We start from the raw sequence: 144,179 nt of genomic DNA on the forward strand, positions 1-144,179 counted from the left end.
TTTTGGTCTGTTCCAGGTGAGTGTCTGTTCCTGGATAGGGCCTGTTCCTGGTGAGGGTCTGTTCCTGGTTTGGGTCTGTTCCTGGTTTTGGTCTTTTCCTGGTGAGGGTCTGTTCCTGGTTTGGGTCTGTTCCTGGTTTTGGTCTTTTCCTGGTGTGGGTCTTTTCCTGGTTTGGGTCTTTTCCTGGTTTTGGTCTGTTCCTAGTGAGGGTCTGTTCCCGGTTTGGGTTTATTCCTGGTTTGGGTCGCTTCCTGGTTTTGGTCTGTTCCTAGTGAGGGTCTGTTCCAGGTTTGCTTCTGTTCCTGGTGAGGGTCTGTTCCTGGTGAGGGTCTGTTCCTGGCTTGTGTCTGTTCCTGGTGAGGTTCTGTTCCTGGCGGGGGTCTGTTCCTGGTGGGGGTCTGTTTATGGTTTCGGTCTGTTCCTGGTTTGTGTCTGTTCCTGGTGAGGTTCTGTTCCTGGCGGGGGTCTGTTCCTGGTGGGGGTCTGTTTATGGTTTCGGTCTGTTGCTGGTGATGGTCCTTTCCTGGTTTGGGTATGTTCGTGGTTTGGGGCTGTTCCTGGTGAGTGTCTTTTCCTGGTGAGGGGCTGTTCCTGGTGAGGGTCTGTTTCTGGGTTGTGTCTGTTCCTGGTTTGGGTCTGTTACGGGTTTGGTGCTATTCCTGGATTGTGTCTGTTCCTGGTGAGGGTCTGTTCCTGGTGGGGGTCTGTTTATGTTTTGGGACCGTTGTTCGTGATGGTCCTTTCCTGGTTTGGGTCTGTTCCTGGTGAAGTTCTGTTCCTGGTTTGGATCTGTTCCTGGTTTGGGTCTGTTCCTGGTGTGGGTCTGTGCCTGGTTTTGGTCTGTTCCTGGTTTTGGTCTTTTCCTGGTGAGGGTCTGTTCCTGGTTTGGGTCGCTTCCTGCTTTTGGTCTGTTCCTGGTGAGGGTCTGTTCCTGGTTTGGGTCGCTTCCTGCTTTTGGTCTGTTCCTAGTGAGGGTCTGTTCCCGGTTTGGGCATATTCCTTGTTCGGGTCTGTTCTAGGTTTGGGTCTGTTCCTGGTGAGGATCTGTTCCTGGTATGGGTCTGTTCCTGGTGGGGGTCTGTTCCTGGTTTGGGTCTGTTCCTGGTGAGGGTCTGTTCCTGGTCAGGGTCTGTTCCTGGTTTAGGTCTTTCCCTGGTGAGTGTCTGTTCCTGGTGTGGGTCTGTTCCTGGTATGGGTCTGTTCCTGGTTTTTCTCTGTCCCTGGTTTGGGTCAGTTCCTGGTGAGGGTCTGATCCTGGTCTTGGTCTGTTCCTGGTGAGTTTCTTTTCCTGGTTTTGGTCTTTTCCTGGTGAGGGTCTGTTCCTGGTGAGGGTCTGTTCCTGGTTTGTGTCTGTTCCTGGTTTGGGTCTGTTCCTGGTGAGGGTCTGTTCCTGGTTTGTGTCTGTTCCTGGTTTGGGTCTGTTCCTGGTGAGGGTCTGTTCCTGGTTTGTGTCTGTTCCTGGTTTGGGTCTGTTCCTGGTGAGGGTCTGTTCCTGGTTTGGGTCTGTTCCTGGCGAGGGTCTGTTCCTGGTTTGGGTCTGTTCTTGGTGAGGGTCTGTTCCTGCTTAGGGTCTGTTCCTGGTGGGTGTCTGTTCCCTGTGAGGGTCAGTTCCTGGTGAGGGTCAGTTCCTGGTGAGGGTCTTTCCTGGTGAGTGTGTGATCCTGGTTTTGGTCTGTTCCTGGTTAGGGTCTGTTCCTGGTTTGGGCCTGTTCCTGGTGAGGGTCTGTTCCTGATTTGGGTCTGTTCCTAGTTTTGGTCTTTTCCTGGTGAGGGTCTTTTCCTGGTTTGTGTCGCTTCCTGGTTTTGGTCTGTTCCTAGTGAGGGTCTGTTCCCGGTTTGCGTCTATTCCTGGTTTGGGTCTGCTCCTGGTGAGGGTCTGTTCCTGGTTTGTGTCTGTTCCTGGTGAGGTTCTGTTCCTGGTGGGGGTCTGTTTATGGTTTGAGTCTCTTCCTCTTAGGGTCTGTTCTTGGTGAGGGTCTGTTCCTGGTTTGGGTCTGTTCCTGGTTTGGGTCTGTTCCTAGTTTGGGTCTCTTCTTGGTGAGGGTCTGCTCCTTCTGAGGGTCTGTTCCTAGTTTGGGTCTGTCCCAGGTGAGGGTCAGTTCCTGGTGAGCGTCCTTTCCAGGTGAGGGTCTGTTCCTGGTGAGTGTCTTTTCCTGGTTTGGGTGTGTTCCTGGTGAGTGTCTCTTCCTGGTTTGGGTCTCTTCCTGGCGAGGGTCTGTTCCTGGATTTGGTCTGTTCATGGTGAGGGTCTGTTCCTGGTGATTGTGTGATCCTGGTTTTGGTCTGTTCCAGGTTTGGGTCTGTTCCTGGTTTGGGTCTTTTCCTGGTGACGGACTGTTCCCGGTTTGGGTCTATTCCTGGTTTGGGTCTGTTCCTGGTGAGGGTCTGTTCCTGGCTTGTGTCTGTTCCTGGTGGGGGTCTGTTCCTGGTGGGGGTCTGTTTATGGTTTCGGTCTGTTGCTGGTGATGGTCCTTTCCTGGTTTGGGTATGTTCGTGGTTTGGGGCTGTTCCTGGTGAGTGTCTTTTCCTGGTGAGGGGCTGTTCCTGGTGAGGGTCTGTTTCTGGGTTGTGTCTGTTCCTGGTTTGGGTCTGTTACGGGTTTGGTGCTATTCCTGGATTGTGTCTGTTCCTGGTGAGGGTCTGTTCCTGGTGGGGGTCTGTTTATGTTTTGGGACCGTTGTTCGTGATGGTCCTTTCCTGGTTTGGGTCTGTTCCTGGTGAAGTTCTGTTCCTGGTTTGGATCTGTTCCTGGTTTGGGTCTGTTCCTGGTGTGGGTCTGTGCCTGGTTTTGGTCTGTTCCTGGTTTTGGTCTTTTCCTGGTGAGGGTCTGTTCCTGGTTTGGGTCGCTTCCTGCTTTTGGTCTGTTCCTGGTGAGGGTCTGTTCCTGGTTTGGGTCACTTCCTGCTTTTGGTCTGTTCCTAGTGAGGGTCTGTTCCCGGTTTGGGCATATTCCTTGTTCGGGTCTGTTCTAGGTTTGGGTCTGTTCCTGGTGAGGATCTGTTCCTGGTATGGGTCTGTTCCTGGTGGGGGTCTGTTCCTGGTTTGGGTCTGTTCCTGGTGAGGGTCTGTTCCTGGTCAGGGTCTGTTCCTGGTTTAGGTCTTTCCCTGGTGAGTGTCTGTTCCTGGTGTGGGTCTGTTCCTGGTATGGGTCTGTTCCTGGTTTTTCTCTGTCCCTGGTTTGGGTCAGTTCCTGGTGAGGGTCTGATCCTGGTCTTGGTCTGTTCCTGGTGAGTTTCTTTTCCTGGTTTTGGTCTTTTCCTGGTGAGGGTCTGTTCCTGGTGAGGGTCTGTTCCTGGTTTGTGTCTGTTCCTGGTTTGGGTCTGTTCCTGGTGAGGGTCTGTTCCTGGTTTGTGTCTGTTCCTGGTTTGGGTCTGTTCCTGGTGAGGGTCTGTTCCTGGTTTGTGTCTGTTCCTGGTTTGGGTCTGTTCCTGGTGAGGGTCTGTTCCTGGTTTGGGTCTGTTCCTGGCGAGGGTCTGTTCCTGGTTTGGGTCTGTTCTTGGTGAGGGTCTGTTCCTGCTTAGGGTCTGTTCCTGGTGGGTGTCTGTTCCCTGTGAGGGTCAGTTCCTGGTGAGGGTCAGTTCCTGGTGAGGGTCTTTCCTGGTGAGTGTGTGATCCTGGTTTTGGTCTGTTCCTGGTTAGGGTCTGTTCCTGGTTTGGGCCTGTTCCTGGTGAGGGTCTGTTCCTGATTTGGGTCTGTTCCTAGTTTTGGTCTTTTCCTGGTGAGGGTCTTTTCCTGGTTTGTGTCGCTTCCTGGTTTTGGTCTGTTCCTAGTGAGGGTCTGTTCCCGGTTTGCGTCTATTCCTGGTTTGGGTCTGCTCCTGGTGAGGGTCTGTTCCTGGTTTGTGTCTGTTCCTGGTGAGGTTCTGTTCCTGGTGGGGGTCTGTTTCTGGTTTGAGTCTCTTCCTCTTAGGGTCTGTTCTTGGTGAGGGTCTGTTCCTGGTTTGGGTCTGTTCCTGGTTTGGGTCTGTTCCTAGTTTGGGTCTCTTCTTGGTGAGGGTCTGCTCCTTCTGAGGGTCTGTTCCTAGTTTGGGTCTGTCCCAGGTGAGGGTCAGTTCCTGGTGAGCGTCCTTTCCAGGTGAGGGTCTGTTCCTGGTGAGTGTCTTTTCCTGGTTTGGGTGTGTTCCTGGTGAGTGTCTCTTCCTGGTTTGGGTCTCTTCCTGGCGAGGGTCTGTTCCTGGATTTGGTCTGTTCATGGTGAGGGTCTGTTCCTGGTGATTGTGTGATCCTGGTTTTGGTCTGTTCCAGGTTTGGGTCTGTTCCTGGTTTGGGTCTTTTCCTGGTGACGGACTGTTCCCGGTTTGGGTCTATTCCTGGTTTGGGTCTGTTCCTGGTGAGGGTCTGTTCCTGGCTTGTGTCTGTTCCTGGTGGGGGTCTGTTCCTGGTGGGGGTCTGTTTATGGTTTCGGTCTGTTGCTGGTGATGGTCCTTTCCTAGTTTGGGTATGTTCGTGGTTTGGGGCTGTTCCTGGTGAGTGTCTTTCCCTGGTTTTGGTCTTTTCCTGGTGAGGGGCTGTTCCTGGTGAGGGTCTGTTTCTGGTTTGTGTATGTTCCTGGTTTGGGTCTGTTACGGGTTTGGGGCTGTTCCTGGTTTGGGTCTGTTCCTGGTGAGGGTCTGTTCCTGGTTTGAGTCTGTTCCTGGTGAGGGTCTCTTCCTGGTTTGGGTGTTTTCCTGGTTAGCGTCTGTTCCTGGTTTTGGTCTGTTCCTGGTGGGGGTCTGTTCCCTGTGAGGGTCAGTTCCTGGTGAGGGTCTGTTCCTGGTGAGGGTCTGTTCCTGGTGAGTGTGAGATCCTGGTTTTGGTCAGTTCCTGGTGAGGGTCTTTTCCTGTTTTGGGCCTGTTCCTGGTGAGGGTCTGTTCCTGGTTTGGGTCTGTTCCTGGTTTTGGTCTTTTCCTGGTGAGCGTCTGTTCCCGGTTTGGGTCTATTCCTGGTTTGGGTCTGTTCCTGGTGAGGGTCTTTTTCTGGTGAGGGTCTGTTGCTGGTGGGTGTCTGTTCCCTGTGAGGGTCTGTTCCTGGTGAGTGTCTGTTCCTGGTGAGTGTGTGATCCTGGTTTTGGTCTGTTCCTGGTGAGGGTCTGTTCCTAGTTTGGGCCTTTTCCTGGTGAGGGTCTGTTCCTGGTTTGGGTCTGTTCCTGGTTTGGGTCTGTTCCTGGTGTGGGTCTGTTCCTGGTTTTGGTCTGTTCCTGGTTTTGGTCGCTTCCTGGTTTTGGTCTGTTCCTAGTGAGGGTCTGTTCCCTGTTTGGGCATATTCCTGGTTTGGGTCTGTTACTCTTGAGGGTCTGTTCCAGCTTTGGGTCTGTTCCTGGTGAGGATCTGCTCCTGGTGAGGGTCTGTTCCTGGTGGGGGACTCTTCCTGGTTTGGGTCTGTTCCTGGTGAGGGTCTGTTCCTGGTATGGATCTGTTCCTGGTTTTTTTCTGTTCCTGGTTTAGGTCTGTTCCTGGTGAGTGTCTGTTCCTGGTGTGGGTCTGTTCCTGGTTTGGGTCTGTTCCTGGTGAGGGTCTGTTCCTGGTTTGGGTCTGTTCCTGGTTTGGGTCTGTTCCTGGTGAGGGTCTGTTCCTGGTTTGGGTCTGTTCCTGGTGAGGGTCTGTTCTTTGTTCGTGTCTGTTACTGGTGAGGGTCTGTTCCTGGTGAGGTTCTGTTCCTCGTTAGGGTCTGTCCCTGGTTTGGGTCAGTTCCTGGTGAGGGTCTGATCCTGGTCTTGGTCTGTTCCTGGTGAGCTTCTTTTCCTGGTTTTGGTCTTTTCCTGGTGAGGGACTGTTCCTGGTTTGGGTCTGTTCCGGGTTTGGGTCTGTTCCTGGTTTGGGTCTGTTCCTGGTGAGGGTCTGTTCCTGTTTTGAGTCTGTTCCTGGTGGGGGTCTGTTCCTGGTGGGTGTCTGTTCCCTGTGAGGGTCAGTTCCTTGTGAGGGTCTGTTCCTGGTGAGGGTCTTTCCTGGTGAGTGTGTGATCCTGGTTTTGGTCTGTTCCTGGTGAGGGTCTGTTCCTGGTTTGGGCCTGTTCCTGGTGAGGGTCTGTTCCTGGTTTGGGTCTGTTCCTCGTTTTGGTCTTTTCCTGGCGAGGGTCTTTTCCTGGTTTGGGTCGCTTCCTGGTTTTGTTCTGTTCCTAGTGAGGGTCTGTTCCCAGTTTGCGTCTATTCGTGGTTTGGGTCTGCTCCTGGTGAGGGTCTGTTCCTAGTTTGGGCCTGTTCCTGGTGAGGGTCTGTTCCTGGTTTGGGTCTGTTCCTGGTGTGGGTCTGTTCCTGGTTTTGGTCTGTTCCTGGTTTTGGTCTTTTCCTCGTGAGGGTCAGTTCCTGGTTTGGGTCGCTTCCTGGTTTTGGTCTGTTCCTAGTGAGGGTCTGTTCCCGGTTTGGGCATATTCCTGGTTTAGGTCTGTTACTCTTGAGGGTCTGTTCCAGCTTTGGGTCTGTTCCTGGTGAGCATCTGTTCCTGGTATGGGTCTGTTCCTGGTGGGGGTCTCTTCCTGGTTTGGGTCTGTTCCTGGTGAGGGTCTGTTCCTGATCAGGGTCTGTTCCTGGTTTAGGTATGTTCCTGGTGAGTGTCTGTTCCTGGTGTGGGTCTGTTCCTGGTATGGATCTGTTCCTGGTCTTTTTCTGTTCCTGGTTTAGGTCTATTCCTGGTGTGGGTCTGTTCCTGGTGAGGGTCTGTTCCTGGTTTGGGTCTGTTCCTGGTTTGGGTCTGTTCCTGGTGAGGGTCTGTTCCTGGTTTGGGTCTGTTCCTGGTGAGGGTCTGTTCTTTGTTCGTGTCTGTTACTGGTGAGGGTCTGTTCCTGGTGAGGTTCTGTTCCTCGTTAGGGTCTGTCCCTGGTTTGGGTCAGTTCCTGGTGAGGGTCTGATCCTGGTCTTGGTCTGTTCCTGGTGAGCTTCTTTTCCTGGTTTTGGTCTTTTCCTGGTGAGGGACTGTTCCTGGTTTGGGTCTGTTCCGGGTTTGGTTCTGTTCCTGGTTTGAGTCTGTTCCTGGTGAGGGTCTCTTCCTGGTTTGGGTCTCTTCCTGGCGAGGGTCTGTTCCTGGTTTGGGTCTGTTCTTGGTGGGGGTCTGTTCCTGGTGGGTGTCTGTTCCCTGTGAGGGTCATTTCCTTGTGAGGGTCTGTTCCTGGTGAGGGTCTTTCCTGGTGAGTGTGTGATCCTGGTTTTGGTCTGTTCCTGGTGAGGGTCTGTTCCTGGTTTGGGCCTGTTCCTGGTGAGGGTCTGTTCCTGGTTTGGTGTGTTCCTCGTTTTGGTCTTTTCCTGGCGAGGGACTTTTCCTGGTTTGGGTCGCTTCCTGGTTTTGGTCTGTTCCTAGTGAGGGTCTGTTCCCAGTTTGCGTCTATTCCTGGTTTGGGTCTGCTCCTGGTGAGGGTCTGTTCCTGGTTTGTGTCTGTTCCTGGTGAGGTTCTGTTCCTGGTGGGGGTCTGTTTCTGGTTTGAGTCTCTTCCTCTTAGGGTCTGTTCTTGGTGAGGGTCTGTTCCTGGTTTGGGTCTGTTCCTGGTTTGGGTCTGTTCCTAGTTTGGGTCTGTTCCTAGTTTGGGTCTGTTCCTGGTGAGGGTCTGTTCCTAGTTTGGGTCTGTCCCAGGTGAGGGTCAGTTCCTGGTGAGTGTCTGTTCCAGGTGAGGGTCTGTTCCTGGTGAGTGTCTTTTCCTGGTTTTGGTCTTTTCCTGGTGAGGGGCTGTTCCTGGTGAGGGTCTGTTCCTTGTGAGGGTCTGTTTCTGGTTTGTGTCTGTTCCTGGTTTGGATCTGTTACGGGTTTGGGGCTGTTCCTGGTTTGGGTCTGTTCCTGGTGAGGGTCTGTTCCTGGTTTGAGTCTGTTCCTGGTGAGGGAGTCTTCCTGGTTTTGGTCTTTTCCTGGCGAGGATCTGTTCCTGGATTTGGTCTGTTCTTGGTGAGGGTCAGTTCCTGGTGAGGGTCTCTTCCTGGTCTTGGTCTGTTCCTGGTGAGTGTGTGATCCTGGTTTTGGTCTGTTCCTGGTGAGTGTCTGTTCCTGGTTAGGGTCTGTTCCTGGTGAGGGTCTGTTCCTGGTTTGGGTCTGTTCCTGGTTTTGGTCTTTTCCTGGTGAGGGTCTGTTCCTGGTTTGGGTCTGTTCCTGGTTTTGGTCTTTTCCTGGTTTGGGTATGTTCCTGGTTTTGGTCTGTTCCTAGTGAGGGTCTGTTCCAGGTTTGGGTCTGTTCCTGGTGAGGGTCTGTTCCTGGTGAGGGTCTGTTCCTGGCTTGTGTCTGTTCCTGGTGAGGTTCTGTTCCTGGCGGGGGTCTGTTTATGGTTTCGGTCTGTTGCTGGTGATGGTCCTTTCCTGGTTTGGGTATTTTCCTGGTTTGGGTCTGTTCCTGGTAACTCTCTTTTCCTGGTTTTGGTCTTTTCCTGGTGAGGGGCTGTTCCTGGTGAGGGTCTGTTCCTGGTGAGGGTCTGTTTCTGGTTTGTGTCTGTTCCTGGTTTGGGTCTGTTACAGGTTTGGGGCTGTTCCTGGTTTGGGTCTGTTCCTGGTTTGAGTCTGTTCCTGGTGAGGGTCTCTTCCTGGTTTGGGTGTTTTCTTGGCGAGGGTCCGTTCCTGGTTTTGCTCTGTTCTCGGTGAGGGTCTGTTCCTGGTTTGGGCCTGTTCCTGGTGAGGGTCTGTTCCTGGTTTGGGTCTGTTCCTGGTTTTGGTCTTTTCCTGGTGAGGGTCTGTTCCTGGTTTGGGTCGCTTCCTGGTTTTGGTCTGTTCCTAGTGAGGGTCTGTTCCCGGTTTGGGTCTATTCCTGCTTTGGGTCTGTTCCTGGTGAGGGTCTGTTGCTGGTGGGTGTCTGTTCCCTGTGAGGGTCAGTTCCTGGTGAGCGTCTGTTCCTGGTGAGTGTCCGTTCCTGGTGAGTGTGTGATCCTGGTTTTGGTCTGTTCCTGGTGAGGGTCAGTTCCTGGTTTGGGTCTGTTCCTAGTTTCGGCCTGTTCCTGGTGAGGTTCTGTTCCTGGTTTGGGTCTGTTCCTGGTTTTGGTCTTTTGCTCTTGAGGGTCTGTTCCTGGTTTGGGTCGCTTAGTGGTTTTGGTCTGTTCCTAGTGAGGGTCTGTTCCCGGTTTGGGTCTATTCCTGGTTTGGGTCTGTTCCTGGTTTGGGTCTGTTCCTGGTTTGGGTCTGTTCCTGGTTTGGGTCTGTTCCTGGTGAGGGTCTGTTCCTGGTGAGGGTCTGTTCTTTGTTTGTGTCTGTTACTGGTGAGGGTCTGTTCCTGGTGAGGTTCTGTTCCTCGTTAGGGTTTGTCCCTGGTTTGGGTCAGTTCCTGGTGAGGTTCTGATCCTGGTCTTGGTCTGTTCCTGGTGAGTTTCTTTTCCTGGTTTTGGTCTTTTCCTGGTGAGGGTCTGTTCCTGGTGAGAGTCTGTTCCTGGTTTGGGTCTGTTCCTGGTTTGGGTCTGTTCCTGGTGAGGGTCTGTTCCTGTTTTGAGTCTGTTCCTGGTGAGGGTCTCTTCCTGGTTTGGGTCTCTTCCTGGCGAGGGTCTGTTCCTGGTTTGGGTCTGTTCTTGGTGACGGTCTGTTCCTGGTGAGGGTCTGTTCCTGGTGAGGGTCTATTCCTGGTGGGGGTCTGTTCCTGGTGGGTGTCTGTTCCCTGTGAGGCTCAGTTCCTTGTGAGGGTCTTTTCCTGGTGAGGGTCTTTCCTGGTGAGTGTGTGATCCTGGTTTTGGTCTGTTCCTGGTGAGGGTCTGTTCCTGGTTTGGGTCTGTTCCTGGTGAGGGTCTGTTCCTGGTGAGGGTCTGTTCCTGGTGAGGGTCTGTTCCTGGTTTGGGTCTGTTCCTGGTTTTGGTCTTTTCCTGGCGAGGGTCTTTTCCTGGTTTGGGTCGCTTCCTGGTTTTGGTCTGTTCCTAGTGAGGGTCTGTTCCCGGTTTGCGTCTATTCCTGGTTTGGGTCTGCTCCTGGTGAGGGTCTGTTCCTGGTTTGTGTCTGTTCCTGGTGAGGTTCTGTTCCTGGTGGGGGTCTGTTTCTGGTTTGAGTCTCTTCCTCTTAGGGTCTGTTCTTGGTGAGGGTCTGTTCCTGGTTTGGGTCTGTTCCTGGTTTGGGTCTGTTCCTGGTTTGGGTCTGTTCCTAGTTTGGGTCTCTTCTTGGTGAGGGTCAGTTCCTGGTGAGTGTCTGTTCCAGGTGAGGGTCTGTTCCTGGTGAGTGTCTTTTCCGGGTTTGGGGCTGTTCCTGGTGAGGGTCTGTTCCTGGTTTGAGTCTGTTCCTGGTGTGGGTCTCTTCTTGGTTTTGGTCTTTTCCTGGCGAGGGTCTGTTCCTGGATTTGGTCTGTTCTTGGTGAGGGTCTGTTCCTGGTGAGGGTCTGTTCCTGGTGGGGGTCTGTTCCCTGTGAGGGTCAGTTCCTGGTGAGGGTCTGTTCCTGGTTTGGGTCTGTTCCTGGTGAGGGTCTGTTCCTGGTGAGGGTCTGTTCCTGGTGAGTGTGTGATCCTGGTTTTGGTCTGTTCCTGGTGAGGGTCTGTTCCTGGTTTGGGCCTGTTCCTGGTGAGGGTCTGTTCCTGGTTTGGGTCTGTTCCTGGTTTTGGTCTTTTCCTGGTGAGGGTCTGTTCCTGGTTTGGGTCTTTTCCTGGTTTTGGTCTGTTCCTAGTGAGTGTCTGTTCCCGGTTTGGGTCTATTCCTGGTTTGGGTCGCTTCCTGTTTTGGTCTGTTCCTAGTGTGGGTCTGTTCCAGGTTTGGGTCTGTTCCTGGTGAGGGTCTGTTCCTGGTGAGGGTCTGTTCCTGGCTTGTGTCTGTTCCTGGTGAGGTTCTGTTCCTGGTGGGTGTCTGTTCCTGGTGGGGGTCTGTTTATGGTTTCGGTCTGTTGCTGGTGATTGTCCTTTCCTGGTTTGGGTATTTTCCTGGTTTGGGTCTGTTCCTGGTGACTGTCTTTTCCTGGTTTTGGTCTTTTCCTGGTGAGGGGCTGTTCCTGGTGAGGGTCTGTTTCTGGTTTGTGTCTGTTCCTGGTTTGGGTCTGTTACGCGTTTGGGGCTGTTCCTGGTTTGGGTCTGTTCCTGGTTTGAGTCTGTTCCTGGTGAGGGTCTCTTCCTTGTTTGGGTGTTTTCCTGGCGAGGGTCTGTTCCTGGTTTTGGTCTGTTCTTGGTGAGGGTCTGTTCCTGGTTTGGGCCTGTTCCTGGTGAGGGTCTGTTCCTGGTTTGGGTCTGTTCCTGGTGAGGGTCTGTTGCTGGTTTGGATCTTTTCCTGGTGAGACTCTCTTCCTGGTCTGGGTCTGTTGCTGGTTTGGATCTGTTCCTGATGAGAGTCTCTTCCTGGTTTGGGTCTGTTCCTGGTATGGGTCTGTTCCTTGTTTGGGTCTGTTCCTGGTTTGGGTTTGTTCCTGGTTTGGTTCTGTCCTGGTTTGGGCCTGTTCCTGGTTTGGTTTTGTTCCTGGTGAGGGTCTGTTCCTGGTCTGGGTCTGTTCCTGGTTTGGGTCTCTTCCTGGTGAGGTTCTGTTCTTTGTGAGGGTCTGTTCCTGGTTTGGGTCTGTTCCTGGTGACTGTCTGTTCCTGGTGAGTTTCTGTACCTTGTTTGTGTCTGTTCCTGGTTTGTGTGTGTTCCTGGTGATTGTCTGTTTCTGGTGAGGGTCTGTACCTGGTTTGTGTCTGTTCCTGGTTTGGGTCTGTTCCTGGTTTGGTTCTGTTCCTGGTTTGGGTCTGTTCCTGGTGAGGGTCTGTTTATGGTTTGGGTCTGTTCCTGGTGTGGATCTGTTCCTGGTGTTGTTCATTTTCTGGTGTGGTTCTCTTCTTGCTGTAGGTCTGTCCTGGTGCTAATCCATCCCAGGTGTGTGTCTGTCCAGGTTCAAATCCATCCCAGATGTGGGTCTGTCCAGGTGCAAATCTGTCCATTTAATGGACTCCTTCATGTATTGGTCTGTTTGGGTACATGTCCCATTCAGGTGTTGGTCTGTTTAGGTGCAGGTCCAATTCAGGTGCTGGTCTGTTTCGGTACAGGTCGAATTCAGGTGTTGGTCTGTTTAGATACAGGTCCTATTCAGGTTTTGGTCTGTTTATGTACAGGCCCAATTGAGGTGTTGGTCTGTTTAGGTACAGGTCCAATTCAGGTGTTGGTCTCTTTAGGTACAGGTCCAATTCAGGTGTTGGTCTGTTTAGGTACAGGTCGAATTCAGGTGTTGGTCTTTTTAGGTACAGGTCCTATTCAGGTGTTGGTCTGTTTAGGTACAGGCCCAATTGAGGTGTTGGTCTGTTTAGGTATGGGTCCAATTCAGGTGTTGGTCTGTTTAGGTACAGGTCCAATTCAGGTGTTGGTCTGTTTAGGTACAGGTCGAATTCAGGTGTTCGTCTGTTTAGATACAGGTCCTATTCAGGTTTTGGTCTGGTTATGTACAGGCCCAATTGAGGTGTTGGTCTGTTTAGGTACAGGTCCAATTCAGGTGTTGGTCTGTTTAGGCACAGGTCGAATTCAGGTGTTGGTCTTTTTAGGTACAGGTCCTATTCAGGTGTTGATCTGTTTAGGTACAGGTCCAATTGAGGTGTTGGTCTGTTTAGGTACAGGTCCAACTGAGGTGTTGGTCTATTTAGGTACGGGTCCAATTCAGGTGTTGGTCTGTTTAGGTACGGGTCCAATTCAGGTGTTGGTCTGTTTAGGTACAGGTCGAATTCAGGTGTTGGTCTGTTTAGATACAGGTCCTATTCAGGTGTTGGTCTGTTTAGGTACAGGTCCAATTGAGGTGTTGGTCTGTTTAGGTACGGGTCCAACTGAGGTGTTGGTCTATTTAGGTACGGGTCCAATTCAGGTGTTGGTCTGTTTAGGTACGGGTCCAATTCAGGTGTTGGTCTGTTTAGGTACAGGTCGAATTCAGGTGTTGGTCTGTTTAGATACAGGTCCTATTCAGGTGTTGGTCTGTTTAGGTACAGGCCCAATTGAGGTGTTGGTCTGTTTAGGTACAGGTCCAATTCAGGTGTTGGTCTGTTTAGGTACAGGCCCAATTGAGATGTTGGTCTGTTCAGGTACAGGTCCAATTGAGATGTTGTTCTGTTTAGGTACAGGTGCAACTGAGGTGTTGGTCTATTTAGGTACGGGTCCAATTCAGGTGTTGGTCTGTTTAGGTACAGGTCGAATTCAGGTGTTGGTCTGTTTAGATACAGGTCCTATTCAGGTGTTGGTCTGTTTGGGTACAGGTCCTATTCAGGTGTTGTTCTGTTTATGTACAGGCCCAATTGAGGTGTTGGTCTGTTTAGGTACAGGTCCAATTGAGGTGTTGGTCTGTTTAGGTACGGGTCCAATTGAGGTGTTGGTCTGTTTAGGTACAGGTCCAATTCAGGTGTTGGTCTGTTTAGGTATGGGTCCAATTGAGGTGTTGGTCTGTTTAGGTACGGATCCAATTGAGGTGTTGGTCTGTTTAGGTACAGGTCCTATTCAGGTGTTGATCTGTTTAGGTACAGGCCCTATTCAGGTGTTGATCTGTTTAGGTACAGGTCCTATTCAGGTGTTGGTCTGTTTAGGTACAGGTCCTATTCAGGTGTTGATCTGTTTAGGTACAGGCCCTATTCAGGTGTTGATCTGTTTAGGTACAGGTCCTATTCAGGTGTTGGTCTGTTTAGGTACAGGTCCTATTCAGGTGTTGATCTGTTTAGGTACAGGTCCTATTCAGGTGTTGGTCTGTTTAGGTACAGGTCCTATTCAGGTGTTGGTCTGTTTAGGTACAGGTCCTATTCAGGTGTGGGTTTGTACCATGTGCAGTTTCATTTCAGGTGCAGAACATTTTCAGAGATAAGTCTGTCCAATGGGACTGCTCCAGGTGCATGATATCTCCAGGTGCAGAACTGTTCCAGGTGTTGATGTGTCCACGTGTCCATCTGTTTTAATTATTTTGAGTCTTTTTGAGGTGCAGGTCTGTTCTGGGTGCTGGGCTGTTACAGCTCTGTCCATGTTCCAGGTGTGGAATTTGTTCCTGTTGTGGCTCTGTTCCAGGTCTGTGCTTGTTCCAGGTGCGGTCTGTTTCAGGTGTAGCGGTGCTCCAGGTGCAGAGTTATCCCAGCTGTGAGACTGGCCCAGGTGAGGCTCTGTTTCAGGGTCTGTGCTGTTCCAGATGGTTTTGTTCCAGGTACAGTCTGTTCTAGCTGCGGTTCTGTTTCAGGGAGGAACTGTTCCATGTGTGCGTCTGTTTCCAGTGGGGCACCATTCCAAGTGCCGCTCTGTTCCAGGTGTGGACAGTTCTAGGTGTGGGACAGTTCCATATGCGAGATCGTTCCAGGTATGGATCTGTTCCATATGCAGGTATGTCCAGGTGTGCATCTATTCCAGATGTAGTTCTGTTTCAGGTATGGGACTTTGCCAGGTGTGAGACTGTTTCAGATGTGGGTCTGTCCAGATGTGCTTTGATTCAATTGGGAGTCTGTTCTGTGTGCATATTTGTTCTATATGTAGGTTTGTGCTGGGTGTGTGTTATGATACAGCTGATGGTAAATGCTGAGTTGTTCAAATCCCAAAGGGAAACTTGAAACAACTGCTACTCCTTGTTTTGCAGTTTGTATAAATTTTGTGCCTTGAATTCAGTAGAAATAAAACCACCAAATCTTATAGGCTTTTACAAAGTTAGATTAAGCATTTATTAATAAGAGAAATGATTTTAAATACATACATTGATCTACAAATTATGACTATGATAACTTCTAAATCCCCTAGTTAATCTAACTCCCACTTTTGTTAAGGTAACAGTGTGACAAACAGATTTTAAATGACCCAGGCAAAGAAACATAATACCCTGAACCAGTCGAATTCAAAGTGAGTTTTCTTAATTTCACTCCCTTGAAGACAGCATAGATGCTAAAGATCTTAAAATGCCTCCCTTACAAACAGTCTTCTTTCCTTTACACATATTTTCCCCTTTGAATGCAAATACCCATTGTTTCACTGTGCATTTGGACTTTGTCTTTCCTGATAATAAAAACCTCTCTTGGAATAAGTTTTACCAGTAATCTCTGGGAAAATAAACACTAAACTTTACCTGGCTAGGTGACACATTTTCACCCCTCCTTTGAAAACAATCTAATCTTGTTTATTTTAAAATGCAAATGTTCCCTTGACACCTACGTTTCTAAACTTCCCCATGTTTACCTACTTAACATTTCATAAATAATTTCTCTCCTTACATGAAGGCACCCACACTAGCTGCCTCTAATTCAATTAAGTCTCTCATCCACACACACAGACACATCCCACCATTACTCTATTTTACAATAAATTCCAATAATATTATGAGAACTATTATATCTTCCTGACATTGTTTAACTGTTTTAGCTCTGGGTGTGTCCAGGTGTTGATATATCCCAGTTCTGGATCTGTCAAAGTGTAAATATGGAGCTGTCAAGGTATGGGTATTTTAGTTTTCGCTGGGTCCAGGTGTGGGTAAGTTCCAGTACCGGATCTGTCCAGGTGTGTGTGTGTTCTCGATATGGATCTGTTCCCTGCTTCATGTATGGTTTAAGTCAGTTGTAGTGGGGCTGTTCCTGGGCAATATCCCTATCGGGCACAGTTTCTTCAGCTGTGGGAGTTGGAGGGTGGGGGTGGGGGTGGGGGTGGTTGTATTACAGATGTGAGATGGACATTTTCCAAACTGGGCGGTGTTTATTCCAGGTGGGCATTTCTTCCAATCGTGGGTGAGGTTTTTTTTTTCCCGCAGGTGAGGGCGGGATCTCCAGGTGTCCTGGTACCTGCTCCGGGCCGAGTCTGCTCATTCTGCCCTGGAGCTGGTCTGCGAGCGCTGATGGACCTGAATCGACCTTTCCTCTCGGACTCTTCTGCAATGGAGCCGAGGCGCAAATTCTCCGCTCTCCTGTTGTTGGGGATTTGCCTTGGAGCAGGTGAGAGTTTGGAAACTGCTGATCAGGCCGGGGATGAGACGATACTCAGGATCGGTGGGGCAGCTTTCCTCCCTGGGGAAGCTTTGTGATTTCATCTGGAGGAAAGAAAGTTGGCCCTTAGGGAGCCAGCCTGAGAGCGGCTCAATGTAATGTTAACGTGGGCTTTGGGCACAACCGTGCGGAAATGTGAACCAAGAGGGTGTGAGGTGCGAATCTGAGATACAGGGGCGGAGGAGGGAGGTTCTGAATCTTTTAAACTCCTGAAATTCCTGGGGCTGGGATTGCTCCTTGGGTCAAATCTGTAAAGTTCCGTCTCCCCCCCACCCCCACCCCCATTCCCTTTTGTGTGCTGAGAGAATTGAGGCGACCCCCACATCGAAGGTGAATGAAAGATCAACAGAAACGGCTGCAATTGTTCAGTGGGTCAATGCGACATCACAAGGCGGCTGAACCTCGTTTATTGTGCGAACAATCCACGGGGAGGGTCAAAGATTTAAGGCGGGTGGGGGGGGGGGGGGACGTGTTCCCTGAAGGAATTGGATTCAGTCCTTGACCCTCGGGGTTATTGAGCCCCGCTCTGGGGGAGGGCGGTGTTAAAGTGGAGGGAGATACCTCCCGGGGTTGTGAACCTTTCTCTCTGCCCCCAGCGCTGGGGAAAGCGGGACACTTTGCGGGGGGGGGGGGAGAGAAGAAATTTGGCTGGTGATCGGCAAATTGTGAACCACCCATGATTAATGTTGGGCTCTGCGTCCGTTCGGTGGCTGGACTTGTTCAGGGGCGCTCCCCGACTCAAGCTCCCCCACTCCCCCGCTCCCCTGCTTTGTGTATTTTATACCATCCATTGTTATAAATACAAAATCAGTACAAAACAGTTGTTTCCGAACACCGCCCTTCCAGGGAGTGAGTGCTACTCTGCCCACACGCAGCATCAATCCTTCCATGGGGGAGGACTTGCTGGGATGTGTCCGCCTGGCCACACACTCCGGGCTCTTCGCCTCGGGGTTTGATCGATGATTCCAAGGCTGTGCGACCGCAGGATCCCTTTGTGAATAAGGTCAGGACAGGCCAACCCCTTCCTAAAGCAAAGTCTGCGCCAGACTGACAGGAACCAGAGTGGCTGCTGTGGGAAACGAACCTGTTTCGTGGTTGGGAGGAAGTAGGTCCCTAAAATCCCTAAAGGGTGGGCGTTATGGTGAATTATTGCTAGTAACTTGGGTCCCAATCTGTAACCCCCAGATAACGGGGATTGAAGTGGCAGGATTTACACCAGTGATCATCGCCGGGGGGGAGCCTACATCTTAGTGGCTTGTCTATAAATTCCAGCCTGTAACTCACTCTCGGGTATCTCTTCTTCTGATGTTTGATCACTTTGGTTCGGAATTATTGGCGTTGGTCTCTGGGATCGCAGCCTGGGGGTTGACTGTCCCATGATGTTGAGTGGGTAACTGCTTTTTCTAGAAACTGCTGGTGTTTGGACAAGGTAGGGTGCAAACTGAGGCTAAGAATCCAAATGAATCCCAAGTTTAGTGGGTGCAGGTTAAATTAGTAACTGTGCGTTCAGCAAATTCCCGGTGCTTGAAAATGCACCGACTGGATTGCTCCTGACGCAATCTGTAATTTGTGCTCAATTTCGCTGCGGTTTCTTAATTTGTGAGTTTTGACTTTCCTGCCTTGTCGCCTGGAGGCTGAGTAACGATATTGTTACTTGGCACTGGGGCCGTCTCTGGTACCTGGGCCAAATCGTCACATGGGAGAATAAACAATCATCTGCTAATCGGCTACTCCACTGCCAACCAAACCTGACCCTGGCCTAAAACAAAAGCAGTTTGTTTCTGTTTTTCTTTTGCATTTCCAGCATCCGCAGTTTTTTGTGTTTTATCTTTTTTGTATCTGACCCTGCCCCACATACACTCATTCAGCAGGGGGCAGTGATGATGATCAGGAGTGAAAATCAACTCATTCCTTATGCCCTTCTTCACCAATTCGCTACCCAACACAGGGCCTGTATCACATTTATTTTGCCGTTGTGGGTCAGTACCACATGGATGAAGCTTTTAATTGATGTAGTTAATGTGTTTCAAGCGCTGCCCCGCCCCAGTCCTTCGTCAGTGCTGCTCAGCTCAGACAATCTGTCCATTGAGTTTGTGCTGTGACTGTAGTAGTCCAGGCAAACCATTCGACTGGTTGAAAGTGTGACAGATGTGAATAAGGTGATGTATCAAACAGAAAGAGAGAGAGAGAAAGAAGACCTATGCATTTTTGTTCTCATTCCATTGCTTGTGAACATGGCCTTGGTCACCATGATTAGACATCTGGACAATTTACAGAAAGATTTGGCAACACTTGTGGGAAGAACAGCTGCCTGTTCATCTTCTTCTGAAGAGTCATAAGGACTAGAAGCAGTAACTCTGTCTTTTTCACCACAGATACTGTCTGACCAGCTGAGCTTTTCCAGCATTTTTTTGTGCCTGTTTATAATCTTTGGGGGCCTAGAAGAAATATCTAGGTTGCTGGCATTGTGATATGCCATATCACTGCCCTTCCTCTATGTTTATAAAAACATTGTATGAGACTCGATCACCATTACACTGTGCCTTTTAACAAGTTGTCATTTTTTTTTAAAACTCAATTGAGGAAAAAGCCTATACTTGCAAACTGTCTTTATCCCATCCTTCAAACACCTCTCCTTACAATTAATTGTATTAGAGAGACAGGCATGCAGGCTTTACTTTATTAACTGTATATTTGGCTTTGCATTGCTGAAAAGGACACATGCTGTTGAAGCTTTTCATCTTGTACTCATCAGGATAGACGCAAGAATGACAAATTTCAAAGGGAATAACAATTTATACTGTATTAGAAAAAAGGTGCTGATTGGTTGGCAAGTAGACTCTGACTGGTCAAGGCGTTGCCATGGAGAATGCACCAGAGAATTAGCCCCCAAGCTTTAGTTTAAAAAAGCAACATGAGTGGTATTCTCCACTAACAGGATGCTGCTGTCCAGCCAAGAAGATTTTCTCCCTACCATTCTGCATGTAATAATGTGTTATATATGTGCCAGTGTGATGCCAGGTAGGTAGGGTGTATGTTCCAATGACTGGTGGATCACATCAAACACAACACTTCAGCTCTTCACAACATGCAGAGTTCTTACCACACTCAACTAGCCTGTGCTTGCAAAACTCAGAACATAGCATCCAACAGTAGATGTAATTCCGTGATTGGACAACAATTAGTGAGCAATTCTGAGTGTGCTAAAAATTACACTTACAGCCAATTTAAGATTATCAGTCAAGCTTACAGTGTGGCTCCTCACGCTTGCTAGGAGCTACATATATCCTGTCCATGCAGACAGAAAGAATCTGTCCAGGCGTTGCACCTTTTTCAATTCAACAAAAGCTTAGGGGATAAATGTTCCCCAGTGTATTCTCCATGGCAACGCTTCCACCAACCAGAGTCCACTTGCCAACCAATCAGCACCCTTTTTCTCATGCAGTTCCTTTGAAATTTGGTATTCTTGTGTGTCCTGATGAGCTTTGATAGTTCATCTCTTTTTTCAGCAATGCTCAAGTTCTGTACTACCAAGCAACTATCTTTATTTTGATTTTGAATGATTGAATATGGTTTAAAGAAACTCTGATGTTTAGCATCTAGGAAATTTAAATTTCTGTACTAATGAAAGTCAAAGTGTGTGGCCTCCAGCTCTTTGTCCTCCTGATTGTGTCAGTTTCTTAATGCTCAGGTCTTTGCAAAAATACAAGTGGGATGAATCAAAAATATATTAAAAGTCTTGCATCCCTGTACACTTTCTTTCTACAAAATTGTATTTTTGGTTGTCACATTTTGCCATTATAAATTCCTATGTCCACATTTATAATTGAAACTACCTATGTAAACTTTTTACACTGCAATTACAGCCTCCAGCCAGGGATTCTGTCTCAGTTTGCATCTCTCAGCTCCTCAGCCTGTACTGCCAAACTTCCCTGCTACACAAATTTTACTTTTTTGCTTCTCAAATTGAAGTTTCTATTACTTGACCATCTATTATTTATGATGGGGTATAAAAACAAGGACAGTAATCTAGGATTAAAGTATGGAGTTGAATTATGTCTCTATCCCCTGGTCCAGTTACTACTTGCTCTTTAACTCCACTTTGTCGGGAGACTACACTTGATCTTGATTTCATTTGCAATCCCAAATAATAATTGTGCGCTGAAAAACGTACAATTTATAGAATTCTAGAGTCATAATTTTAACATTCGTTTGCATTTATTTAGCACTTTTAACATCCCAAGAAGCTTCACAGGAGTGACTATTAAACACATAAATAAAAGCAAAATACTGCAGATGCTGGAAATCTGAAATAAAACCAGAAAATGCTGTTTTATCAAACACAATTTGACACAGAGCTACATAAAGAGATATTAGGTCATTTAACTAAAAGCTTGTTCAAAGAGGTAGGTTTTAAGAAATGTCTTAAAGGAGGAGCGAGGCGGAAAGATTTAGGGATGGAAGATGGAACAGCAGCCAATGTTGTAGCAAACATTAGCACCACATCCACAAACATTCACCCCCTCCACCACCAACGCACAGTAGCAGCAGTGTGTGTACCATCTACAAGATGCACTGCAGGAATTCACCAAGGCTCCTTAGACAGCACCTTCCAAACCCATGACCAGTACCATCTAGAAAGACAAGGGCAGCAGATAGATGGGAACATCACAACCTAGAAATTCCCCTTCAAGTCACTCACCATCCCTACTTGGAAATATATCGGCCGTTCCTTCACTGTCACTGGGTCAAAATCCTGGAACTCCCTCCCTAACAGCGCTGTGGGTGTACCTACACCACATGGACTGCAGCGGCTCAAGAAAGCAGCTCACCCCCACCTTCACAAGGGGCAACTAGGGATGGGCAATAAATACCGACCCAGCCAGTGAAGCCCACATGCCATGAATGAATTTTTAAAAAGAACATTGGCTGCAATTACAGAGGAACAACTTGCGCTTACAGAGTGCAGAGGACATCCCAAAGGGCTTCACAGCCATTGAAGGTGTGAGGTGTCCTTCAGTTATGCAAAATGCCGCAAATTTGTGCACAGCAAGATCCCACAAGCAGCAGTGAAATTTTGAGGTGGGGGATGGTGAGTGGCATGGTTAATTCAAAGTCAAAACTTCCCAATGTTCAGACACAGCCACCAGCCCTGTATCTGAATTCAATACTTAATACCCTTCCCCCAAACCTTGTAAAAGGTCAGTGTCACTTTATTACCAGTTAGAGGTGCTCCCATTTACTCCAGGATGAAACTACTGAACACACCAGGTATGCCGGAGTTGCTGGAACGATCGTGTGATTAAATGACGTGGGCAATAACCCGGAGTCAGCAGATCACAGGCAAACCTTGTTAATGCTTTTCATGTCTTTCAACCCAGCTCCTTCACTCCTTCGCTCTGGTCAATCATTAACCAGGACAGCTCTCCACTGCAGCCCCCCTCCACCTTCCCCCTCCTCCACCATGTGTAGTTGTCGCTTAGGTTGAAGATTCCCATTTCTCGCCGTTGGGATGACAGCAGCCGAGTTTCTGGGGTGATGTTAGCTGAGGGATCAAGTCAGATCTAGTCATGATCCCCATTAGAGACATCCCTTCCGTGACCCCGGGCACTCAGTGCAAAACTACATTCGGTTACAATCTGTTGCTATTTTATATGTAGGTAGAGTTGCAGTTTTTTTTTTAAACGATTAGATCCAGGTCTTGGGAAGTGACCGTTAAACATATTTTTAGTCTTAAGTTCAGCAATAGTCGCCTTGTTTTTACTTTGCTGCTGGGAAGTCATTTGCAGACTTCAAGAGGGTGTTTGGCAACATTAGCATTAGCACTCCCAGTATCGCCGCGTATAAGTTATGGGGTTTTGCTGGCTATGTTACAGAGTAACTAATACATTACTCGTTGTCGAACAACGGATTCTGGGCGGTGTTGTGATGACGAACATTGCTGTTGAGGATTGTTTTCCTCCAGTTAGGGCAGGTTAATGCTCAGTGCTGTGTGGTTTGTTTGGATCTTCCTGTTACACTCGTTTCCCCGCATCCCCCGATGGAAATTTCTTCTCTTCCTCCAAACCCAGTTAGATGGGAGAAAGTGATTTGGTTCCCTCTCTCTTTCTCCCACACCACACTTCCCCATGTCCTCCGCCAGGTTCTGGTGTCCAGCCAGGGTATATAATGCTGCCAGACCTGTTGAGGATATCCAGCATTTTCTGATTTTATTTCAGATTTACAGCATCCGCAGCATTTTGCTTTTGGGTTTGCAGTAGAATAATTACTGGGAACGGTGCTCGACACAGCTCAGACACCTGACCACCGTGAGTCCATGACTCAAACAGATTGCTGGCTCTTCAACTGACCAATCACACTGGATCTGATTTAAAAATAATCTTAACAAAAGTTCCCCCTTTAAAGGGGTAAAACTAACAGAAAACCGCTTCATACAAAACGGAGCAGACTTATCACATTAGACTTAAATTATTGTGTGTTGCATCACCGCAGCCTCTAAAGATTTCTAAAGCCTCTGGAGCTTTTTAAAATTGATCAATAAGAGTAAAGTTGGCTTGTCCCAGTGTCATCAACTAGGAAACCAATAAGTCAACTGCGCAAAATAAAAATCTCCCTGCAATGGTGGGAGGGCAGGAGGAGCTGCTGAACTCAATCATTCAAACTGATTTAAATCTCATATTCAAACCCCCATAACTTGCATTGATAAAACGCCTTTGATGTAGTAAAAAGTCCAAGTGTGTTTCACAGGAGTGTAATCAGGCAAAAATTGCTCCTGAGCCAAAGAAGATAGTAGAAGAGGGGGCAAAAACTGGGACAAAGAGGTAGGTTTACGGGGCTGTCTTAGAAGCAGAGAGGCTTATGGAGCAGATTCTAGAACTTAGGCCAAGGTCGTTGAAGTCATGACAGCCAATGATGGTGAGAAGGAAATTGAGAATTTACAAGAGACCAGAGGTGGAGAAACAAAGCTTTTGGAAGGGTGTAGGGCTGCAGGAGGTTACAGAGATAAGGAGGAGCGAGGTCATGTAACGATTGGAACAAAGGAGTGAGAATTTTCAAATATTGGTGTTGCTGGACCAGGAGCCAGTGTAGGTCTGTAAGCACAGGGGTGATGGATAAACAAGGCTTGGTGTAAGTTAGAACATGGGCAGCAGAGCTTTGGATGAGCTGTAGTTTATGGAGGACAGCCAGGAAAGCACTGCAATAGTCACGTCTAGAGGTAACACAGGCTTGGGAGACAACTTCAGCAGCAGGTGGGTCTAGGTGAAGCAGAGTCGGGTGATGTTTACAGTGGATGAAGTAGGTTGCCTTGGTGATCAAAGGAGATGGTGTTGGAAGCTGAGCTCAGGGTCAAATAAGATGCCAAGGTTGCAAACAGTCTGGTTCAGTGAGACAGTGGCCAAGGGAGAGGTTTGAATTGTTGGCTAGGGAATGACAGTAACAATGTAATCATCTGCTGAGGGACACGGTTAAAAATCACCCTCACCACTGTGACCTTCAGTCCCAGTCCCAAGTGATTCTACATGTACCTATGTGTGAGTTAATACCCCTTACTGTCACTGCCAACATAGCCAAAGTACAAGAATTAGAAGTAAGCTTTGGGGGGGTGCCTGTTAAACAGTGCCTAGGCTGGTGGGGCGGGGGGGAGGCTGGCTCACTAAAGCTTGTCTCTGTGGGGAGGGGGACTGTCCTGGGGAGCCAAGGACAGTAGGAGACCTGATTGCAATGTGGAAGCAGAATTCATTGTGTCATCTTTCCTTAGATCAGCCACGATCTCATTGAATGGCAGTGCAGACTCGATGGGCCAAATGGCCTACTTCTACTGCTACATCTTCCAGTTTATGGTCTTTTTTATATATATATCCACATCTTTGGTTTTGATTTGGAAATAAGATGACATGATGTCATTAAAATTTATTTTGCGTAAGAACAGTAGCCTCTTATCTCCTGTACAACAAACCCTCGAGGGACAGTCTTATCCATGCAAATTACAGATTATAATCTCACTGCAATAGTTGAAAGGGTGAGGAAGTGAGTCTAAATCGGGAGTGTTGTGGTAACGAGCAAGAGCATCACAAACCATCTGAATATCTGTTGTAACGTTATCATTTTTAACAGGTCACGAGTCTTGATTTTAATGATTCCTATCTGGCTAGTTTAAGTTTTCTCACCCACATGAAGCCTCAGCCTATCCATACATACCACCTCCAGCTACCCCTTTGAGGGATGGCCATAGCTTGCTGCTGGTGTACTTAATCCAGTTTCTGTCAGCACGTGGGTCTCCCTCAATATTCTGATTCAGATATTTGTAGGGGTCATTGAATTTAATAAAGCCATAGAATGATACAGATTAGTAGGAGGACATTTTGCCTCATTGTGCTTGTGCTGGCTCTTTGGTAGAACTATCCAGTTAATCTGACTCCCTTCTGCTCCTTCCCCAAAGCCTAGCATTTTTTCCCATCAAGTCCATATCCAATTATCTTTTGAAAATTACAATTAAATCTGCATCCACCATCTTATTAGGCAATGCATTCCAGATTACTCGTCACTGTGTTTCAAAATAAATGAATTTCCCTCATGTCCTCTCTAGTTCTTTTGCCAATCACTGTAAATAGGTGACTCACCCTTCTACCACTGAAAACAGTTCCTCTTTACTGACTCCAACATTATCAATCCTGATTTTGAACACCTTAATTAAAGGAGAATAACTCGTTTCTCTCATCTCTTATGTAACTGATGGTTACCATTTCCTTCTCAAAATATGGTGCCTGGAGTTGGTCACAATACTCCAGCTGAGGTCTAGCCAATGATCTATAAAGGTTTAAACTTCCTTGCCTTATCACTCTATTCCTCTATTATAAAGCCAAGGATCCTTTTTTTTTAAATAGCCTTCTCAACTTGTCCCACCACTTTCAAAGGTTTGTGAACATACACCTCCACATTTCTAAGTTCTTGCATCCCTTTAACATTGTACCATTTAGTTTATATTGCCTTTCCCATTCTTCCTCCCAAAATGTATCACTTCACTTTTCTCTTGTGTGAAATTTCACCTCTCACATGGATGTCCATTTCACCAGTTTGTGTCCTCCTGGTCTCTTTTACTATCCTCCTTATTGTTTACTACCTATCTGAGTTTCGTATCATCTGCAAACTTTGAAATTATGCCCTGTATGTCCTAGGACAGGTCATTAATATATACCAAAAAGAGCAGTAGATCTCATGCTGACATGTGGAGAATACAAGCATAAACTCTCCTCCAGTCTGAAAAAAACCATTCACTATTCTACTACACCAACTTCTACTTGTAGAGTGATTTTAACATCATAAAATGTCTCAAGCTTCACAGAACTATTATGAAGCAAAATTAGACTCCTTTCTGTCCCTTAGCTAACTTTGTATCCAGGCTGCTACTGTCCCATTAATCCCATGGGTTTTAATTGTGCTAACAAATTTGTTATGTGGTACTTCATCAAATGCCTTTTGAATGTCCATACACACATAAACTGGACTACCCCTCATCAGCCCTCTCTATCAGCTGGCTCCATTGTGTAGTGGTTATCATGTTTGCCTTACATGCAGCAAGTCCTGCGTTGGATCCCCGGTGGCACCATTGTGATTATGGGCACACAGATAAATGTGAAGTACAGCTGATGCTCGTTCAGCGCTCTTTAATGTGCTCCAGACAAAAAAAGTTGTATAAACCAAAATCACTATTCCATTGCAACGAAGAACCAAAATTAACCATCATATTATAGAATTTTACATGAATGTTTGGAAGTGATGTAGTTTAGTCTGAAACTAGAGTCTTTAATCTAAACGAAGGAAACTACAAAGGTATGAGGGGAAAGTTGGCTGAGGGAGATTGGGGAATTACATTAAAAGGTATGAGAGCAGACAGGCAACACCTAGAGTTTAAAGAATTAATACATGGTTTACAACAAATTTATATTCCCTTAAGGCACAGAAAGCCAGCAGGAAAAGTGATCCAACCACGGCTAACAAGAGAAGTTAAAGATTCTATTAGATCAAAGGAAGAGGCTTATAAAGTTGCCAAAAAAATAGTAAGCCTGAGGATTGGGAACATTTTAAAATTCAGCAAAATAGAACCATGGAATTGATAACAAAAGAGAAAATAAAATGTGAAAGTAATCTAGTGAGAAACATAAAAATGGACTGTAAAAATTTATAGGTAGTATTACCATTGTAGAATCCTCCACTATCAACATCCTGGGGGGTTACCATTGATCAGAAACTGAACTGCACTAGCCATATAAATACAGTGGGTACAACAGTAGGTGAGAGGCTAGGAATCCTGATGGGTTCCTTCTAACTTCCCAAAGCCTGAACACCATCTACAAGGCACAAGTCAGGAGTGTGATGGAATACTCCCCACTTGCCTGGATGAGTGCAGCTCCCACAACACTCAAGAAGCTTGAAACCATCCAGCCTGCTTGATTGGCACCATATCCATAAACATTCAATCCCTCCACCACCGACGCTCAGTAGCAGCAGTGTGTGTACCATCTACAAGATGCACTGCAGCAACTCACCAAGACTCCTTAGGCAGCACCTTCCAAACCCATGACCACTACTGTCCAGAAGGTCAAGGGCAGCAGATACATGGGAACACCACCACCTGCAAGTTCCCCTCCAAGTCACTCACCATCCTGACTTGGAAATATATCGCCGTTCCGGGTCAAAATCCTGGAATTCCCTGTGGCACTGTGGGTGTACCTACACTACATGGACTGCAGTGGTTCAAGCAGGCAGCTCACCACCACCTTCTCAAGGGCAACTAGGGATGGGCAATAAATGTTGGCCCAGCCAGTGAGGCTCATATCCCTTGTATGAATGAAAAAGAAAGAAAATATTAGCAAAGACTAATGTAGGCCCACTACAGGCAGAGGCAGCAGAATTTTTAAGGGGAATAAGGAAATGGCAGGGAAACTAAATAAATACTTTGTGTCTGATTTCATGGAGGAAGATACAAAAAAACCTCCTTGAAATGCAAGAGAACCAAGGGACTAGTGGGAATGAAGAACTGAAATTCATTAGTATTAGTAAAAGAGTAATACTGGAGAAATTACTGGGACTGAAAGTTGATAAATTCCCCTGGACCTGATAATCTGCATCCCAGAGTGTTAAACAAGGTGGTTGTAGAGATGGTGGATGCATTGGTGATCATCTTCAGAGAGGCTAAGTGAGTGGCCAAGAACATGGCAGATGAAATACAATGTGGAAAAATATGAAGTTATGCATTTTGGTAGGAAAAACAAATGCAGAGCAATTCTTAAATAGGGAGAGATTGGGAAGTGTTGATGTCCAAAGGGATCTGGGTGTCTTTGTTCATAAGTCACTGAAAGCTAACATGCAAGTGCAATAAGCAGTTAAGAAGGTAAATGGCATGTCGGCATTTATCACAAGAGCATTTGAGTACAGGAGTAAAGTAAGTCTTGCTGCTGTTGTATAAAGTCTTGGTGAGACCACACCTGGAGTATTGTGTGCAGTTTTGTTCTCCTTACCTAAGGAAGGAAATCCTGGCCATAGAGGGAGTGCAACAAAGGTTCACAAGACTAATTAATCCCTGGGGTGGCGGGATTGTCCTATGAGGAGGGATTGAGGAGACTGGGCCTGTATTCTCTAGAGTTTAGCAGTTTGAGAGGTGACCTCGTTGAAGTGTATAAAATCCTTACAGGGCTCGACAGGGTAGATGCAGGAAGGATGTTTCTCCTGGTTGGGGGTCTAGAACCAGGGGACACAGTCTCAGAATAAGAGGTCAGCCATTTAGGACTGAGATGAGTAGGAATTTTTTCAGTCAGCGGCTGGTGAATCTTTGGAATTCTCTTCCCCAGGGAGCTGTGGAGGCTCAGTCACCGAGTATGTTCAAAGCAGAGGTTGATAGATTTCTAGATACCAATGACATCACAGGATAAGGGGATAGTGTGGGAGGATGGTCTTGAGGTGGAAGATCAGCCATGGTCTAGTTGGATGGCAGAGCAGGCTCGAGGGGCTGAATGGCCTCCTCCTGCTCCTGTGTTCCTATTACTTCAACAAAGAACTCAAGGCAGCAGACAGTGACTCCGCTATCTGATATATGCTGACACTTTAGTGAGGTACTGAGAGAGTACCGTGTCAAAGATGTTCTTCAGGTGAGACATTAAACTGAGGCTCATCTTCAAATTTCATTGGTCCTAGTATATATTAAAGATCTCGTGCACCAATAAAGAAAAGTGAGTGACTGTCAGTTAAAATTCTTCCCTCAAATGCTACAGCCAAATTAGCTGCTCGTTTACCTCATCATGTTTGTGTGACACATGCTGTTCTTTTCCATGTTTGTCACTAGCAGCACTTCAGCCCTCCGTGTCTCCAAGGGGTCTCTGCCTTCACCTACACCATGAGGAGAATTTTCTCCTCGTTGGGCAGGCATGTAGCCGATCGCCACTTGCTATTGGCTGCATGCCGCCATTTAAGGTGGTTGGGCCTAGCATAACGCGCACCCGGAAAAGCACTTAGCGCTACCTGTGCGGGTGGGGGGAGGAGGGAGATTTGGGGCCTGTGCTCTTTCATGTACGCGCGCAAGAGTGCAGAAATCTCCCCGAGGCACGGAGCTGGCTCAGGGAGATTAATCTGACTGTGAAAACTTGAAATAAAGAATTTTTTAAAATGATTCAGACGTGTGCCCTCATGTGACAGTGTCACATGAGCTGGGACATGTCAATGAATTTTAATAAAAATTTTCATTAGACCTATAAACCCTTCATGAAACCTCATACCGCCTGTGGATGAGGCTCCATGAAAAATGTGCAGGCTACCTGGGCTCTTTGCCTGCCCGCCAATCAGTTCAGTTGGCCGTTAAATGGCCTTAACAGGCCTTTGACAGTTCAGCAGGTGCGCACCGGAGTCGGCTTGCACAGCCTGCTGAACTGAAGATCGGAATGATGGGTGGTGACATCACCACGTGCCACTTTACGAGCCCCACACGCCGACCAGAAGATTCAGGCCCGTATACAGAGGAAAGGGAGGAAGATGCAATGGCCATGACTTTTCAGCACAGTTATATCGGTTCACCCATTTAGCTCCTCAAGTTTTTTTTTGTCAAATTCTAATGTTTTCTGAGGCTTTAGTATTGACCCAAGATAGCCCGCATTTGCCGAAAATTGATTTCACTCGATTTATTGAACAAACTCAATGACAATTGATAATTTAATAATATTTGAATGCAACGCTAATTGTAAGGTTCACAATGTAGTAGAGGGCCAATACAAAGTACAGGGGAGACCGTGAAAGGTAGTCTTGGGGAGGCAGAGAGTATGACTGAAGTCCTCAATGAGTATTTTCTGTCTTCACTACAGCCAGTTGTCAAAGTAGAATCGTTACTAAGATAAAAGCAAAATACTGCGGATGCTGGAAATCTGAAACAAAAACAAAACTAGCTGGAAAAACTCAGCATCTGACAGCATCTGCGGAGAAGAACACAGTTAACATTTCGAGTCCGAATGACTCCTCATCAGAACTAAGGAAAAATAGAAATGAGGTGAAAAATAAACTGTTCGAGGTGGGTGGGACAGGTAGAGCTGGATAGAGGGCCAGTGATAGGTGGAGGCAAAAAAGAGATTGCCAAAGATGTCATAGACAAAAGGACAAAGGAGTGTTGATGGTGGTGATCTTATCTAAGGAATGTGCTAATGGGGACATTATGGGTAGAAAGCAGGACGAGCAAGGTACAGATAGCCCTAGTGAGGATGGGCTGGGGGGAAGGGAAGGGATCGAAATAGGCTAAAAGGTGGAGATAAAACAATGGATGGAAATAAATTTAAAAATAATAGAGATAGGTGGGAAAAGAAAAATATATATAAAAAAATATATAGTTACTAAGTCTGGACGAGGTGCATTCTAAGTTACGATGTGAAGGGAGGAAATTGCAGAGGCTCTGGCCACAATTCATAATCCTCCTTGGATATGGGAGTTGTGCCAGACAACTAGAGGATTGCAAATGTTTCACCCCTGTTTAAGAAAGGAGATTGAGCTAAAACCTGGCAACTATAGGCCCCTCAGCCTAATGTTGCTGGTGAGGTGATTTCTAGAGATGACAATCGGGACTAAATTGATTGGCACTTTGAAAAGTATAGGCTACTAAATAAGTCAGGACAGATTTGTTAAAGGAAAATTGTGTTTGACTAACTTGATTGAGTTCTTTGTTGAAGTAATAGGAACACAGGAGCAGGAGGAGGCCATTCAGCCCCTCGAGCCTGCTCTGCCATCCAACTAGACCATGGCTGATCTTCCACCTCAATGCCATCTTCCTGTACTATCCCCATACCCCTGATACATTGATATCTAGCAGGCTTCTCCCTTACAGCACTTTACTCAGGTGAGCCTAGAGAGTTGGTGCCCGCGTGCTATTTAACAGCACAGGGCATCATACTTGGTTGTTACACTATGCTTTACCAACTGAGCTAGTTGTAGGGGGCTAAATCAGCTTTTCATTATCAGAGTGTTAGAACAGCTTTCTACCAAAGGAGTAGGTGATTTATGCGAACCAGAACCTGTTTTGTTCAAGATTGTTTACTTTCCCCTGCATGCAGGTCACTCTTGCAATTATTTTTGCGTCTTTTTTTGTCTCTACAGTGGCAACTGCAAATTCAACAGTTGGGAGTGCTGATGGAAATGTTTCATCACCCACTTCAAGCACAGCTTCTTCCAGTCTATCTCTTACAACACCCAGTGTAACACAGTCGCCCTCCATCACAGTGAATGAGACAACTCCCTCCTCAACCCCAGTGGAATTCATGTCGGTGAACGGGACCACATCTTCCCTGCTGGCAAACACGAGTATGTCCACCCCACCAGCAAACACGAGCATGTCCACCCCACCAGCAAACACAAACATGTCCACCCCACCAGCAAACACAAACATGTCCACCCCACCAGCAAACACAAACATGTCCACTCCACCAGCAAACACAAACATGTCCACCCCACCAGCAAACACGAGCATGTCCACCCCACCAGCAAACACGAGCATGTCCACCCCACCAACAAACACGAGCATGTCCACCCCACCAGCAAACACGAGCATGTCCACCCCACCAGCAAACACAAACATGTCCACACCAATAGCAAATGTGAGCATGTCCACCCCACCAGCAAACACAAACATGTCCATACCAACAGCAAACACAAACATGTCCACACCAACAGCAAACACAAACATGTCCACCCCACCAACAAACACAAACATGTCCACCCCACCAACAAACACAAACATGTCCACCCCACCAACAAACACAAACATGTCCACCCCACCAGCAAACGCAACTATGTCCACACCAACAGCAAACACAAACATGTCCACACCAACAGCAAACACAAACATGTCCACACCACCAGCAAACACAACCATGTCCACCCCACCAGCAAACACGAGCATGTCCACCCCACCAGCAAACACAAACATGTCCACACCAACAGCAAACACAAACATGTCCACCCCACCAGCAAACACAAACATGTCCACACCACCAGCAAACACAAACATGTCCACCCCACCAACAAACACAAACATGTCCACCCCACCAGCAAACGCAACTATGTCCACCCCACCAGCAAACACAAACATGTCCACCCCAACAGCAAACACGAGCATGTCCACCCCACCAGCAAACACAAACATGTCCACACCAACAGCAAACACAAACATGTCCACACCACCAGCAAGCACAAACATGTCCACCCCACCAACAAACACAAACATGTCCACCCCACCAGCAAACGCAACTATGTCCACACCAACAGCAAACACAAACATGTCCACCCCACCAACAAACACAAACATGTCCACCCCACCAGCAAACGCAACTATGTCCACACCAACAGCAAACACAAGCATGTCCACAACAACAGCAAACACAAACATGTCCACACCACCAGCAAACACAAACATGTCCACACCAACAGCAAACACAAACATGTCCACACCACCAGCAAACACAAACATGTCCACCCCACCAACAAACACAAACATGTCCACACCAACAGCAAACACAAACATGTCCACACCACCAGCAAACACAAACATGTCCACACCACCAGCAAACACAAACATGTCCACCCCACCAGCAAACACAAGCATGTCCACCCCACCAGCAAACACAAACATGTCCACTCCACCAACAAACACAAACATGTCCACACCAACAGCAAACACAAACATGTCCACCCCACCAGCAAGCACAAACATGTCCACACCACCAGCAAACACAAACATGTCCACACCAACAGCAAACACAAACATGTCCACCCCACCAGCAAACACAAACATGTCCACCCCACCAGCAAACACAAACATGTCCACCCCACCAGCAAACACAAACATGTCCACACCAACAGCAAACACAAACATGTCCACCCCACCAGCAAACACGAGCATGTCCACACCAACAGCAAACACAACCATGTCCACCCCACCAGCAAACACAAACATGTCCACCCCACCAGCAAACACAACCATGTCCACCCCACCAGCAAACACAAACATGTCCACCCCACCAGCAAACACAAACATGTCCACACCAACAGCAAACACAAACATGTCCACACCAACAGCAAACACGAGCATGTCCACCCCACCAGCAAACACAAACATGTCCATACCAACAGCAAACACAAACATGTCCACACCAACAGTAAACACAAACATGTCCACACCACCGGCAAACGAGACCTCAGCTTCCCCTCCAGTGAACAGCAGCACATCCACGCTGCCGGCGAATATGAGTATGTCTGTACCACAGGTGAACAGCAGCACGTCCACCCAACTATTCACTGGTTCTGCTGTAACGAGTAATGGCTCCATACTGTTCTCAACGTCAGCAACTCCTGGTGTGACGACTGAAATAAACTCAACTGGAAGCTTATCCTCTACAATCACTATGAACATAACCAGTGACATCTCCTTTACTACTCCTGGAAACTCAAACTTCACTCCGATTGTTGATGTCTCGCCCACATTGCAGCCAGATAATACAACTACAACGTCAAATGGAGCCTTTACAACATTGGCCAGTGAAAGGACAATGGTGTCTGCCACAAGTTCAAATGGTACAGAACCTCCAAGTCCCTCTGCCACGACAACAGGTGTAACCATCACAAGCACCATGTTCTCAGACAAAACTAGGACAACAATAAACATGGCAACTAATTCTAGTTTGATTGGTCAGTCTACAGCCTCTTCTCCGGTGGGTTCTACAGTTGTTTCGAATATGACCAGTACAACTTTCACCAATATAACTATAGTAACCCCCAGCACCATGACTGTCATTTCAACATCAACTCCTTTGACAAACTCCACTGCTTCTGAAGTGACCTTCGAAACACAGGCAACCACACATGAGTCTGCTAACACGACCAGCCTGAGTGCTGTAACACTGCCAGCCAGCACTGTTCTGAACAATGAAACCTCAACTATTCAGCGACCCAGCAACATTGCTCCAAGTGCCAATGCAACATCTTACACCACAGCCAGTGGTGTGTCCACAAGCACCATGCAGTCGAGCGGTGCCACAGTTTCCACTATGCTGACAACCATAAAGACCACCACCAAGGTGTCCATTGCCACAGCAGCCCCGGCATTAAACTTCAATGTAACTTTCAGAATTATCAACAAGAACTTTAGCACCAGCCTGAATGATAAAACCTCTCCCGAATTCAGGAACTTGCGTGATGAAGTTATTAAAGCCGTAGGTCTAATAATGCCAATATTTAAAATGCATGTACTAACTAACATTTACTATGCTTTTCAACTCTCATGCCCTGCCCCCAACTTGCTTCCTTAGTCCCCATCTTAACGGGTACATATCTGTTCCCAATGAGCAGTACTGAGCTAGACACACCAGGACAGTTCCCTAAATTCACTGAAGTGGCAGCAGAGGTACGAAAATGGGCCTTAATGTCCGTTGAGTGGGGAGGGGAGAATTTGGGAAGCTTTCTTAGGGCTCTAGTAATCTATACTGAAAAGCCTTTGTGTGTGGACAGGATCAGGCTTAGCTGCAATGGTTGAGTAACTTGTCATGGGCAGGCAGTGGCATAATGTCACAGGACTCCAGTGATCCAGGGTAACCCTCTGGGGACCTGGGTTCAAATCCCACCATGGCCTCTGATGGAATTTGAATGAATGAATTTTAAATTGAATTCAATAGGAAATCAGGATGACCACAAAAGCATTGTTGATTGTTATAAAAATCCATCTGGTTCAGTAATGCCCTTTAGAAAAGCAAATCTGTTGTCCTGACTTCAGCCCCACAGGTTGACTCTTAAATGAACATTGGGCAATAAATACAGGCCTAGCAATCAATGCCAACGTCTCATGAACTAATTAAAAAAAAACTCTTCCTAGAAAGGAGAGAGCCTCAGGATAAATAGGAAAGTTGCTGGTAGTTTGGTTTTCAATTGAGTAATAATTGATTTGGCAACCAAACAACTTTTCTGAGATCCTTTTCTCACAGTAGCTACTCTTTGAAAGAAGTCACAAATTGTAGACAACTTTGTGCAGTGAGCTGAAGCCCACTGGGCACTCGGTTTCCCAAGCCCAGGGTCAGGGTTGACCCTGGTTCATCCTGACCGTAATTAAAGTCTGGTCCTAAAGATGTTGAATTAAGTAGATCACATAGCAGGTGCCCTGTGCTTGGTTCTCAATCCATAATCTATGCTCAATCCCAACCTCTGTGTCGCTATGTGTGTTTCCATTCTTGGCTATGGTCACAAAACAATGCACAATGCATGGTTTCCCAAAATATTTACTTGAACAAACAGAAGAAAGAATAATCATTGCTGTAGCGATTGTAGTTCCAGTGGAAGATTCTCTATGTTGTGGCAGAGGTATTGTGGGAATAGCATATGGGCTGAATTAGTGAGAGGTGGGAAATTTAAATCCTGCAATCACATCTGCTCTGCCATTGCCTGTCACCTCATTTTTCTATTTTGGATGTGCACTTGTGAAGCCATGGCATACAGGGCTATGGGCCTATTGCTGGAAATTGGGATTAGAATAGCTAGGTACTTGTTTGACTGGCGCAGACTCGATGGGCCGAAGGGCCTTTTTCTGTGCTGTAGACCCCTATGACTCTATTTCAGTTTTTGGACTCCTTCACTGTCAGCAGAGAGTGGAGTCAACATAAGAACAGTTTCAGACAAGCCCACTCAGTGCCTGTCCCCTCTCTTGGCTGAATCAAGGGTCCACCTAGTTGCATGCATTGAGAATAAGTTACGAGGTGAGAGTAGTTAGCGGCAAAAACATGGGTGTGTTAGCTAATGAATAAAGCTGGCTATGTTAGCAGTTGGTGGCGATACTGGAATATGTGGCAATTGGATTTGGAAGAAGTTGGTAGGGGATAGTTGTTTGTGACAACAGGGTATATATGTGGTCCAGATATTTAGGATTGTTGGTGAGTTGGGAAAATATATAGGGTACAGTCAATGGAAAGTTGTTGGCACTTTATTCCCTTTTCATTAAATCATACATACGTATTTTTAAAAATTTCTGTTGCAGCTGGACGATGCTTACAATTGTTCTACATGCTCACTCCGGTCATTGTACAAGGGCTCAGAAGTTCAACAATTCAGGTAAGCCATTCACTTTCTGTGATACCTTGAGGTGTGGGAAGAGGAACAGCCATGAGGTTCTGCCTTTTTAAGCATCAAACCATTAAAATAACATTGTAGTTTCAGTTTTTTGGTCCCGGCAAACACTTTACCAAGAATATATCATTATAAGTGCTAAATTATCCAAAAGTGCACAGAGCTGATGGCGCTGTCAATTTTGTGAGGTCAACTAAATTGAATAATTAATGAATAAGTTAAATCTCAACAAAGCTTTAGTCTTATGCTGGGTGTCCTCCTGGTAGAGGTGCTGAAAATTTGGCTACCAGCTCAAATTTAAAGAGATGTGGCCACTTGAAGGTAAGTGGCTGCATATTGTTTCAACTTTTATAATTGCTCAAAAGGAAGTTCACATTTGTCAGCCTTTGAAAATAATGCAGAGAATAAACAGGGCTAGGCCTGCACAGCTGACAGATTCATTTCACAAATATCTTCAGGGTGCACTAGACTTTCATGCCTGCAGGAGGAACTGCCTTGCAGTACAAAGTGTCAGCAGTCAACCTGCAGGAGATGGTGTAGCCATCTCACTACACACCAAGAAGGACTAGCTGGTCATCATTAAGAGTCCTGGGTAAGACCAGGTGTATGCATAACACATGAAGTAGTGTCACGCCTGTCTTTCTTGTCCCCTCAAGATCTGCTATTCGAATCCCCATCCCTGCCACCCTGCCCCATTTGATTTCTGTAAGTGAGATTGCAGCTGGAAGTAGAGTCTGTTTCCAGATGGTTATGCAGTGGCCCCTGCTAGAATTTTTTTGGATGTTGAATGATTGATTGAAGCTCATTTGTGATTTTGCAACCATTCCAAATATCCTGCCATCATTTATTGAATTTTCACGGATTAAAATTTACCATGGCATGGATATCTTCAGAGGGGAGTGGAATGGGGGTGGGCTGAGAAGAAATAGTAAGCTGATGCTTTGGTGTATGTGAATATATTGTAATGGCTTCTGTTTTCAAGCTGACAGCAGATTCTAAGGCATGGGATCATTGAACTTCACTCCAGCTTCAGATTAGAATTCCATGGAAGGAATATGAGACTCCCCTACCTTTGGTACGTTTGCTGCAGCGAGGCAAAGCCTTTGTTGAGAGATTGGATTATTACTGCAGTCATTGGACCCCCTGCTGCTGTCTCACCCTCTGTCCAAAGATACTAATTGTTATGCTTCTCCTGTCCCCTGACAGAGATCAACTAACTCAGCAGAAATCAAAGCCGGAGCTTTTCTGGTCTATTAAGGCTTGTGTCCAGTTCTTCTGAAGCAGAGTTTCATAATCAATGGTTTGTGATGAGTTGCTTTGTTTTCATTTTAAGGCAAGGGTCAGTCATCGCTGAAGCTAGATCTTCCTTCAAGACGGACACCGATATAACCCAGGCAACAGTTAAGAGCCAGTTTGATAAAGCCGTGAAGAATAATACAATCAACAATCTGCGGATCAAAGATTTACACGGTAGTGCTATTTGTCCATCATGAGGAGGGCTGGCGTGAGAGATGGGAATAACACTAATGCAGTAAGGCTGGTAACTGACTAGTGTTGTTTTGTGACAGGCTGAAAAGTGAAGTTGCAGACAGGTGAATTCCTTTACTCTTCTCCAAACTCTCAGGAAACTTCATGGATTAGGCTCCCGTATGAAGAGTAGTCAGTTAGACAAGGCTCTCGAGTAGTAATCATTTGTAGAACAGCACTGTGACTTGTTCAGGGGAGAAGCAGAGAATAAGGAATAATATTTGCAGGATGGAAGGGATAAATGAGGTACAGAACAAAACTAAAATTTGGGTGATGAAGATTATAATTTCTGCAAATAGAGACCTACTGACTTGTGGAAGAGTGACTATTGTGAAGTAGTCAACAGGGATTATACTGAATCCTGACTTATCAGGGAATAGGATGTATGACAGGAATAGGATGAAAACTCATTTGGGTCTCTGGAATAGGGTGTAGTTGGCTAAGTGATCATTTTTCATTCTTGTCTTTCTCTCATTGTCTGTAGAATGAAAATGAAATGTGAGAGAAAAGACACTTGCTCTATATTTATTTTAATTTGTTTGTTTAGTGAATGAGATACAATCCATTGCCAGTACAACCACAACTCCTCAAGCTCCTGTTGTACCTGGATGGGGCATTGCTCTTCTGGTTCTTGTCTGCATCATCCTCCTGATCATCATCATCATCTTCCTCCTCCTCATTGTAAGTCTTCAATAGTTTTAGTGCAAACCTATGCACATTAACAATCCTCTCTTCCAGCATCATCCTTCTCCTCCCTTCTATATTGTAACGCCCTGATTAATGAGAAAGAGTTTCCAGTGTCTCCTGCATATCTCCTTCATGGGGACCCTGTACCAGCAAGATCTGCTCTCAGGCCAATGCCATCATCATCTTGCTGAGGAACAAGTATGAATGGCTAGAAATGGTTTGGTCCTCTTCACCTCCAAAAAGCTAGCTTTGGTGTCCTTCTCTTCTTGCTTGGGCTTGGTCATTGGAGCAAGAGGGAAATTGAACTAGGAGCAAATCCAGTCCAACACTTTGGAGGGATGCAACATGAATGAGGCAATTCAGATCAAGTTGAAATTCAAGAACATGCACATTCTGAGGCCCCTGTACTTGATGCCTTCTCAAGACTGGTGTTTGGCTGAATGGACAGGAATTGAATTCCAAAAATTCGATCTATGATTTGTCTGCAAGATCTTCTGCAGGGTTTATTTTTGAAAAAAGCTTTTGTAGGGTTATGCTCTATATTCTTAACACACTGGGCAGAATATTCCTGTTGGTGTGGGGGGACAGGCCCCACATGACGATGTGTAAACTGACGTGTGGTGACGCTGGGCATGTGCCCCACCATCACCGAGGGCCATCGCAGTATTTCAGAAGGCGGGTGTGCTATATGTTCAGACGCGTGCCCGCCATCAATTAACAGGCCAGTTAAGGCCCCGAGACAGCAATTGAATGCGATTTTTCACAGCCCGTGTGATCTTCAGGACGGATACAACAGGCAGGAGACATTTGTATTGACCTCATCCACAGGTGGGATAAGAGGGGTGAGTGGGGTCGCGAATGTGATCTTTCAGGTATTTCAGTGTGAAAGTTCCTGTGTGAGGAATACTTCAAAACTCTAACCAGCTGCTTGGACAGGAGTAAAAGCCTTGGTCAGGACTCTACGGTAAAGATGATTTTTAGGGCCTGCAGATTTCAGGAAGCCTACCCTTAGGCTGGGATTGGGAGTTGTGCTCTCCACTGGGAGGCACCTCCTCTCCAGAAGAAGGGAGGGCCAGAAGGGGGAGGAGGCCAGGTGTCCACATTCAGCCTCAGGGGGAGCCACCTTTGGGAGGACAGGTGCAGGCACAAGGGGCGCAGGGCCAAGAGGTTGTCCAAGGCGGAAGGGGCCGCAGAAGATGCCACTATCCTGCTGCCAGGGTTTACAGGCAGCAAAGCAGCTACCTCAATATGTCTGAGGTGCAGTGCCGAAGGAGGCTCCGTCTCTCAAGGGAGACAGTCACCTCCATCTGTCAGATGATTGGCCCTGAGATCAGCTCCGACTGTGTGGGTGGACACCCCATGCCAGTGGCTCTAAAGGTCACAGCTGCCCTCAACTTCTATGTCTCTGGCTCTTTCCTGGGGTCAGTGGGTGATCTCTGCGGAGTCTCCCAATCAGCTGTCCACACTTGTGTCAAGCAAGTGACAGAAGCACTGTTCAGGCACGCATTGACTTTCATCCAGTGCTGCTGGGACGAGGCCAGTGAGCCAGATGTTTCGTGGCCATTGCTGGCTTCCCCCGTGTCCAGGGTGCTATAGACTGTACACATGTGGCCATCAAGGCACCAGCAGGTGAGCCCGGTGCCTTCATCAACAGGAAGGGCTTCCACTCCATGAACGTGCAGATAGTGTGTGACCACAGGATGCTGATTCTACAAGTCTGTGCAAGGTACCCAGGCAGCTCCCACGGCACCTACATCCTCAGACACTCCCAGGTGCCGGGGCTCTTCAGTGCTCCAGCCCGGCTGGATGGATGGCTGCTGGGTGACAAGGGCTATCCCCTCAGAAGGTGACTCATGACACCTCTCCGCCATCCAAGAACAGAAGCTGAGCAGCGGTACAATAGGAGCCAGGGCACCACAAGGGCTGTGGTGGAGAGAGCCATCGGTCTTCTCATTGCACTTCCGTGCCTGGACCGCTCAGGGGGCGCACTCCAGATCATGTGTCGGTGATAGTGGTTGCATGGTGCACTCTCCACAATCTGGTGCTGGAAAGGGGCGATGCAGCGAACGAGGAAGACATAGATGCAGTTGCTCCAGATGCACACGATGAGTCCAGCAGTGAGTCCGAGGATGAGCACACACAGGAGAATGCTGAGGAGGTAGATGCTGTCCCAGGAGGAGTATCCAGAGAGGCAGGGACACCCGGGAGACTTTAATCCAAAGAATCTTCAGCCAGCACACCACAGATGGACCTTCAACACACGCCAAGGCTGCAGACTCCATACTCGATACCTGAGTGCTAAGTCAGCCTGGATACTAACATTAACTAAGGCCCTTGTCAATAAAGCTCACTGTCAAACAACTCATTCATCACATCCTGGCTTCCTGTCCACTTGCAGAAATAAGGAATCACCCTGAGACATGGCAACATGTCAGAATTTATTGAGGGAACAAATGTAACCTCATAAAGCAAAAGAACATCACACCAAGTCTTCCAGAAATTACTATGGGCCAACATAAAAGCACCAGTGAGAAAACCATGGTGTGCCTAAGGTGCATTAAATTTATGCTTCCGGGCGCTGTGTCTTGGTGCTGCCCCCTCACCGGCACTGGTATCTGAGCCGGCCTGCTCACTCTGCTGTCCTGCTGGCCTCGATGACCTTGGTGGACATCTTCTGGCCCATGGGGCATTTGATGGCCCCGCCTGGGAGGGAGCAGCCAGTTCCACAGCTGGCTTCTGCCCAGTCAACGCAGCGTCATCAGATGCCACACTCACTGGCTAAGGGGCAGAGGAGCTGCTGCCCTTTTCCGGAGCACCCTGAGAAAAGCCCGCAGAGACGACAGGCAGCTGATGCACTGACGTGAGGTCGCTTCGGACCTCCCTGCTCACCGTAGATGGATGGGCACCGAGCTGGGACACTTGGTGCCCAAACCACCTCCCACACTGGCACTGACCAGCTGAGGCCAATGCCGCTGTGAGGGCTGGCAGGTCCGAGCGCAACCCCAGGAGGCCCTGATTGGTCTCCTAGAGGAGCCTCTCCAAGACAGTCACCACTCCCTCCATGGAGGAAGCATGGCACTCAGCTATGAGGCTCATTGCATTGGTGATGCTCCACGTGCACTTCCAGTGTTCGCTGCCTCACAGACAACTCCGGAGGCACATCATCAGGTACCGACCGCGCATCTCTGTGGTCCCCAGCAGTCCTCTGGCTGCTGGTGCCCTGGGCACTCTCTGTCTCTGCCCGCACCTTAAGCGAGTGCGAAGCGCTCTCACCGCCGTGCCTTGGGATACTAGCCGAATATCTAATGCCCACCGAGGTGTTGGTATCTGCGCTGTTGCCTGCCTGGCTGAGATGGTGTGACGCTGGTGAGTGGATTTGCTCTGGGACTTCAGGGGTGAGAGGTGGGCGCTCTGCCCCCTCCTCCTGTCCCTGCTCCGGTGATACTGAGAGGAAGAAAAAGGACATTTGATTAGTTACAGTGCAGACAATCTCATTGTACATGTCACTCCCCCAGATCATTGTGCGCTTATCCTTCCATAATCAATGGTTAGCCCATATTGCTAATTTCAGTCACTGAGCATTCAGCAGTGCCAAGGCTTCTGGGATACACATGGTGACCTGAGCGCTCACCCAACATACCTCCCCGTGGCACTCCAGCCTCACCGCCAGCGGTGGACCTGGGGACATGGCGCCTCTCCAGATCCAGGGCCTGCTGCTGGTAAGCTGTTAGGGTGGGCAGCTGGGCCTCGCCTCCACCAGTCCAGCGGCATTGTGCGCAGTCTTCTCCTGAAGAGGAGACAGGAGCATTGATTAGTCCAGCCCGGACCTGAATTCCCTACACACCCAGCCAGGACTCCATGTCTTCATCACCCCACAGCTGCCACACACTCACCCAAAGAAGCCAGGGCTGACTTTCCCCCACCCACATTGGCCAAATGCTGCCTCCTTCACATGTGGCACCACAAGGTGTCACTTTGCTAAGCAAGGAGGCACAAGCAGGTGGAACGCAAAGACCAGCCGATGGATTGGGGCCCCGCCAACTGGAATCTCCCCTCCCAGCAGCTCCTGCCCTCTGCCTAGCTGCAGATCCTTGACTTTGAAGCCCATTCTATACTCTGGGTGTCAGTGCCACACATGTTGCAGATGCAGACCACATCCTAGCTCAACCCTCTCAGGGTGACCTGGGCATGGGCAATCTCTGCTGGCCCACCCAGCGGGCGATACATGCCTTGGAGGATTCAATGCTGTTACTGTAGTCAGGGTTGCCGGCGGGGGGTTAGCTGGGGTGGGGGGGAAAGTGTTTCGGCTGCATTAAGTGACAAGGCAACACGGTACTCACCCTTCCTGAGTGCAGGAGATCGTTGAGTCTTTTGCGGCACTGGAGTCATGTGCACCCCAGCACACACAGGAGCTCACACTCGGCCACCTCCTTCCACACAGGTGTGGTCAGGGCGAGAGGTCTCTGACTTCCCTACCCTGGAAGAAGGGCCTCCCACTCTGCTGCCACCTCCTCCAGGAGGGAAACCAGACACTCATTGGAAAAACGAGGGGCCCACTCCCCCGATGGTATACCTTCCGGCCTGTCCTGATGACCTACCCTCCGGCCTGGCCTGTCCTGATGACCTACCCTCCGGCCTGGCCCCGATGCCCTACCCTCCGGCCTGGCCCCGATGCCCTACCCTCCGGCCTGGCCCCGATGCCCTACCCTCCGGCCTGGCCTGTCCTGGTGACCTACCCTCCGGCCTGGCTGTCCTGATGACCTACCCTCCGGCCTGGCCCCGATGACCTACCCTCCGGCCTGGCCTGTCCTGATGACCTACCCTCCAGCCTGGCCTACCCTCCAGCCTGGCCCCGATGTCCTACCCTCCAGCCTGGCCCCGATGTCCTACCCTCCGGCCTGGCCTGTCCCCGATGGTCTACCCTCTGGACTTGCGTCAGGCACGTTGCCCCTCTGACGTGCTCTTCTCCCAGCCATTGTGAGCAGTCTTGCAAAGGCTGCCAGGTTGCCATTGGACCCGGTGGTCAGTGTAGGCCTACCTCTGCCCGCCCACTCCCACTACCCACGGCAGTCGTGAACTACATTGGGCCCGTGCCCGCTCCCTCACAGTCCAACCCGACCTGGGGAACACTCTCCCCACTGTGTTATGTCATGTCTATCCCTGGGGTGCGGGGAAACCATGTGAACTCCAATCATGCATCTTGTCTTTTAGTTGTGTTGCTAGCATTTCAAAATTTCTTGTAATTTTTATAACTAATCAATGAGAATTTCAGAGGATAACATACTTGTTTAGTTTGGTGGCGCTAACCCTTTTTTCATTTCACAACCACTGCCCTCACCCCCACCCTCACCCCCACCCACCGTCTTTCTAGATAATCTACCTATGTCGTCGCAGAAGCCGAGGGCAGTTCGAATTGTTTGGCTCTCGAGGATCATACTACCCAATGGCAGATCGGAATGATTACCCGCAGTACACAACTCACAGCAGGTTCATTGCACCTAATGGAAAGCAGAATCCCAACAATCAGGTAGGATATTCAAGGTGAAGGGAAAACTGCATGCTTTAATCCTCAAGCTGGGAGAGATCTGAACCTGAATACTCACAAAGACAGAGAGGAGGACCTCTGGCTTAGCCAAGATGGCACAGGAGACCCCATTCCAGAAGTCCTGCCCCTGAACCCGGCACCCACCATTTTTTTCCATGGCAGGGGCTGATGGGGACACTTTGTACTTTGCACATTTGTGGTTCACGAAGGCAGCCGAACATATTAAAGTGCAGATGCCTTCAAATAGATCCAATTTTCGCTAGTGGGATGTCCAAACACAACTTGTGGGCTTTACACTTTTCAGGAGAAGGTCTGAAGCTGCCAGAGTTATTTGGAGAGGTTCAGGGACACCTTTGGAAGGGGTAAGGTGGCCTTGGAAGAGGTCAAGTGCCCTTTGGGATTGTTTAAAGTAGATATGAATGTGCGTAAAAGATGGATAAACTCATTGGAACTATCAGACTGTCAACAGGAACTGTCAAGCTGTAAAGACATTTAAATCTGGTCATTAATTTTTAAATCAGAGTTTGCTATTTCACTCTGTCTGAGTGAAGCCAGAGGGTTATCACTGTAGGATTAGTGCTGCATGACTGATTGTACAACCTAGCATTATCACAGTTAGCTGCCTGTCAGTTCACAGTTTGATTGACAGCTCCAAGTGGTTAAGGAGGAGGCTTGTTCACGTCATGGCCTGTGGGCTGGATTCTGGCCTGTGAACACTCTGAGCCTATCAGCAGTCAACGTGGGCAGAAACAAGCCTGTGATTGGACAAGCAGCAAAAGATGGGAAGGTAAGTTTTCAAGGTAAGTTTCAGGGCCCGGAGCAAGAGCAGGAATGGGAGCCAGGGTCTGGAGTAAGAGCGAGTGTGGTGGGGGAGAGGGTAGGGCCCAGAGTGGGAGTGAGATCAGGGGGGCCAGAGCCCAGAGTGAGAGCAGGAGGTACCAGAGTGAGTGTGTGAGAGGGAGACTGTGAGTGAATGTGTGTGTGTGAGAGAGGGGACAGTGTGAATGACTGTGTGTGTTTGTGTCTGAGAGGGAAGTGTGTGTGTGTGTGTGTGCTTGTGCGAGAGGGGAGAGTGTGAGTTTGTCTGTATGTGTGTGAGGAGAGAGTGTGAGTGTGTGTGTGAGAGAGGAAAGTGTGAGTGTGTCTGTATGTGTTTGAGGGGAGAGTGTGAGTAAGTGTCTGTGTGAGAGAGAGGGGAGAGTGAGTAAGTACGTGTGTGTGTGGGAGAGTTGAGGAAAGTGTGAATGAGTGTGTGTGTGTGAGGGCAAACTGTGAGTGAGTAGGTGTATGTGAGCAGGCAGAGTGTGTGTGTGTGGAGGGAGTGTTGAGTGTGTCTGTATGTTAGAGAGTATGTGTGTGTGTGTGTGTGTGTGTGTGTGTGTGTGTGTGTGTCTGAAAAGGGAGAGTGTGTGAGTGTGTGTGAGAGAGGAGAGAGAGAGAGTTTGTGTGCGTGTTGTCATTCACGTTCACCCCTCACACCAACGCACACTCACTCGCACTCACATGGACGAGGGTGAGTGAGTGAGCACCCTGAAACTGGGAGTGAGCCTGACACACACTATCACTCTCTCATTGTTCCTTATTTATTACTTATTTCTTTAAAGATCAATTTATTGCTTTGGGGATGTGAGCAACACTGGCTGGGCCAGCATTTTTATTGCCCATCCCTAATTGCCCCTTGAGAAGGTGGTGGTGAGCTGCCTTCTTGAACCGCTGCAGTCCATATGGTGTAGGTACATCCACAGTGCTGTTAGGGAGGGAGTTCCAGGATTTTTACCCAGCAACAATGAAGGAATGGCCGATATATTTCCAAGTCAGGAAGGTGAGTGACTTGGAGGGGAACTTGCAGGTGGTGGTGTTCCCATGTGTCTGCTGCCCTTGTCCTTCTAGTTGATAGTGGCCATGAGTTTGGAAGGTGCTGTCGAAGGAGCCTTGGGGTGAATTCCTGCAGTTCATCTTGTAGATGGTACACACACTGCTGCTACTGTGCTTCGGTGGTGGAGGGAGTGAATGTTTGTGGATGTGGTGCCAATCAAGCAGGGCTGCTTTGTCCTGGACGGTGTCCAATTTCTTCAGTGTGTGGGAGCTGCACTCATCCAGGCAAGTGGGGAATATTCCATCACACTCCTGACTTGTACCTTGTAGATGGTGGACAGGTTTTGGGGAGTCAGGAGGTGAGTTACTTGTTGCAGGATTCCTTGCCTCTGACCTGTTCTTGTAGCCACAGTATTTATATGGCTAGTCCAGTTCAGTTTCTGGTCAATGGTAACCCCCAGGATGTTGATAGTGGGGGATTCAGTGATGGTAATGCCATTGAATGTCAAAGGGAGATGGTTGGATTCTCTCTTGTTGGAGATGGTCATTGCCTGACACTTGTGTGGTGTGAATGTTACTTGCCACTTGTCAGCCCCAAGCCTGGATATTGTCCAGGTCTTGCTGCATTTGGACATGGACTGCTTCAGTATCTGAGGAGTCGCAAATGGTGCTGAACATTGTGCAATCATCAGCGAACATCCCCACTTCTGACCTTATGATGGAAGTAAGGTCATTGATGAAGCAGCTGAAGATGGTTGGGCCGAGGACACTACCCTGAGGAGCTCCTGCAGTGATGTCCTGGAGCTGAGATGACTGACCTCCCACAACCACAACCATCTTCCTTTGTGCTAGGTAGCAGTAGAGAGTTTTCCCTGATTCCCATTGACTCTAGTTTTGCTAGGGATCCTTGATGTCACACTTGGACAAATGCTGCCTTGATGTCAAGGGCAGTCAATCTCACCTCACCTCTGGAGTTCAGCTCTGTTGTCCATGTTTGAACCAAGGCTGTAATGAGGTCAGGAGCTGAGTGGCCCTGGCGGAACCCAAACTGGGTCTCAGTGAGCAGGTTATCGCTAAGCTAGTGCTACTTGATAACAATGTTGATGGCCCCTTCCATCACTTTATTGATGATGGAGAGTAGACTGATGGGGCGGTAATTGGCCGGGTTGGATTTGTCCTGCTTTTTGTGTACAGGACATACCTGGGCAATTTTCCACATAGCTGGGTAGATGCCAGCATTGTAGCTGTACTGGAACAGCTTGGCTAGGGGCACAGCATGTTCTGAAGCACAAGTCTTCAGAACTAGCGCTGAAATATTGTCAGAGTGCATGGCTTTTGCCATATCCAGTACCTTCAGCTGTTTCTTGATATCATGTGGAGCGAATTGAATTGGCTGAAAATTGGCATCTGTGATGCTGGGGACCTCCGGAGGAGGTCAAGATGGATCATCCACTCAGCACTTCTGGCTGAAGATTGTAACAAATGCTTCAGCGTTATCTTTTGCACTGATGTGCTGGGCTCCTCCATCACTGAGGATGGGGATATTTGTGAAGCCTCCTCCTCCAGTGAGTTGTTTAATTGTCCACCACCATTCACGACTGGATACAGCAGGACTGCAGAGTTAGATCTGATCCATTGGTTGTAGGATCGCTTAGCTCTGTCTATCACTTGCTGCTTATGCTGTTTGGCAGACTAGTAGTCCTGTGTTGTAGCTTCACCAGGTTGACAACTGATTTCTTGGGGCTGCTCCTGGCATGTCTTCCTGCACTCTTCATTGAACCAGGGTTGATCCCCAGGCCTGATGGTAATGGTAAAGTGGGGGGTATGCCGGGCTATGAGGTTACAGTTAGTGTTCGAGTACAATCCTGCTGCTGCTGATGGCCCACAGCGCCTCATGGATGCCCAGCCTTGAGCTGCTAGATCTGTTTGAAATCCATCGCATTTAACACGGTGGTAGTGCCACACAACACGATGAGGAGTATCCTCAATGTGAAGGTGGGACTTCGTCTTCACAACGACTGTGCGGTGGTCACTCCTACCGACACATTGATGGACAGATGCATCTGTGGCAGGCAGGTTAGTGAGGAGGAGGTCAAGTATGTTTCTCCCTCTTGTTGGTTCCCTCACCACCTGCCACAGACCCAGTCAAGCAGCTATGTCCTTTAGGACTCGGCCAGCTCGGTCTGTAGTGGTGGTACCGAGCCAATTTTGGTGATGGACATTGAAGTCCCCCGCCCAGAGTACATTCTGCCCCCTTGCCATCCACAGTGCTCCCTCCAAGTGGTGTTCAACATGAGGGAGCACTGATTCATCAGCTGAAGGAGCGCGGTACATGGTAATCAGCAGGAGGTTTCCTCGCCCATGTTTGACCTGATGCCGTGAGACTTCATGGGGTCCAGAGTCGATGTTGAGGGCTCCCAGGGCAACTCTCTCCTGACTGTATATCACTGTGCTCTCACCTCTGCTGGGTCTGTCCTGTAGGTGGGACAGGACAAACCTGGGGATAGTGATAGTGGTGTCAATGACATTACCTGTAAGGTATGACTCCGTGAGGATGGCCATGTCAAAGTGTTGCTTGACTAGTCTGTGAGACAGCTCTCCCAATTTTGGCGCTATCTCCCAGGGGTTATTAAGGTGGACTTTGCAGGGTAACAGGGCTGAGATTGCCGTTGTCATTTCCGGTGCCTAGGTTGATGCCGGGTGGTCCGTCCGGTTTCATTCCTTTTTTGTGACTTTGTAGCGGTTTGTTACAACTGAGTGGCTTGTTAGGCCATTTCTGAGGGCATTTAAGAGTCAACCACATTGCTGTGGGCTTGGAGTCACATTTAGGCCAGACCAGGTAAGGACAAAAGATTTTCTTCCCTAAAGGACATTGGGAAATTTTGAAATTCATGTTTAATGTTGCTCATCAGTCCCTTGAGTGAGAAAAAAATTGAAATGTGGGCTCCCAAGCAAACAGGTTAGACAAGCCTGTTATATACAGTCTTTGATGTGCGGCTATGAATGCAGGTGCTTTTTTAAGAAAAGGATTAAGCACTTGAATGAAATGTTTGTCTTTACTAGGGATTAAGAACGTGAAGGAATGTAAATGTGGTGAATGAGTTTTTATGAGTGAGTTTTTATTAAATGGCAAAGTCATCAACAGTCAGGGCAGGATTTTCAGGTCGTCGGGTAGACGCAGTGGGTGGGTCCAGGAGTGGGCCCCTAACTGTGATTTCATGCTAGCTGGCCAATTACCGGCCAGCCAGCATGCAACCTGCGCGGAGAAACTCTGTGCTGCCAGGGTTGGGGGCAGGAGGATGGCGAGCACTGAAGTGAGCGTGGCACGGGGGAGCGCGCAATGGAACCTCCCTGAAGGCAGAGAGCTGCCCCGCCATTGGACGAGGCTTCCTGAAAAATGCAAAGGCCGATTTGCCCGCCTGCCAACCATAAGGTTGGATGGGCAGTAAAAAAAGTCGCTGTTTATTAATACTTTAATGGCCTTAATAGGCACCTTAACTGTCGGTGGATGTGCTGCCGACTCTAATGCGTACCCACCGACCGAAATATTACCCGAGTGCACGATGATGTTGGGACACTTGCCTGACATCATCATGCGCTATTTTGCGCCCGATCAGTTCGGGTGCGCACCTGCCTGTGGGACGCAAAATTGTGCCCATAGAGTTTCACTTTGTTTAATGTCAGCTTGATTCCTGAGGTCTGCCTTGGGTGGATACTGGGTAAATTGGCATGGAGGGCGTATGGACAAAGGGTGGTGGGTGGGGGGGCATGGGTTGTCAGGAATTGGCACTAAGTTGGCATAGGGGCTATAAAGGGCATTGGGGTGGGTAGAAGGGCAAAGGTTGTCTTCGAGGGTATATGGGGACATTGGGTTATGGGTAGAGGGACTAGGTTGGCATGGAGGGTATGAGGGCCCATGGAGGGTGGGTCATGAGATGTCATGGGTTGGTACGGATGGGGCATGGGGAGTCTGTGGGGGGGTTGGAGGTCTGCTTTACTGTTTTAACAGCCGTGAGGAAGTCCCGGAGCACTGAGGTGGACCTTTCACACAGCCTGCCTCTGTACCTGGCAGCTCCTATGGCTGCCAGCAAACTCTTTCCAGATGTGGCAGGCCTGACTCCTATTAACACCTGCATCCCACCCGCCCTTCCACCACTGCCTGAGTGGAAATCCGACTGTCCGGGGAACTTTCCTCCAAGTCAGGTTTGTGGAGCCGGTAATTTTCCCGACTTTGTGCTCCTGACTCAGGAGCAACTTCAGGCCCTTGAAGTGGGAAATTATTGACGGGACATTCTTGATTTTGATAAAAATTCTGTGATGGGTGGAAGCTGGACAGTTAGCAAAGAATATATTTGGCAACAGAGGTAGATGTGACTTAATGCAGTTTTCAAAAAGCAATTGTAACATGTCAGGGAAGTTGGCTGAGTTTTCTCCGCTTTCCTAACCCACAGTTGCTGTGCCCAATTAAAGCTCTGCTGGTGGTGTTCCAATATGCCACTCTTCTGGTTTATGAGTCAGCTATTCAGTGCATAAACTCACAACTATTGTGGGAGCAACTTGTGGAATGTTTAACGGGACACTCCCTGGAGGAGGAGATAGTAGGTGTAGCTCTGTGACGGAGGGGCATTCACTGATAACCTGTGCTGTGAATCACTGTAAAAGTATGTTCAATCAGTCTTCCATATGCAGGCATCATGAGGTTAGCTTGATAAGTTCAGGTGCGGCTACCACTCTATCACCAAGAGAATTAAAGGGGAAACACAATTAAATATCATCGGCGGAGAAGAAAAGAGTTGACGTTTTGAGTCGTCATGACCCTTCAACAGACATGAGGACTCGAAACGTCAACTCTTCACTTCTCCGCCGATGCTGCCAGACCTGATGAGTTTTTCCAGGTAATTCTGTTTTTGTTTTGGATTTCCAGCATCCGCAGTTTTTTTTGTTTTTAACAATTAAATATCTGTGCTCTGAAATCCATAAACTGACTGGGCTCTCAGGGGAGAATTTGTTGCATTGAGATTTCTTGTGGAGATAAGTATGCCCCTATAATAGTGTCTCAGGGAGATAATTATATGCTGAAATATCTGTACCATGATGAATTTGTCTCTGGGAGATAACTGCACGGACTCTGCTTCGGGGAGATGCTAACGCGTAATGAACTTTTCTCTTGTGGATCAGGCCTAAGACTGGTTAGGAGCAATGGAAAGAGGAAACTGAGGTAAAAGGAATATTCAGATTAGCAGGATAAAACAAAATACCAAATTTAAAAAAGAATTCTGGGAATATGGATGCTGCTGGCAAAGTTGGCATTTATTGCCCATGCCTAGCTGTCCAAGAGAAGGTGGTGTTGAGCCACAACGTTGGAAATCTTGACATAAAAACAGTCGGTAATGGAAATATATAACCGTTGGTCAGCGTGCAAAATGAAGAATAGGGGAGGATTTTCTCCCCATCGGTGGGATTGAATGGGAGTGGGTGCGCAGCCGATCGCCACTCGCGATTGGCTGGGTGCTGTCATTTTATGTGGGCGGGCAAATTAAGGCCGGCCCAGTGTGGTGCATGCCTGGAAGCGCTGAGCGCTCCCTGTGCGGGCGGGGGGTGTGGGTGTTGGGGGGCGGGGGGGGGGTGTGGGGGTGGTGGGCGTGAGTAGGCTGAGTTGGGGAGTGTGCTCTTTCGGGCATGCGTGTGAAATAGCGCTGAAATCTCCCTGAGACACAGAGCTGCCTCAGGGAGATTAGTTTTAAGTTCTGAAAATTTTAATAAAGATAGAAAAAATTTTCAGACATGTCCCCTCATGTGACAGTGTCACACGAGCTGGGACATGTCTATGAATGTTATTAAAATTTTTAATAAAAACTTTACGCACAGCCGACTTGGGTGTGCACCCGCTGAGCTGGAAATCTGAATGACATGCGGTGACATTGGGACACACCCCGACACCACCACGTAACACTTTACATGTCGGCGAGTGGGCCCCACCACCACTCCTGAGCCGAAGGTTCTGGCCATAGGAATATAGGAGCAGGAGTAGGCCATTCACTCATCAAGCCTGCTCGCCATTCAAATAGATCATGGCTGATCATCGACCTCTACACCATTTGTCCCCACTATCCCTTAATGTCATTAGTATCCAGAAATCTATTGATTTCTCACCTGGAACATGCTCAATGATTGAGCTTCCACTGCCCTCTTGGGTAGAGAATTCCAAAGATTCATTGCCTTCTGAAGAAATCTTTCCTCATCTCAGGCAACTGCCCTTTATTCTGAGACTGTGTCCCCCAGTTCGTGACTCACCATCCCAAGGATTAGTCTGGTGAACCTTCGTTGCACTCCTTCTATGGCAAGTATGTCCTTCCTTACATAAGGAGCCTGAAACTGTACACAATAGTCCAGGTGCAGTCTCACCCAGGCTCTGTGCAATTTCAGCAAGACACCTTTACTCCTGTGCTCAATTCCCCTTCCTAATTTGCCTTCCTAATTGCTTGCTGCATCTGCATGCTAACTTTTAGTGACTCATGAATCAGGATTCCCAAGGTCCCTTTGGACGTCAACACTTCCCAACCTCTCAACATTTAAGAAATACTTTTCTGCTTCTACCAAAGTGGATAGCTTCACAGTTGATTGTATTCTATTCCATCTGCCACGTTCTTGCCCACTCACTCAACCTGTCCAAGTCCCTTGAAGCCTACTTGCATCCTCCTCACAATTTAACATTCCCACCTAGTTTTGCGTCATCAGCAAATTTGGAAATATTGCATTTAGTCTCCACATCCAAATCATTTATATCGAATTGTGGACAGCTGTGGCCCCAGTATTGATCCTTGCAGTACCTCACTAGTAACATCCTGGCACCCTGAGAATGACGCATTTATTCCGACCCTCTGTTTTCTGTCTGTTAACCAATTCTCAATCCAGCTAATATATGACCCCCAATCGCATGTGCTCTAATTTTGTTTACTAACCCCCCCTGTGTGGGGCCTTATCAAAAGCTTCTGAAAATCCAAATACACCACATCCCCTTGTTCTCCCTTATCTATGTTACAAGTAACATCCTCAAAAAACTCCACCAGGTTTGTCAAACATGGTCTCCCTTTTTTAAATCCATGTTGGCTCTATTATATTCTAACAGTCCAGTTATCACATCCTTTATAATAGATTCTAACATTTTCCCCACGACTGACATCAAACTAACAGGTCTACAGTTCCCTGTTTTCTCGCTCCCTCCTTTCTTAAATAGTGGGGTTACATTCGCTACTTTGCAGCCTGCAGGAACCTTTCCAGAATCTATAGAATTTTGAAAGATAACCATCAATACATCCACTATCCCCACAGCTACCTGTTTCAAAACTCTGGGATGTAGCTCAGCCGGTCCAGGGATTTATCAACCTTCAGTCCAATTAAGTTTGAGTATTACCTCTTTATTAATACTAATTTCTTTCAGTTCCTCATTTTCACAAGTCCCTTGGTTCCCTCGTATTTCTGGGAGATTTTCTGTATCTTTCTTCATTAAGATAGGCACAAAGTCATTGTTTAGTTTCCCTATTCTTCATTATAAATTCTCCTGTCTCCGCCTGTAATAGACCCATATTTATCCTTACTAATCTTTTCCTTTTCACATACCTAAAGAAGCTTTTACAGTCTACCTTTATGTTTCTTGCTAGCTGGCATTCATATTCTCTTTTCCCCTTGTCAGTTTCTTGGTCCTCCTTTATTGGATTCTAAATTGCTCCCAATCCTCAGGCTTTACCACTTTTTTGGCAACCTTATAAGCCAATTCCTTTGATCTAAAGCAATCTTTAACTTATTTTGTTAGCCGTGGTTGACTCACCTTTCCTGACGGGTTTTTATGTCTTTGAGGAATGTATATTTGTTGTAGACCATGTAATACTCCTTTAAATACCAGACATTACCTATCTGCAGTCAGGTTTTTAGTATATTTTCCCAATCCACCACAGCCAACTTGTCCCTCATACCTTCAGAATTTCCTTTCTTCAGATTTAAGACCCTGGTTTCAGAATGAACTATATCACTTTCAATAGATAAAAACAAAAAACTGCGGATGCTGGAAATCCAAAACAAAAACAGAATTACCTGGAAAAACTCAGCAGGTCTGGCAGCATCGGCGGAGAAGAAAAGAGTTGACGTTTCGAGTCCTCATGACCCTTCGACAGAACTAGGTGAATCCCAGGAAGGGTTGAAATATAAGCTGGTTTAAGGTGGTGATGGGGGGTGGGGGGGTGGGGGGAGAGAAGTGGAGGGGGGTGGTGTGGTTGTAGGCAAAAGCAGTGATAGAAGCAGATCATCAAAAGATGTCACAGACGGCAGAACAAAGGAACACAGAGGTGTCGAAGTTGGTGATATTATCTAAACGAATGTGCTAATTAAGAATGCATGGTAGGGCACTCAAGGTATAGCTCTAGTGGGGGTGGGGGGAGCATAAAAGATTTAAAAATATTTAAAAATAATGGAAATAGGAGGGAAAAAGAAAAATCTATATAATTCATTGGTAAAAAACAAAAGGAAGGGGGAAGAAACAGAGGGGGGGTGGTGTGGGGATGGAGGAGGGAGGTCAAGACCTAAAGTTGTTGAATTCAATATTCAGTCCGGAAGGCTGTAAAGTGCCTAGTCGGAAGATGAGGTGCTGTTCCTCCAGTTTGCATTGGGCTTCACTGGAACAATGCAACAGGCCAAGGACAGACATGTGGGCAAGAGAGCAGGGTGGAGTGTTAAAATGGCAAGCGACAGGGAGGTTTGGGTCATTCTTGCGGACAGACCGCAGGTGTTCTGCAAAGCGGTCGTCCAGTTTACGTTTGGTCTCTCCAATGTAGAGGAGACCACATTGGGAGCAACGAATGCAGTAGACTAAGTTGGGGGAAATGCAAGTGAAATGTTGCTTCACTTGAAAGGAGTCTTTGGTCCCTTGGACGGTGAGGAGAGAGGAAGTGAAGGGGCAGGTGTTACATCTTTTGCGTGGGCATGGGATGGTGCCATAGGTGGGGGTTGGGGAGTAGGGGGTGATGGAGGAGTGGACCAGGGTGTCCTGGAGGGAACGATCCCTACGGAGTGCTGACAGTGGGGGTGAAGGGAAGATGTGTTTGATAGTGGCATCATGCAATATCCATTACAAGCCTACCGACTCCCACAGCTACCTCGACTACAGCTCCTCACACCCCGCTTCCTGTAAGGAGTCCATCCCATTCTCTCAGTTCCTTTGCCTCCATCGCATCTGTTCTGATGATGCTACCTTCAAAAACAGTTCCTCTGACATGTCCTCCTTCTTCCTTAACTGAGGTTTACCACCACGGTCGTTGACAGGGCCCTCAACCGTGTCCGGCCCATCTCCCGCGCATCCGCCCTCACGCCTTCTCCTCCCTCCCAGAAACATGATGGGGTCCCCCTTGTCCTCACTTATCACCCCACCAGCCTCCGCATTCAAAGGATCATCCTCCACCATTTCCGCCAACTCCAGCATGATGCCACCACCAAACACATTTTCCCTTCACCCCCACTGTCGGCATTCCGTAGGGATCGTTCCCTCCAGGACACCCTGGTCCACTCCTCCATCACCCCCTACTCGCCAACCCCCACCTATGGCACCACCCCATGCCCACGCAAAAGATGTAACACCTACCCCTTCACTTCCTCTCTCCTCACCGTCCAAGGGCCCAAAGACTCCTTTCAAGTGAAGCAACATTTCACTTGCATTTCCCCCAACTTAGTCTACTGCATTCGTTGCTCCCAATGCAGTCTCCTCTACGTTGGAGAGACCAAACGTAAACTGGACGACCGCTTTGCAGAACACCTGCGGTCTGTCCGCAAGAATGACCCAAACCTCCCTGTCGCTTGCCATTTTAACACTCCACCCTGCTCTCTTGCCCACATGTCTGTCCTTGGCCTGCTTCAATGTTCCAGTGAAGCCCAATGCAAACTGGAGGAACAGCACCTCATCTTCCGACTAGGCACTTTACAGCCTTGAGTGCCCTACCATCCATTCTTAATTAGCACATTCGTTTAGATAATATCACCAACTTCGACACCTATGTGTTCTTTTGTTCTGCCGTCTGTGACATCTTTTGATGATCTGCTTCTATCACTGCTTTTGCCTACAACCACACCACCCCCCTCCACTTCTCTCCCCCCATTCAATCCCCAGCCCCCACCACCTCCCCCCCACCCCCCCACCCCCCCGCCGGCCCCACCACCACCCTAAACCAGCTTATATTTCAACCCTTCCTGGGATTCACCTAGTTCTGTCGAAGGGTCATGAGGACTCGAAACGTCAACCGTCAACTCTATTCTTCTCTGCCGATGCTGCCAGACCTGCTGAGTTTTTCCAGGTAATTTTGTTTTTGTTTTATATCACTTTCAATGTTAATGTAAAATTCCATCATATTATGGTCACTATTTCCTAAAGGCTCCTTTACAGCAATGTTGTTAATTAGGCTTTTCCCATTAGCTAATACTGAATCTAAAATAGCCCGATCCCTAGTTGGTTCTTCAACATACTGCTTCAGAAACCGTACACACTCCAGGAATTCATCCTCCACAGCATTAGTGCTAATTCCGTTCACCCAGTCTACAGGCAAGTTGAAATTACCATTATTACTCTATTACCCATGTTACATGCAGTCTACTTTCCTGATTTATACCATGCCCGATATTATCACTAGAGTTTGCTGGCCTGTAAACAACTCCCAACGATGTCTGCTGTCCCTTGTTGCTTCTTAGCTGCACCCAAATTGATTTCCACGACTTGATCCTTCAATCTAAGATCCTCTCTCACTAGGTTTTGTTGCAGGTGGGATCTTTCAGCAGAAGGATCAACAGAAAACCTGAATGTGAATGCATTTCCAACATTTTCTTTTTCAGACCCCAAGTGACTTTAATTTTACTTTTAGAATCTGTTATAAGAGCAGTCAGACTGTGTGTAATCTTGAAAGGTGGATTGGCCCATGCTTTAATGCGAAGCTCGTGATCCGGTTTGTAAAATGGGATTGTATCTCATGCTTATGTGTGGCTTGTAGTAGATGTGTCGTACTTGTCTCTATATGGCTGGGTTTGACTTGCAACTCTTCAGAGATTCACACCTGTATATTGTCCAATGACGAGTTCCCACCTGGATGGTGATTTGGTGTCAGCTTAAAATTAATTGTGAATATCTAGACCAATACTTATTGACAGGCAGAGGCAGCCTCCAGTTTTTATTACATAGCTACACTGATTGAGGGACACTCCTGGTCAGAACATGAGGAGTCAGCCCCACAGTCTAAGAATTTTGCTTAGTGCACGAGTTTGAATACTCGTTTTCTCTCTATATAAAGGAAACTATTTTCACTAAGTGCTTTTATTCTTGTGTAGCCTCCTGAAGTTATTGACTCTTGTTGGGTTGTAGGCACCTAGAGTGCCACCAGCACCCACCATCTTGCCAAGCAACCATTCTTCAGTATGCACTCAATGAGTGAATGTGGATAGGTAAAGTAACCTTTTCAGTAACTTAGAGATATTCACAGCCAATTTCAATCCTGACCTCATCTGATGTCCAAATCTGCAAAATTTCCAGAAGGAGTTACTGGCTAGTGATCAGCAGCCCTTGAATGACTTCCCCATCTCCCCAGGCCAAAGACACTGAGGGCAATTGCAGCATTTTTGCTGGTGCCTTGGCTGAGTTCAGTTAATTTAACACAGGCCAGGGACTGGAATTTAAGATTCATGAATCAATAGCAGTGTCTCAAATCACAGGGAGAAAAACTTTCGTTTGCGTTTTTTTTATTTTAAAAAATTATCTTTCTTCTGACCTATCCTCTAAATTAATTTGAACTGTCATTCTGTGTTTGTCACCACTGCTCTGGAGAACATTAGGCAAGGGGTCATTCTGCAGGAGGACAGCGGTTCAAAATCTCTTTCCAATGTGAAGATAGAAAGATCTTTGTGTTCATGCTTTCTGCAGCCAGTAAATGCTGCTTTGGTTTCTCAGGCTGCTTCTGTTTATACAACAGGCTGCCACAGCTCCTCCTCTGGGAGCCAGCTCCTGACTCTGTATTGTTTGTGCTACACTCCTTTTCTGTTTACAGTCACAAGCTTTGATGAGCTCACCAGGACATTTTAGCACCTGGATTTTGAGATTGTTCCATTTGATTGTTTACACTGTTTGATCAGGATGTAACTGCACTTCAAAATCAGAAACAGAAATACCTGGAAAAACTCAGCAGGTCTGGCAGCATCGGCGGAGAAGAGCACAGTTGATGTTTCGAGTCCTCATGACCCTTCAACAGAACTAAGTAAAATTAGGAAAGGGGTGAAATATAAGCTGGTTTAACGGGGTGGGGGGGGGGGGTTTGTTGGGACAAGCAGCCAGTGATAGGTGGAGATAACCAAAAGCTGTCATAGACAAAAGAACAAAGAGGTGTTTAAAGTGGTGATATTATCTAAAGAAATGTGCTAATTAAGAGTATAAGGCAGGACAGATAAGGTAACTCCTCTCACTTCCTCCAAATAAAAGGTGTGGCTATGGGTACCCGCATGGGCCCCAGCTATACCTGTCTCTTTATGGGATATGTGGAACATTCCTTGTTGCAGTCCTACTCCGGCCCCCTTCCACAACTCTTTCTCCGGTACATCGATGATTACTTCGGTGCTGCTTCCTGCTCTCATCGGGACTGGGAAAAATTTATTAATTTTGCTTCCAATCTCCACCCCTCCGTCATTTTCACGTGGTCCATCTCTGACACTTCCCTTCCTTGACCTCTCTGTCTCAATCTCTGGTCATAGACTGTCCACCAATATCCATTACAAACCCACCGACTCCCACAGCTATCTCGACTACAGCTCCTCACACCCTGCTTCCTGTAAGGACTCCATCCCATTCTCTCAATTCCTTCGCCTCCATCGCATCTGTTCCGATGATGCTACATTCAAAAACAGTTCCTCTGACATGTCCTCCTTCTTCCTTAACTGAGGTTTTCCACCCACGGTCATTGACAGGGCCCTCAACCGTGTCCGGCCCATCTCCCGCGCATCCGCCCTCACGCCTTCTCCTCCCTCCCAGAAACATGATAGGGTCCCCCTTGTCCTCACTTATCACCCCACCAGCCTCCGCATTCAAAGGATCATCCTCCGCCATTTCCGCCAACTCCAGCATGATGCCACCACCAAACACATCTTCCCTTCACCCCCCTTATCGGCATTCCGTAGGGATCGCTCCCTCCGGGACACCCTGGTCCACTCCTCCATCACCCCCTACTCCTCAACCCCCTCCTATGGCACAACTCCATGCCCACGCAAAAGATGCAACACCTGCCCCTTCACTTCCTCTCTCCTCACCGTCCAAGGACCCAAACACTCCTTTCAAGTGAAGCAGCATTTCACTTGCATTTCCCCCAACTTAGTCTACTGCATCCGTTGCTCCCAATGCGGTCTCCTCTACATTGGAGAGACCAAACGTAAACTGGGCGACCGCTTTGCAGAACACCTGCGGTCTGTCCGCAAGAATGACCCAAACCTCCCTGTCGCTTGCCATTTCAACACTCCACCCTGCTCTCTTGCCCACATGTCTGTCCTTGGCTTGCTGCATTGTTCCAGTGAAGCCCAATGCAAACTGGAGGAACAACACCTCATCTTCCGACTAGGGACTTTACAGCCTTCTGGACTGAATACTGAATTCAAGGTCATAAGCTCCCTCCCCCATCCCCACCCCCTTTCTGTTTCCCCCTTCCCTTTTTTTTTCCAATAAATTATAAAGATTTTCCTTTTCCCACCTATTTCCATTATATATAAAAAAAAACCCACTAGAGCTATACCTTGAGTGCCCTACCATCCATTCTTAATTAGCACATTCGTTTAGATAATATCACCAACTTTAATTTTAACACCTATGTGTTCTATTGTACTATTGTCGTTGACATCTTTTGATGATCTGCTTCTATCACTGCTTGTTTGTCCCTACAACCACACACCCCCACTCCCCCCTCCACCTCTTTGTCTCTCTATCTCTCCACCCCCCACACACACACCTTAAACCAGCTTATATTTCAACTCTTTCTTGGACTCGAACGCAAGTTCTGTCGAAGGGTCATGAGGACTCGAAACGTCAACTCTTTTCTTCTCCGCCGATGCTGCCAGACCTGCTGAGTTTTTCCAGATAATTCTGTTTTTGTTACAGATAAGGTACAGATAGCTCTAGTGGGGGTGGAGGAATACTAAAAGGTAGAAATAAACAATGGCTGGAAATACATTTAAAAATAATGGAAATAGATGGGAAAAGAAAAATCTATATAAATTATTGGAAAAAACAAAAATGGGGGGAACAAATGGGAAGGGGGTGGGGATGGAGGGGAGAGTTCAAGATCTAAAATTGTTGAACTCAATATTCAGTCCGGAAGGCTGTAAAGTCCCTAGTCGGAAGATGAAGTGTCATTCCTCTAGTTTGCGTTGGGTTTCACTGGAACAATGCAACAGGCCAAGGACAGACATGTGGGCAAGAGAGCAGGGTGGAGTGTTGAAATGGCAAACAACAGGGAGGTCTGGGTAATGCTTGCGGACAGACCGCAGGTGTTCTGCAAAGCGGTCACCCAGTCTGCGTTTGGTCTCTCCAATGTAGAGGAAACCGCATTGGGAGCAACGAATGCAGTAGACTAAGTTGGGGGAAATGCTGCTTCACTTGAAAGGAGTGTTTGGGCCCTTGGACAGTGAGGAGAGAGGAAGTGAAGGGGCAGGTGTTACATCTTTTGAGTGGGCATGGGGAGGTGCCATAGGAGGGGGTTGAGGAGTAGGGGGTGATGGAGGAGTGGACCAGGGTGTCCCGGAGGGAATGATCCCTACAGAATGCCAACCGGGGGGTGAAGGGAAGATATGTTTGGTGGTGGCATCATGCTGGAGTTGGCGGAAATGGCGGAGGATGAGCCTTTGAATGTGGAGGCTGGTGGGGTGATAAGTGAGGACAAGGGGGACCCTATCATGTTTCTGGGAGGGAGGAGAAGGCGTGAGGGCGGATGCGTGGGAGATGGGCCGGACAAGGTTGAGGGCCCTGTCAACTACCGTAGGTGGAAAACCTCAGTTAAGGAAGAAGGAGGACATGTCAGAGGAACTGTTTTTGAAAGTGGCATCATCAGAACAGATGCGACGGAGGCGAAGGAACCGAGAGAATGGGATGCGGGGTGTGAGGAGCTGTAGTTGAGGTAGCTGTGGGAGTCGGTAGGCTTGTAATGGATATTGGTGGACAGTCTATCACCAGAAATCGAGACAGAGAGGTCAAGGAAGGGAAGGGAAGTGTCAGAGATGGACCATGTGAAAATGATGGAGGGGTGGAGATTGGAAGCAAAATTAATAAGTTTTTCCAGGTCCCGACGAGAGCATGAAGCAGCACCGAAGTAATCATCGATGTACCGGAGAAAGAGTTGTGGAAGGGGGCCGGAGTAGGACTGCAACAAGGAATGTTCCACATACCCCATAAAGAGACAGGCATAGCTGGGGCCCATGCGGGTACCCATGGCCACACCTTTTATTTGGAGGAAGTGAGAGGAGTTAAAGGAGAAATTGTTCAGCGTGAGAACAAGTTCAGCCAGACGGAGGAGAGTAGTGGTGGATGGGGATTGTTCGAGGAAGAAGCAGAGAGCCCTCAGACCATCCTGATGGGGGATGGAGGTGTAGAGGGATTGGATGTCCATGGTACACTTGTTGTGTGTCTATGTTCTACCATTGGGGCCTGGCCAGACCTCGAGTCTGATTGTTTGCTATTCCTTAGTACTAGATTGAGTTTCAGGCTGTTCACCTGTCAGTTTTTGAGTGCAGAATTGAAGAGGACAGGAGATTTCCCCTCTGTATGCTTCCTCTCATCCCATGCATTGGAAGAACACCCATGGCTAAGTTCTCCTCTTAGGCAGTCCCTTGGAATCAAGGATGACTTGTTTCCGCTCCAGTTCAACAGATTCTGATATGGCTGAAGTCCAATGTGTGATCTGCAGACTCGGTCACATGTGGGACAGGTGGTGTTTGAATGGTTGGATAGATGGGTTGTTTGGAGGTTTTTGCTCTGATGACTCGACTTTGCCCCTGCAAGTTCCTGACTAAGTCTCTCGATGTGTTTGGTGCTTTCCCAGATGAGCCTTCTTCATTTCGATTGGTCACAAGTTAGGGATTCCCATCAATCGGCAGGGACGTTAGAGCTCTTTAGGGATGCTTTGAGGACATCTCAAAAGCATTTCTGCTGTCCTCCTGGGAGTCTCTGCAACCAAGTTCTAAGAAAAGTAGTTGTTTCAGGTGTCTGATGTCAGGCATACAAACTATATATCTCGCCCAGCGGAGCAGGCTTTGAGTGATTAGCGCTTCAATGCTGGACATGTTGGCTTGGGAGAGGACATTACTGTTGGACTGCCTTTCTTGCCACTGAATTAGGAGGATCTTGTGAAGGCACCACTGGTGGCACTTCGCCAGTGCTTTGTAAACTGTCCAAGTCTCCGAAGCATTTAGGAGCACAAAGATCTCTGCTGCCTGGTAAACCATGAACATCTTCTCAGGTTTGAGGTCCTGGTCTCAGATACTCTTTCCTTCAGTTGGCCAAAGTCTGAGCTGGTACATTGGGGGCAATGATGAATTTTGTTGTTTATGTCTGCCTTCATTGAGAGGAGGCTCTCAACTTATGGAAGAGCTTCTACATTATCCAGGATCTCGCTACTGATCTTAATCAATGGGAGGGGGTGTTTTGCTGTCGGAGTTGGTTGGAAGAGGACCTTAGTTTTCCCTGTGTTTAGTGAAAGACCCATTTTCTTAAACAAAAACAGAATTACCTGGAAAAACTCAGCAGGTCTGGCAGCATCGGCGGAGAAGAAAAGAGTTGACATTTCGAGTCCTCATGACCCTTCGACAGAACTTGAGTTCGAGTCCAAGAAAGAGTTGAAATATAAGCTGGTTTAAGGTGTGTGTGTGGGGGGCGGAGAGATAGAGAGAGAGAGAGGTGGGGGGGGGTGTGGTTGTAGGGACAAACAAGCAGTGATAGAGGCAGATCATCAAAAGATGTCACAAACAACAGAACAAAAGAACACATAGGTGTTAAAGTTGGTGATATTATCTAAACGTTCTTTTGTTGTTCTTTTGTTCTGTTGTTTGTGACATCTTTTGATGATCTGCTTCTATCACTGCTTGTTTGTCCCTACAACCACACCCCCCCTCCACTTCTCTCGCTCTCTCCTCCCCCCACCCCCCCCACCCCCCCACCACACCTTGAACCAGCTTATATTTCAACTCTTTCTTGGACTCGAACTCAAGTTCTGTCGAAGGGTCATGAGGACTCGAAATGTCAACTCTTTTCTTCTCCGCCGATGCTGCCAGACCTGCTGAGTTTTTCCAGGTAATTCTGTTTTTGTTTTGGATTTCCAGCATCCGCAGTTTTTTTTGTTTTGACCCATTTTCTTATATGCTTCAGAGAACAAGTCAACAATGACCTGGAGCTCAGTTTCTGAGTGAGCGCACATACAAGCGTAATCTGCATAATGAAGCTCTGTGACTGAGGTTGGAGTGGTTTGTTTGACCTCAGTCTTCATTGAGATAGGATTTGTGGTGGTTCTGTTGGTGAGGATTACAGTTTACATGACATCATGGAGTAGGGTGGAGGATGGTGACATATTTCTGAGGGCAGCCAAATTTGAGGAGGATGCTCAATAAGCCTTTATGGTTGACAGAGGTAGCAAAAACCATATACAATGGTTGGTGATGAACCTGGCACTTTTCTCGAATTTGCCATGCAGTGAAGATCATATCTGTGGTGCCTTTTGATGGGCGAAAACCGCTCTGCGACTCTAGAAGGAGTTCCTCGGGCCAATGGGAGGAGGATGAAGAGGATCCTTGCAATGATCTTCCCTGTGGCAGACTCTGTGGTTACCATAATTGGACTTGTCTCCCTTCTTGAATATAGTCACGAATAGTCACTGTGACTGTGACTATATTCATGGCTGAGTGAATTGCACTTAAATGTACACTCTGGTAAGCTATTGAATCACACAGTCCAAGGATGTCCCACTTTTGATCCCCCACTATACTGATCTGAAAGGTTGACCCATTGCAACTAGTCTGTACACCCTGGGATAAGGTGGGTTCTGATGTGATGCCCTCTACTTTATAATACCCAAGAATAAGGCTCAGACAGGAGAAATGGTCACATGGGTAGAATAGAGCAGCTGCCACATTTGGACCCATTATCCAGTAACAGGCAGGAAGGAAAAGTGGCAAATAAAGCATTGAGTATTGGTGCTGTAGACTCCAATAGTACCTATTAAAGCTGCTGTGTCACTGAGTAGGAACTATTACTGATATTGATGGAGGTCAGGAAACACAGGTAATGGGTTTGTGTGACTTAGTGTGAGTTAGCAATCAGGAGTTTTGATGTGTGTGGAAGATAAGAGGCCAGTCAGGAGAGTATTAGGGTAGTCTCAACTTCTATTTCTTTTCCAAAGTCTTGTCACCCCCCCCAATCTGTGTCCGCCTTCCCCACAATTCTATGCTTGAATTTGTTGATTCAGGTCTTCACCACTGCCACAGCACTGACATGGCCCTAATTAGTCACAAATGATGTCTTCTATGACTGTGAACATGCTATGTTTCCTCTTCTAATTTGCCTCAACCTGTGAAGCCTTTGATATGGTCAACCAAGCCATCGATCTCTATAGTCCACCTCCCTTGGCTCCATTCTCACCTCTCCAATCATAGCCAGAACATTTCTAGCAAAGGCTTTCTCTCCTGCTCCTCACACAGTTAGCTCTATGGTTCCACGAAAGAATATCCTTAACTCAGTCCCTACCTCATCCTCATCTACATGCTGCCCCATGGCAAATTCAGCTGCTGATATGGTTTCGGTTTCCATTTGCATATTGTTAACACCCAGCTCAACTTGTGTTGTCAAGACTGCTTGTATTAGCCATAATTTGATCCAGTTAAATTTTGCAAAGATCAAAGCTAGATTCTGCAACCTTGCCACATATTCCTACCCTCTTTCTAGCCACAGTTTGGAGTTGAACCAGACTGTTTGCAAACTTGGTGTCCTACTCGACTCCAATGTTAATTTCTAACCCCATATTCTGTGCAATACAAAGATTTCTAACTCTATAACATTACCCATCTCAGTTCATCACTGCTGAAATTCCTTCCTATCTTGTCAAACTCTATGACAACAACCCCCCATCCTAGTTCCCTCCCCCCACACACCTCTGTCCTTTTAATTCTGACATCCTATGTATCACCCTCTATGATTATTGCAGCAATGGCATCTGCATCTTCAACTGTTTAGACCAGAGACTATCTCTAACCAGATTCCCCCTCTGAAGCCTTATGCCCCGTTTATGTTCTTCTTTAAAACTCACCTCTTGGATCAAGCTTTTGGTCAGACCCCTCCTAATATCTCCTTTTTGGCTCAGTGTCCAATTTTGCCTGATTACATCTCTGAAGTATTTTCAAACATTTTTCTCAGCTAAAGCTTCTATATAAATGCAAGTTGTTGTGCACACTGGATAGGTGATTGAGGCAATGACTTCAGTATACTTGAAAAGATGAACGGTTGCTGGAAGCTTTGATTACCACAACAGTCATTTTGCAGTATGGTGGGCCTGGGAAATATCCATCATCTAGAGATCAAATGTTAACAAAAACATAAAATGCTGGAAATACTCCGCAGCTCCACTGAATGGCAGTGCCACTTTGGTACCTTTGGTACTACACCCAGCCAAGGCTTAGTGTCGTGCTAGATCCCAGGCCACAGCGGAGTTAAAATTGGGAGAATGGGGGTTGTCATGGGGTGAGGGTCACAGGGGAAGGGGGTTGGCATCAAGAGCTCTCAGCAGGTCCTCCTTCCCCATGCCAGGCTCCTCAATCAGGCACTGAGTGCCTTTGAAAGATGGTACCCCCTGGGAGCTCCCAAGCAACCCAGATAGCATTTGCTCATCTTGTCTCACCCACTATCCCCTGGGTTAATACCAGTGGCAGCAGAATGAGGCCCTTAACTGAGCATTAATTACCCGCTTAAGGGCCTCAATTGGCAGCAGGGTGGGAAAGCCATCCGTAAATCGGTATGGAGGTGGGAAGGTGGCAGGGTCCCCGTCTGCCAGTCTCCTGTCTAATTAAATGCCCCCCGCACCAAACTCACCAAGGGGGAGGGCACAAGGTTCTGCCCATTAACTCTGTTTCTCTCTCCACAGAAGCTGCCTGATCTGCTGAGTATTTCCAGCATTTCCTGTTCCAGCACCTGCAGTACTTTGCTTTTGTATTCGCATCAAATTGTTAATATGATTCTATTTTTCTCTGAGTTTTGCTTTGCTGTGTGTAACAGTTGTTATCCCTGAGAATTTCCAATGTTCAGGCTTTTAAGTAAAGCTGTGTATCGCCATGAGATTTGAGATTCAAGCTAACCCATTTCAACTGAGTTGGACAGTAAGCTGTGCACCTGTAGCTGAAACTCGATCCTGTTACTACGTCCTCTCTGATAGTGATCTGCCTGGAATGTACTGTCTGGGTTCCAGCATTATCTCAAGATCATCTGATTAACACAGAAGTCGCTTTATTCCAGTACATAGAGGTTAAATAATACTTAGTTGTGAATAATAATTTCAAGAGAATGTATCGAGCATTTTGTGTGATTACTGTCAGGAGTCCTCTGACTTAAGCAGACTTCACTGTATAGATGGGCTGGCCACTGTGGGGGAGAGTGGAATATTGGAGGACTAGGGAGCCAATCAGAAAAGCATTGGAATAGTCTGATTTTGGAGGTTAAAAAGATATGGATGACAGTTTGGACAAAAGATGGACTGAGGCAGAGTTGGAGGTAGATGGTTCCTCGATACATTCTCTTGAAATTATTGTCGTTCTTTTGCAGTAACAAGGCCCTGGAATTGGCAGCTTACTTCAGTGTCGAATAGGATGTAAACAGTGGTCAGGAAGGGGATTGCAATTGGTGATCAGGTGAAGATGATAGCTTTGGTCTTCACCTGACTCAGACTCTTGTCTTTTTTCACATACATGTGTATTCCAGTGGACTGTGATCGACAAAAGGATCCCTCGCTTATTTTCTCAGCTATTCAGTGGCTCCTTGTTGGATGGTAGAATGGGTTGAAATTGGGTGAAGACAGATGGTAGGGATGTTGCCTTATGAGAGGGGCCTCTCCCCCATCCACATCATGTAGGGCGGGGTGATGCAGCCTGGCTTGTCTCTGCACAAGCCTTTAAATGTAGTGAGCAGCTTCGTCAGATCTGCTTGCTGTCCTATACCAAGGACAAGGAGTCTAAGTTAGCTAGTCTTTCTGTGTTGGTTAGCCAGGTAGTAGCAAGGTCAATGTGGGCCTCACCCACATCTCCCTCCAATTCATCACCACTGCTACCCTCCTGCTCGAGATCGGTGGCAATTCGACAGACCGCTACTTGTTTGTCCCTTTCTTGGCTGTGATATCACTTAATCCTGTTGACATGACACAGCCTTTGCTTTTTTCCCTGATCTGGGGTCTCAGTTAGATAGTTCACTTTCCCAAGCTGCTTTGTTTCTCTGTATGGGCCACTGAAACGGGCCTGTAAGGGTTCACCTGGAATTGGTAGGAGCACTAACCACGTAGTCTCCTGACTGAAAGGTTCAGGTCTTGGCATGTCTGTCTGCTTGCTTTCTCTTAGCTGTCTGGGAGATTTCCAAGTGCTCTCGGGCCACCTTTCAGGCTCTCGTGAACCACTCCCAGAACACGGCTACGTAATCGGCTTCCAGCCCCCCCGCCTGCCCCCACTGTGCACCCCCGCCGAGGGCAAAATCCAACCCTATGTGTTTCAATCAAGTCGCCTCTTACTCTTCTAAACTGCAGTGGATACAAGCCCAACCTGTCCAACCTTTCCTCATAAGACAACCTGCCCATTCCTGGTATTAGTTCAGTAAACCTTCTCTGAACTGCTTCCAACGCTTTTACATTTTCCTTAAATAAGGAAACCAATACTGTACGCAGGATTCCAGATGTGGTCTCACCAGTGTCCTGTATAACTGAAGCATAACCCTCTCTACTTTTATATTCAATTCCCCTCACAATAAATGATAACATTCTATTAGCTTTCATAATTTCTTGCTGTATCTGCATACTAGTCTTTTGTGATTCATGCACTAGGACACCCAGATCCCTCTGCATCTGAGCTCTGAAATATCTCACCATTTATATAATATGCTTCTTTTTCATTTTTCCTGCCAAAATGGACAATTCCTTATTTTCCCACACCAAACCCCATTTGCCAGATCTTTGCCCACTCACTTAACCTATCTATATCCCTTTGCAGCCTCCTTGTGACCTTTTCACATCTAACTATCCTACCTATCTTTGTATCATCAGAAAATTTAGCACCCACGCCTTCTGTCCCTTCACCCAAATAATTTATATAAATTATAAAAAGTTGGAGACTCAGCATTGATTGCTGTGGCGCACCACTCAGTACATCTTGCCAATCTGAAAAAGACCCATTTATGCCTATTCTCTGCTTCCTGTTAGCCAGCCAATCTTCCATCCATGTCAGTATGTTACCGCCTACACCATGAACTTTTATTTTTCACAATAACCTTTGATGTGGCACCTTATCAAATGCCTTCTGGAAGTCTGAAAACAGTACATCCACTGGTTCGTCTTTATCCAAGTGTACATCACTTCTTCAAAGAACTCCAGTAAATTGGTTAACTATGATTTCCCTTTCACAAAACCATGTTGACTCTGCCTGGTTACCCTGAATTTTTCCAAGTGCCTTGCTATAATGTGTTTAATAGTTGCTTGTATCATTTTCCCTATGACAGATGTTAAGCTAACTGGTCTGTAGTTTCCTGCTTTGTGTCTCCCTTTTTGAATAAAGGAGTTACATTTGCTATTTTTCAATCTTTTGGAACCTACCCCGAATCTAGGGAGTTTTGGAAAATTAAAACCAACACATCAACTATCACCGTCGCCATTTCTTTTAAGACCCTAGGATGAAGTCCATCAGGACCCGGGCATTGGTCAGCCAATAACTCCAACAATTTTCTCAGTACCGCATCCCTGGTGATTGTAATGTTCCTGAGTTCCTCTCTCCCTTCCATTTCCTGAGTTATAGCTATTTCTGGGATGTTACTTGTACCTTCTATCATGAAGACCGATGCAAAAACCCTGTTCAATTCATCTGTCATCTCCTTATTTTCTATTATTAATTCCCCAGACTCACTTTCTATAGGACCAATGCTCAGTTTGTTAACTCTTCTTTTTAAAATATTTATAGAAATTCTTACTATCCGTCTTTATATTTCTACCTAGCTTTCTCTCGTACTCTAATTTTTCATTCCTTATCAATCTTTTGGTCATTCTTTACTGTTTTTTGTATTGTGCCCAATCACCTATCTTTGTGCAATTATATGCTTTTTCTTTAAGTTTGATGCTATCGTTAATTATTTTTAGTTAACCAAGGATGATGGGTCCCCCCTTGCAATTTTTCTTTCTCATTGGAATGTATCTGTTCTGTGTATTCTGAAATATCCCCTTAAATGTTCACCACTGCATCTGTATTGACCTGTCCCTTAACCTAATTGACCAGTTCACTTTAGCTAGCTGTGCTTTCATGCCCTCATAATTGCTTTTATCTAAGTTTAAAATACTAGTCTTGGACCCACTCTTCTCTCCCCCAGACTGAATGTAAAATGCAATCATTTTATGAACGCTGCTTTGTAGCGGCACCTTCACTATGAGATCATTAATTAATCTTACCTTGTTGCACCATTCCAGGTCTAGTATAGCCTGCTCTCTGGTTGGTGGCAGAACATGCTGTTCGAAGAAACTATCCCAACAACATTCTATGAATTCCTCATCTAGGCTACCATTGCCCATCTGAATTTCCCAGTCTATGTGCAGATTAAAATCCCTCATGATTATTGCCATACCTTCCAGACAAGCTCCCATTCCCTGACCTACTGTGTGGTTATTGTTAGGGGGCCTGTACACCACACCCAAGTGACTTCTTGCCTTCATCATTTCTCATCCCTACCCAAACTGTGTCTAGATTCAAACTGAAAAGTGGCTACTTTTCTATCTGTTGAGTTGTGCCCAATAAAAAAAACAGGGATGGGAAAAAGTAAGAGGAAATAAAATTGCTGGAAAATGCTACAGATCAGAGTTGGAGTGATATTGTTAATTGAAAAAGCCTTGGATATTAAAAACTGTGGGGATGAAACTCTCTAATCTGTTCAAACAATATCCCTGAGCATTCAAGGGCCCTGTTACACTGGTGAAAACTTTCCATTTTCCGAAAATTATCCTCGTAGTATCTTTGGAGGTACTAAGGGCCAGATTTTCATGGGGTCGGGAAGATGTGAAAGTCCCACCCCATTCCTGACAAATCCAAATGTTGCCAGCAAGGGGGAGGGAATGCCCATGATTCACACGGGCAGGAAACCTGAATTCAGCAAGGCCATTTAAACTTAGTGCTTAGTGCTGAGACCCCATTTTGGCTGTTGCAAGGGTTTTAGCCCACAGTGTGGGAGCCAAGAATTCATGGAGTAGGCATAAACGCTCTTGAATTGCAGATAAGGTCTACAAAACAGTCATGATTTGAAGTTTTTTTAAATACCCCTGCTCCTTAAACTTAGGAAAAAAGGCTGCAGCTGTCACTGAAAGTTAAAAAAATCTTCTGGACTGCTTTGATTGACAGGCCATCTGCTGCAGTTATAAAAAGACTGTAGAATCTGGTCATGCTGTTTCAACAGAGTTCTTTGCTGGCATTTCCCCAAGGACTATTATTATGTCATTATAAATGTTTGGCTGAGTTTCACAAACTACAATGATCTCAGCAGGGAGTTCTGAGTTCACAGTTTGATTGACAGTTTTAAAAGGCTATTAAAGGATTAGCTGTCTCTTATTTGGGGTCTGAATAGAAATTTGTTTTTGTAAGGAATTGAAGAGATTTTAAAGCTTTAAATGGGTTTTATGAAAGGGAGTTTTTTTGACTATCACCTATGTATGAGTGAGAGCTGTATTAGACTGTTGGAAATTTTATTTCATCTCCACATGGTTCCTAAGATCTGTCCATGGTGGACAGTGGATGAGTGTGCTCCAATGGCTGCATACACTCTGCTCTCAGGGTGGGTCCAATGTTATCCAGCGCCCCCCCAGAGTGAAAATTACATGTAACAGGGCACTTTACTGAGGTGGGTCCAGCCAGTTGGGAAATTTTCCAACTCGAGCTACCCACCTTGGTTTTGAAAAGGCCTGAGTTTCAATCTTGGCTGATTGGTCGCAATCTCATCTGAATTGAAAGGTTGTGAATTTGAGTCCCAGACCAAGCCTTGAGCACAATGTAGGCTAACACTGCAGTGCAGTACTCTTTCAGATTAAATGGTAAACTGAGCTCTTTCTCAGATCTCTCAGGTCAACATAGAAAATCCCATGACGCCATTTGATGATGATCATGGGAGTTCTCCTGTAGTCCTGTCCAAAAAATTTACATCCAGCAGCTCCTTTTTTATATATAAATTATCTAATCGATTTGTTCGGAGACCCAGGGTAATATTGAAAAAGGTAATATACCTCCTAATTTACATAATTAAGAAGACTAAAGCCTGCTTTAGCTATCAGCCTAGGATAGCCACACAAATTTAGCACAGGCCATTTCATTGCTAAATTGATCTTTGCACACATTTTATGTCTAAAAAATGGGTGCATGCATACTAATGTCTACCTCATGGTTTTTGAGGTGAGGTGCGGGCTCAGGACCCAATCCCAAACAGCTTCACTGCTTGGCCTTCCAGACGTGGTGTGAGAGTTCAGAATAGCGGCATCATAATTCAAAGGCACACTGATCAGATCAGTGTCTGTTTGTAGGCCCAAACGCTTCAATTTTTTTAAACTGAAGAACCTTCTGAGACGACACATTCTGTTGTAACAGTGCTGATTCTGCTCCTGTTACTCCTTTCAAATATATATTTTTTTTTAAATAGAAAACATTCCTTTTTTCCATGGTCATTTTTGGAATCATCTTTCCGATGGGTGTACCAGATTGTGTATGAAATGGGGGACCAGTGAAATTCAGTGCTACTTCAAGGCAGATCCCACTAATTGGAGACAGGAGTAGGGATACTTAATGACCTCTCGTGGAAAATCTCTTCTGAAGTGAGAAGGGAAGCTGTGGAAAAGAAGTCTCCCTCCGGCCTGCAAATCAGTCTAAAGTATCAAAGTGCTTCTCCATGGAAACTGCTAATTATACTTCAACTGGCCTTGCAGCTTGTTGCTCGGTTACCAGGCTAAAACCTGATCCCACTGGGTTGCTCTAGATAAATAGGAGGATCCAGCGGAGGCTTGTTATAAATGAGTGAAGCTTAATCTTCATGTTGTATGTCACACTAATCTCCAATTTTAATTTCTCTCAGGCTGAAAGCTGCCTCTCACTCTTCCAGTATCCCTATCATGTATTATTAAATGCAGTTGCTCCCAGGTTGGCATACCAATTTTAAAAGAAAAATAACACTGGATTGAACATGATCCACTCTGTGTGTGAAAGTGAAAATGGCCAGTTTTGTATTCGGACTTGCTGCAAGTCGGGAACAGCTCATTTCTCCGCCCTCGTGGCTGTTTCATAACTTCAGTTGCGATTGGCAAGTGTACAGGTGTTCTCTCTTCAGGTGAATGTAGCAAAGGAAGAGAGAAATAAACCTAAAAAATAGGTTATGTTGAGGTTAGTAATCTCATCCAGGGAAGCAACTGGGAACTTACCATGCTTTCCATAGTGGAAAGGCGGGAAAAATGAGTCCGGTGTTCTCTTAGATGCTGCTCTTGAAATCTGAAAAATGGGCGTTTGTTTGGAATCTGAGGACAAGATTATCGTTAGCTGCGCTGCCTCTGGAATCTGAATATCCCACCGAAACGATTTATTGAGGCTCATCAAGAATGGAGTCTTGGGTGAAGGAACAGAGGAAGTGGACCCAAAATTAGTTGGGGGTGGGGGGAGCTGTTGAAGGAGTTTTGGTGTAATTTTCTACTCTATTTAGATTGCCTGCAGAAAAAGGTTAATGTTGAAAATGAGGTTTGTTGTGCACTAATAACTTGTGATTTGTTTTGTTACTCTTTTAGGTGTCCGGAAATGGCACAAACGTGTACTCGTATACCAATCATGCTGTAGAGTCGGACAACTTGTGAACAAATCAGACGGGAGATTTCATGTGGAAAGCTGCCTCCAATTCATACTGACAGTGGGGCGGTTATGAAACTTAATTTTAAACCTATTCTGTCATTTTAAGATATTTTCAAGTAAACGTTTTTTTTCAGGGAAAATGTTGGATCTCCTCCACTGCCAATATTGACTGCAAGAACCACGAAATAAATGAGGGGACATGTGGTGAACTTTACTGCACAATTACAACTAAACGTCCAATATGTTTTTAGGGTATAGGTCTATTTTATGAGCTTGGGTGGGATATGATGGAAAGGCCTTTAGCATTGCACACAATATGGTCAAATGAGAAGTGGAAGGGCAACTTACTTCGATTGGTAAGAATATTCAAAGTCTCGAACTGCATTGTTCAGGAATTAGTATGGGGAAGGAGAAAGAATGATCCTGTGGGTTGTGGTGTGGCACAGGAATCACTGAGATCCATGTGGATTGCAGCATAGAACAAGAATTGCTGGGCTCTGTTTGGGATTCATTGTAGTTCAGAATTTGTTGGGATCTGTGTGGGCTGTGGTGTTGTACAGTTCCCTTACCGGTAGGACCATTTATTTTCCAATCGTATAATCATTGTTGAAATTCTACATTTTTACTGGTTTAATGAAGTTTAATTTGAGAAAAGCATATGCACAAATTGACCGTGAGCATACTGTTTTCAGGATGAGGTAGATTCTGAAGGTTTGGATTGGTGACACAGGATGAAAGGCAGCAACAGTTGCCAAACTGACTACAACTTTTCTACTGAGTCTGAAGTTGTGATCTTGCATCAATTACTCACCTGTATGGTACTAATAGATTAATGCTAATATGCTGCTCATTATTGTCAGTGTAACTAATTCTACTGCACAGGGCAATTTTCAGAAATTAACATTGGTGTGGATTAAAATCTAGGTGTATAATTACCATCCCTTAGAAACCGCTCAAGGTTTCAAAAGAATCTATTGTGGCTGCAGCATAACCTAAAATTCCATCTATGCACTCTTTGTGCTGCTGCAGTAAGAGGTACAGCATTCAAAAACCTTTCAAGTCTCTTGAATTTTGATTTGGAGTTAACTTCTGATTTAGCATCAACCCCACATGCAAAGTTCATGGGCAGATTATTTTTCCTGTTACCCAAATGTACAGGAAAGAATGATTCTTTTCATATCTACGTTCTGCTTATCTTATGAGTTATTTACAACTTAACAAACTATATGTAAGTATACAAACAAATATTTATAGTCTAATTTTCATATAGACAGTAATTTCCATGACATGGAGGAGAATCCCTCTGTCCCATTGGGTGGAATTTTCCAGCCCCGCCCACTGCCGGGATTGGCACTTCAAGCCGAGAGTCAATGGACTTTTGGTTGGGCCACCAAATCTCCCATGGCGGGTTCCCACTATGGCAGGGCTGGAAAATCCCAGCCCTTGTCTCTGCCCCTTCATCATTTGTGAGACTCCTTCAACCTCCGTTTGAACAAAGCTGTGTCTGAAAATGCTACTGGGTGGGATGCTATCTGGTAATCTTTCCTCCTTTGTCTCCACCAACAGTACCCAATAAATGGTTTATTTGGAGGCATGCAAACAAATCTAAAGCTATTAGCTTAGAAAAATTAACCTCTCCACTGACTGCTTTCTCTCGCTCTTTCTCTCTCCTTATGCTCTCATTGCATGTCCTCTGTGTCCTTTAATTCCAAGTTGGACACTTTCTGTGTACTTTTCCTTACTCATACCCCTTCAATACTGAGTCACAGTCGCTGTGGATACAACTTTGGTAACAAAGCTTACACTCTCAGTTTTGCTGTTGCAATTACTCACAACTATTGCATGGTGTAAGCTTTCTTCAAGGAAACTGGGGTGAAGAGGTGTGAGATAGAGCACCAAACCCAAATATTGAATGCCAGGTGCCAAATTTTGAGTATTTGTGTAAATTTGAAGCTTTATTGCTGCCTCAAGGATGAGTCATTGAGCTCCGGATTGACTGAAGTTTTCTCCACAGAGCCTTCTGTGGTCTGTAAAACCAGCTGCATGATGGAACTTTCACCGTTTGATAGGGAATTGTAGTTTCACATATGAGTATGCGCATGCATAAGATGCCTGTTCTCCAATTTTTAAACATAGCTTTAAATCTTCGGTCACTTTTTCTGTCTGCGCTGTATATATGTGAGAGGTTAGGGTTCTACATGAGGATGTGAGGAGGGTGTTTTCTGGTATAGTAGCCTTCATGCTCTGAGGGATCAGAAGATTTCTGGGTTTACTCAATGACCCGAGAACAATCTCTCTGCTGGAAATATGTGCTGCAAGGGCAAATCTGACCGAGAATGAGTATGTAAGTAAATGTGGCTCTCTATTAAGTTTAACAGATTTGTTTTCCAATGCATTGATCAATATTTGATTCAGCTGGAGAGCAGTTGTAGAGGTAGCTGAGGATTAAATAATTGTTCTAGATTGGTTATGCCAGAGGAAAAATTGATTACTTTTCGCATCTTCTGCCAACAGGTTGACTCAGGAATTGCAGAAGTATGTTCTCTAATGTCTTGGTCATTATTTATCCCTCAACCAAAGTCACTAAATTATCTCCTATTATCTTTAGCAACATTCACAAAATCTTCAATCAGAAGGGATATTGATTTTTAGACTCCTAAAGCTTCTAGCTTAAGGCCCTGGAAGCTATGTAATGTATTTGGGTGTAGTAAAGCAAGGCAGATTTATCTAAACCAGGTCGTGAAGCTGCTGGTTAAGAACAAAGCTTGATCAGAGAGACTTAAGATGTTGTCACTGAGCCCTTTCATAAAGGGACAGTGTTAACAATGTGACTGCAGGGCTGGAATATAAACTGCAATTAAGTTCTTGTTTGAAATCTTTGCTTTTTTGTAATCATGAAACCATTGTGCTGTAATCTGAAACCTATTTATTATACTTCCACTGCGGCTGTGTGTGTGTGTGTGTGTGTGTGTGTGTGTGTGTGTGTGTGTGTGTGTGTGTGTGTGTGTGTGTGTGTGTGTGTGTGATATATATATAAAACACTTGCTCTCACCCTCTACTTTAAGTAACTTGATTCATTACTAATTATATTTATAACAGGTTGAATAAAACACCTATTTGAAGATTGCAGCATATATATGTTATATGCATGTTATTTTTTTGTATTAAAATTTTTCTAACAGTAATATTGGTCCTAACTTTCACACTACTTTAAGATTTTTGGAAAATTGTCAAATTGATAATGCAGAGAAGATTGCAAAATGTCAGTAGGATCTGTATCTGAAAATAAAGGGAAAAATTATTTTTAAGTGACATTTTTTTGTCTGGTTGCTAATTGGTCCCACAGCCGCTTTTCTGTACTGCACTATAATTGTTTAGGGCTTATTTGCCTGGCTCTCCTCAGTTATGGTTCTGAAATGTCCCTGTTCTGCTCTCATTTGACAGAAAAAATAAAAAGGTAGAAAGAACTTTTCAAAACCTCAAAATATCCCAAAGCTTTAAACAGCCATTGAAGTATTTTTCAAGCATGGTCACTGTTGTAATGCAGGGAAATGCAGTCACTAATTTGTGCACAATAAGCTAAGCTCCCACAAACATCAATGAGAAATTATCAGAAAATCTCATCTGTTGATGTTGGTGGATGGATAAAAGATTGTCCAAGATACTGGAGAACTCTCCTGTTCTTCAAATCATGCCATGGGTTCTATTATGTCTACCAGTTGGGACAGACAGGACCTTGGTCTAGGAACATTGGAAATTGGAGTAGGTATGGCCATTTGGCCTCTGGAACCTGCTCTGCCATTCAGTTAGATCAAGGCTGATCTACCTCAAAACTATTTCCCCACACTATCCATGTATCACCTGATGTCTTTACCATCTAGAAATCCATCAATCTCTGTGTTGAACATACTCAATAACTGAGCCTCCACAGCTCTCTGGGGTGGAGAATTCCAAAGATTTACCACCCTCTGAGTGAAGAAATTCCTCCTCATCTCAGTCCAAATGTCCTACCCCTTATTCTGAGACTGTGTCCCCACGTTCAACACCGCACCACCTCCCAAACCACCCCCAACTAGGAGAAACATCCTTCCTGTATTTACCTTCTTCAGTCCTGTAAGGATTTTGTATGTTTCAATTATATTTCTTTTCATTCTCCTGAACCCAGTCTCCTCAGAGAACAATCCCACTATCCCAGGAACCAATCTGGTTTAACATATGATCTGAAAGATTGAAACTTGGACAGTGCAGCACTTCCCTCAGTATGCACTGAAGTTTTAGCATGAATCATATGCTGAAGCCTACAGAGTGGGGCTTGAGCCCACAACCTTCTGTCTCAGAAGGGAACATGCTCCCATTGAGCCAAAGTTGTTACCCCAACTGCATGCTTAAGACTTTTTTCCTGCTTTATAACATTTGCTCGGTTATGGTTCCACTGGTGTTAGCCACTCTGCAGTACCTGTCCAAATGCCCAGACTGGACACCGATGCAGGCAGTGGGGCAACTCTTCCTCAGGACTGGTGAACCTGTGGAATTCTCTACCACAGAAGGCCTTGGCGGCCAAGTCACTGAATATATTTAAGAAGGAAATAGATTTCTGGACTCTAAAGGTGTCAAGGGTATGGGGAGACCTCGTGAGTATGGCGTTGTGATGATCACATTGAATGAGGAGCAGGCTCGAAGGGCCGAATGACCTCCTGCCCCTACTTTCTATGTTCCTAAGTGAGCCCAATCTTGGCCTCAGCCAGCATTCCCACATGTAAGGGGAGCTTCCCACTGAAAACCAGGTAGTGGGGTTTTAAGAAATAACTGGGAAGAACCGACCATCCATTTCTCACTGATTTTGCCACATAGCTAATTTAGGTATTTATATTGGGATCCTATGATATCAATAGGACTCCAATGGTGCCAAGATTCAAGTGGGTAAAACATGCAGTGTGCATACTCTGCCTATTATCACCTTGTGGTCCAGCTGAAGAGGAACCCAATGAAAAATGTTTATGTTTGTGAGGCCAGGAGTGATTGTAGTGGTTAGGGATCAGTGGGCTGCCCTGGAGCACTCAGTTTTTACCCGCTGCCTCATGATGAGACTCAGCCGCACTGTCAGCACTATCGGGCAGACTCTCGGCATGCTCTGCTGGCTGCTCACTTGTAAACTGAATGGGGAGAATTCACTTTTTAGCAGGGATTACTGGATAGTGATTTCTGGCTTTTGTTCTCTTCCTCCTGCAACCCAGGAATGCTTTGAGCATCTGTAGTGCCCCAATAGCAATCCCAGTAGAGATCAGTTAACGCAACAAAAATGGTGGTGAGTTGGGGAGTGGCGGATTTGGAACTTAGGATCTTGGGCAAAGTTTGGGTCTGATATAAACCCGGGTCAATAAAGAAGAATAATCTGGTTAATTCCTCTCCAACCACGCTGAGTCGAAACTAGTTACAGAAACTACTCTGGCCTTGATTGAGTTTGAGAATACCTACCTATTTCACCAAGTAATCTCCAAGCCACCCAGAAATAAGTCCAGCTCTCACTTCAAGGAAGTCAGAAAACCAACATTTACCAAACAACCTGGCAATCTGTTCCACACATTCACTATTCTCCAGGATTAGAACAATCTTCTAACATCTAGCTTAGTCCTGCCTTTACATAACTTGAGTTTGTGACCCTGATCCTTTCGAACCTGTTTAATTGTGTTACAGTTATGAGGTTTAAAAGATCACAGAATCACAGAATTGTTACAGCACAGAGGAGGCCATCGTGTCTGCACTGGTTCACCTAGGACCATTCCCCTGCCTTCTCCACATAACCCTGCACATTCTTCCTTTTCAGATAACAGTCTAATTCCCTTGTGAATGCTTCAGTTGAACCTGCCTCCACCACACTATCAGGCCATGCCTTCCAAATCCTAACAGCTCGCTGCATTAAAGCTTCTCCTCATATCATTTTTGCTTCTTTTACAAATTACTTTAAATCTGTGCCCTCTCGTTCTTGATCCTTTTCATGAATGGGAACAACTTCTCTGTCTATTCTGTTCAGACCCCTCATGATTTTGAATATCTCTCTCTAATCTCCTCTCAACCTTCTGTTCTCTAAGGAAAGTCCCAATTTCTCCAATCCGTCTTCATAACTGAAACTCCTCATCCCTGGAACCATTCTCATGTATGTTTTCTGCACCCTCTCTAATACATTCACATCCTTCCTAAAGTGCAGTGATCAGAACTGGATGCAGTACTCTAGCTGAGACTGAACTAGTGAGTTATATAAATTCAATATTACCTCTTTGCTCATGTACTGTATGCTTTATTAACTGCTCTTTCAGTGATTTATGTAGATATAAACCCAGATCCTTCGGCTGCTGCACCCCCTTTAGAGCTGTTCCCCTTATTTTATATTGTCTCTCCATGCACTTCGTACCAAAATGAATCACTTCACATTTTTCTGCACTGAACTTGATCTGCCACCTGTCTATCCATTCCACCAGCTTGTCTATGTCCCTTTGAGGATCCACACTATCCTCCTCACAGTTCACAATGCTTCCAAGTTTCATATTGTCCACAAACTTTGAAATTGTGCCTTGTACACCAAGGTCTACGTCATTAACACATAGTCATTTGGTAGTACAGAACTTGAATATCGCTAAAAAAAAGAGACATGTCAAAACTTTTCATCTTGCACTCGTCAGGACACTTCACAAGAATACCAATATAAGGGGAAAAAACAATTCATGATGTATGAGAAGAGAGTGCTGATTTGTTGGCAAGTGGACTCTGATTGGCAGAGGCATTACCATGGAGAATGCACCAATGATGGTGACCGATAGTTAAATGCCAAACATTGTCTGAAATTTAAACCAGGCAACTTGACCCTGATTGGTCAAGGCATTGCCTTGAGGAATGAGTTAGCATATGGCTGTCACTTATTTTGTTTAGCTGAAACAGGCGCAACATTTGTACATGTTCTTTCTATCTGCAAAGAACATGGCCGTGTATCAATATAAGTAGCTTCACCTTTGGACTGGGAGCAAGCATGTCTTTTCCAGGAAATCACCTGATCAGCATGGCATGTGAGGGGGAAGGGCTGTTTGCATGTTGCACTGTAATTATTTTAATGGAAAAAAAGGAGTTTAAAGGCAAAGGGTAATGATTTACTGGAAATCACGAGACAAGGATGAGCTTTAAGTTTTGGACTTGGTTTTTTGAATTCAGTTGGGACTGAACTGAGACAGTAATAAACTGCCCAGCTTGCACTCTCTTTGCCTTACCTGAAACCCTGTGATTGTCAGTATACAGCTAAGAGCTCTCACCTCAGTGGAGCTTGTCTAGTTTTGGAAACCTGAGGGGCTGAGACAAGAAGGAATGATCTGGCTACATTCTCCTTCATGCCGAAGCTACATTGGTGTGAACCTTCAGAAAACTACTAGGACCATTGGCCCATCTTCAAACAAGGGAGCTCCAGACTGACAGCATCAAAACCCTGTGAACCTTATCCTTTATTTTTGTAAAGTCGATCCTCCAAAGCCCATCTCTGCAGACGTCCTGTTTGCCCTTTGTTTGTTTGTGTGTGTATATGTGTGTGTGCTGTGGAATTTTAAAAGCAATAGATACTTCCAGATTACAATTTTGTGTTAACCAGTTCTTGCAATTTGTTTTTAAAAAGTTTTTGTTTCATAATAAATCAAACATTCTGAGTTTATTGAAAGAAGCCTGTTTAAAGTCTCTTTTATTCTGGGTCTACCAATAAGATTGGCCATTTTGGTGAGTGAAGTAAACTTTTAAACTAATGGTGCGACCTGTGGAGTAGTGGGGCTAGATAAACTGTGCACTCCTCCCATCTCAGTTGTAACAATGTTCTCCTGCTGACACTTGACCTACTTGGCCTACCTCATTTTCAAGAACCAGGTTTAGCAGTGCCTCCTTCCTCATTGGACTGGAAACAGATTGTTGAAAAAAATTCTCGTGAACACATTCAAGAAGCTCTTGCCCCTCTTTGCCCTTTACGCTACTACTATCCCAGTCTACATTTGGATAATTAAAATCCCCCATTATCATTATATTATAATTTCTGCACCGCTCCATAACTTCTTTGCAAATTTGTTACTCTACATCCTTCCCACTAGTTGGTGGCCTATAGACTACACCGAGCAATGTAATTCCACATTTTTTGTTCCCAGCTTCTAGTCAAATAGATTCTATCCATGATCCCTCTGGGGCATCCTTTTTCTCCAGCACTGCAATGCTCTCCTTTATCAAAACAACCCCTTTTCTTCCTTTCTTATCTTTCCTGAACACCTTGCATCCAGGAACATTTAATACTCGGACCTGCCCTTCTTTGATCCAGGTATCTGTTATAGGCACAACATCATATTTCCACATGGCACTCTGCACCTTATTTCACCAGTCTTATTTACCACTCTCTGTGGGCATTCACATACATCCACAGTAACCCTGATTTAGACCCTATTACTGTCTCCTTTACTCTGACCCCACTTATTAATTTATTATTTCCTACTCTAGTACAATCTACTCACCAAGTATTCTGTGCCCCCGGTAGTCCTCTCTAATATTATCTTTTGGTTTCCACACCTCTGCCGAGTCAGTATAGCCCGCCTCAACAGCACTGGCACAATGACCCACAAGGAATTCTCATAGTCATAAAGGTCTACAGCACCGAAGAAGGCCCTTTGACCCATCGATTCTGTGCTGGTCAAACAAGTACCTAACTATTCTAATCCCATTGTCCAGCACGAGGCCCATAGCCCTGTATGCCATGGCATCGCAAGTGCACATCCAAATACTCCTTAAATGTTATGAGGGTTTCTGCTCTACCACCCTTTCAGGCAGTGAGTTCCAGATTCCCATCACCCTCTGGGTGAAAAAATTCTTCCTCACATCCCCTCTAAACCTCCTGCCCCTTACCTTAAATCTATGCCCCCTGGTTATTGATCCCCCCACCAAGGGGAAAAGTTCCTTCCTGTCTACCCTATCTATACCCCTCATAACTTTATACACCTCAATCTCCTCTGCTCCAGGGAAAACAACCCCAGTCGATCCAATCTCTCCTCATAATTAAAACTCTCCAGCCCAGGCAACATCCAGGTAAATATCCTCTGCACTCTCTCTAGTGCAATCACATCCTTCCTATAATGCGGATTCCAGAACTGCACACAATACTCTAGCTGTGGCCTAACCAGCGTTTCATACAGTTCCAAAATAACCTCCCTGTTCTTATAATCTGTGCCTCGGCTAATAAAGGCAAGTATCCCTTATGCCTTCTTAACCACCTTATCTACCAGTCCCACTACCTTAAAGGACTGGTGGACATGCACACCAAGGTCCCTCTGATCCTCGGTACTTCCCAGGGTCCGACCATTCATCCTGTATTCCCGTACCTTGTTTGTCCTGCCCAAGTGCATCACCTCACACTTATCTGGATTAAATTCCATTTGTCACAAATCAGCCCTCCTGACCAGCCTGTCTATATCCTCCTGTAATCTAAGGCTATCCTCCTCACTATTTACCACCTAACCATTTTTTGTTTCATCCGAGAACTTACTGATTAACCCTTCTACATTCAAAAACAGAATTACCTGGAAAAACTCAGCAGGTCTGGCAGCATCGGCGAAGAACAAAGTTGGCATTTCGAGTCCTTGTGAGCCTTCAACAGAACTGAGTAAAAATAGGAGAGGGGTGAAATATAAGCTGCTTTAAGGTCGGGGTGGGGTGGTGTTGGGGGAGAGAAGTTGGGGGGCGGGGGTGGTTGTAGGGACAAGCAAGCAGTGATAGGAGCAGATAACCAAAAGATGTCGCAGACAAAAGAACAAAGAGGTGTTGAAGGTGGTGATGTTATCTAAAAGAATGTGCTAATTAAGAATGGATGGCAGGACACACAAGGTACAGCTCTAGTGGGGGTGGGGTGGAATAAGACTAACAGGGCATAAAAGGTATAGATTTAAAAATATTGGAAATAGGTGGGAAAAGAAAAATCTATATAAATTATTGGAAAAAACAAAAGGGAGGGGGAAGAAATGGAAAGGGAGTGGGGATGGAGGAGGGAGTTCAAGATCTAAAGTTGTTGAACTCAATATTCAGTCCGGAAAGCTGTAAAGTGCCTAGTCGGAAGATGAGGTGTTGTTCCTCCAATTTGTGTTGGGCTTCACTGGAACAATGCAGCAAGCCAAGGACAGACATGTGGGCAACTTTAGATCTTGAACTCTCTCCTCCACCCCCTTTCTGTTTCTTCCCCATTCCTTTTGTTTTTTCCAATAATTTATATAGATCTTTCTTTTCCCACCTATCTCCATTATTTTTAAATCTATACCTTTTATGCCCTGTTAGTCTTATTCTACCCCACCCCCACTAGAGCTGTACCTTGTGTGTCCTGCCATTCATTCTTAATTAGCACATTCGTTTAGATAATATCACCACCTTCAACACCTCTTTGTTCTTTTGTCTGTGACATCTTTTGACTATCTGCTCCTATCACTGCTTGCTGGTTCCTACAACCACCCCCCACCCACTTCTCTCCCCCAAACACCCCCCCTCCTACCTTAAAGCAGCTTATATTTCACCCCTCTCCTATTTTTACTCAGTTCTGTTGAAGGGTCATGAGGACTTGAAATGTCAACTTTGTTCTTCTCCGCCGATGCTGCCAGACCTGCTGAGTTTTTCCATGTAATTCTGTTTTTGTTTTGGTTTTCCAGCATCCGCGATTTTTTGTTTTTACCTCCTATAATCAAGTCTAAATCGGTTATATGTACCACAAACAGCAAGGTACACAACACCGATCCCAATGGAACCCCACTGGACAAAGGCATCCAGTCACAAAAACACCCCTCGACCATCACCCTCTGCATCCTGCCAATTCTGGATCCAATTTGCCAAATTGCCTTGGATCCCATGGGCTCTTACCTTCATTATCAGTCTCCCATGTGGGACCTTATCAAAAGCCTTGCTGAAGTCCAAGTAGACTACGTCAAATGCACCTGGTCACCGCTTTGAAAAATTTGATCAAACTGGTCAGACTAAAACCATGCTGACTGTCCTTGATTAATCCCTGCCTCTCCAAGTGTAGATTAATTCGGTCCCTCAGAATTGCTTCCAATAGTTTCCCCATCACTGAGGTTAAACTGACTGGCCTGTAGTTCCCTGGTTTATCCCTTCCTCCCTTGTTGAATAAGTACCATATTGGCTGCCCTCTGGTCCTCTGGCACCTCTCCTATGGCCAGAGAGGTATTGAAAATTATTGCCAGCGCCCCTGTCCCGGCTCTGTTCAGGTGCAGCCTGCACAGGTCCCAACTCCCCCAGAGCCAGTCCCGATGTCCCAAGCGTCTGAAGCCCTCCTTCCTGCACCATCTTTCTAGCCACGCATTCATCTGTCTTATCCTCCTATCTCTGTACCCACTTGCACGTGGCAGTGGGAGGAATCTGGAGATTGCTACTTTTGAGATCCTGCCTGCTAATTTTCTACCTAGACAGCAGGACCACATCCCCTTTCTACCTATTTAATTGATACCATTGTGGACCACAACTGCTGGCTGTTCACCTTCAGACTGTTCTGCAGCTGCTCAGTGATATCCTTGACCTTGGTACCAGGGAGGTAATACACCACCCTGGATTCATGTCTGCAGCCATGGAAACACCTTTCTATTCCTCTAACTATTGTATTACCTATCACTATTACTCTTCCAGACTCCCTTGTACCCCCTTTACAGCCACCTGTGGTGCCATAGATTTGGCTCTGACTACACTTTCCAGATGAACCATCACGCTCATCAGTATTCAGAACTGAATACTGGTTAGAGAGTGAGATGCACTCAGGGACTCTTGCTCTACCTGCCTGTGCCTTTTTGGCTGTCTGGTGGTCACCCTTTCCCTCTCTCCTTGCATATTCTTGAGCTGCGGGGTGACAACATCAACAAACATGCTATCATCATAACTCTCACCTCACGGATGCTCCGCAGTGAAGCCAGCCTTTGCTTAAATTCCACAATCCAGTGTTCAAGCTGCTGCAGCTGACAACATTTCTACACAAATGGTCATCCAGGACAGGGGAAGCATCCTGGAATCCCCACACAGCACAGAGTGGGCACTCTCAAGGTTGCAGCACCCTGCCATTGCTTTATTTATTAACTGACAACATTGTTACTGTGATTAAACCTTCTTACTGGTAATAAACCTTACTAATATTAATAAAGCTTTACCAAAACTCATATAACTTACTACAGTTAATAAACTTTAGCAATATTGATAAACTCTACCAATACTTTCTATGCCTTACTAATGGTAATTAACCTATCAACAAACCTTACCAATACCAATTAATGTTACTAATACTTATTATTCTTACTAATAGTTAATACAACTTAATAATAAAACCTACATTATAAAAAAAGAAAGACTCACCCTATTATTCTTTAGTTTAGATCGGAAATACTCACCAGCTAATCACCTACCTGCATCCCTGTGATGTCACACCTCAATTCTTTTAATGAATCAGAGTTTTATCTGGAAATAGCCTTTCCCCACTGTCTCACTGATCCTTGCTTCTCAGCCTAAGCTCTCGCTTTCCTGCTCCACATTCTTTGTAGCCCCACCGCTCTCACTGTTTCTTTCCATTGAGGCTGAGCTCTCATCTTTCCACTCTGCACTCTTGTAGACCTGCTGGCCTCACCAACTGTCATCTCTCAGACTCAAAGATTATTATAGTTTGGGACTGTAGCTTAAAATTTGGGGAAAATTAAGGAGGTCATGTGACCTGTTCTGAAGTCTACCTGACAGTAAGCCTGAGGGGTTTGATTGTCAGAGATCAAAGGAAGGCTTAGATTAGTTAGTTTTACTAGCAAGAAGATCCAAGGTATTTATGTTTGGAGACAATGACCGCAGTCTCTGTGTTTACTATGAGTAGACCCGAGTCTCCCAAAGTTCCAGAAAGGTGTTATAGGTTGTAATCAGTAGGGCTGTAAACTGTCCATTTACTTATAAGATGAAAGGGAGTCAAGGCAAGAATGGCTCTTTAGCATTTCTACCTAGGTATAAGGTTAATGTGTTTCACGCTACCACGGAGAAGATGACAGAGGAAGGCATTCTTGAGATCATGTTACAGGCTTCCCAACATAATAGTGAACATCATAGACAGCAGTGGATCTATGTGGTCAGCAGAGAGAAAAGGCTGCTTGACTTTGAGAGCTACTGCAGCCAGATGCGAGAGGGACACTGGTCTCTAGTCAAAAGAAACACATCCTGCAGCCATCTAAGGATTCTGGGAGATTTGTCCTGGCATGGCAATGGGGGAGAAGAGTCATCATTACAGATTTTACTGCTGGTAATGGGTTTAAGGAGCTCTCCAAAACTGAAGGTAACATCTAGAGATGGTCTCTTGAAATTACTACTCAGTAAAATGGGGAAACAGAAGCCAATTGGAAGCTGGGAGTAACTATGGGTTGTTTGCTAAAAGAACTAAAATTATGAGGAGAGTGCGATGGGTGATAAGTGTACAAGGGGAATGTCACTTTGTGTAGTGAAAGTAAAGGTTACGTACAAATGAAAATAGCGTTTAGTCATTAGCATTTTTAGTCATTTGTTATAGTAAAAGTTTTAAAATGGGAAATCTTGTCACGTCATTCTTTCAGCTGGAAATTTGAATCTCTTTCTAAAAGTTATTGGTCTCTATGGGAATTGTAAAAATTGAAACAAAGATTCTGATATTTACTGAGGCACAATCTCAGAGTGGAGGCGGGAGCAGGGGAATGGAGTGAAGTCATTGTTGCAAAATCAGGAGAGTGGGTTTCTCCAAGCACCCTGAACTTCTAATTCCAGGGCATGTTTGAATGTTTTTCAAGCTGTTCCACCCAACAGTCATCCTGATTGGTTTTGTGGTGTTGGTTGGTAGATCGGAGAGGGGACTGAAACATCAGCGGGTAGGATGGGGTGTGGAGATTGATCTTTGCAAAGGTTTTCAGGGGGATCGTGGAAGATCTGAGGAACAGTGTTGGTGGGGTTGGTTGGGGGGGGTGGGGGGGTTGGTGGGGGAGGTGGGGGGGTGGGGAGCGGGGAAGGGGGTGGCGGGACAGGATTTTCCCTTCAAGTATTTAGCAATTCTCATTTGAATATTACTAACGAATCTGCTTCCAACTCTCTTTCAAGGAATATATTCCAAACCACAAGTCACTGTGATAGAAAATTTTCCTCATACTGCCTCTGATACTTTTGCCAAAAATCTGCGTCCTCTGGTCGCTGACCCTCTGCCGTCACAAACAGTTTCTCCTTACTTATTGTTTCAAAATCATTCATGACTTTGAACGCTTCTGTCAAATCGCATCCTAACCACCTCTGCTCTAAGGCTAACTACCCCAGTTTCCCCACATAACTGAAGTCTCTGATCCCTTGGACTATTCCACTAAATCCATCTCCAAGCCTTGACATCTTTCCTGAAGTGCGGTGGCCAGAATTGAACACAATACTCCAGCTGAGATCGAAGTTTGATAAAGGTTTAGCATAACTTCTTTGATATTTTTACTCAATTCCTCTATTAATAAAGCCAACGAGCCCACACACTCAAAACAGTCTTCTCCACTTGTCCTGCAACCTTCAAACGTTTGTGTAGTACACTCCCAGGTCTCTGTTGCTGTACCGTTAAAAATTAAAACCATTTAGTTCACATTGCCCCTTCTCATTATTTGTATCAAAATGTATCACTTCATATTTCACTGGGTTAAATTTCATCTGTCAAGGTTCTGCCCATTTCACCAGTCTATGTCCTCCTGAAGTCTTTCACTATCCTCCTCATTACTTATTACATTTATAAGTTTTAAGTCAAATGCAGATGTTGAAATTATGCCCTGCATACCCAAGTGTAGGTCATGTGTAAGTATCAGAAATGTACAAGTACTGCAGGCAGCTTTCCCAGGCAGGAGGTATATTGGAGGGGCCACAGCACTGGACAAATAGCAGCCCCACTGGCAGAGGGAAGCACCCTCAGCAGCCAAATTGTACACAGGAAACTCCCACAAACAGCAATGAACTAACAGGAACAGGAGTAGGCCAGATGACCAGATAATGGCACTCTTCAGACAGGCAAGGTTAGGCCCGGAAGTGGCTGCAGTGTCCGGTGTCTGCTTTTGTTTTCATTTGTTCATGGGATACAGGTGTCGCTGGCTAGACCAGCATTTATTGTCCATCCCTAGTTGCCCTTGTTCAGTGGGCATTTAAGAGTCAGCCACATTGCTGTGGGTCTGGAGTCAGATGTAGGCCAGAACAGGTAAGGGCAACAGATTTCCTTCCCTAAAGGACATTAGTGAACCAGATAAGATTTGTTTTATGACAATTGGCAATGGTTTCATGGTCATCAACAGACTTTTAATTCCAGATTTTTATTGAATTCAAATTCCACCGTCTGTCGTGGTGGGATTCGATTCCCGGTCCCCAAAGCATTACACTAATTTTGTAGAATTGTCACACCTGTGACAATACCACTATGTCACCACCTCCTCACTCCTGCCGACAGTTAAGGGCTGGCAAGTGTGAAATGCGCCCAGACATTGGCGCAGCGCTGCTGGCAGGGGTGGGACCCTGGCAAGCACTGGGTGGAATGGTCACCTGAAGAGGGGTATAAAACAAGCCCAGGCAGTTCCCTGAAGGCTGCCAGGGGTTGGAGAGGAGCCTAACAGAGCTGTTGTCAAGAGACAAGCGATGGCCTCAGCACCCGGTGAGCATGGTAGGAGGGATGCCAATGCTAGTGGGCACTCTGCCCCACAATTCTCAGATGACTGCCTTAGTGGAGACAGTGAGTGCCTGGTGTGAAATGCTCATGCCACGGGATGGAAAGAGAAGGCCAGGATGGAGGTGGCTGCCCAGGTGAGTAGGCATGGTGTGGTGTGCCGCACATGGATTCAGTGCCAGAAGCAGTTCAATGATCTTCTGCACTCCACAAGAGTGAGTACCAACTTGGCGTGGAGGTGAGTGTAGATGTTTTGGAGGGGAGCCATAAGTCGCAGAGCAAATGGCACATATCCCTGTGCTTGCCAAGGGTTGGAGATGTGTACAGAAGGGTGAGGAGTGCCAATCTCACAGGCACCTCCAGCTAGCTCTCTGGCAGGGTGGGTCATGAGGCTGGAATGGTGTTGCAGGTAGGGGACAGACTAATGAATGCACTTGTTTACGATCAGGAGAAGAGAAGCCATATCACGTTGGAGTGCACACGAACGAGTGGTGGGAGGCCCAACTTCCTGATCCTGTCCAGGTTTGAGATGGACACCCTGGACATGGAATGCAAGCAAGGAGCAAAGTCCACAGGTCTCGGAGAGGCAGGTGTCTCGGAGGATGGTAACAGTGCAGTGGCAGGTGACAGACTGGGGGAGTGTGCAAGAAGGGCAGGGTCCTGGCATCTCCAATGAGAAGTATCCATTGTCTGGCCACTCACAGTGCCTCAGTTAGTTCTTAACTGACATATTGTGTTTCTCCCTCAGAAGCGCCACTCTCACGATGTGCGGTTAACCCCGAGGATACCCACCATGACACACGAGGAGGAACCGCCAAGCAATGCACCCAAGTCACATCCGCTGTCTGCACCAAGCACCAGAGCAGATACAGACACATCGGTGGGCCGTAGCACGTTGGTTTCATTTACAGTGCACTGTGATGAGGATGCATCACACTTGCATGAGGAGCTGGCAGAGGCAGGGAGTGCCCAGGACTCCGGCAGTCAGAGGATTGCTGGAGACCAGGACCGTGCTAAGTCTGAGGCAGATGACGAACCTCTGGAGTTGTCCATCGGGGGCAGATGCTGGATGTCCAGCGGAATGCGCAGGAATATCTCTGAAGGTCTGCATGCCACATTCATGGGGTGGTAACCCTTCCTATTCACAAACACATGCCATGGTATCTGTCTTTGAGGAGTTCATGCAGTGCGTAAGCATTGCGTTGACCCTGAGCTCCGAGTGCACAGCCTCCTCCATAGAGAGAGTGGCGACTCTCAAGGAGAGGAAGCTCCAGGAACAAAATCAGGGGTTCCTGGGGTCGCACTCGGACCTGCAAGCCACACATTGGCTGTGACCTCAGGAGGTCACTGCCAGTGTGAGAGATGGATGAGGCACCTAGTCTCTCTTCTAGATGCCTATCCATCAATGGTGAGCAGGGAGGTCCAGACATACCTCACGCTGGCGGACGAGGCTGCCTATTGTCTCTGTGAACTCCTCTCAAGGGTGGCAGCTTCTTTGCCCTTCTGCCAGTGACCATGCCATCTTCTGAGACCACAACGACTGAGGAGTGCCCAGCTGTGTCACTGGTCGCACCATCCCAGGCGCAGTCTGCTCAGGCCCACCAGCAAGAGGGCAGCTGCCACATCATCAGGGTCTACAGCAGAGTCAGCAATCTGCCTCCATTGCTCCCACCAGTGAGGGGGGGCACCAAACATAGCGCTCGCAAGCGTAAGTTCAAGGCACTGTGAGCACAGGATGGGATTTTCACGGCTGACATGCATTCACTTCATCAGTGCTATGCATTGTTTTTAGCCATATTCTGTTTTGTTTCTTGTTTGTAACTCTGGTAAAGGTATAAAGGAAAATTTTGGTTCAATGCCCTGAGTGTCCCTCAGGTTTTTCACAGGTGCAGGCCTCATCAGTGCCCTATGATAGACAGCAGGGGCAGCAGACTTTACCACAGGGGCTGAGGTGTGACACTGGGGTCATGGGATTGCCTCCTCAGAAATGTATGTGACAGAGGCAGTGCCCTTACACTGAGATGGAAGCCAAGCCCCGGCAGCCTAGCTGAAGGAAGGTTGAATCGTGGACCCCTGGTGTGCCTGCCTCCCTGAAAGTTCATCGACTCTGCCTCCTCGTCCTCACCCTGTGTCTGCCTGGGGCTCCTCATCAGATAGAGTCTTCCTCTGAGGTGTGTGGAGCTGCCTGAGTATCCTCATCCTCAAGTGGGTCCCCCTTTGCCAGTGCAATTATGCAGGGCACAGCAGACCACTGCGATAAGCGACACACACTCGGGAGGATATTGCAGGGAACCCTTGGTACGGTCCAGGCAGTGGAAGCACATCTTCAGTAGCCCTATTGTCCTATCAACCATCGCCCTTGTGGAGGCACAACTCCGACTGTGCATCTCTTCTGTCTCTGTCCCAGGGTGCCGGACTGGCATCGTGTGCCACCTTTTCAACAAATACCCTTTGTCACCCAGCAACCAACCATCCAGCTGAGCTGAAGCCACGACCAGCCTTGGCACCTGGGAGTATCGCAGTGTGTATGCATCCTCGGAGCTGTCAGGGCACCTTGGCACAGACTTCCAGAATCTGGGTCTGGTGGTTGCATACTATCCACATGTTCATGGGGTGGTAACCCTTCCTATTCACAAACACACCCAACTGACCCGCTGGCACCTTGATGAGCACATGAGTACAGTCTATGGCACCCTGGATGTGGGGGAACCCAGCAATAGCTGCAAAGCTTCTGGCTCGCTCAGCCTGGTTGCTTGGTCCGTCCGGAAATGAATGAATGTGAGGATCCGTGTGAACGGAGTGTCCGTTACGAGCTTGACGCAGCTATGGACAGCTAATTGGGACACTCCATACAGACCCCCCCGACCCCTGGAAAGATCCAGATGCATAACAATTGAGGGCTACTGTGACCTTCAGAGCCACTGGGATTGGGTGCCCACCCACACAGTTGGAGGCGATCTCTGGCCCAATCAGATGGCATAATGATGCCATGATGGCACTGGACCTCGGACATGTTGAGGTAGCTGGATCGCTGCCTGTGCACTCTGGCATCAGGATAGTGGCGTCTTCTGTGGTCCCGTCTGTCTTTCTGCCGCTGCTGGCGCTGCACTCCCTGTGCCTACACCTCTCCTCCCAAAGGCTTCCCTGCGAAGCTGCCTGCGGACACTTGACCTTCTCGGCCTTCTGCCCCTCTCTTCTTCCTCAGAGGAGATGCCCCCAGTACAATCCCCATCTGCCGAGGTGGCACTGCGCTGTGAAGGTTGCACTGGGCAGAGATGCTCCAACAGAGTCGTCAAAACAAAAGAGTCCTCAGAACAAAGCAAATACTTCAGAAGAAACCAGAGGAAAAGGTCTGAAATCTCAACAATAAGGCAACAGCAAACTCTCACCTGAACTGCTAACAACTTGCAGAGCCAATTCTCCTGCCCCCTTTTACCTCAACCTTGGATGAGAAAGTGAAAAGACAGGATGGCCACCTACCCATCAGTGTTGCCCATGTACTGAATGAAAAATCACACGGACAATGTAAGTTGTAAGTCAATTGCCCGTTTCACAGAATCACAGTGCAGAAGAGGCCCTTCGGCCCATCGAGTCTGCACTGACATGTGAGAAACACCTGACCTGCCTCCCTAATCCCATTTACCAGCACTTGGCCCATAGCCTTGAATGTTATGAGGTGCCAAGTGCTCATCCAGGTACTTTTTAAAGGATGTGAGGCAACCCGCCTCCACCACCCTCCCAGGCAGCACATTCCAGACCCTCACCACCCTCTGGGTAAAAAAGGTTTTCCTCACATCCCCCCTAAACCTCCTGCCCCTCACCTTGAACTTATGTCCCCTTGTGACTGACTCTTCAACTAAGGGGAACAGCTGCTCCCTATCCACCCTGTCCATGCTCCTCATAATCTTGTACACCTCGATCAGGTCTCCCCTCAGTCTTCTCTGCTCCAACGAAAACAACCCAAATCTATCCAACCTCTCTTCATAACTTAAATGTTTCATCCCAGGCAACATCCTGGTGAATCTCCTCTGCGCCCCCTCCAGTGCAATCACATCCTTCCTATAATGTGGTGACCAGAACTGCAAACAATACTCCAGCTGTGGCCTCACCAAGGTTCTATACAACTCCAACATGACCTCCCTACTTTTGTAATCTATACCTCGATTGATAAAGACAAGTGTCCCATATGTCCCACTAACATACCCCTCCACCTTCAGAGATCTATGGACACAAGCCAAGGTCCCTTTGTTCCTCAGAACTTCCTAGTGTCATGCCGTTCATTGAATACTTCCTTGTCAAATTACTCCTTCCAAAGTGTATCACCTCACACTTTTCAGGGTTAAATTCCATCTGCCACTTATCTGCCCATTTGACCATCCCATCTATATCTCCCTGTAGCCCAAGACACTCAACCTCACTGTGAAGCACCCGGCCAATCTTTGTGTCATCACTTGAGGCCCTGGTCTATTATACATCACTGTAGGCCCAGGCCCTGGTGTCTCATAGGCCCTGGTCCAGGCCTATCATATCTCAGACCCAAGTCCTGGTGCGTTGTTTGTCAGACTCCGGCTCAGCACCAGTGACAGTCCTATTGTACCTTTTTGCAGACTGTAGTCAGGTATTCTACAAAGGGTAAGATGGGGACTTTCTTGTAGTTTAACTGCCTTAAGAGGCTGATCAGTTGTCGGTGGTGTTCTGCCGACTCCTGTGCATGCCCGCTGACTGTACTATTACTCGAGTGCCTGATAACATCATCACGCCCGATTTAATGTTCTCCCAAGTTGGCCAAGCACCCAAAACTAGCACATACAATTCTGGCCAATCTATTTTAATGATGTTTGTTGAGAGATTAATATTGACCGGGATGCTGGGAACAACTCCCCCTGCTCTTCATTGGAGCCACGCCATGGGATCTTGTACACCAATCCAAGGGATCTTGTCATATTGCAAAGCAACATTGACAACTGGTGTTTGTGTTGGATCCATTTTGTCAGGTTGCCATGACATACCAGGTTTAACGTCAAGGCAACATTATTTACCAAAGGAGTCAACAGTGAAACTCAAGATATAGCTGTGAGAGTGTGAATGGAGAGCACATTTACCTCAGACACAATACTCTCCACTTGCCCAACATTGATGGTATTCAAATTATGTCAACAATGGTGCTGCTTTTCTCAAATATTTGAATAAGTTTAGATTATGTTTTGGCATCATGCCAATTCCTTTTTGAATAAGCTACAAATCCATTAACTGTATTGAGCTGAGCAGGTTACTTTATTAACAAATTCCAACTTCTGTTCAACCTCGAGCTAAAATTTAAATGCTTTGCATCAAGGCCACCAACTTCCACCTTCAGTATTGTCTGTAGACGCCACACCTCAGCTCCTCCCCACTGAAACCCTTTGTCACTTATATGCCTTTGTCACTTCCAAACCCATATACTCTTATTCTCTTTTTCGGTCTCCCATCTAAATCAACCATAAACTCCAACTTGTCCAAACCTCTGCCAAAGATATCCTATCCAACATGAAGACCCACTAGTCTATTACCCCAGTCATCACTGAAATACACTGACTCCAGATCCCTCCAAACATTAAATGTAAAATCTTTATTATTCTCTTGAAATTTCTCCATGGCCTTGCTCCAATGTTTCTCTGCAATCTTCTCCAGTATTATATCTCTTTTGAACAGCCTGTTTCTCTTTACTATCTATGTGACCCGCCCCCTCTCTTTCCCCCCAATGCCAGTTTTCAACTATCTCAGTCCTATTCTGCGGAACTCCATCCAGAAACCTCATCATCTTTGAAAACCTCCTGAAGACCTCTCTGTCTAAGCTTTCCATCAGCCTTCTTAATCGAATTTTCATTACACCTGTTTTGTTGTGATCAAGGTGCTATATAAATGCAACTTGTTGCTATACGAGAAATGGCTGAATGACTGAGAGGCCTCAAGAATATCAGTTTATGCTTTTTACTTACACTCAAGTAAAATTCCTGACTTACACTGGGAGGCAACTCCAAGTGCATCAGCCACTCCCCAATATCCCAACTAAATAGCTATTCTTCACTTTGAGTCATTGGCAGGCAAGCAAGGACAGGGTTACAACAGAGTCTGCCAGACCTATAACCCCTTGTACTGTATGGTTACCGGATAACATTCAGGAACAGGAACCTTGGCTTATCTTTCCTTATCCAGCTCTGGTTCTCTGAGGCCAATTGGAACATGCTAGAACCACTTGTAACACCTTCACCAGGCTGGGCTACGGTTAGCTAATCCAGAGGGTCAGTAAGTCTCAAGCAGACAATCCATTCACCCACAAGTACATCAGGGGGGCACAAATCCTATGAAATATACTGTTAAGCTCTATTGTGGGTGGAAGAGTCTATTTTCATTATAAATTCCAATTCCTTTATGTTTTATGGTGAAGCCAGACACAGAGATTATGCTGCAGTAAACTAGCTACTACAAGTACATCTGGCATTCAGACTACACAATAAGATCTACTCATCATTTAAACAAGCTTCAAGGTCATTCTTAAACACAGGTAAATGACACTTCCCTTTATCTCAATGGCAGAAAGAAACTTTGCACAAGATAACTTTGCACAACATTAGATTAATACATATAGGTGAGTGACAGGCTAGACATTGAGGGATTCCTGTGATGTACAAGTAGAACAGAGTTACAGACTAGCATCCAAAATGCGTGATTTGTCTGAAGAATAATCAAGAAAGCAACATTCTATGATGCTCCTCATATCAAGGAAGACATTTCAAAGGTAAATAAAATTATGTGACTATGATTGTGTTGCACTATCCCTCTTTATCATTCCCAAACTGGCTGCAGCCTTTGGCACTTTTGACCACACCATCTTCCTCCAAAGCCTCACCTGAGTGAGATTGCCCTCTCCTGCTTTCACATTTAGGTATCCAGTCACAGCCACACAATCTCCTGTAATGGCTCTCTTCTCACTCCCACAGTACCTCTGCTGTGCCCAGGATCTACCCTTGGTCACCAATATTACCTTCCACAGGTGATGACCAGCTCAAACTCACCACTACTTCACCTGACCCCTCCAATGTCCCTGTGTTGTTTGACTGCTTATCCGATATTCAGTTTGGATGAGCTGAATTCTTCCAATTAAGATTTGGGAAGACCAAAACAATTATCTTTGGCCCCAGCACAAACTCAATTTTCTCACCAACTCCATCCCTCTCCCCCATGCTGAACCAGGCTGTTTGCAACTTCAATATCCTACTTTACCCTGCACTGAGTTTCCTCTTCATCACAGAGACCACTCCCTTCCACCTCTGTTAATAATGCCCTTCTTCTCTCTGCCTAAGCACATCTGCAAATGTAACACCTCAATTGAAGAACAGAGGCAGACAGAAAGCAGGAGATTATAGGCCAAAAGCAAAAATAAAAACAAAAAATGCTGGAAGTACAGGTCAGGCAGCATTGGTGAGGGAAAGGGAGTTAACAAGTGGAATTGGGGGTCTCTCGGCCGGCTGGTCCTCTTTTCTGGAAGGCCAGTCGAACCAGAAGCCAATCAGGTAATGGCAAGCCAGCAGCAGGCCTTTCCCTGGAATCAAGGCCCTGGGGGTGGGTGTCTTGCCTACCGAGAGCTGCCAGCCACCCGTGCTTGGCAGTGCCACCGGAAGGCCGTGTCTAATGGCAGAAGGACAGGCACCAGTGTCCCAGGATCTTGGAGTGACACATGCAGGCCGCAGGTAAGTAATGGGCAGGGGGGTTCATGGACAGAGGGGTGCAGTAAGAACATGGGGGTGGCTGTCACTGGACACCCCCTTCTCACTGCCCAGTGCCTTTGATTGGGGAACCTAACCCCACTACCCCCACACCCCCAGGAGGTGACAGGTTGGCCGCACAGCTTTATCCTTAGTCCCATCCACCGCTGGGTTAATACCAGCGGCAATGCGCTGACGCCCTTAAGTGGTCATTAACTGACCACTTAAAGACCTCAATAGGCGGCAGAGTGGGAATGTCGACCATGGGCCTTGCTGCCCAGAACTTAATTCTGGTGAAGGCAGGAAGGGGCAGGGTTCCAGTACACCACCATCCTGCCTAATTACATGCCCTTCCTGCTTTAAGCTCTCCACCAGCGAGAGCAGAAGATTCTGCCCAACGTTTCAGGTCAAGAAGATCTTTCATCAGAACTGAAGAAAGATGGCAATGTAATAGGTTTTAAACCAATGGAAGTGGGGAGGGGGCAGGAAGAACAAAAAGTAAGGTTTTATATGGGTGGTGGGGAGAGTAGATTAAATAACAGAAGGTTTCATGCTATAAAAGTCGAAGAGAGTAGAATTGGGTATAGTAAAGAAACAAAAGTTGTGGCCCCCATTATCAACATCCTGGGGGGGGAGGGGGTTACCATTGACCAGAAACTGAACTGGACCAGCCATATAAATATTGTGGCTACAAGAACAGGTCAGAGGCTACAGGGAATAACTCACCTCTTGACTCCCTAAAACCTGTCCATCATCTACAGGGTACAAGCCAGGAGTGTGATGGAATACTCCCCACTTTCTTGGATGATTGCACCTCCCACACACTCAAGAAGCTTGAAACTGTCCAGGACAAAGCAGCCCGCTTAACTGGCACCCATCCACAAACATTCATTCCCTCCACTACCGATGCACAGTAGCAACAGTGTGTGACCCATCTACAAGATGCACTGCAGCAACTCACCAAGGCTCCTTAGACAGCACCTTCCAAACCCACAATCACTACCATCTAGAAAGACAACATAAGATATAGGAACAGGAATAGACCATTCGGCCCCTCAAGCCTGCTCCGTCATTCAGTAAGATCATGGCTGATCTGTTTGTGTTTCAGTTTCCACATTCCCATCTGCCCCCAATAACCTCTGATTCCCTTGCCTAACAAGAATCTATCTCCCTCTGCCTTAAAAATACTCAATAACCCCGCCTCCACCACCTTCGGAGGCAGAGAGTTCCAAAATCGCACAACCCCCTGAGAGAAAGAATTTCTCCTCAACTCTGTCCTAAAAGGGTGACCCCTAATTTTAAAACTGTGGCCCCTAGTTCTGGACTCACCCACAAGAGGAAACATCCTTTCTATGTCCACCTTGTCAAGGCCGTTCAGGATCTTATATACTTCAATCAAATCACCCCTCACTCTTCTAAACTCCAGTGGAAACAAGCCCAGTCTGTCCAACCTTTCCTCATCAGACAACCCACTCATTCCAGGTATCAACCTAGTAAACCTCCTCTGAACCGCCTCCAATGTATTTACATCTTTACTTCAATAAGGAGATCAAAACTGCACACAGTATTCAAGATGTGGTCTCACTATTGCCCTGTATAACTGAAGCATAACATCCTTACTTTCATGTTCAATCCCTCTCGTAATAAAGGAGTTAGCCTTCCTACTTACTTGCTGTATCTGCATACTAACTTTTTGTGACTCATGCACTAGGACACCCAGATTCCTCTGCACCCCAGAATTATGCAGCCGTTCTCCGTTTAAGTAATACTCTACTTTTTTGTTCTTCCTGCCAAAGTGAACAACTTCACATTATACTCCATTTGCCAGAACTTTGCCTTATCACTCAACTTATCTATATGTATCTGTATCCTCCTCATATCCTCTGCACAACATACTTTCCTACCTATCTTTGTGTCAGCTGCAAATTTAGCTACAATGGATGGTGAATGCTGAGCTGTTCAAATCCCAGAGGGAAACTTGAAACAGTTGCCACATCTATTTTACAATTTGTATTCATTTTGAGATGTGTGCCTTGAATTCAGTAGTAATAAGACCACCAAGTCTTTTAGGTTTCTTTCAGAATTAAATTAAACCTTTATTAATAAAAAAATGATTTTAGGCACATACATAGGTTTACAAATTACTACTATGAAAACTCCTAGCTCCCTTAGTTAATCTAACTTCCAGTTACACCTCCGTAAAGGCAAAACTAAAATGCACAGATTTTAAAAGACCCAGGCAAAGGAACACAGTACCCTGAACAGTCAAATTCAAAGTGAGTTTTCTTCATTTCAGTTCATGCAGACAGCAACTTCAGGCTTAGAGGCTGGAGGCTTTTCACACTTGTTAGATCTTAGAGTTCCTTCCTCTTACACATAACCTCATCTCCTTTATACAGGTTTCTCCCTTTTTAATGTAAATCCCATTGTCCCAATATGTCTTTTCAACTCTACTTTTCTAATAATAAAAATCTTTCAGAGTACTGATTTTATCAGTCAATTTTGGGAAAAATAAACACACTGCTCGGCCTGTTATGGCTGAGAGTAAAATTTCACCATCTCCTTTAAAATTCAAATCACTGTGGTTTATCTAAAAATGCAAATTTTCCCTTTACACCTCACATTCTAAAATTTCAGCCATGTTTACCTAATTAATATTTCAAACCCAACCTTCTCTTCTGGTACATCAAAGCCTTCAGACCAGTTGTCTTTAATTCAATTAAGTCCCACCCATGCAGGGCAGAATTTTACGTCTCACGGGTGAGCGCTTGACCCGATCGGGAATAAAATAATGCGTGGTGACATCACGCACTCACACGATATTTTGGTCAGAGTCGGAGTATTTTGTGTGAGAGTCGGCAGCGTGTCCGCCGATAATTAGGAGGCCTAATAAGGCCATTAAACTAGCAATTAATTTGCATTTCTCGCTGCCCATCCAACCTTTACAGTTGGCCAGACAGCCTTTGCATTTTTTTAGGAAACCTCGTCCATGAGTGGGATTGGGGCTTGCAACAGTAACTTTAAAAAAATTTAAACATCATTTTTAATATGTCTCTGTTCATGTGACTGAGTCACATGTGGGGACATTTCCCTTATGTTTAAAATATTTATTTTCCATTGTAAAATCCTTCAGCTCCCTGAGGCAGCTCTGTGCCTTCAGGGAGCTTTCAGTGCGTGCTTCCCAAGCAGACTTTAGCGCTCCTCCTGCCACCACCCCAGCAGCACTGAGGTTCTCAACACGCGTTTCATGCTGGCTGGCTGTTAACTGGCCGGCCAGCATGAAATCGCAGTAAGGGCCCGATTGCAGGCGGCGATCCATTTTGTGGCTGCTCCTGGGCCTGCCTGCCTGTTGGAGGGAAAATCCTGCCCCCCCACACACACATTACCCTGACCCCACTATTCCTACCTTATAATAAATTCCAATAATATTATGAAAATGATTATATCTTCCTGACATATGCCTCCGGCTCTTTCCAGGCGTCAATGGGGAATATTTGTGTTCACAGCTGCATCCCGCTCTGTTCAGGCGGGTAATGACATTTATTCATTGCTGTATGGACGAGGCCGGCCAGGCTGAGCGAGCCAGAGGGTTTGCAGCGATTGCTGGGTTCCCCGCATCCAGGGTGCTATTGACTGCTCACGTGTGGCCACCAAGACACCAGCAGGTCAGCCTGGTGCCTTCATCAACAGGAAGGGATTCCACTTCATCAACATCCAGATAGTGTGTGACCACAGGACGCAGATTCTGCAAGTCTGTGCATGGTCCCCTGGCAGCTCCCATGACACTAATATCCTGAGACACCCAATGCCAAGGCTATTCAGTGCTCCAGCACAGCTGGATGGATGGCTGCTGGGTGACAAGGGTCATCCATTGAAAATGTGGTTATTGACACTTCTCCGTCACCCAAGAACAGAGGCAGAGCAGCGTTATAATGTTAGTGATGCTTCCACAAGGGCGATTATAGAGAGGACCATAGATCTTCTGAAGATTCACTTCCAATGCCTGGAGCGTTCAGGGGGAGCACTATTATACCCCGTGGAGCGGGTGTCACTGATAGTGGTTACACGCTGCGCTCTCCACAATCTGGCACTGGCAAGGGGGGACCCACTGGAGGATGAGGATTTGATGCAGCTCCACAGTCCGCAGAGGATGAATCCAGTAGTGAGCACAGTGGGGAGAATTCTGAGGGCGTGGAGGCTGACCTCTGTATCCTTCAGGGAGGCAGGGACACCTTGATCCAACGCTCCTTCAGCTAGACTGCCAAAGATCTGCTTCCACCTCATGCCAGGGCTGCTGCCTCCAACCGGGACGTCTGAAATGACCCTTTCATTTGAACCTAAAGTCCACTCAGTGCCTGTGAAATAAAGTTTAGAGCCACTCACGTCCAGCATTACACTCCGGCCTACCCTGCAGCAAACGAAAGGGTGTAACATACTCAGGCCATTACAACAAAAACAAAATGGATGTAATTTTCACAATCAAAACAGATTAACATAACCATCTCTGGTGTTCATTTCTACACCAGTAAACATAAACAAAACATTACAGAATAGAGGATCATCTGTGACCAGTCCGTCTTGTGCTCATGGTGCCTTAAACTTACGTTTACGAGTGCTACACCTTGGTGCTCCGCATCGCTGGTGGCAGCATTGGAGACAGCCTGCTGACTCCGGTGTCTTGTTGGTTTTGATGACCTTGGCAGTCATCCTCTGGCCGATGAAGCCTGTGCTGGGCCCGCCTGGGAGGGAGCGGCCAGTGCCTTGGCTGGCACCTCCCCAGTCACTGCAGCATCATCAGATGCCACAGTCACTGGCAGAGGAGCTGCTGTTGTCATCCAGAGCCCCCTGAGAGGAGCCTGCAGAGAGGACAAGCAGCTTGTGTGCCAACATGAGGTCGCTCTGGGCCTCCCCGCTCACCATTGATGGACGGGCACCTAGATGGGATACTGGGTGCTCATCCATCTCCCACACTGGCATTGACCACCTGAGGTCATTGCCTGTGTGAGGGCTCGCAGGTCCAAATGCAACCCCAGGAACCACTAATTCTGTCCCTGGAGCTGCCTCTACATGAGAGTCATCACTGGAGGAGGCAGTGCACTTGGCCATGAGGGTCTACACAGTGCTTATGCACTGCATGGACTCCTCCACAACAGAGAACATGGCACGCATACCCTCATGGATCTCCGCCAGATCCTCCCGCACATCCCACTGGGCATCCAGCATCTGCCGGCTAGTGGGCAACTCCAGAGATTCATCATCGGCCTTCGACTCAGCATCGTCCTGGTCTCCAGCAGTCCTCCATCTGCTGGCTCCCTGGGCACTCTCTGCCTCCACCTGTTCCTCAAGTGAGTGTGAAGTGCCCTCACCAATGTGCTCCGACATTTTAGCTGAAGATCTAACACCCACCGAGGTGCTGGTATCTGTGCTGGTGCCTGGTTCAGAAAGCGGGTATGACGCAGGTGCATCTGGAGCCTGGCGGTCCTCTGGCATCAGGGCTGGCTCTTCAAGGTCGTGCGATTGAGTGCGAGCTGGCGAACCTAAGGGAGAACAACAACATGTCATTAGTTTAAGTCATCATGCTGTCACTGTGCATGTCAGGCACCCTGGTGAGACAATGGAGATCTGCATCATGGTGCCATCGTCTTTCAATGATCAATGGGGACTCCAGTTTTGAGGCTGCCATCAATGAAGAGACTGCACAAGAATGTTTGCACCATCCGAAACTCTCACCTCTGTGCACTGCCCTCTTACCTTCGTCTGATACCCCAACCTCTCCACGATCGCTGACCGAGGTGCGTGATGCCTCTCCAGCTCCAGCAGTCCTGCTCAAATCTTGTCAGGATTAGGAGGTTTGGGGGGCCCTCCGCCTGTCCGTGACCTCTCAATGTTGTTACGACTTGCCTTCTCCTGAAAGGACAGAGAGGTATTGATTTGTCCAATCTCTAGCTGCAGCGCCACTGCAGTCTGGCCAACCCCACCTGAGGAACGCCTTGCAGGGCACATCTGAGTCATGGCCCTCGAGCCACAGGGCACTCGGTTCAAGCAGCCAGGGCTCACCCCCTTGGCCAATTCCATCATCATTGACAGTTGGCACTCAGATTCTAACACCCCTGAGCTCCACAGAGGGATGGCCAGCCCTTAACGTTCAGCACGCTGATCCATGCCAACACTGTACTCGCCCTTCATTGAACCTTTTGCAACACTGCACCACACAATGTCGTGGCTGCTGACCTTGGTGGCCAGCTCCTCGCAAGCCTTTTTCGTCAGGTGTGGAGGCCTCCTCCTCCCATCTCTGGGGACAAGAATGTCCCTCCTGGCAGCCACCTCCTCCAATAGCATCGCAAGGCACTCGTCCAAAAACCAGGGGGGGCCGGGGGATGGTCACGGAGTGCCCATCCAATCTGCCATGCGGCCAGGTGTCTCCAGCCCACAGTGGAGGCCGTAGATTCGGTCTTCAGAGCACAGAAGGTATGTTCTTCCCTGGCAGTCTTCTTGGAGCTGCCTGTGCTGTTTTTAAAACACTTGCTGGGTCGCCGTTGGACCTGGCGTCCGACAGGCCCCTGCCCGGCCCTTCCGGATCATTGGGAAGATGTGTAACACGCTGGGTGGGCCCTAATTGGCCAGCCGGCCTGAAATCGAGTCGTGGGCTGGTCACAGGCAGGGGCCTGGTTCCCGGCCGGGTAAAATTCAGGCCCACGTTTTGTTCCGAGAACTACTCTATGCTGCTGGTGCATTGCTAGTCACTCACACAGCAACTCAAAGACTTATTGATTGTCTCTCCCCTGCCTGTAGAGGAAAAGGAAGCTCAACTAACTTTCATTTTCTCTGTTTGCGGCACATTCTGAGCATCTCATGGAAGGACAAATCACGAATGTGACAGTCTTCTCAAAGGCAAATCTCCTATGTATGTTGGCACTCAACAAATATCAGTGCCTCTGGCATGTTCACAGGATTGAAGACGTGCTCGGAGGATGTTTACCTCATGGGGGGATATAGAACTATGAGGGTGCAGTTTAAAAATAAGGGGTCTCCTAATTAAGATGGAGATAAGGAGGAATTTCTTATATTATGGGGTTGTTAGTCTTTGAAATTCTCTTCCACAAGGCTGAGTTAGATTTTTGATCCACAAGGAAGTCAAGGGTTATGAAAGGACTGACAGGAAAGTGGAGTTAAGGCCACAATGAACGTCTGAGGTCTCTGGGTCTATACGCGATGGAGTTTAGAAGGATGAGGGGGGATCTGATTGAAACTTACAGAATACTGAAAGGCCTGGATAGAGTGGACGTGGGGAAGATGTTTCCATTAGTAGGAGAGACTAGGACCCGAGGGCACAGCCTCAGAGTAAAGAGAAGACCTTTTAGAACAGAGATGAGGAGAAACTTCTTTTGCCAGAGAGTGGTGAATCTATGGAATTCATTGCCACAGAAGGCTGTGGAGGCCAGGTCATTGAGGGTATTTAAGACGGAGATAGATAGGTTCTTGATTGGTAAGGGGATCAAAGGTTATGGGGAGAAGGCGGGATAATGAGGTTGAGAAACTTATCAGTCATGATTGAATGGCAGAGCAGACTCGATGGGCCGAATGGCCTAATTTCTGCTCCTATGTCCTATGGTCTTACCCATGATCTTATTGAATGCTGGAGCAGGCTTGATAGGCCACACAGACCACTCTTTTTCTATTCCTTATGTCCTTATCTCCTGCAGAATTCATCAATGCTCTTCCTACTTCCAGAGTCAACTATTCCATTGTTCTCCTGGCCTAGGGTAACCAACTCTGGCCAAAAAAAATAAGGGACACTGACTTACGCGGGGTGGGGTGCTGGTTAGACCATGGAAGCAGGGGGTAAGGGGTGTACCAAGCCCATGGGAGGTCATGCAGAAGACTACAGCCACAGCCCTGTGACCCGTCCCGAGTCTGATAATGCTGGCTTGGAATCCCCTGGACACCTGCTGGACAGTGCTGAGCACAAAGCACCAACCTGGCATAGCCGATGCTTGCACAGAAACAAAGCCTGCAGAGATGCAAGAAATCCAGGACAAAATGCATCCCAGGAAGGCCTGACCCAGGATGCGGTTTGAAAAGCCAAATTGCAGGACAGTTCCAGAAAATCCAGGGCGTTGGTCACTCTGACTCTCACCTTTCACCCTCCATAAACTTGAACTTATCCAAAGCTCTGCAGCCCATAACCTAATTCTTACCAAGTCTGAGTTCCAAGAAAGAGTCATATTGGACTCAAAATGTTAACTCTGTTCCTTTCTCCGCAGGTGCCACCAGACTTGCTGAGCTTTTCCAGCACTTTGTTTTTATTTCAGATCTCCGGCATCCACAGTATTTTGCTCTTATTGTCACACCAAGTCTTGTTCACTCATCAACCTTGTGTTCACTGACATACAATAGCTCTCATCAATCATATCTTGATTTTAAAATTCTCATCCTTGGGTTGGAATCCCTCTATGACCTCACCTCTCCCATCTACCTGTACTATATCAGCCCTGAAGATGGTAGGTGCTAGCATGAGATATGAAAAGTGAAATACTTTTCATTCCCAGCAGAGACATCTTCTATTAAACAAGCCACCAAAAAATTATTCCCTCTGAAATTGGAAGTTCACCAACCATGCTTGCCAACAACTGTTAAAAGACTTTTGCTACCTTTTGTGATTGGACAAAGAGCAGAACGAGTGAATAGTGAGATGACTACAAGATCTCTGCAGCCTGTGTACAGAGTAATCATTAGGGAGGTGAGAAGCCATTACATATAAATGAAAGGTGATAATAAATGTCAGGTTTTCCCTAAACTATAGAGATAAAAACAAAAAACTGAGGATGCTGGAAATCCAAAACAAAAACAGAATTACCTGGAAAAACTCAGCAGGTCTGGCAGCATCGGCGGAGAAGTAAAGAGTTGACGTTTCGAGTCCTCATGACCCTTCGACTGAACAGTTCTGTCGAAGGGTCATGAGGACTCGAAACGTCAACTCTTTTCTTCTCCGCCGATGCTGCCAAACCTGCTGAGTTTTTCCAGGTAATTCTGTTTTTCCCTAAACTGTGTCAATCTCAGCAATCCCTTTGCCCAGTCAATGTACAATTATTGGCTTTGCAGGTACATTAGCATTATTCCATTGACAGAAATATCTCTTCACTGCACATACTGCGAATAAGAATGGACTGAATGTTGAATAGGCCGTCTGTTCTGATCTAGGAGATTGCTACAAAATGAAGTGATAAGGGCATTAACAGCTCAATGGTGCCATTGTGCAGGGGCCTGAGTGGGATTGTTGAGGTAGAGTTCTATCTTCAATGCAACCTTTTGTCTATCTCATTACAAATCCTAGTGTTTCCACTTTAGTCCTTGTTTTTATGTTTGCTATGGTTTCTAAAGCAGAATGGCTAGCATTCCTAGCTTAAGCTCAGCACAGGAATCTGTTTGTATGCAGTGTGTGCTTGAGGCAGTGGAACATGGATAGTCTGTTGTTTATGTTTCAAGGTGCAGTAATTATGAGATGTACAATTGGTGGGGTTTCAGTTGCGTTCCTTTTCCCCATTATCCCCAACTAACTATCATCCATCAGATATACTCCAATCTCAATTATACAAGACCAGTAGCATTCAGTATGGATAAATACTGACTAGGTGCTACAAACCAGGAGGGAGAGGCAGAGGCAGTAGTAAGGTTCTATAATTCCACCTCTTTGGGTTTGGTGGAGAGTGGGTGTGCGGGTGCTGATCAAGATTCCCCCTCTTGATCATTATCTGGTGAGCTCTGCTAGCAAGTGTGTGTGTGTAGAGGCTTAGCATATCTATTCTCCTCGTGTAGGCCCAGATCACTGTCTGGCTGTTCAACTATGGGGCACATGCCAGAGGAACTGTTTTTTTCTCATCCAAGGTCGATATTCATGTACTTGCTAACCAGTAGTTTCTGCCAGACAGAATTAAGAACAGGAACCTGGCAAATTACTTTCCCTTCCCATGGCTGAGATGCAATTGTAGTACACCAGTTGAGGTCAGCTGACCCATTACAGACTATGGGCATCAACTCTGACATGTTCAGCTCTGTGTACCACATCAGGCAGTGCAATTCCCTGGTCAGGCATCAAAGTATTAAAATCATGGGATAATTGTCCTGTTTGTGCTGTAACGTTAGATCAAATCTGCAATGGTGCTTTTCTCAATTATCCATCTTCCTTAAAATTCTTTCAGCATTTCTTATTAACAACATGTGCAATGTTTCCTTCATCCAACTCTTCTGGCTGATGATCATTTCAAAATTAATTATGTCAAGACTTTTACAATGGCCAAAGAGAGAATTAATCTTTTTAACTCCAACTCTGGCACCTGCAGTGGGCTCCTTCGGCGCTGTTTTATGATTCATGAAGAAAGACAATGTGCTAACCAACAATACAGTCAACGTTCTCAGTGAAGTTAATACTAAAAAGCCCGTATTATTTGGAGGTGAGATTCTGATGGCAGTTGTATTAAAATAAAAAGAGAGAATAATTAGAATAGCAAAAATTGGTGTGAGTCTAAGTGGGGTTGTGGAGAGCTTTCAAAGAGCCAGCAACAACAAATTTGCCTTTACATAGTACTTTCAATGAAGGAAATTGTCCCAAGTAAGTGATCAGACATAAACTGATACCAAACCAAAGGAGAAGATATTCATTGCCAGCTGTCTGTCAATTCAAGGTGACATCTATTCAGGAACACGGGACTGACAGATCTTTGAACACATGAGACAGACTATGACTTAGTGGGATCCAGAGTGCAGGATATTCTTCTTTCTCTTGCCTTCTTTTAGCCACTATGCCTCATCATTAAGATGTTGGGACTGTGATACAGCTTGATGGACAAGTTCTTTCATTTTGAACAATTGGTAGCAAGTTCCTCCCAGTCATTGAGGTCAATGCCATGCTTCAAGGAGAGCTTCAGAGTGTCTTTGAAGTACTTTATTTGTCCTCCCTGAAACATTGAACAGTGAAATCTGGACAATGTACCGATGACATATAAGAGCGCAAGAGAAATTCCATCAGTGATGCCTCTGCAACATTCTCCAGATTCAATGGGAGGACCGTTAAATGCCAATGTCCTTCTTGAAGCCAAGTCCACACCCATTCATCCAAAACTCCAGTAAAATCAGCTTCAATGGATTGGCCACTGTGTCCAAATGGCAGAAAACCATCTCTTCTGCCAAGTCCTGTTCTCTCTCAAGGAGATATTATGACAGTGATTAAAGCTTGATTAAAAGGTAGGTTTTAAAGGAGGTTTGTAAAGGAGGAGAGGTAGATAGGTTTTTGGGCAGGAATTCTCAGTGTATCAGAGAGGAAAAAATCAGTTAAGTTTTTCATTCTTGATTGCTATCCACTGACTCCTGCTGGAAAGTGCAACTGTAAGAATGTCAGCAAGGCCTGATCAGGCTTGATACAATACCTCCACTGTCAGTCTTCTGGCCTCACTGCCTAGGCTTACACAGCAGACTCCTTGGACCTGTGGTCAGAGAGTCACTGTGGAACCATCTCCCTTATATGAGTCAACATGTGGAGTAGGAAGATGGAGAAAATTGTCAAAAAGAAACAAAGTAATCATGGTTAATGCAGCTCTAATCTACTTACTTTCTTCCAACTCAGGCTCCTGTGCCCAGTAACTCCACAGTTTGCAGTTTACATTAGTGACTATCACTGATTATGCATAGCATTGCTTTGTATATAGTTTTTCTTTAATTCACATGTAGGTACTGCAGTTTAATGAATTGCAAGTCCAATTCAGAACCAGTCCTTTTTTGTTGCAAATAATCTCTCTTCCCTCCCCTGAAGGTATAGATACTTGCTGGGTGCAGCTCTACGGGTGCTGTGGACTTTCTTACAAATGTACATTACAATATCAAAAGAGACTTGGCTTTGTCAATAACATATGATTGACTGTAAAGGATGAATCTGGACACTGATGGTCAGGATTTCAGTCTTACGCTGCCCTGATAACACACGCAAATTGTCCAACTGAATCAATGGATAGCAATCAGCAGGAGGAACAGTGATTGAATATTCTATTCCTAAGGGCAACTGCAATGTCCTAGTTGTCATCATGGTGAGAGTTGCTAATGGAATTTTTTCTGGGGCCACTGGTCGGAATGGTTTAGCATCACACCAGGCAGTGCCTTCATAATAATGCTGGGAGCACTAAAGTTCCATGCTTGGTCAAAGAGGTTTGAAGGAACATCTTAAAGGAGAAGAGGTAAAGAGGTTCAGGGAAGGAATTCCCTGCGAACGTTCCAACAGCACTGCGTGCCATCGCGATATTTCGCTGGGTGGGCGATGAAGTCTGACGCCCGCCCAATAATTAACGGGTCAATTAAGGCCCTTTAGTGTTCAACCAATGTCAATTTTTCAGCATCTGTGCGATCTTCAGGTCGGCGCACGGCCTAATGGTCAGGAGATATTCCATATTAACCTCATCCATGGGCAGGGTAAGACAGCTTTGTGGGGTCATGAATCTGCTCTGTGAAGTACTTATTGTTGGAAGTTTTTCAAACTTGCCTGTGTGATCCGCATCCCAGCTGCTTTTTCTGGACTCAACCTCTCTGCAGTGAGGAATCTTTTCCGGGCCTGCAGGTTTCAGGAAGCCTTCCCTTAGCCTGGGTATGGGAGCTGAATTCTCCACTGGAGGCAGCTCATCTGAGGAGGAAGGGAGGGCTAAAAGGAGGAGGTGGCCGGGAGTGCACATTCAGCCTCCAGGGGAGCCACTTTTGGAAGCACAGGCACAAGCACAAGGGGCACAGGGCCAAGGGGTAGTCCAAGGTGGAAGGGGCTGCAGAAGACGCCACTATCCTGCTGCCAGGATATACGGCCAGCGAAGCAGTTACCTCAATATGTCTGAGGTGCAGTACCGAAGGAGGCTCCGTCTCTCAAGGGACACAGTCAACTCTATCTGTCAGATGATTGGCCCTGAGATCTCCCCTAACTGTGTGGGTGGACACCCCATGCCAGTGGCTCTAAAGGTCACAGCTGCCCTCAACCTCTATGCCTCTGGCTCCTTCCAGGGGTCGGTGGGTGATCTTTGCGTTGTCTCCCAATCAGCTGTCCATACTTGTGTCAAGCAGGTTACAGTTACAGACGCTCTGTTCAGGTGTGCGTTGACCTTCATCCACTTCCGTTGGGACCAGGCAAGCCAGACACAGTGAGCCAGAGGCTTTGCGACGATTACTGGCTTCCCTCACATCTAGGGTGCTATAGGCTGTACACGTGGCCATCAAGGCACCAGCAGGTGAGAAGGGCTTCCACGTGCAGATAGTGTGTGATCATAGGATGCAGATTCTGCAAGCTTGTGCAAGGTACCCAGGCAGCTCCCACGGCACCTACACCCTCAGACACTCCCAGGTGCCGGGGCTCTTCAGTGCTCCAGCCCGGCTGGATGGATGGCTGCTGGGTGACAAGGGCTATCCCCTCAGAAGCCTCTTCACCATCCAAGAACAGAAGCTGAGCAGTGGTACAATAGGAGCCAGGGCACCACAAAGGCTGTGGTGGAGAGAGCCATCGGTCTTCTCAAGATGTGCTTCCAATGCCTGGACCGCTCAGAGGGCGTACTCCAATCCCCCCCGGATCGTGTCTCGGTGATAGTGGTTGCATGCTGCGCTCTCCACAATCTTGAGCTGGAAAGGGGGGACGCAGTGGATGATGAAGACGTCAGCACAGTGGCTGCGGCTGCACACAATGAGTCCAGCAGTGATTCCAAGGATGAGCAGACACAGGGAAACGCTGAGGGGGTAGACACTGATCTGGGACTTCTCCAGGGAGGCAGGGACACCCAGGATGCTTTAATCCAACGAACCTTCAGATAACACAACACACATGGATCACCAGGGCAAGCCTAGGCTGCCGCCTCGATACTCAACACCTAAGTGCAAAATCTGCCAGGGTCAGCAGCGCTAACTAAGGGCTTTGTAAATAAAGCTGAATGTCCAACAAATCACTCATTCCACTTACGTCCACCATACACATGCAGAAGAAACGAGGCACCCTCAGTCATGGTCACAAATCTACTGTGACCATGTGTGAAGCAAAAGAACTTATCACAAAGAGAAAACAATAGTGTTAGCAATGAAAAAGAAATCATAAGGACCTCATCTCAGGCCAACACAAAAGCACCAGTGAAAACCTGTGCTGTGCCTAAAGTGTCTTATGCTTTCATTTCCGGGTGCTACGTCTTGGTGCTGCCCCCTCGCTGGGAGTGGGATCTGAGCCAGCTGCTGACTCTGCTGTCCTGTTGGCCTCGATGACCTTGGGGGGTCGTCCTCTGGCCTGTGGAGCCTGTGCTGGGCCCGCCTGGGAGGGAGCTGCCTGTTCCACAGCTGGCATCTCCCCTGTCATCGCAGCCTCACCAGACGATGTGGTCACTGGGAGAGGCGCGGAGGAGCTGCCGCCCTCATCTGGAGCGCCCTGAGAGGAGCCCGCAGAGACGCCAGGCAGCTGCTGCGCCAACGTAAGGTCGCTTCGGACCTCCTTGCTCACCGTGGATGGATGGGCAACGAGCTGGGAAGCTTGATGCCCACTCCGTCTCCCACAGTGGCAGTGACCAGCTGAGGTCATTGCTGATGTGAGGGCTTGCTGGTCAGAGTGCACCCTCAAGAAGCCCTGGTGGGTCTCCTGGAGGAGCCTCTCCACGAGAGTCGCCACTCTCTCCATGGAGGACGCATGGCACTCGGACATGAGGCTTATGGCTCTGGCGAGCGTCCACATAGACTCCTCTTCATAGCTTCATGTATCACCCCCAGATGCTCCTGCACAACTGGCTGCATTTCCCGCAGCTGCTGCGTCGCCGGTGACTCCAGAGGCACATCACCAGGCACCGACTGAGCTTGTGCCTGGTCCCCTGCAGTCCTCCGACTGCTGGTGCCATGGGCACACTCTGTCTCTGCCAGCTCCTCCAGTGAGTGTGAAGTGCCCTCACCGCTGTGCCCCAGGACACTAGCCGACGTTCTAACTCCCACCGAGGTGCTAGTATCTGTGCTGGTACCTGCCTGGCAGAGATGGTGTGACGCTGGTGAGACTTCAGGGCCCTCAGGTGTGAGAGGGGGCATCTGCTGCTCCTCCTCCCGGCCCTTGTCCGCTGATGCTGAAAGGAAGAACACTGACATTGAATCAGTTCACATGGAGACAATGACAAAGTGCATCCTTGTCTCCCAGATCATTACGCACTCATCATTCCATAAACAATGGTCAAGCCATGCTGAAAAATTAAATCACTGAACATTCAGCACTGCTATGGCTGTTGGGAGAACAATCCTGACCTCACAGCTGGGCACACATACCTGGCCCTGGCACCCCAGCCTCACCCACACCAGTGGACCTGGGCGCATGGTGCCTCTCCAGATCCACGGCCTCCCACTCAAACCGACTGAGAATGCCTAACTGTGCCTGGCCCCCACCCGCTCTGCAGCATTATGAGCATTCTTCTCCTGAAAATGAGAGAAGGGCATTGCTCAGTGCAAATTGTACGTGGACTCTCTTTGCACACAGCCCACCCTGACCTGAGTGGGACATATCAGGGCTGCAGTGCCTCCTCACCCCGCTACTGCTGAACACTCACACAAAGATGCTGAGCTACCACCAGCACCTCCCCCCCCTTGGCCACATCACATTAGGCGCCACACAGTACATCCTGCCATAGCAAGGAGGTGCAAGCACGTGGAGCGCAGAGGGCAGCAGAAGGTTCGTTGCCACACCACCTCGAAGGTCCCCACCCAGCATCTCATCACCCTGACTTGAACATGTCCTGCAGTTCAAGCACAGCGCCTGGGTGCAGCTCCTCCAGCTTGCCCCCAAAGCAGTCATGTGGGTCTCAGTGCTGCAGGAGAAAACTCATCTCCTCATGACCCACTCAGACTGACCTAAGCATGGGCACCATCTGCTTGCCCAACCAGCAAAGGAAAAATGCCGTCAATGATTCAATGCAGTCACGGCACTGAGACTTGGGGGGTGGGGGGAGGAGCGCAGAGGGTAAGGCTACCTGCTGGATTAAATGCCCAACGCCAGCATGGTACTCACCCTGCCAGAGTGCAATTGTTGAAGTGCTTGCAGCACTGGATCCGGGTGAAGCACACCACGTCACGGGAGCTCATCACCTCTGCCACCTCCTCCCAGGCACATTTCGTTATGTGGGGGGTGGGGGGGTGGAGAGGGAGGCCTCCTCCTCCCATCCTGGGAGACCAACACCTCCCGCTGTGCTGCCATCTCCTCGAGGAGGGCAGCAAGGCAGTCGTCAGAAAAATGAGGGGCACACTGGCCTACCCTCCAGCCTGGCCTGCTCACCTGAACCCCTCTGCTGCAGCCTAGCACTGGCCATTGTGAGCAGCCTACAAAACGCTGCCAGGCCTTCTCTTAAACAGGCTGCCAGGTCGCCATTGGACCCGGAGGTCTGTGCACGCCCGCTGCGCCTGCGCACTCCTGCTATCCTCGGGAGTCGGGAGATACGCTGGGCAGACCTTAATTGGCCTGCCCGCGTAAAATGGTGGCATGGACCTGATCGCAGGCGGCAATCGGGTCCACGCCCACTCCCGCTCCCTCTCCGCACCCCCGCCAGACGGAGAATTCTGCCCAAAGGGTTGTAGGGCTTGAGGAAATGACAGAGATAACAATAGGTGAGGCCGTGGAGGTATCTGAAAACAAGGATGGGAATTATAAAATTACAGTGTTGCTAGACTGGGAGCTAACGTAGATCAGTGACCACAGCTCAGTAACAAGAATTAGTATGACAGCAAAATCAGAAACAGAAAACGCTGGAAAAACTCAGCAGGTCTGACAGCATCTGTGGAGTGAGAAAAACAAAGTTTAACGTTTCGAGTCCGTATGAGCCTTCTTCAGAGCTCTGAATTTTCTGTTTTTGTTTCAGGTTTCCCAGCATCCGGAGTATTTTGCTTTTAGCTATAAACAAGGTCTCCGACTTATTTCAGACCAATTGAAATGCATCTCTCTGATTCTCAGTATTCAGTATCAAGTGCTTTAAGGTAATATTCTCCAGAGCTGCATTCTCTTTGTAGCTTGCCAAAGCAGCAGTCACCCATCGCTAAGCAACATTGATTAGTTGTTTGACCAATGATAAGGCTGAAAGGAGAATTTCCTACGTGCTGCCAATCTAAATAATCTCTGCTGCATAAACTCAGATATAAATAAGAGGCAAAGCTGGGACTCCTTTGCTAACCAACTTCTTAAATTTCAACAGGATTATTAACTTTTCCTCCCTGGTTAACCTAGTGATTAAAGGCATTAAATGTGGCCCTGAACTGCACTAAATGATTGCAGGTAACATTTTAGGTTTACATTGAGTAAGATAATTATAGCCAGTGCAGCTTTTGGCGCTAAACTGCCTGTCAGGGCTGCTAAGGTAGAGGGTGGAAAAATCAGTTTGGGTTTTGCTTCTGATCGCTGTTCAATAACCCTTGTGTTGGGAATATGTGCATATGGTGGTTAGATTTCCTGTTCTCTAAATGTAACAATTTGTGAATTAGTTCTTTGTAAGGTTAGTTAACAATTAGAGAAAAACTTTCCTGCAGCAGACAATATCAGACTTGGCTGCGAAACTCTCACAGTTGAGCAGCATAACACTTCCTATCCAGACTCAAAAAGTTAATTATTTAGACAAGATACTGGAAGGTTAAAAGAATCTGTTCCACAATAAGTCAATGCTTTCAGGAGAGGATATGAGGAGAAAATTAGGGAAAAATAAACACGATTTGTCAATATCTTTTGAGACGAAAAAGCAATCCTGGGGAAAAACCTACACGCTGTGGAGTATTCTCAATTTCACAACTCCTTGGCTATGAAGGCAGAGTTTGTTAGAAACATTCTGAAAGAAGGTAAAACTTTTTTAAAATGATAGAATTCTATATTTCCCCCCCCAAAGGACTTTTCTCTCTGGCTTTTCTTGGTCAGCAATGTTTTGCACAACACAAAGGTAAAGTGTGATCAAGTAGAATCAACTGCAGTCGGCACTCACTGGTACAGAACAGATGATTCACAGTAATGAATTGGGAGTGTAGCTGAGATTTATTAACTGTCCAAATTAGTCCCTTTGCTCTTCCCAGTTCTATAAACAGATCTCAATTGTAATGTGAAGTATTCAGACATGTTCCATATGAATATTTAAAGGTACTGCGTCTTCTCTAAAACTGTCACTGAGGCCACAAAATCTTTGAAAATTGAGGGCAAGTCCTTTAAGAATCACTTCCTACAGACAGAGAGATTGAATTTCAGACCAATTACTATAATTGTGACCATGGGTCTTATATGAATGATCAAGATTCCACTCAGTTTCTTGAATAGTTTGTTGGGTAAATACAAAAACTCAAAGGAAATTTTAACCTTGGCTGATGATCTAAGATATACAGTATCAATTTAACCACCTGTTATAACCCTGCCTGACTTTGATTTCTATTGAACCATTAGAAGGAAAAATTGGGGGGAAGTATAAATTGACCGATATTACCCAAAGTTAAACTGACTCCCTTGGACAGTGCTGAGTCATAGAGACCACAAGCAATTCTCAGGAGACTTATTTCAGCCAATTAAGTCCAAATTGGCCTCAGCCCTTCTGGGCTAGAGAAAGAAGAAAACAGAAGGCTCCTGACTGCTACTCAATGTTCCTATTGCGTGCATTTTGCGAAAACAGAACAAGGGCTCAACTATGATGCTCCAATAAGGAAATAACCTGTTGATATCTGTTATCTAGGTTGGTAATAAGGAAGAGGTGAGTCACAACTATCACGTAAGACATTAAAAGGTGAGGAATTTTCTGCTCTCTTCCTCAGGGCATCCTCTGAGGCTAACTGCACTGTTCATGTACCCCGCTTTTTTTGGAGATCAGCCAACAGCTGGGTCAGCAACTGGACCCAGAACCTTCACCACGATTTTGTCACAAATTGGCTTTGCAAACTGAGCCACAAGTAAGTTCAAGGTCAACCTTTGTGCAGTTTGAGCAAGTAATGTTGCTCATGTCAGTAGGTCACGGGCTGAAGCCCCAATCCAGAGGCACAAAACCTAGGCGAACACCGCAGTATTGAGGGAGTGCTGCATTGGCAGAAATGCTGCCTTCTTTCATGGGATGTGGGCATTGCTGGCAAGGCCAGCATTTATTGCCCATCCCTAATTGCGTTTGAACTGAATGGCTTGCTAGGCTATTCAAAAGGCAGTTAAGAGTTAACCACATTGCTGTGGGTCTGGGGTCACATGTAGGCCAGACCAGGTAAGGTTGGCAGATTTCCTTCCCTAAAGGGCATTAATGAACCAGATGGGGTTTTACAACAATTGATGATATTCCAGGTTTATTTAAAAACAAAAAAAACTGCGGATTCTGGAAATCCAAAACAAAAAATAAAAAATACCTGGACAAACTCAGCAGGTCTGGCAGCTTTGGTGGAGAAGAGCACAGTTGACGTTTCGAGTCCTTATGACCAGGTTTATTTCTTGAATCTAAATTGCACCAACTGCTGTGATGGGATTTAAACCCATGTCCCCAGAATATTATCCTGGGCCTTTGGAGTAGTACAGTGATATTACCATTACATCATGATCCCCCCCTTCAACTGAGATGTTAAAACTGCCCTCAGGTGTAATGAACTTTTGAAGTGTGTCTGACTCCTCCATACATTCTTTTGTTTTTAAATATTTGGAATGATAGCAAAAGGGTTTAAATATCTTTCCAAGATGTAACGTGAGTTTACTTTTTTCATCTTGTGTACATCAGTCCAGCCTAGCCTGCTTAGAAAGTCAAATAGGCCTTTGTCCTGAGTTACTGTCTGGTTATAGATTCAAGTGTAAATTTTTAAATTTTTTTTAGTTGGGAACAAAAATCTGGGTCCTACAGTACGAAGCAAGATGTTATCTTGTTTGTCAGACTGGCAGCTCACTTCACTGCGAGGCACTGCTTCATTGTTGTTTGAATTGGAGAGGATAAGGTGAGTTTGTAAAAGTCAGATGGAGACAGAAACCTCAACAAATATTCAACATACAGAATGCTGGACCAGTACTCTGGAATCTAAATAAAAATGCTGATTTATAACCATAACCACACAACTGTTATGACTTCCTGATTGTGAAAATTGTGCTGGTTCTACTTTTATTGTTTTTCTTCTATGTTTTGCCCCAGAATAGGCAGACACTGAATTCATTTTTACTTGTGTGTCCAAATAACTTTGGCTGAATGTGTCCAAGCTAATCTAACATATAAAATGACTTTGACAAACCAGGATAGATAAATGCAAGTTATTTCTTTCTCTTTCATGCTCTTTAATGAGGTTATTGACTCAACATTGACTCAGGACCCCATGCAGTCTCATGGCATCAGGTGAAACGTGGGCAAGGAAGCCTCTTTCTGGTCACCACCTGCAGCCCCTCCTCAGCTGATGAATTCTCCATGTTGAACACCAATTGGTAGAAGCACTGAGGACAAGATAACAGAATATACTCTGGGTGGGAGACCATCACCAAGAGTGGCTCGGTAGCACCACTACAGGCTGAGCTGGCCGAGTCCTAAAGGACATAGCGGCTAGACTGGGTCTGCAGCAGGTGGTGAGGGAACCAACAAGTGGGGAAAAACCTACTTGACTCATCGTCACCAATCTAACTGCTGCAGATGCATCTGTCCATGACAGTATCGGTAGGAGTGACCACCGCACAGTCCTTGTGGAGACGAAGTCCCGCCTTCACATTGAGGATACCCTCCATCGTGTTGTGTGGCACTGCCACCGTGCTTTTGTTTTATTCATTCATGGGGTATGGGCTTCACTGGCTGGGCCAGCATTTATTGCCCATCCCTAGATGGGATAGATTTCAAACAGATCTAATAGTTCAAAACTGGTCATCCATTAGGCATTATAAGCCAACAGCAGCAGCAGATCTGTATTCAACCACAATCTGTAAACTCATGGCCTAGCATATCCCTTACTTTACCATTATCATCAGTCCAGGGGATCAAACCTGGTTCAATGAAGAGTGCAGGAGGGCATGACAGGAGCAGCACCAAACACCTAAACATGAGGTGTTAACCTGGTAAACCTGCACATGTGTGCCAAACAATGGAAACAGCATGCGATAGAGAGAGCTAAGTGATCCCACAGATCCAAGCTCTGCAGCCCTGCCACATCCGGTCATGAATAGCGGTGGACAATTAAACAACTAACAGGAGGTGGAAGCTCCACAAATATCCCCATCCTCAATAATGGGGGAGCCCAGCATAACAATGCAAAAGATAAGGCTGAAGCACATACAACCATCTTCAGCCAGAAGTGCCTGGTGAATGATCCATCTCGGCCTCCTCCGGAGGTCCCCAGCATCACAGATGCCAGTCTTCAGCCAATTCAATTCACTCCACGCGATGTCAAGAAACAGCTGAAGGTACAGGATACTGTAAAGGCGATAGTCCCTGACAACATTCCAGCATTAGTACGAAGACCTGAAGACCTGTGCTCCAGAACTAGCTGCACCCCTAGCCAAACTGTTCCATTACAGCTACAACATTGACATCTATCTGCCAATGTGAAAAATTGACCAGGTATGTTTTGCCCACAAAAAGCAGGACGAATCCAAACTGACCAATTACCGCCCCATCAGCTTACTCTCGATTATCAGCAAAGTAATGGAAGGTGTCGGTGATAGTGCTATCAAGTGGCGTTTATTCAGCAGTAACATGCTCAGTGATGCTCAGTTTGGGTTCTGTCTGGGCCACTCAACTCCTGACCTCATTACAGCCTTAGTCCAAATATGGTCAAAAGAACTGAACTCAGGAGGTGAGGTGAAAGTGACTGCCCTTGACATCAATGCCACATTTGATTGAGTGTGGCATCAAGGAGCCCTAGAAAAATTGAAGTCAATGGGAATATGGGGAAAAATTCTCCACTGGTTGGAGTCATACCTGACACAAAGGAGGATGGTGGTAGTTGTTGGAGGTCAATCATCTCAGCCCCGGAACATCGCTGCAGGAGTTCCTCAGGGTAGTGTCCTAGGCTCAACCACCTTCAGCTATTTCATCAATGACCTTCCTTCCAACAGAAATGGGAATGGTTGCTGATGATTGCACAATGTTGAGTACTGTTCGCGACTCCTCAGATACTGAAGCAGTCTGTGCCCATATGCACAAGTTCTGGACAATATCCTGGCTTGGGCTGATAAGTGGCAGGTGCCAGGTGAATGACCAACTCCAACAAGAGAGAATCTATCCATTGACATTCAATGGCATTACCATCACTTAATCCCCCATTATCAACATCCTGGGGGCTACTATTGACCAGAAACTGAACTGGACTAGCCATATAAATACTATGGCTACAAGAGCAGGTCAGAGGCTGGGAATCCTGTGGCGTGTAACTCAGCTCCCGTCTCCCCAAAGCCTGTCCACCATCTACAAAGGTAGAAGTCAGGAGTGTGATGGAATCCTCTCCACTTGCCTGGACAAGTGTAGCACCAACAGCTCTCAAGCAGCTGGACAAAGCAGGCTGCTTGATTGGCACCCCATCCACCACCTTCAACTCACTCTACCACTGACGTCATCCCGCCTCATTTTACACATCGGCGAGCGGGCCCCGTCTCCTCTCGCCAACTAGAAGATCCTTCCCTTGATTCCCATGTTGAGAGTGCGGTGTTGTAGGCCATGTCCCCAGGTATGTTCCATTCTACTTCTGCACTCTTGTGCGGACTGTCAGCACATGCCCGTTCAGTCAAGTCGAGGAACTGCTGGTTCTTATCTGGGTTGGCTGCATGGCTGACGTTGATAGAGGGACCGCATTTCTTCTTTGAATGAAAGATCTTCAAGGGTTGCAACCTAACCCTGGTGTACATCAGGGAGTATCCTGTTTCACAGTCAGTGCTGTGGTAGCTGCGTGTTGAGGATGCTGTTGAGCAAGTCACGTCTGGTGATTATCAGGACCAACTGATGCCGATGTCCTGATCCTGGTGTCCTGAGTGATTAGGGGCTGGAATGAACTGCCTGAGACTGTGGCAGAGGCAGGTTCAATTGAGGCATTCAAGAGGGAGTTAGATGACTATTTGAAAAGAAACAATGTGCCTTACAGGGAGAAAGCAGGAGAATGGAATAGGTGAAATGCTTATTCAGAGAGCCGGTGCAGATACAATGGGCCAAACGTCCTCTTTCTGCACTGTAACAATTCTGTGATCTTGGATGTCTCCAGACACCTTGTGGCATGGTTTGTTCTGAAATAAAGTATTAGTTACACAAAGTTTGTGGTAGCAGCAAAGCTCAAGCAGTATCTGTCCATTTTCATCTATCTTTCTCAAGCCATGACATCCAAGGCAGGAGGGCCATGCCTCATGGTCCATGTTCATTATTGCACTGAAATTCCCCCAGTAGGTAAAGATGTTTTCCTAGGATTCTGCTGACAGCAGCTTCTTCAGCTTCCTGAAGAACTGCTCTTTTGCCTCTGTAGTGGACCACAGTGTGGCATAGATATTTGTGAAGTTAACTGGCCCCTGGCTGAGTTGAGAGGCAGATAGAGAGAACAGGTTCTGAACCATTTGTGGATGGTTTCTTTAATCCAGAGCAGCGAGTTCCTTACAGCAAGGACTACATGCTGCTCACACGTTTTCTCTGAACTCTTCCCCTGCCAGATGAACGTGTAATTTTTTTTTCAGTGATCCACTCTCAGCAAGACATATCTCTTAACTATTTTAACCTATTCAGTTCCAAGGGCTAATGGAAGGACTTGAAAACAAGAATAATAATTTTAGAATCAAGGCATTGTTTGACCATGAGCATAAGAGCGAAGAGGACTTAATTACCATCTACCTGTTGCTGGCATACCGTAATGTCATCACTAAGCACCTTGGTACCTTGCCCATGTGTTTATTTTTCATGTGTGAGCCCACAGGGTAGGCAAACTATTTGACTATGGAGTGCTTTACAATTGGCTCTGCTCCCGTGCTGGCCCAATACCCACATGTGTACTTTCTATCTGGAGCAAAGGGTGGGCATGAAACACTGAGCGACTGCAAAAAATCGTCTGATCTTGGTTGAGTATGGCACATTACTTGCTGTTACTTGCTCGTCCTGCTTTCTACCCTTAATGTCCCCATTAGCACATTTCTTAGCTAATATCACCACCGTTAACACCCCTTTGTCCTTTTGTCTATGACATCTTTGGCAATCTCTCCTTTGCCTCCACCTATCACTGGCCCTCTACCCAGTTCTACCTGTCCCACCCCCCCTCAACCAGCTTATATTTCACCTCATTTCTTATTCCCTCTGTTCTGATGAAGAGTCATACGGACTCGAAACATTAACTGTGTTCCTCTCCGCAGATGTTGTCAGACCTGCTGAGTTTTTCCAGGTATTTTTGTTTTGGCTCAGTTTACATCAGTGATAGGCTATGGAAAGCTGTATGCAAAACAATCATCACAAACCCAAATATCGGTGATCAGAAGTGAAATCCTTAGTTGATTTTTTTTCCCTCACAGAGCTTTCATCAGTTTTGAGATGAACAGCTTTCAAACAAACACTGAAGGCAGGAAATGGATCATGAGAGGACCAAAGAGAAAGGTCTGTGTGTGGTGGAGAGTAGGAGTGATTAAATGACAAAAGATGACGAGGTTGGTGCTAGGCGAACGGGAGGGAGGTGGAAGGGTGGAACAGAGTCTGGGAAGAGGGCTGATGTGGGGGAAAGTGTCTGGGAAATGGAGGCAGAGAGTGTCCAGAGAAGGGGGTGGGGGGTTGCGGTGCAGAGCCTCTTGCTCCTATCCCTTGGAAAGAGGACTTCCGCCATTCTTCGACTGCCTGGAGTAGATTCTTCAGGGAGATCTGGCTGACCCGTGGGGCCGAAGGTTGCTGTCTTCTCCTGGACTTTTTTGTTTACGCAATCTGGAGGTCCTGGCCTGCAGTGAATGAACGGCTGTGAGGTGCCATTTAAATATGGTGCCTGGATGTTGAAGCCTATGAGGTCACAGCAGGGTGGATGAATCACTGCCCGCCCCTCCATGAGATTAGACACTCTCCTCGCAGGTGCATAGTCAATGAGCTGAAAGGCAGAAGATCAGGCACAAAAACCCACCTCACCATCCAACGGGAATCTCGTTGATTTTCCTGCCTGTCACTGCACTTAGTCTCCAAAACAGAGAATTCTGCCATATGTCTTTCATCTCCTCAAAGGAACACAAGAAATTAACAAGAATAAAACCATAATGTGACCATTGATCAGAATCATGATGAGGAAATGCACTGAGGATGGAAAACTATAGTTTTGGCTACCTTACAAATATAAAGGGTCCAGAAAAATCCCAGCAAAACAGTAAAGCTGCTATTGTTTAGGACAGAAAATAACATCTAGAAAGACCAGAACAGCTCAGGTGCAAACCCTGGTTTTGTGCTGCACTAACTAATGTCAGCATGCCAATAGAATGTTACAATTAGCCTCCCGTACTAGGGATGGAAAAACCTCTCTGTGTTCTTTTTCCTCATTACTTTCCAGTTCCCCCTTCTGGAAGCATGTGTATGAAAACCAAGTAGAACAGGATCAGGCTCAGGAGATAAAAACATTAAATGCTGGAAATACTCAGAAGGTCAGGCAGCATTTTATGAGGTCAGTAATTTAACATCAGAACTACTGAGTTGAGATTAGAGGTATGGTGTACCGCATAATGGATATGTTACTGCACAAGTAATCCAGAGGCCTGGACTAATGATTTGGAGACATAAATTCAAATCCCAACATGGCAGCTGGGGAACTTAAATTTAATTCATTGCAGAAAATCTGGAATATTAAGTTAGTGTCAGTAATGGTGGCCATGAAACTACTGGATTGTCATTAAAACCCATTTTGTTCACTTGTCACGATGATAAAATAATTATCATAATATTATAATGATTTATTGTAAAAGTGGATTAATAGTGAGGTTTGGATCAGCTTCTCTGTGTGTATGTGTGCATGTGTGGGATTTAACTGAATCGGAGACAGCTGGTCTGGAGGCTTTGAGTTATCAACAAGAAGCTAGGTTTGAAATGCTAAATACGTAAACATGGCTGAAGTTTAAGAATCTGCATGTGTAAGGAACATTTGCATTTTTAGATAAATTAGGTTAGTGTGACCTTCAAAGACATGGTAAGATGCTACACCTAACCAGAAGAAGCTAAGCCAGACAGTATGTTTATTTTTCTCTAAGGTTACTGATAAAATTAACACCACGGAAAGATTTATATTATGAGAAAAGAAAAGTTCCAAAGACATATCAGAATAATGGAATTTGTATTAAAAAGGGAGAAACATGTATAAAGGAGATGAGGCTATGTGTAAGAGGAGAAGGCATTCTAAGATCTAACACAAATGTGAAAAGCCTCCAACCTCTGTTTATCAAGTTCCTGTCTACAGGAACCGAAGCTAAGAAAACTCACTTTGAATATGACTTTCCAGAGTATCATGTTGCTTTGCTTGGGTCTGTTTATATTTATTTGTTTTTACTGTTGCCTTAACGGAGGTGTAACCGGGAGCCAGATTAATTAGGGGTTTAGGAGTTATTATAATAGTAATTTGTAGATCTATGTATGTGCTCAAAATCTTTTCTTTTGTTAATAAATGTTTAACTTAGTTTTCTAAAAACCTCTGAAGTCGTGGTAGTCTTATTACTTCTGAATTCAGGGCATGCATCTCAAAATGAAATATAAATTACAAAACAGTTGTGACTGCATGATCAAGTTTCCCTTGTGGATTTGATCCACCTGGTACACATCATAACACATTAATGTCCTCTGGGGGTGGAAGTCTACGAACGTACCTGGGGAACTGGACCATATGTGACTACAGACACAAAATAATGTGGTTGATTCTGAACTGCCCTCTGAAATGGCTTCATAAACCACTCAGTTGTATTCAAGAAGGTGGATCTTCACCACTTTCTGAAGGGAAATTAGGGCTGGGGCCACATCTTATGAGTGAACTTTTTAAAAAATGAGTTCACAGTTAATGAGCTCCTGACTCACTGTCTGAGCTCTGAGATAAACAGCCACTAGAACAAGGTAACAAAACCATGCTACCTAAGGGACACCGAAGTCCCTGTTACAAGTTTCAAGTCTTGCCTTTGGTATTCTCTTGACTAATCGCTCCCTAATATTTAACTGTCTGAGCAAACAGGGGTGTAACAAAACTATACCATTACAGTCTGATCTTTTGTACATGTACTCTTTCAATCCCTCCAAAGGCAAATACTTGATGACAATCATATATGAATTGTTAAAGTACTTTATTTCATAACGCATGGGTTTACAGAGGAACATTATGATTAAGCTCTCTTATTTCAATTGGTACAATATGCCATTATGTAATAATATGAAATAGTATCTGCTTCCTCACATCAGTGAGCCAGCTTGTTCAACAAGCAAAATAATTGCTAATTTCAAAACCCCCAACACCCCCCAACTCATTCTAACAACTTGTGGCCTTTTCTGGCTCTGTCTCACAGTTTCTGTCCCAAAATTTGACTACTGTATTTTATCTCTCTGTTCAATGGGGGTGAGGTATATGTTGATTGTTGAAGCAGGCTACATAAGAACATGTTATTTGCAGCATTTGGGGGAACAGCGCCCATTAACACATTAACCAGATATCTTCAGCATTTTTCCCCTGAATGTGTGGGAACAAACTATGCTTCAAGATGTTTAAAAGGTAACTCCTTCTTTCAAAATTTCTCCGTGGAAAAAATGGTCACAGAATTCCAAAATATGAATATTCCCTTAATCATCTTAATTCGTACCAATTTCACCTGTTCTCTGTCCCGTAACACATCAAATTCAAAATTACAATTTACAAATTCCTTTATGCTTACTTGTCGAACTTCTTGAGATCCTAAAAATAGATTAATAATGCTCAGTGTCGGCCAGTATTTATGTGAAGGTGTGACTGCACCTGGTTGTCCTCCAGGAACTTGTGCAAGTTGCCATTCAGCTACAATGGACAGGAAAAGATTTGCAGCTCCACTGGGCCTAGCCCACACAGTCATGATGCACTGTTCATCACGATTCACAATAGCCCCAGCCCACTATCAGTCATGTAATCTCTTGGGAGAGCCAGAAGATAATAATTCAAGGCAAAGGTAGGGAAAAAATAATTAGAAAATTCCCCTCTGACTCACTTAGACAATGAAAACTAGTCCAGGAGACCACAGTGACCATGATTTATATTATTTAGTATTCCATTGCCTTTTATAAACTGTGATATCTGTCCCAGCGAGGGATTGCAACCAACCTGCTTACTTTTGAAGTTTTGCAGTGAATCACTCACTCCATGAGCCGGTAACTTGTTCCATACATCCTTTCTACTCTGGGAAAGAACCTCTTGATATCTAATCTAGTTCTGATATGTGTAACTTATACACATGGCCTGGCCCCTAGCACTCACTAACCAACTTTTTCAGATCAGTGCAGAGTCTACTAGTCTCTAAAAGACCCAGCTTTTTAAGGCTAAGAAGCTTTAAGCTGATTATAATTCTTGCAAACCAGTTCTCGACCTTTTCCGAAGCCTCTATCATCTACATTCTGAAGGGGCCAAAACTTGGCACAGTATTCTGTGGCCTAACCAAATCATTATAGGAACAGACGAAATAGGAACAGAAGTAGGCCATTCAGCTCCTTGAGACTGCTCTGCCATTCAGTAAGATCATGGTTGATCTGTTTGTGTTTCAAATTCCACATTCGCAACTACCCCTGATAACCTTTGATTTGCCTAACAAGAATCTATCTACCTTCGCCTTAAAAATACTCAATAACCCCGCCTCCACCACCTTCTGAGGCAGAGAGTTCCAAAATCGCACAACCCTCTGAGAGAAAAAATTCTCCTCATCTCTGTCCTAAAAGGGTGACCCCTAATTTTAAAACAGTGACCCCTAGTTCTGGACTCACCCACAAGAGGAAACATCCTTTCCATGTCCACCTTGTCAAGGCCGTTCAGGATCTTATATACTTAAATCAAATCACCCCTCACTCTTCTAAACTCCAGTGGGAACAAGCTCAGTCTGTCCAACTTTTCCTCATCAGACAACCCACTCATTCCAGGTATCAATCTAGTAAACCTCCTCTGAACCGTCTCCAACATATTTACATTGTTCCTTAAATAAGGAGACCAAAGCTGCACACAGTATTCAAGATGTGGTCTCACCAATTCCCTGGATAACTGAAGCATAACATCCTTACAATTATGTCCAATTCCTCTCGTAATAAAGGATAACATTCCATTAGCCTTCTTATTTACTTGCTGTACCTGCATACTAACACTTTGCGACTCATGCACTGGAACACATAGATCCCGCTGTACCTCGGAACTCTGCAATCGTTCTCCGTTTAAGTAATACTCTGCTTTTTTATTCTTCCTGCCAAAGTGAACAACTTCACATTTTCCCACATTATACGCCATCTGCCAGATTTTTGCCCACTCACTCCACCTATCTATATCCATCTGCAAACTCCTGATGTCCTCTTCACAACACAATTTCCTATCTATCTTTGTGGCATCTGGAAATTTAGCTACCATGTTTTCGCTCCCCTCATCTTGATATAAATTGTGAAAAGTTGAGGCCCCAGCATGGACACCTGTAGAACTCCACTCCTTCATGTTACTCCTTCAAAGAACTCCAATAAATTGGTTAAACACAATTTCCCTTTCACAAAACCATACTGACTCATCCAATTAGCTTGAGTTTTTCTAACTGCCCAGCTATAACCTCGTTAATGATCGCCTCTCGCACCTTCCCCACAACAGATGCCAAGCTAACTGGCCTATAGTTTCCTGCTTTCTGCTTCCCTCCGTTCTTGAGTGGTGGGGTTATATTTGCTTCTTTCCAGATGATGGAACCTTTCCAGAATCTAGACAATTTTGGAAAATTAACACCGACTCATCTAATACCTCATAAGCCACCTCTTTTAAGAGTTTAGGGCGAATTCCATCAGGATCAGAAGGCTTGTCAGCCCGCAGCTCCATCTGTTTTCTTAGTACCGCTTCCCTAGTGATTGTAATTTCACCAAGTTCCCATCTCCCTTCCACCTCCTGATTTACAGCTATTATTGGAATGTTTTTTTGTATCTTCTATAATGTAAATAAAGCAAAGAATTTGTTCATTTCATCGGCCATTTCCTTCTTATCTACTATTAACTCCCCATTGTCACTCTCTAGAGGACCAACGGTCACTTTACTTACTCTTTTCCTTTTTTAATATCTGTAGAAACTCTCGATATCCATTTTTACAATTCTAGTTGGTTTCCTGTCATACTCTAATTTCTTCCTCCTGATTAAGCTTTTAGTCATTCTCTGCCATTCTTTATATTCTGACTAATCATCTGACCTGCCTCTCATCTTTGAGCAGTTATATGCTTTTCTTTAAGTTTGATGCTTTCCTTAACTTCTTTAGTTAACCACAAATGGTGGGTCATCTCCTTAGAATTTTTCTTTTTAGTAGGAATATACTTATTCTGTGTATTCTGAAATATCCCCTTAATTGTCTGTCACTGCTTCTCTATTGATCTATCCCCTAGCTTAGTATCCCAGTTCACTTCAGCTAGCTCAGCTTTCATGCCCACAAAGTTGCCCTTATTTAAATTTAAAATACTTGTCTTAGACCCACTCTTCTCCCTTTCAGACCAGATGTAAAATTCAATCATATTGTGGTCACTGCTACCTAGAGGTATCTTTACTCTGAGGTCATTAATTAATCCTGTCGCATTACACAATACCAAGTCTAATATAACACAATCCCTGGTTGGTTCCAGAGTGTGCTGCTCCAAGGCTGAAGCATTTGTTACAATCTTCAGCTAGAAATGCCAAGTGGATGATCCATCTCGGCCTCATCTTGAGGTCCCCAACATCACAGATGCCAGTCTTCAGCCAATTTGAATCACTCACATGAAAATGGCTGAAGGCACTGGGTACTGCAAAGGCTGTGACAAAATTCCGGCAATAGTACTGAAGACTTGTGCTCCAGAACTTGTAACGTTCCTAGCCAAACTGTTCCAGTACAGTTACAATACTGGCATCTACCCGGCTATGTGGAAAATTGCCCAGGTATGTCATGTACACAAAAAACAGGATAAATCCAATCCGACCAATTACCGCCCCATCAGTCTACTCTTCTTCATCAGCAGAGTAATGGAAGGGGTCATCAACAGGGCTTTCAAGCAGCACTTGCTTAGCAATAACCTGCTCACTAATGCCCAGTTTCGGTTCTGCCAGGGCCACTCAGCTTCTGACCTCATTACAGCCTTGGTTCAAACATGGACAAAAGAGCTGAACTTTCAAGGTGAGGTGAGAGTAACTGCCCTTAACATCAAGGCCGCATTTGACCGAGTGTGGCATCAAGGAGCCCTAACTAAACTGGAGTCAATGGGAATCAAGGAGAAATCTCTCTGCTGGTTGGAGTCATACCCAGCACAAAGGAAGATGGTTGTGGTTGTTGAGGGTCAGTCATCTCAGCTCCAGGACATCACTGCAGGAGTTCCTCAGGGTAGTGTCCTCGGCCCAACCATCTTCAGCTGCTTCATCAATGACCTTCCTTCCATCATAAGGTCAGAAGTGGGGATGTTCACTGATGATTGCACAATGTTCAGCACCATTCACGACTCCTCAGATACTTAAGTAGTCCAGGTCCAAATGCAGCTGGGCAATATCCAGGCTTGGGGCTGACAAGTGGCAAGTAACATTCACACCACAGAAGTGTCAGGCAATGACCATCCTCAACAAGAGAGAATCTAACCATTGCCCCTTGATGTTCAATGGCATTACCATTACTGAATCTCCCACTATCAACATCCTGGGGGTTACCATTGACCAGAAACTGAACTGGAGTAGCCACATAAATACTGTGGCTACAAGAGCAGGTCAGAGGCTAGGAATCGTGCGACGAGTAACTCACCTCCTTAGAGTGGTGAATCTATGGAATTCATTGCCACAGAAGGCTGTGGAGGCCAGGTCATTAAGTGTATTTAAGACCGAGATAGATAGGTTCTTGATTGGTAAGGGATTCAAAGGTTACGGGGAGAATGCGGGAGAATGGGGTTGAGAAACTTATCAGCCATGATTGAATGGTGGAGCAGACTCGATGGGGCGAATGGCCTAATTTCTGCTCCTATATCTTATGGTCTGGCCTACATGTGACTCCAGACCCTCAGAAATGTGGTTGACTCTTAAAATGCCCTCCGAACAAGAGCAATTAGGGATGGGCAATAATTGCTGGCCTAGCCAGTGATGCCCATATCCCATGAACGAATATTAAAAAAAAATTCACCTGAGAACCAATCACTTAGATGTTCCACTACAAGAAACCTTGCAGCCTACAGTGAACCCTTTGCTTTACAAGACCCTAATTTCAACTTTAAATCATCAAAACCATTCAAGAAATCAGACTTGCCACATAGGAGACTGTAAGTCATAAATCATAGACATAATTAACTGTAATCTGTAATAGTGCACCATCATTACCTGTATGCAATCTTTGTGTATGTGTGTATGTGCGCGTAAGACCGAGTGTGTGACATTGCTTTAATTCAGGGTAAGTGTGTGAGGATAAATAATGTTCTTTATTTTAAACTCACAAAAGTTTGATGCTGAATTATTTAATTAGAATACATACTCCAAAGCTAAGAAAAGACACATCTCTTTCCATACAAAACATACTGATAATGAGCAGTAAGAGAGCACATACTTTCTGTCCTTGACAAAATAAATGATGTCTTATTATGCTACTCCTGCCCACCAACTTAGTAACTTCGTCAAAACATTGAATTAAATTGCTTTGAAACAATCTTTGTTTCTCCATAAGCTGCATTGTGCGTCGTCCTTTTGAAATCTGGAATTAACGTTGGATTCTCTGCCTTTTTGTCCACTGGTCAATTTAAGTCCAATGTATTAGCGAGGCAATTACCCTGAGGGCCATCACAACCAAGCGGATCCTTTCCCAACCCAGAAGCAAAATTCCTAAATGTATTTTTTCCGCTCCCATGGGACGCTGAGGCCAAATGTAACCGACAAAGCATTGCCCATGTTGAAATCAGCTAAATTAGAACAGTCCAGTGATAGAACCTGAAGCACCAAGAACTCAGGGCATAAACTGACCAAGCCTTGTACATTCTTGTTTTCATATAACTTTTGTGATTCGCACTTGTGTAAGACATTTCTACTCACTCTTCCCTCATAATTGATGTTTCAAATCAATAATGGCTGACATTAGCCAAACACATCTATTTTTAGCACCTCAATAAAATAAGCATGGAGACAATCGCTGGAGTTGTTAACAGCTGTTAGCTGTTAAACAATTCATCTGTAACCTTCTGGTTAGTATTCCTAAGTGCCATACTTCATGGTGCTAATTAATATTTTCTATAGTGCTTTCAACAACTCATTTTAAAGTGGTTCACAGCCAATGAGGTACCTTTGAAATGTAGATGCAGGCGAACTAAGCAGCTAATTTAAACACAGCAAACAATGGCAAGATAACTAAACAAATAATTCAGTATTTGGTGATATTGATTGAGGTATAACTATTGGCCAGGATATTTGGAGAATTCAGCAGGTCTGGCAGCATCGGCAGAGAAGGAATGAGTTGACGTTTCGAGTCCTCATGACCCTTTGACAGAACTGTTCTGTCGAAGGATCATGAGGACTCGAAACGTCAACTCTTTTCTTCTCCGCCGATGCTGCCAGACCTGCTGAGTTTTTCCAGGTAATTCTGTTTTTGTTTTGGATTTCCAGCATCCGCAGTTTTTTGTTTTTTGTTTTTATTACTTGGAGAATTCTCTGGTTCTGCTCTGGGGAGGGTTGTGGGATCTTTTACCACCATCTGATGGGGCTTTGTTTTAATGTCTCATCCACAAGACAACATTCACGCCACCCCCAGGCCCAACCTCCTCTCTCAACCTCTCTCTCTCTCCTCTCTCAACAGTGGAGAACTCCCTCAGCACTGCACTGAATCATGTGCTTAGGTCTCTGAAGTGCAGTTTGAACCCCTGACCTGCTGCCTTAGAATGGAGAATATTACCCCTGAGCCAGGCTGGCAGCCTAAATTCACATTTAGTCATTTGGTAGTACAGAACTTGAGTATTGCTGAAAAAAGAGACATGTCGAAGCTTTTCATCTTGCACTCATCAGGACACTTCGCAAGAATAACCATATAAGGGAAAGACAACAATTTATACTGTATGAGAAAAGAGTGCTGATTGGTTGGCAAATTGACTCCGATTGGTAGAGATATTGCCATTGGAGAATGCACCACTGATGGTGACTGGCAGTTAACTGCCAAGCATTGTTTGAGATTTAAACCAGGCAGCTTGACCCTGGTTCAGCGAGGCATTGCCCTGAGGAATGATTCAGTGAACGGTTGTCACTTATTTTGTTTAGCTGAAACAGGCGCAATGTTTGTACATGTTCTTTCCCTATGAACAGAACAGAGCCCTGTGTATTAATATATGTAGCTTCCAGTACAAGCAAATGCACCACACTGCGAGCCTGACTGGCAGTCTTAACTTGGCTCGTGGAAATTTCAGAGATAAGGAGGGCAGGCCATTGACGGAATTGAATACAAGGACGAGAATTTAAAAATTGAGGCGTTGCCAAGCCAGTTTAAATTTAAATTGTAAAGCAGTGTGCGGAAGTTCTTTGATTGTTGCGATTGGTTTACTTCCTTGGTTACTGCACATTTATAAAGTGAATCTGCATTGTTTACATTTACGTAAGGCATTATTTACGAATTAAAATTAGTACATGTCGTCAAAATGGTTATCGTGTCTGAGTCACATATTATGTCTGAGTTAACTAGACAGTTACCTTTGAAAATGGAAAGGAAGTTGATTCAACACCATCTCATTTGATCCATCGCTAATAACTTAAAACAAAATATTTCTACACTTTGTCTGCTTCAACACCTTTGCTTCAAATAAATACTTATTAATTAATTTTCATCTGGCATAACAAAATGTCCATTGCCAAACCCCACTCAATACAAAGCACAATTAATTTTGTGTGTACCCCTTCTATTTAGAAGATTAAAGTCAAAAATTTAGCACCTACAAAATGTACGTTTAGGTTGCATAACCAAAAGCTCAATTCATGTAAAGCGGTTATGACAAACAAATAGAGGAGTTGACTTCTATACTGGGGTGTACTACTCACCAGCTCCCCCTCCACCCAGCCTGGAAGAAACATTAGAATCCAGCCGAGACATGTTAAACAAGGCTGCCCGGCAGCAATAACACACTGCTCTTGCAGTGCCAGGACTCAATAGCGGGTGCTGCCCGGACTTCAAGCCGGCCCACAGATGAAGAGGAAATGGCCACTGGAGAGGGGTGAGCCTAGGGATTTGGATGTAGAGGATTGGAGTTGGGTGGGGAGGGGTGGGGGCGGTTTTGGAGGCCAGGTGGGGAGGAATAAAATGGGGTTATCATCTCGCCATGGTGTGCACAGGGCGCCCACAAAGGATCTACCCCCACCTCCTTCCCGCCTTTTAGTCATTTTGCTTAGAAAAACGGACAGCACGCTCCCGGCTGCCTGCCCATGCCAAACATGTTATAGCATGGGCAGCGTTTTATTTGGGTCAATTGGCTTAGTAACAAGTTCAATTGACCAATAATTACTTATAAGTAGCAGGCAGGCCACTGATTTCAATGGACATCCACCTACATTATTATGGGCTCGAAAGAGTTACATTATTATGGGGGACAACTTAGGGAAAGTGGTGGGCTTGCCACCCCTCATGTTTTAAGTGCATCCCCCAACGAAAACATGCCGAGTGTTGAGGGGCCGGGAGAGGTGGGGGTGGGGTGGGCGGGGTAGGGGGCGTAAAATCCAGATCCAGGTCTTTTATTTCACCTGCAAATCCAGATCAAAATATGTCTGTTAACCCAACGCACTTCCCAAATTTAGTTTACTATCTCACATCTATAAATAAAACAAATTTGCTTTTCTGAATCTCTCCAATATTCCCCTCAAATTCCCTTCTTTGTAGCAGGATTCCTGGTTGCATTGTCAGCCACGCAGCTCCTCTCGACCATTCAACTAGATAATGGCTGATCTGGACTTCAAACCCCTTGATATCCTTATCTAGCTATAAACATTGAACCAGAATTGGCTGAGTGGCAGGAAGCAGAGGGTGATGGTCGAGGGGTGTTTTTGTGACTGGATCCCTGTGTCCAGTGGGGTTCCACAGGTAGGTCCCTTGCTGTTTGTGGTAAACTTATAAACGATTTAGACTTGAATGTAGGAGGGTTGATCAGTAAGTTCATGGATGAAACGAAAATTGGTTAGTTGGTAAATACTTTTGGATAACAGGAGGATATAGACAGGCTGGTCAGGAGGGCTGATCAGTGACAAATGGAATTTAATCCAGATAAGTGTGAGGTGATGCACTTGGGCAGGACAAACAAGGCACGGGAATACACGATGAATGGTAGGATCCTGGGAAGTACCGAGGATCAGAGGGACCTTGATGTGCACTTCCACCAGTCCCTTAAGGTAGTGGGACAGGTAGATAAGGTGATTAAGAAGGCATATGGGATACTTGCCTTTATTAGCCGAGGCATAGAATATAAGATCAGGGAGGTTATGCCAGAACTGTATAAAACCCTGGTTAGGCCACAGATAGAGTATTGTGTGCAGTTCTGGAATCCACATTATAGGAAGGATGTGATTGCACTAGAGAGAGTGCAGAGGAGATTTACCAGGATGTTGCCCGGGCTGGAGAGTTTTAATTGAGGAGAGATTGGATAGACTGGGTTTATTTTCCCTGGATCAGAGGAGATTGAGGGGGGACATGATTGAGGTGTATAAAATTATGAGGGGCATAGATAGGGTAGACAGGAAGGAACTTTTCCCCTTGGTGGGGGGGATCAATAACCAGGGGGCATAGATTTAAGGTAAGGGGCAGGAGGTTTAGAGGGGATGTGAGGAAGAATTTTTTCACCCAGAGGGTGGTGGGAATCTGGAACTCTCTGCCTGAAAGGGTGATAGAGCAGAAACCCTCATAACATTTAAGGAGTATTTGGATGTGCACTTGCGATGCCATGGCATACAGGGCTATGGGCCTAGTGCTGGAAAATGGGATTAGAATAGTTAGGTACTTGTTTGATCTGAGCAGACTCGATGGGCCGAAGGGCCTTTTTCTGTGCTGTAGACCTCCATGACTCTATGGTAATTTAGGATTACTTTGCCTCCTTCATAATTTACCCAGATGCATGCTAATTTCTCTACATCAACCCTTTCAAATACTTATAAAATTTTAATCTCCTCAATCAGATCATCCTTCAATGTATGGTTTCAAGGAGATGCACGCCTAGACAACCGCACCTCCTAACTTAGTGTCATCTGCAAACCTGGATATATACCACGCTGTTCCTTCATCCAAGCCATTAATTAGGTGCACAAATGACTAGTACAAACCCCTGAGGAACACAATGGGCCAGATCCCATCAAATAGATTAACTACACTTTACCCCACTCTGTCTACTTCCCCAACACGTTTCAACCCATCAAAAGGCTACTACCAATTCCATGAGCACTAACTTTTTGCCAATAATATCTTGTGTGAAACTTTATCAAATGTCTTCTGGAAGATAACTCCCTTATCTACCTCATTACTGATTTCCTCAAAATATACAATTAAATTAGTCAAGCATGACTTATCCTTAACAATCACATGTTGGCTCTGTGGTGAGCTCATAAAAGAGCTTAGTTGGTCCTTTTTAAATTCATTATGGGATGTGGGCTTCGCTGGCTGGGCCAGTATTTATTGCCCATCCCTAGTTGCTCTTCAGAAGGTGGTGGTGAGCTCCCTTGAACCGCTGCAGTCCATGTGGTGTAGGTACACCCACAGTGCTGTTAGGGAGGGAGTTCCAGGATTTTGACCCAGTGACAGTGAAGGAACAGCGATATATTTCCAAGTCAGGATGGTGAGTGACTTGGAGGGGAACTTCCAGGTGGTGGTGTTCCCATCTATCTGCTGCCCTTGTCCTTCTAGATGTTAGAGGTCATGGGTTTGGAAGGTGCTGTCACAGGAGCCTTGGTGAATCCCTCAGTGCATCTTGTAGATGGTACACACACTGCTGCTACTGTGCATGGGTGGTGGAGGGAGTGAATGTTTGCTGATGTGTTACCAGTCAAGTGGCTGCTTTGTCCTGGACAGTGTCAAGCTTCTTGAGTGTTGTGGGAGCTGCACTCAATCAGGCCAGTGGGGAGTATTCCATCACACTCCTGACTTGTGCCTTGTAGATGGTGGCCAGGCTTTGGGGAGTCAGGAGGTGGGTAACACATTGCACAATTCCTAGCCTCTGACCTGGTCTAATCTCATCTGATAGATTCAGATAGCTTCCCTTCAACTATTGACATAACAATAGAGACAAATTCTGTCCTCATCCAGTGTTCACAGCCACTATGAAACACAAAAATATTCACTTAAGTGATTTGCACACAAGATTTAATGATAGTGATCCATGTAAATAGGGCAAATGATTTGCGACATGAGAAACTTCTACACTTACTAAATGTAATGCAATTTTCCAGATGAAACCTTGGCAGTAAAAATTATTGCTTTGAGTAATAATAGATATGTTGCCCAACAGAGGGGGTTCTGTGGACATACATAGAAGCCGAAAAACTCACACTGGCAGAGCTGATCCAGATGCTGAGCCTTTGTTGGTGACGAAACAGTTGTCATCATTCTCTTTCCAATCTGGTTCCAGCTGCCACCTGCTGGAAAGTAGAATGCTTGTCAGCCACTTACCCAAAAGGGCAATGGTAGCATTAAATTACAATTTCCCCCAGTAACTTTATCTCTCACCTTCCCCCCTCAGCACCTCACCCAGTAATTGTCTCTCTCCATTCCTGCCCATTAACTGTCAGTAACTATGGGCTGGATATAATGCTCCCTCAATGGCAGACCGAGTGCCCTTCCTGCTGCCCACCCACCAGCCCCCAACCTCTTTGAAATTTTACAAGGGGCAGGGGAGGCATTGGGTGACCCGCCTGCTCTTGGGCCTATTGAGTCTCTGACGCGGCCAATTAATGGGCACTTAAGGGCCTCATCCCATCACTGTTGTTATTTTACCCTTGCGGGGAGACCCATGCCACATGAGACGGTGGGGGAAGATTTAGCTGCGTGGGCTGGGGACATGCAAGGAGTGGGACCTCTTTTGTGGGCCTCCTGGACCCAAAAGAGGCACCACTTTTAGAAATGTCATTCACCCTTTAACCCTCCTCTCTGGCTTGTTGAACTGTGGCCTCCGCCACCACCCCCCACCGCCTCCCCCCTCACCCCACACTGCCAAGATTTACTTGGGTTGCTTGGTGTGGTAGGACTGCCTGTAGTCCCAGCAGTGGCCACTGCTCCTGGTGGTGCTGCTGGGACGACAAAGCTGCTAGCCACCTGATTGACTGGCAAATCTCTAGTGTGGGACTTCCTCCTGAGAGGGGAGCAGAAGTCTCACCTTCAAGCAGTTAACTCTGCTCCCACTGTTAAATTGCTGCAGGGCAGTCATCAGGATCATACCTAGGCTAGCCCCTGACATTTTAGTCAGAAGGAGCAGGGACCTTTGCGCCCAGTAAAATCCAGTCCTATCTGTTTTTCACGCCATTTCTCTCCTCCTCAGGAACTTGTATTTATATAGTACCTTGAACGTAAAAGCAGTCCCAAGGAGCATTATCAAACAAAATGTGATACTGAACCCTATAGGAGATTTCAGGCCAGAAGACCAGAAGTTTGGATAAAGAAAAAGCTTTTAAGATTTAGCTTAAAGGAGGAAAATGAGGTAGAGAGGCGGAAAGGTGTAAGGGAGGTGTGCTTAACATATGGGGAGCGTCTGAGGTCTCTGGGTCTATACTCGATGGAGTTTAGAAGGATGAGGGGGGATCTGATTGAAACTTACAGAATACTGAAAGGTCTGGTTAGAGTGGACGTGGGGAAGATGTTTCCATTAGTAGGAGAAACTAGGACCCGAGGGCACAGCCTCAGAGTAAAGAGAAGACCTTTTAGAACAGAGATGAGGAGAAACTTCTTTAGCCAGAGAGTGGTGAATCTATGGAATTCATTGCCACAGAAGGCTGTGGAGGCCAGGTCATTGAGGGTATTTAAGAGCGAGATAGATAGGTTCTTGATTGGTAAGGGGATCAAAGGTTATGGGGAGAAGGCGGGAGAATGAGGTTGAGAAACTTATCAGCCATGATTGAATGGCGGAGCAGACTCGATGGGCCGAATGGCCTAATTTCTGCTCCTATGTCTTATGGTATACCACAGTTTGGGGCCCAGGCAGCTGGATGATTAAAATCCGGGATGCTCAAAAGGCCAGAATTCGAAGAGCACAGATATCTTGGAAGGTTACGTGGCTGGAAGTGATTACAGAGGTAGGGAGGGGCTGAGGCCATGGAGGGATTTGAAAATAAGGATGAGAATTTAAAATCGAGACATTGCTTGGCCAGTGCAGGTCAGAGAGCACGGTCGATAGAGGAATGGGATTTGCTGTGAGTTAAGGCACAGGCAGTGGAGTTTTGGGTGACCTCAAGTCTACATAGGGTAGAATGTGGGAGACCAGAGTTGGAATAGTCAGGTCTAGAGGTAAGAAAGGCTTCAATGAAGGTTTCAAAAGCAGATGAACTGAGAATGCAGTGATACCAGAAAATGTTACAGAGGCAGTCTTAGTGATAGCATGAACATGAAGCCAGAAGCTCATCTTGGAGTCAAATGTGACATGAGTGTTGCGAACAGACTGCTTCAATGTCAAGGCTGACCCACCAGTTAACTCCCTTCATCACTATTTCGCTTGCTAAGTGTTGCTATCTCTCTTCCCCTAAATTTCAATTGATCTCTCTTTCTCGCCTCAGCATTACTTTGGTAACTCCCTCTCCTTGCCAATTCCCTACTAACTTTTCAACCTCAACAAGTTTCAGGTGACCACTATTTTCCCCCTACTATTTTGTGGTAATACATTTTTCCTCACTATTTTCCAGTAACAATCTTTTTCCCCCACCATATTCTGGTTTTCTATTTATTAATGGAAAGTGGGATGTCCTCCCTAAGTGTTGTTCAGAGGGAATTTAAGAGTCAACCACATTGCTGTGGACCTGGAGTCACATGTAGGCCACACCAGGTCAGGAGAGTAGATTTCCTGCCCCTAAAGAAATCAGTGAACCAGACGGGTTTTTACAACAATTGACAATGTTTCATTGTCACCAACAGACTTTTCATACCAGCTCTTTACTGAATTTAAATTCCACCACCTACCAAGGTGAGATACGAACCCGGATACCGGGGCATTACCCTGAATCTCAGGATTACTAGTCCACCGACAATAACACAACATCATCACCTCGCGCTGCCCCTTCATCCTGGTGACTCGGTTTTTCCTGCCCATATTTACTGTAAGTCTGGTTTCCTCACCATTTCCCTGGTAACTCTGGTTTGCCTCACCATTTCCCTGGTAACTCTGGTTTTCCTCACCAATAATCTGGGAAGTCTGGATTTCTCACCATATTCTTGTAACTCTGATTTTCCTCACCATTTTCCAGCAACTCTGGACTTCTCACCATTTTCCTGTAACTCTGGTTGTATCACCAAATTCCTGTAAATCAGGGTTTCCTCACCATTTACCTGTAAATCTGGTTAACCCAACAATTTCCTGTAAATCTGGTTTACCTCACCATTTTCCTGTAACTCTGGTTTTCTCATCATTTTTCTGTAACTCTGGTTTTCCTCACCATTTTCCTGTAACTCTGGTTTTCCTCAACATTTTCCTGTAACTCTGGTTTTCTCACCATTTTCCTGTAACTCTGGTTTTCCTGACCATTTTCCTGTAACTCTGGTTTTATCAGCATTTTCCTGTAACTCTGGTTTTCTCACCATTTTCCTGTAACTCTGGTTTTCTCACCATTTTCCTGTAACTCTGGCTTTCTCACCATTTTCCTGTAACTCTGGTTTTATCACCATTTTCCTGTAACTCTGGTTTTCTCACCATTTTCCTTTAACTCTGGTTTTCTCACCATTTTCTAGTAACTCTTGTTTTCTCATCATTTTCCTGTAACTCTCGTTATCACACCATTTCCTGTAACTCCTGGTTTTCTCACCATTTTCTGTAACTCTGTTTTCCTCACCATTTTCCTGTAACTCTGGTTTTCCTCACCATTTTCCTGGTAACTCTGGTTTTCACACCATTTTCCAGTAACAATGGTTTTCTCACCATTTTCCTGTAATCTGGTTTTCTAACCATTTTCCTGTAACTCTGGTTTTCTCACCATTTTCCTGTAACTCTGGTTTTCTCACCATTTTCCTGGTAAGTCTGGTTTTTCACCATTTTTCTGTAACTCTGGTTTTCTCACCATTTTCCTGTTTACTCTGGTTGTCTCAACATTTCCCCGTAACTCTGGTTTTCTCACCATTTTCCTGTAACTCTGGTTTTCCTCACCATCTTCCTGTACCTCTGGTTTTCTCACCATTTTCCTGGTAACTCTGGTTTTCTCACCATTTTCCTGTAACTCTGGTTTTCCTCACCATTTTCCTGTAACTCTGGTTTTCTCACCATTTTCCTGTAACTCTGGTTTCCTCACCATTTTCCAGTAACACTGGTTTTGCTCAGCATATTCCTGTAAATCTGGTTTTCTCACAATTTTCCTGTAACTCTAGTTTTCCTCACCATTTTCCTGTAACTCTGGTTTTCCTCACCATTTTCCTGGTAACTCTGGTTTTCACACCATTTTCCAGTAACAATGGTTTTCTCACCATTTTCCTGTAATCTTGGTTTTCTAACCATTTTCCTGTAACTCTGGTTTTCTCACCATGTTCCTGTAACTCTGGTTTTCTCATCATTTTCCTGTAATTTTGGTTTTCTCACCATTTTCCTGCAACTATGGTTTTCTCACCATTTTCCTGTAACTCCAGTTTTCTCACAATTTTCTAGTAACTCTGGTTTTCCTCACCATTTTCCTGAAACTCTGGTTTTGTCACCATTCTCCAGTAACTCTGGTTTTCTCACAATTTTCCTGTAACTCTGGTTTTTCACCATTTTCCAGTAACTCTGGGTTCCTTCACCATTTTCCAGTAACACTGGTTTTCTCAACATTTTCCTGTAACTCTGGTTTTCCTCACCATTTTCCAGTAACTCTGGTTTTCCTCACCATTTTCCTGTAACTATGGTTTTCTCACCATTTTCCTGTAACTCTGGTTTTCTCACCATTTTGCTGTAACTCTGGTTTTCTCACCATTTTCCTGTAACTCTGGTTTTCTCACCATTTTCCTGTAACTCTGGTTTTCCTCACCATTTTCCTGTAACTCTGGTTTTCTCACCATTTTCCTGTAACTCTGGTTTTCCTCACCATTTTCCTGTAACTCTGGTTTTCTCACATTTTGCTGTAACTCTGGTTTTCTCACCATTTTCCTGTGACTCTGGTTTTCTCACCATGTTCCTGGTAAGTCTGGTTTTCTCACCATTTTCTTGTAACTCTGGTTTTCTCACCAATTTCCTTTAACTCTGGTTTTCCTCACCATTTTCCTGTAACTCTGGTTTCTCACCATTTTCCTGGTAAGTCTGGTTTTCTCACCATTTCCCGTCACTCTGGTTTCCTCCCCATTTACCTGTGAATCTGATTTTCCTCACCATTTTACTGGTTACTCTGTTTGTTTAACCATTTTCCTGTAACACTGGTTTTCCTCGGCATTTTCTTGTAACTCTGTTTTCTCTCCATTTTCCTGTAACTCTGGTTTTCTCACCATTTTCCCGTAACTCTGGTTTTCTCACCATTTTCCTGTAACTCTGGTTTTCCTCACCATTTTCCTGTAACTCTGGTTTTCTCACCATTTTGCTGTCACTCTGGTTTTCCTCACCATTTCCTGTAACTCTGGTTTTCTCACCATTTTCCTTGTAAGTCTGGTTTCTCACATTTTCCTGTAACTCCTGGTTTTCTCACATTTTCCTGTAACTCTGTTTTTCTCACCATTTTCCTGTAACTCTGTTATCTCACCATTTTCTGTAACTCTGGTTTCTCACCATTTTCCTGTAACTCTGGTTTCCTCACCATTTTCCTGTAAATCTGGGTTTGCTCACCATTTTCCTGTAACTCTGGTTTTTTCTCACCATTTTCCTGTAACTCGGGTTTTCCCACCATTTCCTGTAAACTACTGTTTTCTCACCATTTTCCTGTAACTCCGGTTTTCTCACCATTTCCAGTAACTCTGGTTTTCCCACCAATTTCCTGTAACTCTGGTTTTCTCACCATTTTCCTGGTAAGTCTGGTTTTTTCACCATTTTGCTGCAACTCTGGTTTTCTCACCATTTTCCTGTGAATCTGGGTTTCCTCACCATTTTCCTGTAACTCTGGTTTTCTCATCATTTTTCTGTAACTCTGGTTTTCCTCACCATTTTCCAGTAACACTGGTTTTCCTCACCATTTTCCTGGTAACTCTGGTTTTCACACCATTTTCCAGTAACAATGCTTTTCTCACCATTTTCCTGTAATTCTGGTTTTCTAACCATTTTCCTGTAACTCTGGCTTTTTCACCACTTTCCAGTAACTCTGGTTTCCTCACCATTTTCCTGGTAAGTCTGGTTCTATCACCATTTTGCTGTAACTCTGGTTTTCTCACCATTTTCCTGTTTACTCTGGTTGTCTCAACATTTCCCCGTAGCTCTGGTTTTCTGACCATTTTCCAGTAAGACTGGTTTTCTCCCCATTTTCCTGTAACTCTGGTTTTCTCACCATTTTCCTGTAACTCTGGTTTTCCTCACCATTTTCCTGTAACTCTGGTTTTCTCACCATTTTCCTGTAACTCTGGTTTTCCTCACCATTTTCCTGTAACTCTGGTTTTCCTCACCATTTTCCTGTAACTCTGGTTTTCTCACCATTTCCTGTAACTCTGGTTTTCTCACCATTTTCCTGTAACTCTGGTTTTCTCACCATTTTCCTGTAACTCTGGTTTTCTCACCATTTTCCTGTAACTCTGGTTTTCTCACCATTTTCCTGTAACTCTGGTTTTCTCACCATTTTCCTGTAACTCTGGTTTTCTCACCATTTTCCTGTAACTCTGGTTTTTCTCACCATTTTCCTGTAACTCTGGTTTTCTCACCATTTTCCTGTAACTCTGGTTTTCTCACCATTTTCCTGTAACTCTGGTTTTCTCACCATTTTCCTGTAACTCTGGTTTTCTCACCATTTTCCTGTAACTCTGGTTTTCTCACCATTTCCTGTAACTCTGGTTTTCTCACCCTTTCCTGTAAATCAGGTTTTCCTCACCATTTTCCTGTAACTCTGGTTTTCTCACCATTTTCCTGTAACTCTGGTTTTCTCACCATTTTCCTGTAACTCTGGTTTTCTCACCATTTCCTGTAACTCTGGTTTTCCTCACCATTTTCCTGTAACTCTGGTTTTCTCACCATTTTCCTGTAACACTGGTTTTCCTCACATTTTCCTGTAACTCTGGTTTCCCTCACCATTTTCCTGTAACTCTGGTTTTCTCACCATTTTCCTGTAACTCTGGTTTTCCTCACCATTTTCCAGTAACTCTGGTTTTCTCACCATTTTCCTGTAACTCTGGTTTTCTCACCATTTTCCTGTAACTCTGGTTTTCCTCACCATTTTCCTGTAACTCTGGTTTTCTCACCATTTTCCTGTAACTCTGGTTTTCTCACCATTACCCTGTAACTCTGGTTTTCTCACCATTTTCCTGTAACTCTGATTTTCCTCCCAATTTAATGGTTACTCTGTTTGTCTAACCATTTTCCTGTAACACTGGTTTTCCTCGGCATTTTCCTGTAACTCTGGTTTTCCTCACCATTTTCCTGTAACTCTGGTTTTCTCACCATTTTCCTGTAACTCTGGTTTTCTCACCATTTTCCTGTAACTCTGGTTTTCTCACCATTTTCCTGTAACTCTGGTTTTCTCACCATTTTCCTGTAACTCTGGTTTTCCTCACCATTTTCCTGTAACTCTGGTTTTCTCACCATTTTCCTGTAACTCTGGTTTTCTCACCATTTTCCTGTAACTCTGGTTTTCTCACCATTTTCCTGTAACTCTGGTTTTCCTCACCATTTTCCTGTAACTCTGGTTTCCTCACCATTTTCCAGTAACTCTGGTTTTCTCACCATTTTCCTGTAACTCTGGTTTTCTCACCATTTTCCTGTAACTCTGGTTTTCTCACCATTTTCCTGTAACTCTGGTTTTCTCACCATTTTCCTGTAACTCTGGTTTCTCACCATTTTCCTGTAACTCTGGTTTTCTCACCATTTTCCTGTAACTCTGGTTTTCTCACCATTTTCCTGTAACTCTGGTTTTCCTCACCATTTTCCTGTAACTCTGGTTTTCCTCACCATTTTCCTGTAACTCTGGTTTTCTCACCATTTCCCCGTAACTCTGGTTTTCTCACCATTTTCCTGTAACTCTGGTTTTCCTCACATTTTCCTGTAACTCTGCTTTCCCTCTCGATTTTCCTGTAACTGTGGTTTTCCTCGGCATTTTCCTGTAACTCTGGTTTTCTCACCATTTTCCTGTAACTCTGGTTTTCTCACCATTTTCCTGTAACTCTGGTTTTCTCACCATTTTCAAGTAACTCTGGTTTTCTCACCATTTTCCTGTAACTCAGGTTTTCTCACCATTTTCCTGTAACTCTGGTGTTCCTCACCATTTTCCTGTAACTCTGGTTTTCTCACCATTTTCCTGTAACTCTGGTTTTCTCACCATTTTCCAGTAACTCTGGTTTTCTCACCATTTTCCTGTAACTCTGGTTTTCTCACCATTTTCCTGTAACTCTGGTTTTCCTCACCATTTTCCTGTAACTCTGGTTTTCTCACCATTTTCCTGTAACTCTGGTTTTCTCACCATTTTCCTGTAACTCTGGTTTTCTCACCATTTTCCTGTAACTCTGGTTTTCTCACCATTTTCCTGTAACTCTGGTTTTCTCACCATTTTCCTAGTAACTCTGGTTTTCTCACCATTTTCCAGTAACTCTGGTTTGCTTAACAATTTTCCTGTAACTCTGGTTTTCCTCACCATTTTCCTGTAACTCTGGTTTTCTCACCATTTTCCTGTAACTCTGGTTTTCTCACCATTTTCCTGTAACTCTGGTTTTCTCACCATTTTCCTGTAACTCTGGTTTTCTCACCATTTTCCTGTAACTCTGGTTTTCCTCACCATTTTCCTGTAACTCTGGTTTTCTCACCAATTTCCTGTAACTCTGGTTTTCTCACCATTTTGCTGTAACTCTGGTTTTCTCACCATTTCCTGTAACTCTGGTTTTCTCACCATTTTCCTGTAACTCTGGTTTTCTCACCATTTTCCTGTAACTCTGGTTTTCTCACCATTTTCCTGTAACTCTGGTTTTCTCACCATTTTCCTGGTAAGTCTGATTTTTTCACCATTTTGCTGTAACTCTGGTTTTCTCACCATTTTCCTGTTTACTCTGGTTGTCTCAACATTTCCCCGTAACTCTGGTTTTCTCACCATTTTCCAGTAACTCTGGTTTTCTCACCATTTTGCTGTAATTTTGGTTTTCTCACCATTTTCCTGTAACTCAGGTTTTCGCACCATTTTCTAGAAACTCTGGTTTTCTCACCATTTTCCAGTAACTCCGGTTTTCTCACCATTTTCTATTAACTCTGGTTTTCCTTGCTATTTTCCTGTAACTCTGTTTTTGTCACCATTCTCCAGTAACTCTGGTTTTCTCACAATTTTCCTGTAACTCTGGTTTTCCTCACCATTTTCCTGTAACTCTGGTTTTCCTCACCATTTTCCTGGTAAATCTGGTTTTCCCCTCCATTTTCCTGTAGCTCTGGTTTCTTCCCCATTTTCCTGTAACTCTGTTTCTCCTCACCATTTTCCTGTAACTCTGGTTTTCCTCACCATTTCCCTGCTTACTCTGGTTTTCCTCACCATTTTCCTGTAACTCTGGTTTCCTCACCATTTTCCTGTAACTCTGGTTTTCTCACCATTTTCCTGTAACTCTGGTTTTCCTCACCATTTTCTTGGTAACTCTGGTTTTCTCACCATTTTCCAGTAACTCTGGTTTCCCACTATTTTCCTGGTAACTCTGGTTTTCCTCACCCATTTCCTGGTAACATCTGGTTTTTCTCACCATTTTCCAGTAACTCTGGTTTCTAACCATTTTCCTGTAACTCTGGTTTTTCTCACCATTTTCCTGAAACTCTGGTTTTCTCATCATTTTCCTGTAACTCTGGTTTTCTCACCAATTTCCTGTAACACTGGTTTTCCTCAGCATTTTCCTGTAACTCTGGTTTTCTCACCATTTTCCTGTAACTCTAGTTTTCCTCACCATTTTCCTGGTAACTCTGGTTTTCACACCATTTTCCTGTAACACTGCTTTTCTCACCATTTTCCTGTAATTCTGGTTTTCCTCACCATTTTCCTGTAACTCTGGTTTCCTCACACATTTTCCTGTAACTTCTGGTTTTCTCACCATTTCCTGTAACTCTGGTTTCTCACCATTTTCCCTGTAAACTCGGTTGTCTCACCATTTTCCAGTAACTCTGGTTTTCCTCACCATTTCCTGTAACACTGCTTTCCTCACCATTTCCTGTAACTCTGGTTTTCTCACCATTTTCCTGTAACTCTGGTTTTCTCAACATTTTCCTGTAACTCTGGTTTTCCTCACCATTTTGCTGTTCTCTGGTTTT

At 45.9% G+C, this 144,179-nt stretch overlaps 1 protein-coding gene across 1 annotated transcript; it reads left to right on the forward strand.

Moving 5' to 3' along the window:
- Positions 1-33,034: 33,034 nt before the first annotated feature.
- On the forward strand, positions 33,035-75,062 carry LOC121272861 (mucin-1-like). Its single transcript, XM_041179695.1, has 6 exons — positions 33,035-33,511; positions 35,320-35,393; positions 36,742-36,878; positions 37,483-37,616; positions 42,994-43,149; positions 72,057-75,062. Exons 1-6 carry the CDS (start codon positions 33,035-33,037, stop codon positions 72,120-72,122), a joined length of 1,044 nt encoding a protein of 347 aa, XP_041035629.1. The 3' UTR covers positions 72,123-75,062.
- The last annotated feature ends 69,117 nt before the right edge of the window (positions 75,063-144,179 follow it).

This window comes from Carcharodon carcharias, chromosome 36 (assembly GCF_017639515.1).
Source record: "Carcharodon carcharias isolate sCarCar2 chromosome 36, sCarCar2.pri, whole genome shotgun sequence".
Classification (NCBI taxonomy): Eukaryota; Metazoa; Chordata; class Chondrichthyes; order Lamniformes; family Lamnidae; genus Carcharodon; species Carcharodon carcharias.

Bases quoted from the DNA above. Each gene is read 5' to 3' on its own strand.
- LOC121272861 (XM_041179695.1), top strand. From the start codon at position 33,035: ATGACCAGTACAACTTTCACCAATATAACTATAGTAACCCCCAGCACC. The intron at 33,512-35,319 runs GTAGGTCTAATA...TTTCTGTTGCAG, and splicing joins GTGATGAAGTTATTAAAGCC to CTGGACGATGCTTACAATTG. The intron at 36,879-37,482 runs GTAGTGCTATTT...TTGTTTGTTTAG, and splicing joins GCGGATCAAAGATTTACACG to TGAATGAGATACAATCCATT.